The 126,152-nt window shown below is 43.7% G+C and overlaps 2 protein-coding genes across 4 annotated transcripts; both read left to right on the top strand.

Annotated features, from left to right (window-relative positions):
- The first annotated feature begins 9,839 nt into the window (after nt 1-9,839).
- LOC146059983 (serine/threonine-protein kinase 38) lies at nt 9,840-70,104 on the top strand. Its single transcript, XM_083172729.1, has 14 exons — nt 9,840-10,037; nt 17,350-17,482; nt 18,658-18,709; nt 25,379-25,501; nt 32,926-33,009; nt 52,972-53,095; nt 55,405-55,559; nt 59,029-59,131; nt 60,810-60,871; nt 62,488-62,605; nt 64,805-64,928; nt 66,766-66,861; nt 67,531-67,625; nt 68,243-70,104. The coding sequence occupies exons 2-14, from the start codon at nt 17,352-17,354 to the stop codon at nt 68,371-68,373; spliced, it is 1,398 nt and encodes a 465-aa protein (XP_083028855.1). The 5' UTR covers nt 9,840-10,037; nt 17,350-17,351; the 3' UTR covers nt 68,374-70,104.
- A 4,467-nt stretch (nt 70,105-74,571) lies between these two features.
- On the top strand, nt 74,572-98,367 carry LOC146059982 (transcription factor ETV7-like). Of its 3 annotated transcripts, none has more exons than XM_083172727.1 (8): nt 74,572-75,887; nt 77,759-77,888; nt 84,045-84,209; nt 86,196-86,285; nt 91,687-91,827; nt 93,118-93,260; nt 95,498-95,598; nt 97,308-98,367. In XM_083172727.1, exons 1-8 carry the CDS (start codon nt 75,846-75,848, stop codon nt 97,402-97,404), a joined length of 909 nt encoding a protein of 302 aa, XP_083028853.1. In that variant the 5' UTR covers nt 74,572-75,845; the 3' UTR covers nt 97,405-98,367. The 3 variants fall into 3 exon arrangements, with proteins under 3 accessions (XP_083028853.1, XP_083028854.1, XP_083028852.1); XM_083172726.1 differs by having other exon boundaries at nt 74,574-75,887; nt 86,196-86,318; nt 97,308-98,366; XM_083172728.1 differs by lacking the exon at nt 86,196-86,285.
- Nucleotides 98,368-126,152: the final 27,785 nt, after the last annotated feature.

Here is a 126,152-nt window from a genome sequence, read left to right as displayed (position 1 = left end):
GGCTTTAGCCTGCATGCATCAGTCAGATCCGTACAGGCTTCAGTGCAGGCCCCCATGGCCGTAACCAGCACCAAGCTGAAAGAGCCGGGCTGGTATTAAAAAATCATAAAACCAACCAGATAGGGTTCCCCCGTATTTTAAGAACAAGCCACAGGTCCAGCCAGCCAGCAGGGTAATGTCACAGCTGGGGGGAGACTTTTTATACAAGTCCCCCCGGCCAAAGCATTAACCCTACCGACTAGTCAGCCTGGCCAGGGGTCCTGGGGAAGTGGGGACCCCCTAATAAAGGGGTTCCCCTCTCCAGGTCTTACCTGGCCAGACTGAAGCCTGATGCTGTCCTCTATGCCCCTGGGTGGTGGGCATCGAGCTGATTGAAGTGTAAAAAATAGAATAATAAACTATTGTCTTATACTGTGGAACTATGAGTCCCAGCAAGCCTCCCCCTCATGCTGGAACTTGGAGAACCACAAGTCCCAGCATGTGGGGCATTAAAGGGCCTGCTGGCACTTGTAGTTCCACAGTACAAGAAATAGTTAAATAAACACACACTGATATACAGAGGCATAACAAGAACTTTGTGGGCCCCATAGGAAAATCTTGAAAAGGCCCTTCTCCCCCATTGTCATTGGGTGTCAAGAAAAAGAGGGAAAAATAGGGAAAGAGAAAGGGCTTCATGGAATAAGAGGAAAAAGAAAGGGGGGGAAAGCAAGAGAAAGGAAGGGTGCGACCAGGAGCGAGAGACGAAAAGATGGGAGTGTGATGAAGAGAGAAATTAGGAGAGACGAGGAGGAGGGCAACACCGTCAGAGAGGAAAGAGGAAACCAGTATTTTGCTACACCAGAGAAAAACGAGCCTCTATTCCTAAGCACTGACACTGCGGGACATTTATCCCTAACTGCTATCCAAAGCCACTCCAATTGCTCCTAAGTCTTACCGTGACCTTACAACTGCCAGCACATCCCTCCGGACGATCTTACTGCTCCTGCGGGAGACGCAGAGACCATGAGTACGGTCTTCTAACACCTGGGTGCCGGAGGTGCTTGGGAGTTGAGCGATACAAGTGCCGGGAGTACACGCTGCAGTTCTGTCTCCCCCTCCCCCATATGCAGCGATATTCTGGAGATACAGCTCATCTACATCTCGGCCTAAAGACAGCTGCTTTTACAGAGTCGCAAAGCTGACTACAAAAACCATCTGGCAACGTGAACGGGCCCCAAGGCACCTCAAGCGCTGATCCACATTCAACGGAGTTGCAGCCTTGAGAACACCGGCTGAGGTAAGGTTACCTACGGATGGCAGGTCCCTCAGCCCCTGTCCAGCCCTTTATTACTCCCCCAGGCAGCTGCACTCCAAAAGGCATTTGGATTATAAAACTACCAACATAGGGCCTTATTTTGGTTCACTCTTTCTGACAAAATCCTTCTTAGATGGACAAAACCATGTGCACTGCAGGGGGGCAGATGTAAAATGTGCAGAGAGAATTAGATTTGGGTGAGTTATTTTGTTTCCTTGCAGGGTAAATACTGGATGATTTATTTTTACACTGCAATATAGATCTCACTTTGAAGTAAAACCCCACCCAAATCTAATTCTCTCTGCACAAGTAACATCTGCCCCACCTGCAGTGCACATGGTTTTGTCCATCTAAGAAGGATTTTGTCAGAAAGAGTGAACCAAAATAAGGCCCATATTGTGGATACACAAAATTGGAAAATTGCCTGGTGTGTACACGGCAGACTCTGGAGGCAAGCTTATTCCATCTGAAACTTCTGTGCTGCTTTGCATAAAAAATCAAAAGGGATACCAAGTTTACAAGAGAACTGTTGAACGCTGATCATCATTGGTGAGAACTGGTTCCATTAGTGTTACTTAGCTTTAGGGCAATTTACTTTGAAACACTGTCTCTAAAGTTTTTTAAATTAATGTGCCCAACAGATGTCAGTGCTTAATGAATTGTTATATTTAATATAGATCAGCAGTTCTCAAACTGTGGGTCCTGACCCCAAAGTGGGTCCCGACCACCTCAGCATGGGGTCACAACTTCATGTTGCTGGCCATCAGACTAATGTGTTTGTTGAGGTGGGACAGGAGATAACTCATTAAGTAAACACCCTCTGTTTCCCTCTTCTATCCCCTACCCCGTTTTCCATCTCCTCATTACCCACTGCCTCCCTGTCACAAAAGCCGTCACTTAACTTCACTGATCACACATGTGGCGGCCATTCTGTGGTAACTTGCTGGGGTCCTGTAATAATATTTATTGTCTGACGGGGTCCCAGAGCAAATAGTTTGAGAACCCCTGGTATAAATCTATCTATGTGTTAGCAATACATTTTTATACTGTGACAACTGCGCTCTCTGTTTTTCAATTATCTGTGGTGAGATCATGTTTTACCATTTATACTATGTGTAGCGAATTTAAACCATATAACTATATTTTATTATTTGTGCGTGTGGTTAATGAATTTATGTGTATTATTATGGCTGCGCACAGGGTTCGCATAATTATTCCTACTGGTTCCTATACTCTATTTATGTAACTCTGCAAACCAAAATGGCGGCCATACTATTCTACTGCAGGGTATATGTAACTCGACTTCGACAGTTGCCTCCGCAGCCTCTGGGCCTGAGTCTGTTTCTTCCACAGCCTCCAGGCCTGAGTATGTTGCCTCCGCAGCCTCCAGGCCTGAGTCTGTTGCCTCAGCGGCCTGAGTCTGTTGCCTCCGCGGCCTGAGTCTGTTGCCTCCGTGGCCTGAGTCTGTTGCCTCCGTGGCCTGAGTCTGTTGCCTCCGTGGCCTGAGTCTGTTGCCTCCGTGGCCTGAGTCTGTTGCCTCTGGGCCTGAGTCTGTTGCCTCCAGCCTGAGACTGTTGCCTTTGGGCCTAATATTGTTGCCCCACAGCCTCCAGGCCTGAGTCTGTTGCCTCCACAGCCTCCAGGCCTGAGTCTGTTGCCTCCCTGACCTCTGGACCTGAGTCTGTTGCCTCTGCGGCCTCCAGCCCTGAGTCTGTTGCCTCGACGGCATCCGGGCCAGAGTCAGTTGCCTCCACAGCCTCCGGGCCCGAGTCCATTATTGCTCATGTCATTGGGCATAAGTTGAGGGCCGCCATGTTGGCTGTTAGTCCGCCTGCCATGCCAGAGGTCCATGAGGGTCTGTCTGCTGTGCCAGAGGTCCGGGAGGTTCCACCTGCCATGCCAGAGATCTGTGAGGGACCGCCTGCCATGGCAGAGGTCCAAGAGGATCTGCTTGCCATGCCCGATGATCCAGAGATGCCGGTCGTGTCCCAGTTGTTGGCCTTGTCCAAGATGCATGCCATGTCTGGGGTATCTGCTGTGCCCAAGGTCCCAGAGATGCTGGTTGTGCCCAAGGTCCTAGAGATGCTGATCATGCCCGAGGTGCCTTTAGCGTTGGAAGAGGATATTGGGAAGGTTCAGCTCATATATTTTGATGGAGATATGTCCCAGATTCAGTGATTTTTTCCCAAACGTTTTGAGGTAATTACCCACGAAGAGATAATAGCAAATATGTTGATGTAGTTTAAAGGAGATGCTTTGGTGTGGTCAGGCTCTTTAGTATACAGAAAGGATCCATCATTGAAAAATCTTTTTTTTTTTTTTTTTGAGGCAATCACGAAAATAATCTGTCCACCTGATGTTTTAGCTCTCCTGGATGACTATCTCATATCTGTGAGCTTTGTTATGGCTCCTTCAGCTGGTACTAAGAACAAGAAGAACAGGAGGAAAAAAATGAGGCTTTAGGTGTGGGGAATCCGCCTTCTTCAATGTTACATAGTGTTAATAAGCGGTTCACCACTAGGGGTCACCAGGCACTTCTGGACTGCAGTTCCTCTTTCTGCCAGAGGCGCTGCTATATGTAATTCCTTTGGGATCAGGTGCCTGGTGAGAGAGGCCTAATCATATAAACTGGGACACCTGCGAGCTGGCTTTTTAAGCTGTCTGATGCCAGCAGTGCTGGTCATTAATCCTTTTTGGGGGAAGTGGTTGCTGTTCCTGTTTGTTACAAGCCTGCTTTTGGTTCTGTGTTCCCCCAGCCTGCCATCTTCTATGTTTGGATCCTACATCTGCTATAATCACACTTTGCTATCCTTGCCTCACTACCAACCAGCACTGCTTCAGTTTGTATATAATTCTTCTTTGAATGTCCTTAGCGTCAGGCGTTTGTATTGAAAAGGTTTATTGCTGTATACCCATTACTATTACTTACAAATAAAGAACAACAATTTATTTTAAAACAGCCTGTAGAATTTTCATTAACGGAGCGCAGCACCACAAAACTATTCTTATATCAGTTTGTATATGTTTCTGTGTTTTGTGTGTCCTGGACTTTTCATTTTTTTGCATTTGCCAAGGTTATAATTAGAAGTATCCTGGTATCTGTGGTTTTTAGACATTTTAGTTATCTGGATTGCCTAGCCTGAGATTACAAATTTCCTGTTATCTTATGTTTTTTTGCCACAATAAACATTCTTCATTTTGTTCACCATCTTTGATACCTGGATTCTCTGAATTATTATTCTGGGAGTAATCATAACAGAACCAGCTACAGTAACCTCATCAGAAGGTATTCACAGGAACACCCAGATATACAATTTCTCACTTACCTATCAGTCAAGTGGCTTTTTGCCACAGAAACCATGGACTATTATGGCCGTCCACTTCCCAGAAGTCAGCAGTCTGAAAGGGGTATCTGTTCATCATGTTGCATGTTCAACATGTAGCCAATCTGGGCATCAAGAATGGTGGTTTCTGCAGAAGGACTGTCTTTCCTTTACCAACGCTGTAACCAACTAATGCCAACTCTGAAACCGTTACTTGTACAGACAGCACACAGCCTGGTCAAGGGCTTTGTGGATTTTGACTTCACTTCTAACAGTACAATAGATGTTTCCCAGAATCATATGCTAGTTCGCTTCTGTTATAGATTAAATGATTACCATGTGCACACTGTTTGTTAGCATCTGTAGTTTTATTTGGAGAGATTAAAATATAGTCCTTAGAGAAACTATTAATAGCCATATAATCAGAATGCTACACAGAGCTGAGGAGTAGATGTACAGATGGAGCCCCTGCCATCCTTGGCTGGGGCTCGTTAGACCCTCCCCGCTGGCGAGCACCGGCGGCAGGGGCTACACTGAACTGGGACGCGCGTGCGTCTCACACGCATGCGCGTCCCAGTCTTTCGGCGGGGATGCTGAGTGTCCCTGCCCGTCTCCGCTTCAGGGAGATGGGCAGGGTTAGGGGGGCGCTAGGGCGGCGAGGGGTACCTGCGGCAACGGGGGGGAGGTGGCGGGGACCGGAGGCAGGCTCCATTGCCAGGGGGTGCACGAGCGCCCCCTGGCATGATGGCAGGGCTGGCGTTAGAAATGCCAGCATTGCAAAGATGGGACAAGCCCCATCTGTATGAAGTAGTGATAAGGGAGGAGAAGTGGTAAACATAGATATAAATATAGCAGGAGAAGGATCCAATCGTAAAGTACCTGGTATTTTATCACTGGACGATCAGTTCCTAATTTTCCATTTTTAAACCCAGCCTGTAACTTACCAGTCAGGAGCTGATTGGCCAGTGATAAAGTACAATACACTTTATCACTTCTCCTCCCTTATCACTGCATCATAAATCTACCCCTGAATGAGCTACAACCTTTGAGTGGCTTTCATCTACTCACAATAATTAATGTCTATAGGAACTTTTTTGAAGCACGGCACCCTAGAGAATCCAAATTTTATTCACAGCACCCCTAAGCAAAAAGATTCTTATTGTAAAATGTGCAGAATGTGACCATAAAGCGAGACCCACCAATGTTTTCTTAGTGTTAGGTGTTGCAATCCTTAGCTCAGCATCAGTGCCCACCATTGATGGGAAAAAACACTGGTCAAGTCAATCAATGGCTATAACCCATCAATGGATGATGACTATCTCTATTATATTGTGCATAAATGTGAACTTTTTTTATATTATCGATTTTTTTATTGAATGGGCAAATTGAAAAGTATCGATAATCATCACTAACCGGGGCAGCAGGGGCTCTGCAATGGTTATATAGCTGCTACTTTCTGCAGCTGTTGCTATACACAGAGTGCTGCTGTATTTTCTCTGCAGCCGACAGAAGTATGCTAGGAACAAACAAGATGTGTGGATACATTTCAATGGTTGTTGCTCCTCTGTAGATGCCTGGTATATAAAAAGGAATGAGAGAGTGATGTGTGATGACTACGACCATCAAGCATGCAGAAGGGTAGGAAGTTCCTCATAGATTGGCAACTGTTAGAAGATTATCTTCTGGCAGGTGCCTACTGGGCATTTCTGACTAGTCACATCTGATGTGACCTGCCAGGCAAGTGGTTAAGTGAGATCATTAAAATACCAAAATCTTACTTCTTCTCTTTATGAAGACTGACTGAACCCTTTATGAAGACTGACTGAACCCATGATTGCTCTCATTGTCGAAACAGAAGCTCTTCTCTAGAGCCTAGATGGAATTTTCTCAATCAGCTGCTGTACTGTCATGCTTCTAAGAGCCACCATGAGACCTACGGGATTATGGGAGAGGAAGTAAGATTTAGCTATTTTATTAATTTCACCTAACTCTACTCAAAACTATAGTTTAATTTTTTTCCTGTAAATGCACATAAATGGTAGGAGCTACAAGTTTTGAACCAGGCTATGTAGTGCAGAACATGTTTTAGGGATATGGTGAAACACTCTATCAAGGAACATAGCAGCAATGGGCAGCATACAATTACTCCACATAATAAATCATTGAGTGCAAATTAACACTGTTATCACCAACCATCGATGGACCAATTAGACCCAGTTACACCTTTTTCATATCACCAAACTGTCCTGTTCTGCCAGTCAGTCAACTGTTGAGAAGTTGGGAGGTATGTTCCCATTCACCACGGTAACAATTGAGATTTGTTTAGGAAATATTTGACTGAAAAGGTAGGGCATCTAGGCTGAGGCAAATGTGCCATGCATCGCCAAGATGGCTCTTGGACTTTGCAATTCTTAGCATTTCTGATTTGGTGCCAGTCCATGTACTTGCACAGTCACTAAAAAGGTTTAATACCTTAATAAAAAAAAAAAAAATATATATATATATATATATATATATATATATATATTATCATTACTGGAGGCTACACTTTTATTTTTGATAGAGGTGGCAATATATTTCGGCCTAGGGATGGCCTGACCCTTTAATCTACCTCTGGGTCCATGATGCAAATCTATCCTAAAGCATACCCTCCAACATCTGAAGGGCAGAAATCGGTACACATTCGGAAAGGGGCATGGTCTCCAAATGTGTACTGGTAATTTTTTCCATATATAGATATTGGTGTACACAGGCATACAGCCAAAGGCTTCCTGCAAACTGCATATGACACATTGATATTGCACTGACCCGCAGCGTGCCCCCCTGCCCCCATCTGCTGCAGGGCACATCAGGGTTACCTTTGTTGGCCACTTCCCAGGCCACCTCGAACAGCACATTGTTGTCCAGGTCCAGGTCATCGTCCCAGTCCTCCAGTCCAGTGAGGGAGCTGACGGACAAGCTCCTGGCCAGGGGCATCTAGCAGGAGAGTGGGAGAGCAGAAGCTCTGAGGGCTGGTTACCAAGGTCAGTCAGCGGTGCCAAGGGTGGCCTGTTCTTGAACTATCTGTTGCACCCAACAACCACATGGAGCGTCTCCACTGATGCCCCCTGCCACACTGAAAGCCAGCAACACCTCTGCTCGCCAGCTCCCCCCCATGCAGGTGGCGCGTACCAGTTGTATGACATGGACGCATGGGTGTGATTGGAGAAGTGGAAGCTGGCAGCTGGCACCCTAAGCCCCTTGGGAGATGTAGTTTGGACGGCCATTCACCCTCACCCTCCCCAAAGAGCAGCCGGCTGTGAATGAAACTACAAATCCCAGAGTCGGAGGAGCCAGTTATCAAAAATTGTTACATTCGGTACATTTTGATTTAGCCGGTACAGACCGTTAAAAAACAGTACAGTTGGAGGATATGCTAAAGGGGCCTACAAATATACATTTCAGTGTTAGCTATAGATGCAAAATCCACCAATAATTAGCGAACTTCATTGACAAATGTATTCTGTCCTAACATCCAGCTTGCAGACATGGCTACACAGGGGCAAACGCAGGATTTTCAGAAGGGGGTTTCCAGAGGGGCGGAGCAAAGCCGGGTCAGTTAAAGTATTATAGATAGACCAAATGCATATAAATAATAATAAATATATATAGTGGAGTGGGCTTATTATTCATAATTTTCTGGTGGGAGGACAGCTTGGTTGACTGCAGATATCTCCAGTTCCCAGAAATTGATTTCTTAGATTCTAATGGAATTAAAAACTAGAGAATCCCACCTACCAAATGGTATTGGGGACTAGGGGATCAGAGTTCAGAAGGCAGAGCAATCTGCCAAGGAGTATATAAAACTACATACCAGGTGTGTGGAGCTGGAGCAGTAACCAGCTGCTGAAAGGCTGATATCTCTGGCTCTGGGAACAGTAGAGACAAGCTACTAGTGTCCATCAAAGGGGGAGCGTCACAGCTTTTGGAATATACCCTCATAAAAACTCTAAGTCAGAAAGAACCTGAAATATCTGACTGGGAAAGGCAATTAACAGGCTTGGATGGGGACCACTGCTTTGAAGTCAGATATCTCCGGTTCCCAAGGGCCGATTTTTAAAATTCTTGTACCCATGGAAAGAGCCTAGGGCCCTTAGACTCCTGGGGGGGGTTTCTGGGTACTCAGAACCCCCCCCCCCCTGCATGCGCTACTGCTACAGTATATAAATACATTGAGAAATCAGTATTGACACCTCCTCTTGTCCATATTGATACGTGCAGTATGATATGTGTGATTTAATACCCTCCAACTGTACCGATTTTGCCGGTACAGTACAGTTTTTTAACAGTCTGTACCGGCAAAATCAGTTTGTACCGAATGTACCGGTTTTTTTTCAACTTTCAGTGCGCCACAAAAAATCCTCCTATTGGCTGCTGCTGTCAGTTCCTGGGCCCCTCTGCTTGCTTCCCTGTGGTGCCGTGCGCCGGCTCTCCCCTCTCCCCCTCCACTCCCATGAGTGCATTGCGGCCTGCGGGCATTGCATGGCGTCATGACGTCACTCGCCAGCACCGCACTCAGGGGAAGGAGTCGGACGTGCAGAGAACTCGCGGAGCGAATCTCTGTGAGGGAGAGAGGGATGCGGTGGCCAGCCCCGGCACGCGCATGAGGGGGGGGATGATTCTCCATGAGGACGCAGTGGTCGCAGCCCCGGTCCGGAGCCTGTCACAGTAACAGCAAGCACATCATCCAGAGTGCAGCAAGTAGGTGGCTCACTAAATCACTCCAGCGGTGTCTTATAGTATCCAGCATCATGTCGCACCTGTTTGCAGCTCATGTCACATGGTGGCTATATACTGATTTAATATGCCAGCAGCCCACCAAGCCACCATGTGACATGAGCTGCATCAGGTGCTGGGCCGGGGTGGGGAAGGGGGGTGGGAGGGTGCCATATGCCCCCCAGTGCTCTGTTACCTGCATACCCTCCAACATGTCTTGCCCCAACACCTTTACCCATGGCCACGCCCCCTTTACCCATGACCACGCCCCTTTTAGTATATGTAGTGTACCGATTTCTGCCCTAAAAATGTTGGAGGGTATGTGATTTGTAGAATTAGCTTCATGTACGCGTAACTCCTTACAACGTTCATTCGGGCACTGTCACACTACCTATTAAACACCACTGACACTTCCTTTTGCCCTTAGTAAGCATGGCCGCAGAAAGCTCTAACCTCCTGGCGCGAAGTGTCACGTCGTTTCGTCACAGCGTAGCAGTTGCAAACTCCAGTGGCAGCTGTGGTGGACACACAGTAAACTTCTATGAGGTTTCGGCCGGTGTGCGCGGACCGGAGACTGTAGTCTGGGATTATTTACTTCTATTAGTTTGTTGCTAGGGGAGCAGAGGGTTCCTCTGCCGCGTACAGACGGAGGACACGGAGGGAAGGTGAGCGAGCTATCCTGTCTCGGAGCACACGCTTGGAACGTTTCTATTTCCTTTTATGTCACAGTACTGTACCTAATCACCCTCTTCCTTTATATGGTTTATCCTACAACTGCTTTAACCTGCATCGCGGGCCGAACTATCACGCCGTCCGGCAGGGGGGACCGGGCAGGTTGGCGATGTCTACTGTGAGGCCCTATTATCTAACATCACTGCCTGTTTACTGGAGCGATGTTTATTTTTGTTTCCGGGAACAAAAAAAAATAACACGGAGAGAGTAATCAAGCACTTTGTTTTGGGACACAAAGGTAGTTTGGCTGCTGCGTTGTGTGCACTAGGACTGATGTGAGGGGTTTAGAAGTAATTGAGGCAGAACATGTTATCATTTTTTTCCCAGGGATGCTTATATGTCTGTAGATAAGTGATACACTTGAGTTCTGATACTGAGTTGTACACAAAGTGATCCTATGTAATGACCGCTGTGAAGTACAAACTACCTTTAATGCTAATGTGGGAGGTAATAGTGCTAAAGCTGGGGTTTGTGTGCCTGTAGGTGGAAATCCATGTTGCCCATTTTTATGCCAGCTTCTCATACCCTCCAACATTTCAAGGGCAGAAACCGGTACAAAATCAGCCATCACACCTTTCAGACTGGCAGCAGTCAGACTGATGGGCATATGACTACAAGCCAGAGAATTACTCTGTCCCCTGCTGAGCATGCACAAAACAATCCTTGCCAGGCAGGGCCTGCACCACCACTAGGCAGCTTTAGGCATTTGCCTAGGGCAACTGGAGGGCGACAGTTTGCAGCAGGTTCCCCCCCTCCGCTGCCACATCACCCGATCCCCCTCCCTACCCCTGGAATTACTTAGTGGCGGTCGCCGCATCACCTGAACCCCCCCCCCCCCGACAAATGATGCAAAATGAAGCGTGGCGAGCGGAGGTGGTACACGTCCTCTGACCTTCTCATACTCCCGCTATCCACGTCGGCATGGAGTTGATTTTAGATAGTGTGGGGAGCGCAGCGAGCCACTGAAGCGTGGCGAGCGGACACTGATTACTTTACATGTATTCCACATCCCCTCGCGGGGCTCGACGCGCTTGGGCTCGTATTCCGCTGCGTTCGCTGCGCTCGCCACACTATCTAAAATCAACTCCACGCCGACGTGGATAGTGGGGGTATGAAAAGGTCGGAGGACGCATACCGCGGCCGCTTGCCACGCTTCGGGTTGGCGTTGATAGTGGGGGTAGCGTTGACAATGGGGGTGCATTTAACATTGTAAACACCCATCAGGGTGCTTGTACAATTAAAAATCGCATACCATTTGCGGGCAAGCAAAGCTATGCGATATTTCATTGTACAAGCACTCCTGTTAATTTAACGGGAATATCGCATTGCACACCACTAAGTACGGTATGCGATGGGCGCCGTGCTAGGAAACAAGTACCAAAAAAAAGTACATTAATAATTTGGGTAAGAGCACTACTGGGGTCATCTGTATCTGGCACTAAATATGTGCAGGGTAATGATTGCTTAACATTCAAATTCAGTGCCTGAGATAGCCAAACTTTGTTTCATGTTTTGAAACCTTATTTCACGAACAAATGAAATACATTTGTTTGTATTTCATGTGTTTATCATCTATATACAATACATGTCTAGTGTATCTCTGAAACACTGCCATCTGCGTATTTTTTTGTATGTATTGTGTATATCTGTAGGGCTGTTTCACACGCTCTGGCTCCTGCCGGGCGGTGAAAACCCATATGGCCAGGAAGCCGTGCAGCTCACAGTAGATTATCATGGAGGGGATGGCCACAGCCCGGCAGCCGTCCCTTGCAGTGGTGGGATCCGGCTGCAACCATGCAGCCGGGCCGTGGCCGTCCAGTATGAATGGACATAATAGTGTCCATTCACAACTAATGTGTGCAGCACGGCTCCCTGGCTGCGTGGGATTTCGCCATCCGGCAGGAGCCGGAGTGTATGAAACCGGCCGTACTGTTACCTTACTGGCTGTTGCACAGCAATCCAAATCAAATTCCTTGTATACGCAAGCATACCTGGCCAATAAAGCTGATTCTGAAGTGTAAAGGAGGAAATAGTGAGGAGTTTTCTCCTCATTTACATTCTTTACCCATGATCTTGGTCAAGTGGCCATGTTTTCGTCATTTAATGATTTTTTTTTTTTTTTTTTTTTACTGTTAAGGGGCATACAGACATGGCAAACCAGCTTTTTGGCTGAGCGGCGTGCTTCAGCCCGCATCGCGATGCACACTGCATTGCTGTGTGCTGAGCAGGGCTTTGCCTATTTTTAAAAGGCCCCATTATCTAGGGAAAGCCAGTGCCAGTCAGATTGCTTAGAAAAGGGGATAAAATCGCCCAGTGTGTATACCCCTTTAGATATAACATTGGATAATTATTTTTCTGTTTTTGCGACCGTAACTATGAACAATGCCTTAACGTTGAAAGTTCATGTTACATATTGCAGATCTAATCAGGCCATGTGTCTCGTATATTTGTGTTATCTTTTTTATTTAAATGACAGGTAGCTTGTTATGTATCTTTTTTTTTTTTTTTTTTTTTGAGGCACAGATATGCAAAATATTTTTAATTGATTGTGGAGGCAAACAAAGCATTTGGGTAGTCAGCCATTGAAAAATAAAAAGGTCTGATTATGAGTCCTAAATATCTTAAGGTTTGTTCGCACTTGGCCACCAGATCAGTCATTCGGTCTAAGAATCGGTACGGTTTATGCACAAGCAATCTTGTGCATACACATTCTGTAATCAAATGCCTGGCCACTGAAACTGGTAGTGACATTGTCTTCAGCAATATTGTTAATGCTGAACTTTCAAATTTGGCTGAGGAAAAATGGGTACTTGTTTCCTAGCACAGCGCCCACGATTTTGATCTTACTGCGTCTTATACATCTCATCGCATCGCATACAATATAGTGGCATACGATTCGATGCTATGCGGTTTTTAATTGTACAAGCACCGATAATGTTAAATGCACCACCACTGTCAACGCCGCCCCCACTATCCACGCCAACCCGAAGCGTGGCAAGCCCGCGAGGGGCAGCGGTATGGGTCCTCCGACCTTTTCATAACCGCACTATCCACGTTGGTGTGGAGTTGATTTTAGATAGTGTGGTGAGCGGACGCGGATGACTTAACATGTATTACGCATCCCCTCGCTGGGCTCGCCACGCTTCGGGCTCCGTGGCTTGCTGCGCTCGCCACACTATCTAATATCAACTCCACTCCGACATGGATAGTGGGGGTATGAGAAGGTCGGAGGACGCGTACCGTCGCCCCTCGCGGGCTCGCTGCACTTCGGGTTGGCATTGATAGTGGGGGTGGCGTGGACAATCGGGGTGCATTTAACATTGTAAGCACCCATCAGGGTTGTGCAATTAAAAATCTCTTGCCATTTGCTGGCATGCGATGCTGTGCGATATTTAATTGTACAATCCGGATCAGTTACCCGATTATCACATCGCATACCTTATGTAATGGTATGCGATGGGCGCTGTTCTAGGAAACAATTACCGAAAAATTAAAAAAACTTCTCATGGGGAACAGTTGTAAATGTTAACTAGTCAAAACTTAACTTTTTCATTAGATTCAATTTTAAAATAAGTGCTCAAAAAGAAAAATCTCCTTGAAATAAAAGAATAATTAAATAGAAGCAGCTATTTGCAGTTATGTGTTAATTCTGCTAACTACAAATTGAATAATGCGATTAGAAAAAAATCAGTAATATAAAGAAGTCTAGCGGTGCAAATCTGATATCCAAAGAAAATTTGGATAAATTTATTTTTAAGACGATGGCATTAATAACTCAAAAACACCATGCAGCTGTAATATTAATAGGTGGTCAACAGTGATAACAGCCAGCCAATCGGCTCCTACCTGTTATGTCACAGGTTGTGTTCAGGTAGGAGCTAATTGACTGGCTGTTTATCACTCTCCATTATATCACTTTTGGAAGCTTGGTACACCTGGCCCCTTGTTAGTAATGGTTAGCTTGTAGTTATGCTGGGTACACACCAAGCAAATCGTGCGATCCGATTTGCATACGGTCTGATCCCACCTGTATTCAGATGAATGGATCTTATACAGATCCTACCTGCAGCAGGTAGAATCGGATCCAACCAAACTATTTTGACCCAATCTGCATCCAATCGGTCTGAATTGGTTCCAGATTGATGGGATTGTGCCCAAATCATTTTGGCGTGTACCCAGCATTAGTATCAGAGCATATGCATAACCAGTTCAATATTCGGTTGGGCCAGATGGTTATTAAATACCTCACAGGGTTTCACAACCCCTTCCAAGACAACAGCGATTCTGTGCCTCCAAGCGGCTGGTGCTTGATAACCCATGGTACAGCTTTCTCCAGATTGTACACTAGAAGTTGGCTGTGTCTGCTGTAGATGAAATATGGGAATCTCTTCCTCTGTGCATAAATGAGCAGTTAATCACATAAAGCCCTTCCACATCGCACCTAATTACCGGGTACAAGCCAAAACAGCAATTTTGTCTTTTGTGCATCTCTTGCACTAGGAAATCATAGTTTCAGAAGCTCTAGGAGCACCACCAATCATAAGCCAATGCCACTTGTGGTTTGACGACCTGTGTATTGGTCTACTAATTAATATATACAGCAGTCTGTGCAATTCCTTTTCTACTCTTTGAATCGGTGGAATTACATTTGTTTTAAATATATAAATTCATGCTTATGTTATGCAGAAATTGAGAATAAAGACTTTAACCCTTGATTGCCACTGTTGCTGTGAGATGTGCAAAATATATCAGCTAAAAATGCCACCGTTACTCACAGCGTGGCTTTTTTTTGGTTGGCGCAATATGTAACTAAACTTCAACTAATTGACTTTGGATCATTTGTCGGCAATAACTAAAGTGATTCATATTCCTCGACTAATCCCTGGCATTTTTTGTAGATATTTTGCACATCTCACAGCTACGTTGGCACTTAAGTTATGTCATTTGCTAGTGAGTAATGGTTTGGGGGCATTTAATGGGGGAGCATTTTTCTTAAATGTAGATATGGTAATTTCAGTTTTTCTAGTAACGATCTAGCCCTATTTACGGTATGTATAGTTTTTTTTTTTAATCTTTTGCATTCAGAGGATTGTTGCATGTAGGATCATGGTTTACAGATGAGGAATTTGAATTTGCAAGGGCTGGTCAGCTCCTAGCCCCGTACATACTTGGCAATTTCTGAGACGATGGCTTACAAAACAGCAAAAAATTGCCCCGTGTTGATCCCCCTTACTGACAGGGCAATGAGTTGAGATCCAAGTATACTTTGTTTTGTTGGGTTGGGATCATTTGGTCTACAACAACTAGGTTGACAAGCATTGGGTCAACAAGAAGGGGGGTTGTCACTGTGCACAGGCAGTCAAGGTAAATATAGTTAACCAGAGATATTCAGAAGAAAAAGGATAGCCTACGGTTGCTATGGAAACCCTATCCATGCAGCATAAATGTCATACACTGTATAACTCATCTGGTGGTGCTCCCAACATTTGGGTCCCAAGCATTGGGTCAACACCACTAGGTCGACATGCAGCAATGTCGACATGGAACTAGGTCAACATGGGTCTAGATGGTGTCAAACTCAAATTCATCGGGGGCCGCATCAGCAGTTTGGTCACCCTCAAAGGGCCGGTTGTATCTGTAGGACTATGTGTCCACTCTTTATTATCATAATAGTGTCCTTCATACAAGTATGTCCCAAATAATACCACTGTAACTCAGCAGTAGCATTTCCCTCCTGCTATTGCTGTGAACTGCAGTGCATTAGGGCACACGCTGCCTGCACAGGGGGGCAGCACTCAGTCTTAGGGCATATGTCCTGCTTATTATCATGGGACACAGCAATTAATGATGGGCTGCAATGTGCCAGTGCACACACACACACACATAGGCAGAGAGTTTGACACTTATCCGCTCTGATGCGTCCACTCCAGTCTGAGCTGCTCCACCACCAAGGACACAGCTGCGCTCTCACACAGGCGCATTTCCCCCTCCCTCCTGTGAGTAGCGCTCCTCGCACGATCTATCCAGGAGTGGAGGACAGCGTGCTCCCGGTCACTGTGCAGTGCACACTCAGCAGTAAGTGACCTGGAGCGCACAGCAGCATCACCATTCACCACGACGGACCTGCTATTTCCTCTCTCTGGCTCCTATACAGCAGGTGGGAGCGGAGGAGGGGTTAACGACCGGCGGCACTGCGCTAGAGGGCAGACGTTCTCTGGCTTATAGGCTGCCGCGCATGCGCTGAAGAGGCGGCTTTCTTGTTTAAAAAAAAGGCTGGCGGCGGCTGCGCGGGCCACATGAAGAGGTCTGGCGGGCCGGATTTGGCCCTCAGGCCTTGTGTTTGACACCCCTGGTCTAGATCGACATGGGCAAGGTCGACATTCAAAAGATCGACATGGGGTTTTTCACTGTGATTTTTTTTTTTACCCGAATGTCGACAGTTTGCACCGCATCCCCTCGCTTCGCTCGCTGTGCTTCAGGCATGGTGCCTCGCTACGCTCTGCACACTATTTTATTCTCCCACCACACCCTAGTGGGTGGTAGGGCATGAAATACCGCCTGTCGGCTCAAAAAACAGTGAAGAACCCCATGTCGACCTAGTGGTGTCAACCCAATGCTTGTCGACCTAGTTGTTGTAGAGCTAATGACCGTATCCTGCTTTGTTCATGGCCATTGGTTGGTCTTTTATATTCTTGTACAAATTTGACTCTTTCGTTTTTGAAAATTTTAAATTTTGAGAAAAATTTTGCTGACGGTTTTGATTTCAGCCATAAATTTATAATGAGAATAGGCAAATATTCCCTTGTCATGAGTTTTAAGTCCACAAAACATATTTTGCCTGCTTGGCTCATTAAGGGGGATATTCAATCTCCGGCGAGCACCTCCCATCGGGGAGATGCCCGCCAGGCCCTATTCAATGCTATCTCGGCAGAACGAGCCCGACATCACTAGCTGTCGGGCTCGTTCTGCCGAGAACAGCCGGGAAGTGACGAGCTGCCGGCTGCAGCTCGCCTCTTTCTGGCCGCAACTCGCGGCCACACCCCCTTTTCGCACCCTGGCAGGCTGGGTCACAGCGGTCGAGCAAGCTTGACTGCTGTGACCCTGACATTGAATACCCCCCTAAGCATTACAGAGCTTAAAGTAAGTGGTTTCATCCCCTTTTGTGACTGCATTACTTGTAAACAAAACTGCCTAGATATTTGCTAAAAGTACAACCATATTAACTGGATATTTCTTCATTAATAGGCATGGCAATGACTGAGCAAACCCCTTGTTTCCCCATGAGTAACCACACCAAGGAGAGGGTCACTATGACAAAGATGACACTAGAAAACTTCTACAGTAATCTCATCACACAGCACGAGGAGCGTGAGCTCAGGTATTGGGGTACTTTAAATTTTGTGTAAGCATTAATGATTTAAAACTGTATGATGGAGGGGGTAGGTTATTGCAAGCAGTTGTTTACTGCATGGCAAATATGTACAAGTATCATTATATTTAACCCAATGTTCTTGTCGGGCTATTCTACTGTTGCCTGATAACATATCAGTGCTGTCCCATGTGTTATCGATGCAGAATTGGGTCTCCTTGTGTTGTTTATTGGGGATTATGCTTGTCATGCCAGAGTCATGTGCAGCATAATACCTAAAAAATGGCTGCATCAGGGGATCAGCTTTCTGCATTGGGATATAGAATAGGTATCAATTTAATTTGTCTTTCATATCAAGCATCTTTTATGTGTATAAAATGGATGTATCGAAATGCTATGTTATTAATTGCTTAAACAGAAGGGATTGGTCCTGTGTATTTAATCTATTTTATAACCTTTATTTTGGCGGTAAAATAACTGTATAGAACAAAGTACATTATGTAACGGTTACACAATCTAATTGTACAACTAAGTGTCATGCTCCGATATGATATAGTGTTCATTCTTGCACCCGCCATCTTTGAAAAGCCATGCAGTTCCTCTTCCCTGCCTGGGGTGTTGCTGTCTGCTGTGGTGTTTCTAGCACAGGTCTGGTTTGCATATCATTGCTGATATACAGACCACACTGTTCTAGAAGCACTACAGCAGACAGCGACAACCCAGGCAGGGAAGAGGAACTGCATGGCTTTTCAAAGATGGCGGGCGCTGGAATGAACACTAGATATACTTAAATAAGGTATATGATTTTTATGCTAGCCTTCTTACCATGGCTCACATTGCCCATCTAAAGTGAGGGGTAATATTCAATTGTTTGAATCTGGATTAGCTGTATAAAGTGGTTAAACCTGTGCAAGCTACTGGACATGCTGACCAAATGCCCAGCTTCTTTAGGGGTGTGTGAACAGAAGTAATGGGTGCCCACAGCATTTATGCCCAGCTACACAGTCAATTAAATAACTCCCGGTCACTTTAGACTACAGCTGCGGCAGTGCATAACAAATAAATTCACCCTTAGAATATTGAAAAAACAGACCTGCTGTAAGCTGCCTGAATCATTTGTCTTTTATAAGTGTCTGTTATTAAACTGTTACCGTTTTATACTAATGTCTTTCTGTTGGTTTTAGACAGCGGAGACTAGAAAAAGTGATGGAGGAAGAGGGCCTCCGGGATGAAGAGGTAAAGAGAACCACATACTTGAGAGTATTTCAGTATATTAATTATACATTTCTACACCTAGATCAAGTGACTATCTCCTTAAGTTAGATCTGATAAGCTTTAGAATTGTGGCCGGCTCACAATGCAGCATGGGAAAGATCTACCAGTCTTTCTTGTTGCTTCAAGTTACTATAGAAATAAGTGAACATATATCACATTATTTACTAACATTTAATTGTATAGTGGCAGTATATTCTATTTTAAACAGGAAGACGATTTTACTTTATACACAGGATTCATGTTTTTTGCATGATTTTTTTTTTTTTTAATTCACATTAAATATTGTTTGCTTTTGAGGTATTTTACTATTAAAAAATTGACTTCTGTATGTGTGCTTAATTTGGCACCACATATAAAATAGGACTAGTGCCTCTAGTGAGTACCAAAATTTCTCAAACTTTGTATTTATCCTGCATCTCTTCTGGGAGATTAGATTTAAGCACCACCTGTTTCTGAATTCAACCTTTCGCTCTTTTTGGGACTCCTTAGCATAGAATTTTTACTGATAATCATGTGATGTAGAAGTATTAAGACTAGTTGTACTTGTTTCCTAGCACGGCGCCCATCGCATACCGTATTTAGTGGTGTGCAATGCGATCTTCATGTTAAATTAACAGGAGTGCTTGTACAATGAAATATCGCATGCCAGCAAATGGCATGTGATGCAATTTTTAATTGTACAAGCACCCTGATGGGTACTTACAATGTTAAATGCAGCCCCATTGTCAACGCCACCCCCACTATCAACACCAACCCGAAGCGTGGTAAGCGCAGCGGTACGTGTCCTCTGACCTTTTCATACCCCCACTATCCACGTCTGTGTGGAGTATTTTAGATAGTGTGGCGAGTGCAGGGAGCCACCGAGCCCGAAGCGTGGCGAGCGGACACGGAATACAAGCCCGAAGCGTGGCGAGGGGATGCGGAATACATGTAAAGTAATCCGCGTCCCCTCGCGGGTCACGCGGTGGTCGCCACGCTTCGGGCTCGGTGGCTCGCTGCGCTCGCCACACTATCTAAGATCAACTCCACGCCGACGTGGATAGTGGGGGTATGAAAAGGCCGGAGGACTCGTGCCGTCACTGCTCGCCACGCTTTAGGTTGGCGTTGATAGTGGGGGTGGTGTTGACAATGGGGGTGCATTTAACATTGTAAGCACACATTAGGGTGCTTGTACAATTAAAAATAAATCAAATCTCATCGCATGCTGCATGCGATTGCACAAGATGCAATTCGATCAAAATCGGTGGCGCCGTGCTAGGAAACAAGTACCAGACTAGTTTTTGCAAACACATTGCCCAAGAGTTGCGCAAAAATTCAGCTTTTATATTTATGACTTCAGTCAGAATTATACAAACTATATTTGTGTTCATATCTACCCTAACATGCTGCTGCATCAGCAGAAAAGTAAGAGGAAACAGCCATTATTTTTCATATATACAGTACATACCAGATTTACAACCGGACAGTCCTGCTAATTGTAGACTGCACAAGTGTGTGTGTGTGTGTGTGTGTGTGTAGGGGAGGGGGGGGGGGGGGCAGTTGAGCAGCCTGTGATCAGTAAATAGTTGGCATGCGCAAGCACACCTACAGTGCAGGGAGGTAGCTGGGGGCTGCTCAGGTAGCACTGGGCACACGCCTAAATTGACGAAAATTGAAACACCACCCCCTTTTCGGTTCAGCTGCGCCCTTGGCAGGTCCAGATTGGAAGAACACTAAAGTTGGGAGGTATGTGTATATCATGTACTGTAGATCTAGTTGACAGCCATACAGAAATAAACTTGTTTTTCCAGTGTCACAAGCTACAGAGTTGTATGGGCTCTAATCTTTTCATGACTGTAATAGTCTTTCTAGCTATTGTTGGCAAAGTGTACAAAATAACGGAAGGGGGGCTGTATTGCACACCCTAATTCTGAACCTAAACGGTGCTACTTTGCTGAGACTTGTTGAACTACACAGTGAAGACTGAAAAGGTGCACACTCTAAGCACTAGGCACACTGTTAACCCTTTGAGTGCCAAGTGAATTTGTCAAAATAGGTGTGAAAATTGGCAAAAAAAAAATTTCATCACAATGAAAAACCTGTAATGTTTACCTTTTTATATATGAATCATGTTTTGCACATTTCTTGTTTGACTTGAGCGACGATGGTGTCTTTAGTGGATATTTTGAACATTGTAAAGGTGCATACACACTGGGCGACTATGTCCAGAGTGTATGGACAGCGATGATCGCATTCATCGCTGGGGGGAAAGCCGCTCAGTGCATACACGCCTACTTTTAGCCCAGAAACTACTGTTAATATGTAATATCTGCTATCAATGGTAAACTTATTTTTTGCTTTCCTTTTGAAAGTCAACTAAATAATAAATTATTTGGTTTTACTTTTATTTTTAATTATGTTTTCCATAATGCTCTGATTTGTGATCATATCATAGGACATTCCTAAAAATGGTTCTTCTTAAATACAATAACATGTTGAAAATCTAAACTTTCTTTGGTTAACATCATAGTATGTAATGCTTTATAGTAAACTGCAGTGTGTCCGTTTCTGTGTTTGCCACACCTCTTCAAGAGATTTTTGAAATACAGTAATATGCAATGTTGGTACATACTTCCTCTTTCCGTAGCAAGTTGTTTTTCTGTTCTGATATTAAACTGAATGTATGCACCCAAGTGTAATCTTAAAATAGTAAGCGGTCCTCAATGCAATAGAAATAAGAAATCTATTTTGCAGCTGCTGGTATTACTGGATCTTTTTTGTATTAATAGACAAATGAGGTGATACCCTTATTGTTTGTTGCCTCCACAATACCACAGTCAATAATAATAATACAATACAACCCTGGATGGTGGTCTCAACGGGATGTGGTGGTGGTGGTGGTATCATAAACTGTATCAACAATCCTTATTCTCCAACGGTTGATAAAAGTAGAAGTGAAATAATTAATTTAATTACAATGAAAACATTAAAAGTATTCCATATGGATTATATCCTATAACAGCTGAACATGGACCATTACCAGCTAGATTGGCGAACTAGACGTCAATAGTTTTCAAACAACCATAAGATGTTCTAATCACCACAACGAAGTCTCGGATTTGCTGTCTGGAATCTCACAGTGATCTTAAGCTGTCATCCACATTAATCGTTCATATGCAGAATGTCGATATAAAAGATTTCAATACGTCCACGTTTCAACCACTACTGTGGTCTTCGTCTAGATGGGTATCCTACTTTGTCCCCCAAACCATCCTTATTGTACACAGCTGTTTTAGTTTAGGACCCTTTAGAAGTGAAATATTATAAGCTGCCAATCACCGACCATCCCAGTCGTCACATGATCGGCATGAAATCTAGTGCGGGAACCTAGCACAGATCACATGCCAGTACCGAAATCAATGACCCGGCAACCCAGATCACATGCCAGTACCGAAATCAATGACCCGGCAACCCACAACACTGTGTAGTGAAGAGCCCCTGACAGATGTGATCTCAGCACTCCTAAGTTGAATCACCCTGGTCACGTGACCAAACCAGATTGTCTGGTTTCTTGTTTCCTCATAATCAGGATGTTATATGGTCATTAGGTCTACCCTATTTAGGTCGACATGCATTTGGTCTCGGATAACAATGGGAAGGTTGACAGTCAAAAGGTCGACATCGGTTTTTCACTTTTTTTTTTAGAACCGACATGTGCCCACAGGCAGTATTTAATACCCTACCATCCACAAGAGAGTGGAGGGAGAACAGAATAGTGCCCCAAGCATGAGAGCCATGCGAGGAGACGCGATAGTTTGATGTTGTCCATGTCGACTATGTCAACATTCGGGACAAAAAAAGACTCAACCTAATTCTTATGTCAACCTTACTACCCTGTCAACCTTAACCATGTCGACCTATTTCATAAGTCAACCTAAGCCATGCTGACCTTCAGTGGTCAACCCAATGCATGTCGACCTAATACCCATACCCATCAAGATCTGCCCCCATGCTGATTATGTAGGTGCTGGTTTTGTTATACTGTAATAATTATCACTATGGCAACATTAATATAATGGCCATACATTAAATCATAAAAATCTTTAGTGCCATCATCCTGATCTAAAAGGCCCATAGTCATAACCATACCTTCCAAGAAGGACAATAAAATATTTATTTAAAATAACTTACGGTCAAACATAATTTAAATATATATAAATATTCCCACATGTAGGTGGATGAATAAATACATTATAGAGCGTTCCTCCTAGGGTTTATTCAGTGTATTGAAGGTATATCAAAGGTAATGCATAGATTACCATGACAAAATGGCTCAGATTAAAATCTAAGAAAAATGAGGGAGTCACAGGTGAATAAAGGTAAGGTGGCAAAATGTATAAAGTTTAAAGGAACCACTTGAGTTCGATTTGCAACTCCGTTTTGGAAAATATGGACATGGGTTCCTTTGCCAATGTTTTGTTTTCTTTCAATTTGAGCCTTGCAAACTATTTATTAAATCAAGCAGAGCATTCATGATTTGTCATGAAATGGTTAGCAAGGTGGTGCCTCTTTCAGCCTTTTTTTAATATTCCTGAGGTGCTCACCAAGACGTACCTTTTTTAAGTGGTCTTGATGTGTGTTCTATATACACTAGATCACATGCATATACACAATGTTTTTAACATTGCAGGTAATAAGTTCACTGATTTAGTTTTTTTTACCATTAATCGTAATTTCCTCTAATTTTTTTACATCCATTCCTTTTTAATTTGCTGGCAGCCAATACATACTCCACAGCAGAGTAATCCTTTTGTTAGGATGCCATTCCCCTCTGTACCGAAGGGAGACCACACCTTAGCAGACAATTCCTTAGATTGGGAGCCCTCTTTATAAATGAATACTGGTTTATCTGTGATAAAAGTTCCCAGAATCGGGTCCTTTTTTTCCAGTGATTCCTAAAGGATCTTTCCAATCTTTTATGTTGTACATTATATCCATGATAAAGGCCCACTAATATTTATTAAATACAGTGTCATTCTTTCGACTTTTAGGACTTTTTTTTTTTCTTTTTTGATAGGTCTCTTCTTTCAGTACTCCGGTACTTCCATTAAAGCTTTTTCTATCACATCCTCTTTGTAACCTCATTTCTGATGAAACCTGTTATGTAAACTCTTTTGTACAGTTACATTGGGCTCTTTTCAGTTGGCCACTTGGAATGGAGTCAACCAGTTGTGGTGTTGACGGCTATCACAATTATTGTACATACAAGGAGTCGGTGGGTTTGCTGTATGTCTTTGTGTTAAGCGGACCTTCCTTTACAAAGAAGTCTACATGCCATTTGCTAATATTAAAGACATTTAATAGTTGAAAGATTGTACGTAATTTAAAAAGTTCCGAAATTCATTCAAAGGATTATTGCCCTCTTTTCGAAAAAAAAACCCAGCACATAATCTATATACTGTTTCCGGGACACCAGATGCGCTTCATAGAGGTGTTGGGTCCAGATGTGTCCAATTTCCAATGACTCATAAACAATATTTGCATAACTAGGAGCGAACCTGGTGCTTATTGCCGTGCCCACCTTCTGATAATAAAAATCATCAAATAAAAAAAATAATTGTTTGTTAAGATAAAGCAGACTCCTTCAATGAGGTATTCCTCATCCGGGGGGGGGGGGGGGTTTATAAGATTTTTGTGGCTTTTCGGTAGAAGGTATATTACTGAGGTTGACTGCTTCTAAATTTAAATAAGAATGAATGTTATTTTTCCTCTATTACCACTCATTTTAGAATACTTATTCACAAGAGTATAATTTAGCTGTTAGCCCCTTCGTCAGGTCACCCATTCTTTTTAAAATGTTTATTGTTTTATGATTGACTGTGGTATTGTGGAGGTTCTATACAATAGGGGTATCCTCTCCTTAGTCTATCTATTTAATCTGGGGGTGTGATGATTCACCCCCTAGGTACCCACTTGTTGTGTGGCAGTCACTGCTTGTGAGTACTGTTTTTTCACCCTTTTAGTATAGTTACTGCCATTTATTGTAAAGTAAATAGACTGCTATTAATATACAGCATTTTGCCATTGGGCATGAGTGCAGCTGGCACCATCAACGTCGCTCTATGTGTCTGATGCCTGGCTTAAATCAGGTGTAACTGCCTTGAGCGGCTAAAACCAGTGCTTTTGGGTGTGCCGGAAATTATGCACGCCTGATCAGAGCAACAATTGAATCGCCCCTTAAACCCATTACTTTGAGCACCCCAAACATTTGTATGTCCTCGTGGCGTTCTAACCTCATTCTCGGTAACTGAGATACATGGTGTGCCACACCTCCAGAGAGTCCTGTAACAATTACAGCAGTCACCTAGATAACTATAAATATTATTTTCTATTACTAATGTGATCTATCGGCAGCAAGTACATATCACTGCACTTAATGGCTTGTAGAATTCTACATATTCAAATATTGGTTTTCAAGGTAAATGTGGTTTTAGAAGTCACCCGCGCTACTCCATGCTAACCTTTTTTAAAGGAAGTCAAAGATTTAACTATTTTACTACAATAAACCTTCCCCTCTCCTCCCACCCCTCACAATTAATGTACTTTAATCCAAGAATTATTATATTTTTTAATATTGTTTGTTTTATGTAGAAAAAGATGCGTAGGTCTGCACATGCACGAAAAGAAACAGAGTTTCTTCGTCTGAAAAGAACACGACTGGGATTAGAAGATTTTGAGTCACTAAAAGTAATAGGAAGGGGAGCTTTTGGAGAGGTAAGCTGACCTGGTACCTGTAATGGGTACATTTTTAATTACTTGTCCTCACCTTTTAAAATGTGAATGTTAAGCCGCCGCATTCTCCACAATTGTGACAATTCTGTTTTAAATGTCTTGCATCCCACCTGTTTTTTAAGTTCTGTCTTTGTTTTCTTTTTCGTCCACTAGGGGGCACAGGAGTTCACGCTGGGTATGAGAGGTGAGGTAGCAGAGCGTGCACCAAAGGGTTACAAAAATGTACCCAGCATGCTCCCTGCCTCCCTTCTCCCTCATAACCCGCCCCCTGACCCTGGGTCACCAGTTTTTTCTTTGGTGCCAAGGAGAGAGCAGCACCATTATCGCGGCTGTTAGAACAGCCATGGGTTAGAGCTGCTGCGGCGGGTGCTCTTTTAGTGAATCACCGGCAGCACAGCTCCATCACTCGGCGGCGGCGACGGCAGCGCTGGCGACTGGGCTGGGGACTTCCGTCGCGGGACCCTCTCTCGGAGGCTCCCGCATGCTGCACTCCGTCTCCGGGCAGGTAAGCGGCGGTTCCCTGCTTGCAGGGAGCCGCGTCTAGCAGCGAACCCCCCCCCCCCCCCCCCCCCGTTTGTATGGGAGTCAGCGGGGGGGCAGGCAGTGGGGGTCTGGACTGCTCCACCTTTCCACTAGATCACCAGGGACAATTAGTCAGGCTATGTCCCGGGGGTTGATGCCTGAGGGGGAGGTTAGACAGCCTGGGAACCTACAGCCATACACATTGGAATGTTGTATATTGGGCCTGGTTAGTACTTGAGTGGGAGACCACATAGGAACACCAGGTGCTGTAGGTTAGTCCCTCCCCCACCCCTGGGGAAGTGCTGAGGCTTGCTCTCTGATTGCCCCAGGTGTCCCAGCTCCTCGTTAAGGTCCTAATCAGCAGCCATTCTGGCACTTGCTGGGTTTAGAGACGGAGGCTGCTGGGATTCTCCCCCACACCCTGCTCCTGGAAGCCTTGTGTGTGTGTAGTATTTCTCCTCTCCTGCTGCTGGCTGGATGGTTGAGCTCTGCTGATGTCTTCTTTCCAATATCATTGGAAGCTTGAAGACAGCCTGGGATCTACAGCTAATGCTGTATATTGGGCCTGGTTAGTACTTGAGTGGGTGACCACATAGGAACACCAAGTGATGTAGGATTGCCCCAGGTGTCCCAGCTCCTCATTAAGGTCCTAATCAGCAGCCATTCTGGCACTTGCTGGGTTTAGAGACGGAGGCTGCTGGGATTCTTCCCCACACTGGAGCCTGGTGTGTGTGTGGTATTTCTCCTCTCCTGCTGCTAGCTGGATTGTTGAGGTCTGCTGATGTCTTCTTTCCAATATCATTGGAAGCTTGAATGCAGCCTGGGATCTACAGCTAATGCTGTATATTGGGCCTGGTTAGTACTTGAGTGGGTGACCACATAGGAACACCAGGTGCTGTAGGAGTACGGAGGGTGTAATGGTTAGCATTACTGCCTCACAGCACTGAGGTCCTGGGTTCGATTCCCACCATGGTCCTAACTGTGTGGAGTTTGTATATTCTCCCCGTACTCGAGTGGGTTTCCTCCGGGTACTCCGGTTTCCTCCCACAATCCAAAAAAAAAAAAAAAAAAAATTTTTTTTTGTCCCAGCTCCTCATTAAGGTCCTAATCAGCAGTCATTCTGGCACTTGCTGGGTTTAGAGATGGAGGCTGCTGGGATTCTCCCCCACACCCTGCTTCTGGAGCCTGGTGTTTGTGGTATTTATCCTCTCCTGCAGCTGGTACTCTGATGCTGTCTTCCTTCCAATATCATTGGAAGAGATGAAAGTTTGAAACACTGTCACCATTCATAGTATTGGCTTTGCATATACGGTGTCTCCTTTTCAGCTTGCTGAATTGTTGAGTTTATCTGCCCATACCAAATGGCTTTGCTAAAGCTTTGTGGGTAAGGCTGCAAGTGTGTTGCTTGGGTGTCAGTGTTGTAACTGCGGGTGTTTTTTGTCTTTTATCATGGACAGTATGCCTAAGGCGAAACCTGGCAAGGAGATTCCATCTCCGATGCAGCGTACCTGTAGGGTATGTGTGGACATACTCTCTCGGCAGGAGGAGGATATCTGTTCCAGGTGTTTGGCCCTTGAAGCAGATCTTCTGCTGCCTTCACAGCAGGAACCGGCCTGGGCTTCGACCTTGACTCAGGTATTGACATATTGACCGCTTGTCAACTCCTTACCTCCTGCGCCCCTGCCCCCTGTGCCCATGCCCCCTGTGGCAGTGGCCAGCACCAGTGTTGGGGCAGCTCCTGCTTATGTAGAGCCCCCTTGGTGGCAATCCTTTGCACAATCTGTGCAGGAGTTGACGGCTACTCGGGCGGGCAGGGATTCCAGGAGGCAGTGTAGGCAGCAGAGTCCCGATGCGGGTTCTCCGCGTTCCGATTCGGATTCCAGCTCAGTGGCGGAATCCGCAGGGGCCTATGACACTTTGTCCTCAGCGGAGGTAGAGTCTCTGATGCAGGAGGTTAAGGCAGTCCTCCAGAGGGAGGATGAGGCTCCTGCCCCTAAAAGTAAAGACCTGCTTTTTAAGCGTCTTAAGAAAGTATCGGCCCAGCTCCCGCCTTCGGCCCTCATGGAGGATTTATTGGAGACTGCGTGGTCTCAACCGTTTAGAAGGTTCCAGCTTTCCAAGCGACTTACTACTTTTTAACCTGTTACTCCCACAGAGAGGGCTAAGTGGGAAAATCCTCCCCTGGCGGATGATCATGTTGCGCGATTAGCTCGCGCTTCAGTACTGCCCATTTCGGATTCTTCATCTTTGAAGGACCCCTCTGAGAATTTCCTCAGGACTGCTTTTCACAGGCAGGGGCCATTAGGTGTACCACGCTTGCCGCGTCATGGGTGGCCAAGGCAGTGTCTGAGTGGGCGGGCAAGGTGGAGAGAGGTTTGTCCGACGGCACTAGTCCTTCCTCTAGATTTTCCTCATCCACTAAGGGAGCCAAGCCCTACACCAAGCAGCCCTGGGCTACCAGACGTCCAGTGGCTAAACAGGTCAGGGAGGTGGTCTCCAGGGGCTATGCCCTGACATTCCGGTTCCACCCTCCTCAGTGTTATTTTTGCATGGGTCTTCCAAAGGACCCAGCGAAACGACAAGTGCTACAGCTTTCCATCTGCTCTCTTTTGGACTCGAACGTCATTGTTCCAGTTCCTCAGGAGCAGAGGGGTCAGGGGTTCTTCTCCACCCTATTCTTGATTCACAAACTGGATGGTTCTCGCCGTCCTATCCTGAATCTGAAGTCGCTCACTATTTTTCTGCGAGTGCCGAAGTTTCGCATGGAGTCCCTGCGTTCGATCATTCTCTCACTGGAGCCAGGGGACTTCATGGCCTCGCTAGATATACTTCACATCCCCATCCGACAGGAACATCAGCACTTTGAGGTTCGCCCTTCGGGTCGAACACTTCCAGTTCAGGGTGCTACCTTTTGGTCTATCTACGTCTCCCAGGGTGTTCACCAAGGTGATGGCGGTCAGGGCTGCACACCTGCACCGGCTGGGGGTTCGGATGATTTCATACCTGGACGGCCCACTGATTTTGGAAAGTCCCCAGACCTACTATGGAGTCATTTGCAGGTCGTGATTACACTTCTGTTATCTCACGGTTGGAGGATAACCTGGAAGAAATCGTTTCTTACTCCTTCCCAAAGGACACTTCACTTGGGAGCTCGGCTGGGCACTCGGTTGTAGAGAGTATATCTTCCAGAGGATAAGATCCACTCCCTTCAGAGGAAGATTCATTCCCTTATAGGTCACAGAAGGGTCTCAGTACACAAGTGTATGGTGGTGTCTTCGACATGGTAGAGTATACACAGTTTCACTCGCGCCCACTTCGGCTTTACACTCTCAGCCAGTGGACAGGAGATCATACTCGTCTAAGGAGTCAATTGATCACACTGCCCCCGAAGGTTCGCCTGTCTCTCACATGGTGGTTAAAGACAGACAACTTGTCTCAGGGCCGCCCGTTTTGGATTCCAACCTGAGTCTTGCTTACCACGGATGCCAGCCTATGGGGCTGGGGAGCGGTTTGCAATTCTCAATCTTTTCAGGGTCGCTGGACGGCTCAGGAGAGTCGCCTTCCGATCAATCTCCTGGAATTGAGAGCAATCCTTCTGGCTCTTCAGAGGTTGGGGTCCCTCATCCGAGGGTGCCCTGTAAAGATCCGGTCCGACAGCACCACGCCTGTGGCCTTTATCAACAGGCAGGGCGGGACATGCAGCAAAGGAGCGATAAAAGAAGTCTCCAAGATATTCAGGTGGGCGGAGAAGCAGATTTCTGCAATCTCTGCAGTCTTCATCCCAGGGGTTCTCAATTTTGAGGCAGACTTTTTAAGTCGGCAAGATAGTGTACGCATTCCCCCTGTTTCAACTCCTACTTCGCCTTCTGTGGAAGTTCAGGAAGGAGGGAGGAATGATGATCCTAGTGGCCCCAGATTGGCCCCGTCGAGGTTGGTACGCGGATCTATGGAACCTGTTGGTAGCCTCTCCTCTGAGTCTACCTCTGCGTCCAGACCTAATTTTTACAGGGGCCATTCCGACACCCGGACTTGAGTCGCCTGGCTTTGACGGGCTGGCTGTTGAGGTGTCCCTCTTTAGAAGTTTTCCGGGCACTTCAATCGTCTCCTTTCGAGCCTCTGGAGGAGGTGGATCTGAAATCCTGGAAGGTGGCTTCTTGTTGGCTATTTCCTCAGCACGAAGGGGGTCTGACATGAGTGCATTATCATGGAAACCGTCTTTTCTGGTATTTCACCCGGACAGGGCGGTTCTTTGTACCAAACTGGATTTTGATCCAAAGGTGGTGTCTGAGTTTCACCTTAACCAGGAAATAGTGGTGCCTTCTTTTCCAGGTTCTTCTGAAGCTGAAGCTTCTCTTGATGTAGTCCGTGCGTTGCAGATTTATCTTCGCAGGACTAAGTCAACTTGTAAGTCGGGTTCACTGTTTGTGCTTTATGGGGCCAATAAGAGGGGCTGGCCCGCTTCCAAACAGTCCTTGGCGAGATGGCTCAGATCAGTGGTTCGCCAAGCGTATCTTTCCGCACTGATTACTCCCCCGGAGGGGATTACTGCACATTCTACCAGGTCTGTGGGTACATCCTGGGCCGCTAATCGAGGCGCCTCGGCTGAACAGCTCTGTAAGGCGGCTACTTGGTCCTCTTCCCAGACCTTTATCAAGTTTTATGCATTTGATACCTTTGCATCGGCTAATGCACAGTTTGGTAGACATGTGCTTTCCGCAGTCCAGGAGCGTCCCCCACCCGTGAGGGGACAGCTTTAGGACGTCCCAGCGTGAACTCCAGTGCCCCCTAGTGGACGAAAAAGAAAATAGGATTTATGGTCTTACCTTGATAAATCCCTTTCTTTGAGTCCATAGGGGGCACAGGACGCCCTCCCAGACGCACCTGGTAGCGGGGCTTCCATGGCCTTAGGGCCTGTATGCTATGTGGGTGTGCGTTTGCTCTTCCTTCTTCTCTGGCTCTGCTCCTACCTTGGGCTTGCTAACGAAACTGGTGACCCAGGGTCAGGGGGCGGGTTATGAGGGAGAAGGGAGGCAGGGAGCATGCTGGGTACATTTTTGTAACCCTTTGGTGCACGCTCTGCTACCTCACCTCTCATACCCAGCGTGAACTCCTGTGCCCCCTATGGACTCAAAGAAAGGGATTTATCAAGGTAAGACCATAAATCCTATTTTTGCCAGATTAGCTTCACCTGGTATGGAATTCCAAAGACATGTTTCTATCCTATTAATGTAGCAGTCTAAAGCTGGGTACATACTTATCCAACCTCCGACCTAGCAGTTGGTCAGGCACTGGTAGAGTGTGTATGCTCACACAATATCTGGTTTGATCCAGTCATAGGGCAGTACTCAATGAGAATACTTGGCAAGTGCATCAAATCCTGTTTAGGATTTGCTGCACAGTCGCCATGTTCCGGAGGGCTGAAGCATTGCTACACAGCGAAAATCACTTAGAAAGCAATTCGCCACCTGATCATTGAATACACTCATGGCGAATCACATTGAAAAACCACAGCGAACTATCAGACAGCAAATTGTCCGTCATTCACTGTTCGCCATCGGCGAATAGTGCACGTTGAATAGGGTGAGTCACTTTTTCAGTAAAAAGTTTCACCTTCGAGGACGAAAATAGCACACATTTGCCGTAGAACATAGCAAATCATCCTCATTGAATACTGCCCAATTTTCAAGCGTGCCCCACAAAAAGAGTATTTTTCTCTTTCATATGCGCACATTGGAAATCTACATAAAAGTTGGTTAGGTGTGTACGTCTAGATTTGATGTTTTATTTGTGACCGAGATCTGCAGTAGTGTTGTATAAAGAGGATATTATGGAGCCTACACACGGGGAGATGTGCTGATGAGCGATGCTAGAACGCTCCTCACACATTGCTGCACAGGTTTGTGCCACTGAGTGATCTGTCAAGGCCAGTGTTCTCCGGTGAGAACACTGGCCTTGACACCGGTGATTACATTCAGTATGCTTGTTATTAATCGCCAGGTAATAGCGTTGCGAGGTTCCGAGCATCCCTATCGCCCCCTCACACTTAGAAAATGCCCCTACATCGCTAGGCGATCTAGTGATATCGCTTAGAAAATACACCTAAATCGCTGTGTCTAGGTCCCATTAGTGTTCATTCTATTTTAAAACCTAATGAGCAGTGCTTTTGTCTTTCTGATTGAATAAAAATACAAAGCAATGTAATGACATGAAACATACATTAGAGCTTTGGGTTATTCAAACACTGTCGTGCTCCCGCAGCCATCTCCTGACGGGGAAGATGGCTGCGAGGCCCTATTCAATGCTTTCTTCCCCGACAGCATTGAACAGGGTTTCTCCGCAGAACAAGCCCGACATCACAAGCTGTCGGCCCGTTCTGCCGAGAAAAGCCGGAAATAGGCGAGCTCCTGGCCGGAGCTCGTCTATTTCCACCCTCAACTCGCAGCCACGCCCCCTTCTCGCCGCTCGGCGGCCGGGACATTGAATCCTGACCGCCGAGCTCCAGTCAAGGTAAGCGAGAACGGGACAGGGGCACGGCTGTCGAGCTTGCTCGACAGCCGTACCCCTGACATTGAATACCCCTAATCTTTTGAGATCCTTACTGAAAAACCCCCTATAAATGAGGTATTACATCTCTGAACATTCTCTAGTTCTCCTTTCCTTTATACAGTGAATCCCAATACTGTACACTATATTCAAGGTGTGATCTGCTTGTTGACTTAATGGTAATTTTATATTCATTTTACCATATTTTTATGTTTGCCATGGTTTTATTCGATTCTGTCTGACAATGCATGCTGCTGTTCTGCTATGTATCAAAAGCTCTTAGTCTCAGATTTCACTAATTGTATTCCATTAGGCACATAACTGTATACAACTTCCTGCAGGTCCGGTTGGTTCAGAAGAAAGACACTGGACATGTTTATGCAATGAAAATTTTACGAAAATCCGATATGTTGGAGAAAGAACAGGTGATCAGATTTACATTTATATTATGAGTTGATCCTTACAAAATAAGAAATGAGGTTTGATGCTCATTTTGCTCCCTATAACATGAGTTACATTTCTAAGTGTAAAGGCCCGTACACACACTACGATGTCTTCTTAATGATGATGAACGACCCCATTATAAATCACCTCCTGAACAACCCAGAACGACTTCGTTCAGGGTCGTTTAGGAGGTGAATCTTTTAACATCGTCTACTGTTTATGCTGTGAATGACGGACGACTACCAACAAAGCGCGTACCCGTGGGTCGTTAAAGACCATAGCCATCGTCAATGCATGCAGGTCAATTTGGCTATGGTCGTTAACATTCTTTGTTTTTTTAATAGAAAAGGTCCTGCATCGTTTGTGGTCGTTTGTCAGCCATCGTGCACCAGTGATCACCTGCAATGCTGAGGTCGTTCATTTTCACTTCAAGGGTGAAAATGAAAGATGGTAGTTAACGCTGGGTCGTTACTGACACATCTTTGTGTATGTATGGGCCTTGATTCATTTTGACAATTCACATGCCCCAATATTGTAATAAATTCCATGAATATTGTGGTGTGTTTTATGGAAAAGTCTGCATATCGTATAGCATCCACTAATTTCCTTATCTTTAGTGGAGTTTGATTGTGGCTTCTGCTGCACAAAGTCTGTTGTATCCCTTTTAATGAGCGTAGCCTTAAAGGTCCATACACACTGGGCATTTTTGCCCAGCGTGTATGGAAAACGATGATGGGCAAAGTCGCTAGGCTAAAAAATGCTCCGTGCATATGCGATTTATTTTATTTTAATTTTTTTTTTTAAACCTGATTATACATTTTTAGAGTGGTTATTGCCTTCTGTGATGTTTTGCACACTTCCCTGTGGAAGCCATCATTCTGTTGTAACCTTGGTCAAGTGTGGGTTTTGTGTGTGTGTCTGGTGTTTTTAACAGTACAGGCTAGCAATCAATGTAGTAACAGCGTAACCTATTTTCCAGAGGTCTTCATTATTTACATACTGTAGATAGTATCTAGTGTTCATTCTAGCACCCGCCATCTTTGAAAAGCCATGCAGTTCCTTTTCCCTGCCTGGGGTTTTGCTGTCTGCTGTGGTGTTTCTAGCACATGTCTAATTTGCATATCAGTGCTGATATACAGACCACACTGTGCTAGAAGCACTACAGCAGACAGCGACACCCCAGGCAGGGAAGAGAGGAACTGCATGGGTTTTCAAAGGTAGCGGGTGCTAGAATGAACACTACTGTCTTCATACTGTCTATAGCTCAATCAGATTTGTGGCATTTTGTTACCATCATAATCAGCAGTGAAACATTTCGCCTTTTGTATATATTTTTGTTTATACAGTATGTTTTGAATTGATTGTTTTTGGTAATTTATATAACCCATAAATCTGACATGTTGTACAGAAATGGCGTGTACACACTTGTACAATGTGCATGAAATTTTGACTATACAGGGTTTTAACCCTTGCGATACCGATGTGCGCTCCCGTATGCTTAGACTATTTAGTGCAGATCTGCACTATATAGTCAAAATTGTATGCAGATCGCATGCGCCGTGCGATGCGATCACATCGCAAGCCAAAATCAATAGTGTGTACACACCAAAAAGGGTACGTTGTTTTGTTTTTTTAAGGGTTTTTTTTTTATATCTATTTATGCGGTAACAGAGTTCATTGTTTTTTGTTCATCTTATTAAACATTCTTCTGACTAGAGCTCAAAGTTTTTATATACCACACTATTCCATGTATGGGGTTACACTTCATCAGCGTGTCAGTTATGTCTTGTGCAAAGTGAAACTGTCATCTTTGCAGTTCTTTGGAAGTATGCTGGTGGAACGGAAGTGGTGAAATGGGAGTAACCACTTAATGTGTTATTAGAGTCACAACACATGTTTGTCTTAAGACTTATTGTGATATTCAGGCTGAATGAGGTCATAGCACAAGCACTTGAATAAGGAAGTTGGTGACAGACAGGAATGTTGGTGCAGTTTATACTTTGATGTTGCTAGACAATACAATGCAAGTTGCGAAATTTTAAATCTAATCACCAAATTACAGGACACAGGTGCTGCAACTGGGATACATAATCTAACCTTTACATAATATCAGGGAAGGGACTGCCTTCTCTAGAATGTCTTATTTATAAGAACCTAGATCTACTTTAGTTTACACTATATCAAGTCTTAAATCTTGCAAAACTTTGACACAAGTCATACAAGTGTATTAGTCCTTAGTGAAATAACTGTCCTCTTTCAATACAGCAATTTAAGTTTGGGGTGAATTCATATTTAAAGCCGGCAATTTAGTTGTTTTTCCGGAGCCTCCATTACTTCTGCGCTGGCTTTAGAAACACAGTGCAGCTTAACCTAACTAAAATACTGCCTGCATGGTGAAAGGACCCGTATGGGTGTCCAAAGAGGACACTTCACACACTTTAATTTCCCATCTTAAGGCTTGCATGAGAAATATCGCATGCAGTCCTTTTGCATGCCATCCCGTTCCCCGCTGCCAGGAGGCGGAGGTCACACCTGCAAGCAGGTCAGATCTGCGATGCTCACAGCGCATTGGATCAGATGTCAAAACACATCGGCTTTTGCCACGTTCACCAGATTTCTCTGTCTGAGCCGTCTGAATCGGGTTAAAAAAGTGGGCAACTGGGACAAGTTAATGCCCAGCTTTAGGAGGCCGTGAACTAAACTGAGACCCGAGTACAGTAGGTGCAAACTTATGCTCCGTGCACACTAGTCGATGTGTGTACCCAGCGACATCGTGGCAACTTGCATTTATATCAAATACATACTGGGCAATGCCAGCAGTGCCGGAGCAGTTGCGTGCTACGTTCCGCATAGTCAGCAATTATAGCGCGTACACGCTGGATGATCTGAACATTTTGAAGGTTTGACCCGTCTGAATTGTCAAAATAATTAAAAATATTGTCTAGTGTGAACCCAGCTTAATATTGCACTGTATCAGGCTGGGCTAGAGGAGTAATATGTTACTAATGCTGGCCGTACACGCTGCGATACGTGCGTGCGTTCCGTGCTTAACAAGCACGGATAACATTGCATTGCCTGTGCATGCAATGTGATGCAATTTGATGAAAACAAAGTACAAAAAGTATGTGCAAGCACATACTTTTTGTACTGTGCGATGAGGTGCTGCGGGAGCGCGCACCTCAAAGCCCATAACGCACAGCCCGCATCGCAGCGTGTATGGGCTGCTTTAGACTGATTTTATTATATTCAGTAATGAACTGGGAATTTCATATTGTATGTTTTTTACGCAAATGAAGAGAATTGCAGACATTACGTCAACTGGTCCTTTTGTGGCATGGCTGAAATGCAGTGAAAATTATTTGTTTTTGGGATTACGTTTTTGTCATGGCAAAGAGGGACTTTGGGGCAGATGTATTAAGCCTTAACAAGAGTTAAATGCAAGGGTGATAAAGAGAGATAAACGCCCAGCCAATCACCTGCTAACTGCCATGTTACAGGCTGTGTCTGAAAAATTGTCAGGAAGGAGCTGATTGGCTGGACGTTTATCTCTCTTTATTACCCTTGCATTTATCTCTTGTTAAGGCTTAATACATCTGCCCCAGTGTAACTAATTGCAAATCATCTGGTCACTCTACATGATATTCTGCAGTATATATAAATCGTATACGGTCATTTGGTCTACAACATGATTGTCGACAAGCATTCTGTCGACACTATTAGGTTGGTCTAGGTCGACATGGGTCTAGTTTGACAGGTCATTAGGTCGACACAAGCATAAGGTCGACATGGGTTTTTGTTTGTTTTTTTCAGCCAACAGGCAGCATTTCATGCCCTACCAACCACTAGGGCATGGTGGGAGAATAAAATAATGTGCCGAGTGTAGCAAAGCACCGTGCACGAAGCATGGCGAGTGCATCGGTATACTTTAACCTGTGTCCATGTCGACATTTGGGTAAAAAAGGTGAAAAACCCATGTCAATCTTTTGACTGTCGACCTTGACCCATGTCGACCCACCGGAGAACATCGGCGCTGTCAGCTTGCTCAGCACACAGTGCTGGCAGCTCACCTTGTGTGCTGAGTGAAAGAGATTTGTGTAGGGCTTCCCAGCTGTGCTAGGCCCTTCTACAGAGCTACAGTATGTGTGTTTTGCCTTTCAGAGTAGACAAAACCTCTCAACATTCCTGCCACAGCTTTGCTGTACCATTTGCTAAAACTGTGACCGGGCATGCTGGGATGTACTGTACAGGGATGTTTATTTCTAGAGCACTTGATGGGACGCATGTTGCTTAATCCTGGTCTAGCCTATACTTTATAAATGAAAGCTGGGATCTTATTGGTTGCTATAGGCAACAGCTTATTATTATTATTTTTTTTAAGGAAGAAGTAGTACTTATCCTTTTTGAGTGATTATTGGCAAAACCTTTAGTAAAATGTGTAATATTTTCTTTTAAAAACAGTAAGTATAAATTGAATACTTATTATTAAAATGTATGGGGTTCATTTAGTTAAGGGTGATGCCTGCAGTGTGCTGTTGGGACACAAGCATTGGCATCCCAATTTGCCCCTTGTTCTTTATGAATTGCACGTTTTACTGTGCAATAAGTAAATAAAAAGTCTGCATTTTGAACTATGCAATATAGGTGCTGCCTTAATTGGCTGATATGATTCCTACATACCGTGTTTCCCCGATAATTAGACCTACCCCGATAATAAGCCCTACCCCAGATTTGGAACATTTGTCCAAAATAAGCCCTCCCCCGAAAATAAGACCTATGAAATTTCCCATGTATTTTTTTGCAGTTGTCAAAGTGTAGCCCTGCTCAGCCCCGCTCACCTCGCCTGTACGGTAATACCGCGGCTCCCGTTCCCAGGGATGCATTACGGTAGGCGCGGCGTGACGTCACGCCGCGCACATCACGCCGCGCACATCACGCCGCGCACATCACGCGGCTGCTGAACAGTGCACACAGCGCCGACGGATGTTTTGGGGCCATCAATACTGGTACTGTACCGTACGGAGATCTGGTAAACAAACAGGTGGGGGCATGTGGAAGATGAATGACTGGGATGGGAATTTTGAGATGGTGGACTTTTTAAAGGAGCAGTGGGGCATTTTTTTAAAGGAGCAGTGGGGCATTTTTTTAAAGGAGCAGTGGGGCATTTTTTAAAGGAGCACTGGGGCATTTTTTAAAGGAGCACTGGGGCATTTTTCAAAGGAGCACTGGGGCATGTTTTAAAGGAGCACTGGGTCTATTAAAATAAGCCCTCCCCCGAAAATAAGACCTATGGTCTTTTTTGAGTGAAAAAAAAAAATAAGACAGTGTCTTATTATCGGGGAAACACGGTAGCAGGCACTGTTTTTGCTTATCGGGCGGTGCAGGTGCAGAATATCAGGTTGGTGTGGTAATTGCATAAGCATCTCTGAATTAAAAAGGTTGTTATGACTTGGCAAAGATAGACCTATAAACCTGTGTTTTTTTTGTTTGTTTTTTTTTCCCATAAATTCAAATTTTCTGCTGAATGCCCAGAAAAGTAAACTGTAAAGCTGGTTAAGCACCTATAGAATCCATGTACCACTTACCCGATCCCAGGCAAACTGGCTAACCATTGTATAGATGTGAATGTTGGACCATTGCAGTATGTGTTATATTGTTAATGATGCGCGCTTCTGTGGGTCATTACTATCTCCTGTAAGCCTGTAAACACTGAGCTATTTGTTGCTCAGTGTGTACAGACTCACTTGTGGGTCAAGCTAGCAACAAAGTACTCTGCTGATCAAGAGCTTTGACCTGCCCTGTGATTGCAAAGGTGTGTACTTCGTTTTAGCCATACACAAACCCATCAGGATATGTCCTTCTACTGTAGTTTGGAAAGTTTGCAGAGCGATGATGGGCTAAATCGTTGGGCTGAAAACCGCAATCAGAGGTAGATGACTTTCCATAGCAGGATGCTATGGAAAGCTGTCCACCCTGTTGCTTGTCTGCTGGTAATACCAGCAGATGAGCGGCCAGGCAAACAATGACGCAGGAGCACGCATCCGCGCTCATTGGCGGGCATACACATTGGGCGGCTTTTGAGCTCAAACGACAAAACTGAGTGTGTGTGGGCCTTTGGACAAATATCTTAAATATGTTTCACCATTCTTTTCTTTTAAGTTTTTACAAATTGGAAAAATCAATGTTATGGGTTTTTTTTTGTTTTGTTTCTGTTCGTTACTGCCAATTTTTCATTACAGCACATTTGTCCCTATTGGCATATTCTAGAACAAATCTTTCTCTCCTAAAGTGCATGGGTGCAGCTTACGGGGCCTTCCGTTTGTCAGCTATGGGCCCTTACACTTTTTTGTTATACAAACTTTTATTTTGCATATTTGAATTTAAAAAATGTACAGATTGATTTTTTTCCTGGTGTTTTAATAAGTGAGATGTTTAGTACTTTCTAATACCCCTTTATGGATGAATAGGAAATCTGGATTTGGTCTTCAACTAGTTAGCTACAGGGTCATTCCAAGAAAATGGTTTCTTCATGTAACCTTTACCAGTTTACATGACAAGTTTTGCATCAAAATTAAAGCATATCATGTACCACACAAACAAACATTTACTTTCCACAAAATATTCCAAACACATACTCCAAAAATATACTGTATTTCACATGATCTTTTTAGTCAAAATGTAACGTAAGTTTATCATGGAATGGAATTAGTTTTGCTATGTGGCCATGCTGAAACTGATGCAAGGCATGCTGGGATGTGTAGTTTATCAACATCTGGAGGGCCGGTGTTGCCCTGCCCTCTAGGTATTCACGTTTAATTTTGCCTCTTACTCAACCCAGTCTCATTAAGTTCAATATAGACTTGAATAAAAAAAAATGGATACCACTATGGGAGATATTATTCAAAAGAGTCCGGAGCATGTTTGCCCCAGTTTTCACCATTACACATATCTCTACACTTCTAGAAAATATACAGTAGGGAGAAGTCCGGTCTCATTTTGGGGAAGTAGCTCCCAGATTAAGTACCCGGAGCTATTCAATTGCTTGCACTGTTAACCGGTGACTTGTGATTTTCCACTCAAACTCTTCTGATAGTGCAAGCCGAAATCTACTGTAACCAAAGCCTTGCATCCAGTTTAGGTGTTAATGCATGCGGTAACCAACTTGCACCCAGCACTTAACCTATTAAATGCTGTTTAAAGTGGCTATCGCCGACACATTGCCATAACCTGGGAAATGCACCTTAGTGCAAAGTAGAATGCAGTCCCTTTAATAGCTCTGGGCACTTAACCCAGGAACTACCTCACTGTGATGAAATTTTAAATTCCTTCCCCACTTCCCTTATAACTGTTTGTGTACTCATTTTTAAGAGGATGGCTGTGAATGTTTTTTTTATGGTATGATTTTCAAATTGGCATCCTTAGGCATCAGACTGGAATTATTCTTTTCTCCAGCAAAGCTGTCTAATAAAGACTGTTTCAAAATGTACAGATAAATCATTTCAGTGGCTGCTTGTGTTGCCCGAGCTCTAGATGGCAGCATAGAAGACTGGTTCAAGGTCTCCCAGGTGGATGTGCTTTTGTTGATGCAGGCATTTTTGATTTAGTGAGCGGATTAAATACTAATATTTTCTCAGTCATTCCCTGTACTGAAGAGCTTCCTCCTACTTAATTTAGTATACAGTTGTATATTTCCACCTTTTAGAATCTCCTTAGACCACCTCTTTCCTTTGATCTCTATAATGCTTTCACTAATCGTTCCTTCCTGTCTTGCTGGAATTAACATTCCCTCTTATTTTCCTCTATTGCTTTTTCACCTCTAGAATCCTATGCTGAGTGATTGGAGTGAGAAGAAATTCAGACCACTCTTCCTGCCTGCTTGGCCAATTTTCTGTTGCAGTCTTGCCCTCGTTTAGCATGTGTATGGAGCTTTGAGTCTCCGCTTTCCACATTATGTAAGAGGTTGTAGTGTCCAGGGTCAGCACAATGCATCACTGCTCTTCAGGGTCCCAGGAGCAAAACTCAGGAAGGGAATTAAGGGGACAGGGGAATGGTGAGTAATCTTCTATTTTCTAGTCTATGATAAACTAGTTAAGTCCTAGAAAAGGAATGGAGGCAAAATTATACATTTATTACCAACATATGTATGATGAGACGTGTTCAGACATGTGCGTTGCACTCTTTTTTTTTTTTTTTTTTTCACGTGATGTGCATTGCCTAAAACTCAATTTGCAGGTGTAAAGTTGGCCATACACTACCATGATTTGGGCCTTTTTGACACAAAATCCACACATTAGATTGATAAATTGAGAAAAAAAGTATCAAATCCTATGTCATTTACTTACGATTCCGATCCAGTGCGTGGTCCAGTGTGTCATAAGTCATATCCACTGCTGCAATAAGGATTTATGGTAATCTTGGTTGAAACAGTGCACATCGTGAGTGGTTTTCCTACCTGTGATGTATCACAAGATCCATCTGCAGTTGAGTCACTTGACAGTTCAGCTCATTATTTACATTTTGAAGGAATCTTAATTTATCATTTGATAAATAGTATGATGTGTGTATGCTGTAGATCTTATGCAATCTATCACATAAGATATATCTTAAGATAAATTGTAGTGAAGATAAGCAGTCATGTACAGGATTCCTAGAGAGTTCAAGGGAAATCATATTTCCGACCTCAACTAGAGATATGTCGCAGTAGTGTATGGCCATCTTTCTTGGTTCTCCTGGTATATTCTCTACTTCTGCTTGTGATTTATATAAAAAACATTGTTTATCAAATATCCCTTTTGTCATTATTTAATTAAATATAATACATCTAACTACTGAAAATAGGAAACAAAAAGCTTTGTTTATAGGATCTTAATAGTATTTTTGGGAGATATTTTGTGAATATGAAATAAGATGGGTTTGCATTTGTGCACTGACAGGTTATGTTGAGAAGGAAGGTGTTGAATCCTCAGTGACGCACAAAACCTCTACTAATTCCTACGAATGTGTATAGCCATGTACTTGCTCATAAGTGTGAGAAAATCCTATGCGTCATCCGCTTTATAACCCCTTTGACAATTTTTTTTTCTTCGACTACACCGCTGTAAAGATTACCATGCCACTGTGAGCTAGAATAGGGAAGAGAATAGCCACACCGACATCGGGGAATCTTTGGGTGTGGATGTGTAATGTGCACCCTATACCCATTATAGATCTGCTACTGCCCCTGCTGCACCAACGTGTCCTTGCTCATCTTGGCCACAAGTGGGTTACACATGCGTGCTAATTGTGATTTGGACTTGCAATGCCCATGTCCATTCACAGATGTGTATGCACCCATACTTTTCAGTGTATCGCAGGTTTATGCACATTGCATACATTTATCCACAGGCATGCTTATTAGTGGGTAACCTAAGCTAGGACTCATCTGTATTTTTGTCACAAAAAAACAATTACTACTATGCCGGTGTTTTTTTTGTTTTTTTTTCTTGGTTAGTGATTCTCAAACTCTGTCTCCAAGACCCTAAGCAAGTTTACGTTCCCCAGGTCATTTAGCAGGTGCACAGGTGTACCCATTACTCAGTGACACATTTTTCAAAGATTCACAGGTGGAGCAAATTTTTTGTTTAGGATACTTTGAGGAAACCTGGAAAACTGTTTGGGGTATTGAGGACCGAATTTGAGAACCTATAATACTGGTCCACATCTCTTAATTTACTTTCTCCACTTGCCATTTAGCATTGCTTTTCTGCAAGATAATATTCAGGGTTGTGTGTTCCGAAAATAGGGAAAGATGCGTTATAGACCCTTATTCTGGTTCACCTGCAAAGGCAAAGTCCTTCTCAAATGGACAAAACCAGGTGCACTGCAGGTGGGGCAGATGAAACTTGTGCAGAGAGAATTAGATTTGGGTGGGATTTACTTCAAACTGAGATCTATATTGCAGTGTGAAAATAAAGCAGTCTGTATATTCACTGCACAGAAACTAAATAACTCACCCAAATTTTAATCTCTCCGTGCATGTTACATCTGCACCTTCTGCAGTGCACGTGGTTCGTCCATTTGAGACGGAATTTGCCTTTGCGAGTGAACCAGAATAAGGGCCATAGACGCATGTATGTACATTCATGTCATCATTGATATATATGCAGTAGTAAGTTTTTTGGTACTTGTTTCCTAGCACGGCCACAACGATCAAAATCGGGGCCATCGCGGGCATCGCATGCACAAAAAAATCGGGTGCGATGGGCCAGACGCGATGCCCGCGATTTCCCCATAGAGAACAATGTTAAATGCCTCAATTTACCCGCGATGACCACGATTTCCCATAGGAAACAATGTGAAATGGCTCAATTTACCCAAATTATCATAGGAACAATGGTAAATGGGCCAAAAACACCCCTGAACATTGAAATGTCCCCCCAAAAGTAGTTTACGCCACCACGTGATCAACGTGAACCTGAAGCGTGGCGAGCGCAGCGAGTCCGCGAGGGGCGGCGGTACACGTCCTCCGACCTTTTCATACCCCTACTATCCACTAGGGCGTGGAGTGAGAATAGAATAGTGTGGCGAGCGCAGCGAGCCACCGAGCCCGAAGCGTGGCGAGCGCAGCGAGGGGACGCGGATACCTGTGAAGCCCGCGAAGGGACGCGTTTACCTGTGAAGGTATCCGCGGGGCTCGCTGCGCTCGCCACACTATTCTATTCTCACTCCACGCCCTAGTGGATAGTGGGGGTATGAAAAGGTCGGAGGACGCGTACCGCCGCCCCTCGCGGACTCGCTGCGCTCGCCACGCTTCGGGTTCACGTTCATCGCGGGGTGGCGTGAACTACTTTTGGGGGGACATTTCACTGGTCAGGGGGGTTTTTTGGGCTTTCTGGCCCATTTACCATTCTTCCCTATGATGATTTGGGTAAATTGACCCATTTAACATTGTTTCCTATGGGAAATCGGGGTCATCGCGGGTAAATTGAGGCATTTAACATTGTTCCCTATGGGGAAATCGCGGCCATCGTGGGTGGACCATTTAAGCATTTTTAGGCGCACACGACGCGACCGACCCGATTTTTCAATGCATTTCAATGGAAAAATCGGGGGCATCGGGTCGGTCGCGTCGCAGGCCACTAAAATTACCCCCGATGGCCAAGATTTGTGGCCGTGCTAGGAAACAAGTGCCAGTTTTTTTATTACTGCCAACTTCACCCTAAACTGCGGAATTCTGTTGATTATTGGGGGGTTATTTGAATGATTTATATTCTACCATAAGACTGATGATGGATTTCAGTTTTCTGAAATTCAACTTTCATGTTGCCACCATCTTTACCAGTCTTGGAGTAGGACAGACTAATTAACACTTTATTTTGGAATCCTTGTCCATGCCCCTTGAAAAAAGTGCTAACCGCATCACCATTTCTCAGTGTACTAAGAGCATGATTGGCAACTGTATGCTCATGCAGCTGTGATTGTGAACACGGTGACTGCAGCATGATTCTAGTGTTGCAGTTCCTTGTATTTGTACGCAGCCGACAAAGACTGCTGGTATCTAATTACAAAGAAGCAGATTCACTCTTAAGGATCATACACACTGGGCGTTTTTGCCCAGTGTGTATGGAGAGCGATGATTTGGAACATCGCTGGGCTGAAAACCGCTCAATGCATACACACTGAACGATTTTTGCCCACCTAAGCAATTTTTTTCCTGGGATGGAAAGCTGTCCACCCAGTCGCTCATCTGCTGGTAATACCAGCAGATAAGCAACGGACGCTGGTGATGATGCCGGCATCGGTGCTCATCGCTGGCCCTTACCCAGTGTGTTTGAACCTTAACATTAGTTGGGCATCTAAGTTAACCTTTGATGCATTGCCGCAGGAAGTATATTGCAATTGTTCTTACGTAGGGCATTGTAGACGCAGGCTGAAACATGCTCCAAAAACATTTGCCTCCATGTTACCTCCCACAAACTCTCCCTGGTTGTCAATCATTTTGCAAATGAATCTATTCTGCTACAGCCACTGCATCAAGGGCATTACAGCTCATGCAAAGTGTCGCTCTGCACCATGTGCAGACCGACTAATATTGCTTAACTGCTGGGGTTTGCTAATGCCGCCCATACACTTCCCGTTATGGGCGTGTGTTCTGTGCTTAACTAGCACGGATCGCATTGCATTGCCTGTGCATGCGTTGTGCATGCAATGCGGTGCAATGTGATGAAAACTTAAGTGCAAGCACATACTTTTTGTACTGTGCGATGAGGTGCTGCGGGAGCGCGCACCTCAAAACACACATCGGACCCGCCGTGATCGCAGCTGTATGGGCTGCTATACAACTATGAAACCGACTCTAAAAATTCAGATCCACAAACTGCTGAAACTACATTATGAAGATATAGATCTGCCGGTCCCACCCCCACAGACACAGTGGGCTGTTTTTTGAGCCCCACCAAACTAGACTTTTTAAAGCCTTCATTGAAAGCAACCATGTTAAAACAAAACAATGTTCGGTTTTGCCCATATTGTACATGGTACCAGCTATGTTCCAGTATTAATGCCATATATGTATATGAAACAAACACGTTTGTTATCTACTCTAATGATTTTATAATGGGAATCTATGGGTGTCCACCAAATATATGCAGGCGACTGTTTATATTTTCATTAACACTGTTTGCCGCCTATATTTTCTGTTTTTGTTTCTGTGGGGAACACTAGATCTATGGAGGGACTCGTCCAGACTTTTGACATTACTTCAAAATTCTGGTTTTGTTTTTTCAGATCAATTTTGACATCTTCTCATGCGGATTCAGTATGAAGTCCCGACCGCCCAAATGCCAACAAGGGGGGAGTGTGGCTCGCTGCGATCGCCACGCAGTGGGCCCGGTGCCTCGCTACGCACGGCACACTATTTTATTCTCCCTCTATTGGTGTCATGGACACCCGTAGAGTGATAAAGTACCGGCATTGTGGCGGTCGGGATTCCGGCGGTGGTATTTCGACCGCTGGGATTTTTGACCACATCCCTCTCATGCAACTAACATTAAGGGGTCAGAGGGGCATGTGTATTAAGCTCTGTGGATAGAGGTATACTGAACGCTTTCTTTTCATTAGTGTTTACTAGAGAGGAGAAAATGGTGGGAATACAGGTTGAGTATCCCCTATCCGAAATGCTCGGGACCACGAGCATTCCGGATAGGGGAATTTTTCGGTTTTTGGAATAATTTTTTTTAGCCATACTTACCTGTCCCCAGATGGTGTCCTGTGGTCCCTCTGCGTCCCCGGGCGTCCACAGCAGGCCTCCGGCATCTTCGCTGGTGATGTCACCGGCGTGCGCGCACACTTGGGCAATGCATTCCTGGGACCGCTGGAGACCCTGGAGAAGATGCCGGAGGCCTGCTGTGGACGCCCTGGGACTTGGTAAGTATGAAAAGAGGGGGTTAAAAATTTTTTTTTTAATGATTCCAAAAACCACGGTTTTTGGAATAATTCGGATAAGGGATGCACGGATACGGGATACTCAACCTGTATTACCAAACAATAGTAATAATAATGCCTCATTATTAAGTACTTGTTTGAACGAGGAAGAAGTATGTAAGCGACTATGCAACATAAAGATAATTAAGGGCTAGATGGCTAATGGAACTGAGCTCAGAAATAGCTAGGCCATTATTCTTAATTGTCACAGAAGAGATTTAATATAGAGAAGTGTAAGGGTATGCATTTTGGGACCAAAAACAATTGTGCAATCTATAAATGAAATTGAGTATTTTAGAAGAATCATTAATGGAGAAGGACTTAGGGGTGCTCATTGACAGAAGACTTGGCTACAGTGCTCAATGTTTAGGAGCAGCAGAAAAGTCCAATAAGGTATTAGCATGCAAAAAAAGGGGCTTGGAGGCGAGGGAAGACAGTGTAATCTTACCACTTTATAAATTGTTGGTATGACCTAATCTAGAATACAGCTCTGGGCACCACTTCATAAAGACATGTCGAAATTTGAAAAGGTTCAGAGAAAATCAAAAAACTTAATTAAGGTTTTAGAGTCATTAGATTATGAGACAGGCTAGCCAGGTTAGTATATTTACATTAGGATCAATACAGTTAACAATCAGGTGAACTGTTTACTATGAGATCAATACTCCCGGCACGCTGATCACCATCCACTGAATGGGGCGCGTGCACGTCGGAGATGCTCGCGTGCCCCATTCTCGGCAATGGACGCACGAGTGTGTGAGACACTTGCGCGTCTGCCGACTTCCCATCCGCCAGATACCAGCAGATGGCGCGCTGGCAGAATCTAAGAGTAGTTAATATATGGAATACTCTGCCAGAGATGGTTGTGTTGGCGGACTTTATTGATACGTTTAAGAAAGGCTTAAGGTCTATACTTACTTGGCGATTATGGACCTCTGTCATTGCACAGAGCGGCGTTCCCCCTGCTGGCACTGTCAGCGGGCGGCAGACGTCTTTGCATAGCGCAGCGCTATGCAAAGCCGTCCACAAAGCCGCTCATTTGATGAGTGGCTTTGCGGGCAATTATGCGGGAGCGCGCATCACCGCTCATCGCCGGGCCGTACACACTTGGCAGCTTTGAGACAAAAGCCACTCAAAGTTGGTGTTTTGAGCGGCTTTCAGCTCAAAATTGCCCAGTGTGTATGGGCCTTATTCTTGATGGATAAAAGTATCTTGGCTCACAACCATTAATTATCATGTATAATAGTGAACCCAGAGAAAAATAGGATAGCCATTTTGGATCATCAGGATTTCTGGTTTAAACAGATGGGTAATAACTTTATCTGGGTCATTTATAAACCTAAGCGGTGCACCACAGAAGATTGAAAGGCATTATTACATCAAGTTCAACTTAGGAACAGATTGGATGTTAACACTTCTGTCATTTTTTCAGACACAATCTTTAACATGAGCATTGGGAGGTGATTGGCTTGTACTATATAGCTCTCCAAGGTATAGTACATATGTTTCAGCTATAGAAGATTGTTCTAATTTCAAGGACCTTCTCACGCAACCACAGATGCTTCCAACTGGAAATCGCGACCAAACTTTGTTTGCTTTCACTGCCTTAAGTGCAAGTACACTACTTGTAGAAGTATGTCAGCAGGAAGTTTTTTCTTTCATCTACACACTCTTAAGAATATCAATATTGGACATAGAATGTCCTGTATTTCGAATTGAGTGAGCTACATACTCACTGTTCTTGCTTCTTGTTCTATATGTGCGAGACTGTGAGATCATTTACGAAACCATATAACTAACCACAGGCTGATTATGCTGACTCTAACTTCTGAGATGTCTGAGAAACCTTTGGCTAGACATGGTCAATAAAAAACATCATCAATTGGCAACTGTATGTTGTATGCTTTATCGATCAAGAAAGAGGCAGTGTGGATCCATAAGCTTGGAACGGTCTCTCAAAGTACCAGTTTACCTTTTGTATTTTTCTACAGTACATTGGACCTTTTTTTTTCTTTTACTAGTTTTCTATTTCTCCATATTAGTATTTTATTTATTTTTTGTGTGTGAGCGTTTTGTAGGCAGTCCTATGCATTGCAAAATGTAACCAGTTGCCAGCTTGTCAAAATGACGGTACTACATAACAGTAATGTCAGCACCAGTGGCTGTGCCTGCCCGAATGGAGCATCACTTAGATTGCTCCATCTGGTTCCAGCTATTGGCTGCCAATGTGCACAACACTTGCCACGCTCCCTTCCCGCTAGGCCACGGCCCCAAAATTTTGGTTCAATGTCCCTCCTTTTGGCGGGTGAAAAGTTAGGAGGTATGTGTGCATGTGCTAATTTTGCCATATAAATAAATCTTATACTTTTAAAACATACATTTACCTTTTTGTGTGTGTGTGCTGTTTTAGAGTCTTTAATAACTTACATTTGTAAGATAATGTCACATCTAGTCTTTAGATCATAACTGGTGTTGTAAATGATCTGTTTGGGACATATACCACATGGTTTCAATTCGGTTGCAGGATCTGGATGATGGGTCGACATTGACACAAGGTCAACATGACAATGATTGACACATGAAAAGATATGCATGAGTTTTTCATTTTCTCTATCATCCATAAGGGGGTTTCACTTAGACCGATGGGGTATAGAGAAGGTCCAAAGGAGCAGTGCACATAAAACTTTAAACATGGTGGGCTGGCTCCTCCCCTCTATGCCCCCTCCCACAACCTAGTTTAGAAAAATGTGCCCCCCCGGGAGAGGATGCACACTTTGGAGCTTCAGATGGTTTATTTTTATTTTTAAACGTTTTGTTTATTTGGGCATGCTGTTTGGACATGCAGCATGTCCGTGACATGGGAGTTTAGGGCTGGGATGGATACCGACCTCTTTAGGTGCTGCTCCGGTCCCTGCTGAGGGAGCACCTGTTCTGGGCACATCGCACATCTCCTTTTTGTCTGAAGATCGTCGGAGTGGTGAGCGGGGCTGGGGGGGGGTACCCCGGTGTTTTAAGCGGCAATTAAGCACAGGGTGGGTATACGGACATATGGTATCCCATAACCCCCTATGCACACTGGCAACAATTTGGATAAATGGGGCTCTTTGGCACAGATTTACCCGGTTTAGGAGGCTAGCCAGTATAAAGATTCTCAGTAGCTCTGGCGCCATTAAAGGGGGCGGAGCTACCTCAGGAACAGCGGCGTCTCAGCAACATTATTCAGTGGCGGAACAGCGTGCAGTTCTGGCTCCTCCAAGACACTCCGCTCGCAGGATTTCACTGCTACATTGGGTGTTTTACTGGGGGAGAGTCGCCAAAGAGCTCATTTAAGACCTTTTGTGTGTGTGTGGTGATTGTCTCCTTATCATCATGGTGAGAGTGCACTGTGTGTGGCACCAGTTTTCATCCTCCCTCACTGACACTCTCATATGTGATCAGTGCAGCCGGCTTTCACAACACAGTGAAGCATCTGGGGGTGAAATTGCAGAACCACGATGGCTGAGTTCTATGGAGGCTATGATGACACAAATTCTAAGTAGATAGACTCAACGGCTGGCTACAGGTGTCTGTAGACAGTCTAAGAAAATCAGATTAACAGGTTGCTCCCTCCTCAGGTTTAAAAGCACCACGGTTAGGAGGATTTGGAGGATGTCTCTCCAACACAGTGACTTATTGCCACCATTATGGATGTATTGCACATTCCTGATGAAGAGGCAGAAAGTCCTTTTTCTTTACATAGAAGAGGGCTAGTGTCACTTTATTTTCCTGATTCAAAGGATTTGGATGACCTTTTTAGACAAGCTTGGGCTTTCCTGGATAAAAAATTCCAGATCCCTAAGCATGTACTGTCCACTTCTCCCTTCTCTCCAGAGGGCAGAGGGATTTGGGAACAACTACTAGCAGTGGATGTCTGTTTCTCGCCTGTCAAAAAGACTGTTTTGGCGGTTCCATGGGCTACTGCCTTGAAGGATCCAGCTGATAGAAAAATTGAAGGCATGTGAAAATCTATTTATACTGTTGCAGCAGTTTCCCATAGGCCTGTTATTGCACGGTGCTAAATGACACACGCCATACATTAATGGGCTGGTCAAATACAAGAGGGCTTTTCAGGTGGTAAGTCCCTGGATGAGATGACAACATTAGTTAAGCACATGCAGGACACAGCACGTGTCCTTTGTGATGCAAATAAAGAGGTTGGCGTCATTAATTCTAGGACCTCTACTATGGCGATTTTGGCACGCAGGTCTTTGTGGCTGCGCACTTGAATTGCTGATGTGGAATCTAAGAATCGGTGTTCTCCCCAGAAATTTATTTCAGCCGGGTTGCATCAACAAGTAGCCGGGTGGGGGGGTATTCATAATTAAAAAAAGTGGGGCGCTGCACTGTCAGAGTGGCGTGTGTAGCACTGCCTATTGGCACTCATTGCAGTTGACAAAGTCTCTCAGCCCACACCACTAAACACCGTCAAACACACATTACATGCCGTAAGGCCCATTACACGTTCTGCCACACACTAATTCCCATTACACATTGTGCCATGCCATAATACCTATTACATATTATACCACATGCCATAATGCCCATTACATATGCCGCACACCGTAATGCCAATTACACATTATGCCACATAAGTGCCGCTTACCTGCATACTCGTTGCTATGGGTTGCATGCTTGATGCCAGGGCCAGGTGAGATTGGAGACACCCGCTGGAGAGAGGCTATTTCAAAACTTGTGCAGGCTCGTGAGCTAATCAGGAGCCACCACTGTCGCTCCTGATTAGCTGCAGGACCGCAAGCTCCGATTTGTCTTGACTGAGCCAGCATGCGTTTTGAAATAGATGCGAACCTGCCAGCTGGATTGTCCACAGCTCTGGTCTGTGCTCTATTGGATAAGCCTGTCTAAAGGGGCTTCTCGGTATCGACTCGCCAAACTTGTAATGTATTGTTTAGGGTTAGGGATATACCAATCGCTCTACATTAGTGAGTAGAGGGCTCGGCAGAATATGGATATGTACTATATATACAGTACTTATTGCTATGGCAATGAATATTTAAATGCAAACAGATGTGTACAATAACTGACAGTTGTCAATTAAATGAAATGTGTTTTACTTAAACAGTAAATTAATAATGAATTGTCCTTGAAAAATTTACAGAAGACATGCGCAGTATCACTCTCTAAAGGACACTTGCAGGCTTTAGATTGTCTTTGAGGGACCTATGTTACCTGCAGGTGATAGCAGCAGTCTTGTTGGCCAGGGTAGGGTATGGGATGCGTGGTGATGTGGCACAGTTTCAATATGAATTGCAGGCAGAATCTATTTAGCAACATGCGGTTCACAGTCCAAAGCAGGGATCGGCATCCCGCTGTCTGCTGCATATCTCATATTATTGCTGTAGTGTAGCGGTGATCATGATGATGTTTAGTTTGGCAACTCTCCACAGCTGTTCTCTGTGCTGCCGCATGTACATCCCAGCTGCACAGTCACAGCTAGTGCGTGACTCCTGGGTTGCCTTTCTCACAGCCCGGGGATGCGGACTAGCAGAGAAGAGAGGTGCAACTTCCAGGCAGCGAAGATGCTGGGAGTCTCAGAAGTTTCCAAGCGGCAGATGTGCAGGAAGGTGAAGAGAGTGGTGGATGTCCTTTTGCACAATTCTGTCACTACTCTGAAAACCGTTTTCAGAGGATTGCTTCATTAGGGCTTTTTAATAATTGCATAACACAGCAGATGTGAGCAGATTGGTAGTTGCTGGCAACCTGTAAATTAAAAAAAAAAAGATGCATTTTTGGTACTCCTATCCTTTTGATCCTAGTAGGCCAGACCCCTATTTAAATGAAGCTTCAATCATGCAGCGGATGGATTGTATGACAGATTGTGAGTACATTGTGTGTCCAAAAACCACCAAGGACTACCGGGGAGTTGAAGGGAAATTGGACACAATCATGGTTGTAAGACTGGTCTTTCTGATGTATGGCCACCTTAAAGTGATATGATTAATTAGTACAGATGTGTCTTTTTCCATCGCTGCAGATGACTAGTAATTTTTCTGGGGGCATACATATACTTACACCTATGATTCAAGTGCACTCTATGGTAAAACCACAGGTATGAGCATAGTCAGCCGAGCAGGCATAGCGTTGCCGAGATGTGTTTACGTAAACATCTCCGCAATGACCGAACAGGACACATCTGCAATGGAACATTTTAAGTATACCATTTATACAATTAAAACTGCTGATATAGTGCATTAGTAATATGTTAAATGAAAAGTACACCACCTTTCATTTGTACCAATGGTTAGTTCTGTGGTGTCCTTTATTTGATGAATGCAAAAAGCTATGCTTCAGTAGATCAATTGCTTTCTTTTTCTGATCTTTGCATGCAGTTTATAGATTTAGCCAGTTTTGAAGACTGTCGCAAATCTGGAATCCTCTGGTTAATTGTAATCCTTTGTTTATGCATAATGTTGTGTTTTTTCTTTTAGGTTGGGCATATCCGTGCAGAACGTGACATTTTGGTGGAAGCCGACAGTTTGTGGGTGGTGAAAATGTTTTATAGTTTCCAAGACAAGCTGAACCTTTACTTGATCATGGAGTTTCTGCCTGGAGGTACTCATAGGATTATGACATATTCATGTCCCATACCCTCATGTATTCCAAATATATATGGTGTCCGACACACATTATGCGAGATGTTTTAACTTTTAACATGTTAATGCACCTGGGTCTGCTCCTAACTGTGTTCCTCTTTGGGGTGGGAAATCACTTTTAATGTAACGTGCCACCAGCTGTGCACATATTGGCAGGTCACTTTTGTGAGGGAAAATGCCGGTAGTTGCTTTGTGTCATTTTGGTAAAGCACATCTCGTCAACCACTTTGAATTACCCCCTTACTATGGGTTCCTGATCCTTTTTTTCCCCTCACGCTTTCCATGTATGCCTCCTATTGTTTTCTCATCCTATCTGCCCTCCTCCTTTGCTTCCCATTTGCTGCCATAAGTCACATGCACATCCACCTTCTACAACTGACCTTCCACTTCTCTACCTTTCAATGCCTCTCCTTCCTCCTCCTTCTCTTCACAAACACTGATATTGCTCATTAGATTGAGAACCAGAAGTGGAACCATGTAGATTCAGAACATGAATAAATAAACCAAAAAAAAAATGCTCACGTGAACTGGAAAAATTAAGGAACCACTGCACTAGGAACTACTTTTCATTGATCGAGAATTCAATAGAATAAACAATGCATTTCTATTTATTATTTACTATTGAATTGTTTTATGGTGCCAACTCAGTAAGGCTGCCCCCACAAGTTTGGTAAATGGAACCATACAGAGTACTAGTGTACTTCTCCAATGATCTACCATGGGGACATAAACCTCATCCTCAGTGTTTTTTTCCTATCACTGGATTTCCTCCTTTTTCATTTCCCCATCACCTGCCTTAGTGTTTTATTTCAATAAAACTACCCCTCCTCTCACTTTTACCCACTTACTTACTAATGCTTAATATGCACAATAATTTTTTTAAATACAGAGTTTACATAATTTATTACAACATCCTATTATTTTAGGAACTTGAACACACACTGCATAAACAGTGCAATGTAATTACAATTGTTTTAACCTGTGCCTGAATAAAGTATGTGTTTGCTACTCCTAAAAATACCTTCATGTTGACTCAAACATGCTTACATAGTTTATCCCTCAAGCCATATACAGGTTTGGTCAGTCCCAGAATATGTTGATTGATCGAATTCACACCTCATAACCTTGTTAGAACCATAAGAATCCATCACAAATGAGTCCTCATTTAGAAATGAGTGCTCTGATTGGTCAGATCTTGGGAACAGCAGTGCACCTTCAGGGCATGCCTCTTTAATAGAGATCAATATAGTTCTGTAAAATTGTAAATGTTGAGGTTGGGTTAGCTTGGAGTACTTGGCCAATGTGTATGTACAGTACTCCTTGTAGTAGTGTAGTTTTCTTGCTATTAAACCAATTTATGCATAGATAAATCCTTATTTGGCAAATCCAAACACATGTTTTCAAGTTTTAATAAATCTGTAAAATATTGCTATTGTTTTTTGTTTGCGCTTTATTATGTGAACTGCTAATTGGGGACTATTGCCCAGATACAACTTTCGACTCAAATGGTTTAAATGATCAAAGTAGTTTGAACATTCTCCTGCCTAGTCAATGGTTTTAAGCCAATCACTGCATTTGTCAGCAATGTACAGGAAACATTTGAATGCAGAATATGATCGTATTTGGTCTCAGAACACCCTGCTGAAAAAAAACTTTTTCATATACAACATTCAATTTTAATTTAACAATAACAATATAAAAATGTTGTTACATACAAATGACCATGCCACATAGGCTATTAGTGTTTCTTCTAGGAACTAGGTGGGCAGGGCATAAGGGCGGCGGACCAGGCCCGCTGACATCACAAAATGGATGGGCCCGGCCTGCGCTGTCGAGAAAAGGGGCAGGTCCGGCTGCTGGCATTACTGAAGGGGGCGGGCCCGGCCACCCCGAAGCCTATACACTGCCGGGAAAGCGCATCGCTATCCACAGCGGCGCCGGGCTTCCCCAGTCACACCTGAGGGGTCGGAGGCAGGCTGTTTTTTACCGGGGAGCTTCCGGAGGGGCAGGTTGCATTTTGCCCTTTAAAAATCGGGCAGGGCGCAGCGCCCCGCTAAAACAGCCTAACGGGAACACTAGGCTATTAACAACGTCCTAGCTGCATTTATAAGACTTAGTTTACCTGTTCTGTGTGAAATACCTTATACACAAATTCTACCACCACTTTGCATATTAATCTTTTTAACATGCAGCTTTCGTGTGTGTGTGTTTTTTTTTTTTTTTGGTGTGGTGTTTTTAATAACCTGTCTTGGTTTATTTTGATTCAAGGTGATATGATGACCTTATTGATGAAGAAAGATACGTTGACCGAAGAAGAAACCCAGTTTTACATTGCAGAAACAGTGCTGGCGATTGATTCGATTCATCAATTAGGTTTCATTCACAGGGATATAAAGCCAGATAATCTCTTACTTGATAGCAAGGTAATTATAAATGATTGCGTAGCGCTATTTGGAGGTGACCTTATTTATTTACAGTTTCTTATATAGCGCAGCAGATTCCGTTGCGCTTTGCAAATGTTGACAACACTGAGAACAAACTAAGTAAAATAGACAGATATAGAGGTTGGAGGTCCCTGCTGCAAGCTTACTTTTATTGTGCACAATCTTTCTTTTTCTTTATGTGATTACTGAAAATGTTAAGGCTCCCTACACTAGGGCGATTTTATATGTAATTTTAGGCTTTTTTCATGCGATTTGTGGTTAATCGCATTTAATAGCTTCCGAATTGCATATGACAGCAGGACCGATAAAATGTGCGGTCCTGTGCACATCACACCAGAGCCGTCATACTGACTGCAGAAGCGATCTGCTTGATTGCTTCAGAGCCGGGCAGGATTGGCTGGGATTGCATGCGATAGATCACATGCAAAAGGTTGCATGCAATATATAGGACCTTCTCAGGTGGATCGCGGGTGACTTCTCTGAGGGGAGAAGTCGCCTAGTGTATCCCTAGCTTTGGAGCACTTGTCCAGTGTAACGTTATACCTGAAACTGTTTAAAGCTATTCAAATGGAATATTTTTGTTAAGATGAATATTATGGGATAAATGTTATAGAATGCATGGTGTAGACTGTGGCAAATTCCAAGTGAGTCTTCTGATGATATAAATGGCTATTAATTTAAAAGGCAGAACTGGGCCCTTTTTGCTCTTATAAAACTTTGGGGAGAAAAAATCAGACACAAACCAGGCTCTGAGTATTATTTATGTGTTAAAAAGAAGCCAAATGGTACCTTTTTATATAAACCCACTGCAAAAGATCCCTGGAAGAGTATAAAAATACAATGTCACCACAGGGTGACATTGGGTTGTAGGCGGTTCAGAGGACCGTGGCACCAATCAGTGAAGCTTTCAGGTTTCCCAGGATGCACGGCTCCTCTCCCATATAACCCCGCCTCCATGTCTAGCTCATCCATTTTTTGTTGGTGCAGGAAGCTGGAGCACCTTTATTTTCAGCAGGGATTGCCTTTTTTGGGGTTTTACACTGTGCAGCGTTACCACTGCTGGGCTGCCTGCACAGTCAGTCACATTAACTACAGCGCGGCAGGTCTATCCCCCTGCCAGCGCCGAAACTCCCCCACGACCCTGGTTGAGAGCGGTATGCGGCTAGGTGGACACCGGTAACCTCCGACAGCATGGCCAGAGCACAGGGAAAGGTAAGGCTCTCTGTGAGAGCACTAAATTGCTGTCCTGCTGCGCACCAGGGAGACGGGCCTCAGCAGCTGGCCTCAGCAGCTGGCGTGAACACCGCTCATTAGAATCAGGTGGGGGAAGACAAGCATACAGGGGAGTCTGTTCCAGCCTGTAGCTCCCTCCCCCAGCTTTGGGCGTTGTTTCACTACAGGTGTCTAGTCCTCAAGCTGATTGAAAACCCTACTCCTTTATCAGAGACACTTGAGATTCAGCATGCAGCAGCAGCAGCAGCAAGTCTCCAGGAATGTTTGGGTTAGTTTCCCCTGTAAAACCGTCCACAAGCTGTGAATGCTTTTACAGACACCCATATCCCACAAGTTCTTTGGGGCTTAGTGGTTGATCAGGCTTGTGCTAGTCTGTTTTTTCTCTCTGTACATGCTTATTACTGTCCCTTGTTGTTTCATATCTTCGGAGTCAGAATAATTAGAGGTTTATCTTTAGTCACATACTGATAACATACTTGTTCGTATTTGGTTGGGCTTTGTCGCTGCCTTTATGTTGATGTGTCTGTATTTTTGGAGTGTAAGAGAGATTAAATAGAAATTGTTGTGTAAAATATAGATTTTATTGTTCACAAAATAATGGTGTGAAGGGGAATTAAATGGGTGTTTCTTAATTGGTGTTTTGGGATACACCTATAAGGGTTCCCCTGGGTGGGAAATTTCCACTGCCGTGTCACAAAATGCGATTCCCGACAGGGATTCAGGTGATCTTTATGGGATACCTTTAACCTCCGTAGGTCTTTAGTGTTGATCTACACGGCAGTGGAAATTTAGGTGTATCCCAAAACACCAATTAAGAAACACCCATTTAATTTCCCTTCACACCATTATTTTGTGAACAATAAAATCTATATTTTACCCAACAATTTCTATTTCATCTCTTACACTACAAAAATACAGACACATCAACATAAAGGCAGCGCCAAAGCCCAACCAAATACGAACACTTCTAATCAATAGGGGACCGGGAAACCCTTAAAAGCTTGGCAGTGCCTGACGAACACACCAACAAATAGTGAACGCAGTGCATCGCCCCCAATTTTTTATAAAAGGACAGTAACTTGTTGGACTCTACATTAATGAATTGTTTTGTTAAAAAAAGGAGAAGGGCCACCCGCAAGGTCGCAAACAAGCTTATATTTCTGGGAGATCTGAATGACACAAAATATTTCAAATAAAAGATTAAGGAAGTTTGCACTTAGGTACTGTACAGTGCAGTGGGCCAAGCTGTCTAAACATACTCAAAATTTGCCCTTACCTTACACAAAACACTGCTTAAACTCTAATCATGCTCTCATCTCACGCATCCAATACAGACTCTCAACACTACAATCCATCATGAATGCAGATGCAAGGCTAAGCTTCTTGCCATCCATTCATCGTCTGCAAAGCTACTCTGTCATTAATTTTTTGTATATTCTACCATATTCAATACCAAATACTTTCTTACACACAAGGCCATAAACCAAACTACACAAACTTACGTCTCTTATCTTATCTCAAAATATCTTCCAACCTGACCTCTTCGCTTATCATAAGATCTGCGTCTCTAATCAACACTCATTACTCGCTTCCTTTCCCAAGTGTAGGTGCAGCCCGAAATAAAGTCCTACACTGTGGAATGCTCTTCCACACACAATAAGACTTGAAACCTACAAGCGTTCACTGAAAACTTACCTCTTCAGGCGAGCTTATCAAATTCCAGAACCAGCCACTTAACCTTCCTATACCATTCCTATCCAATCACATCCCCACTGTATAGTCCACACATATCCACATTTTCCATCCTCCTGACCCCTGGCAAAACTGCTGGGTCACTATCATACAGCACACCAAGACCCTTTGCATTATGGTGCAATTTATGCAATAAAGAATATTTTTTCTTTATATCAATGCCTATTTCCCTATAGATGGTAAGATTGCGAGCAGGGCCCTCATACCTTTTGACTGTCTGTAAATACCCAGTTTGTTGTATCACGGTTTCCTATTGTAATATGCTGTGCTATATAAGAAACTGATAATAAATAAGAACAATCCTCTGAAATGGGCTATATATGAAATGAATCCATTTTCTCTGTCAAGCAACTGCCTTCCAGACTATTTACAACTGCTGATGAACACATACAATATTTACTTTTTTTTTTGGGAATGATGAACAAAGTATTTAACCTAATACATTTTTCAATTATTTCTTTAGGGACATGTAAAACTGTCAGATTTTGGACTGTGTACAGGACTAAAGAAAGCCCATAGGACAGATTTTTACAGGAACCTGAACCACAGTCTACCAAGTGATTTCAGTAAGTAGTATACTTATTTCGGAACTTAAAATGCTCACTTTAAAATGCTCTCTCATGGCGTTTCTCAATGAAAGGAAATTGTGTGTAGATTTTAGTTAGCTATTTAGATTTTAATGATACTTGTATCACTGGAATTGGTCTAGTCCAGTGGTTCTCAGACTCGGTCCTCATGACCCCACACAGTTTATGTTTTCCAAGTCACCCAACAGGTGACTGACACATTTTATAAGATCCACAGGTGGAGCTAACTATTTCACATGAATTCTGTGAGACCTGCAAATCATGCACTGTGTGGGGTCCTGAGGACCGGCCGTAATCGACAAAACGGGTCCAACCACTTTCAAAGTGGGGCCTGTTCTGTCAATCTGCCTCTTCAATGCTGTCAGACAAGACTGCATTGAATAGGCACCTGCTGCTATTTCCCCCATCGGAAATAGCGTCAGGGATAACCTGGCTCTAGAAATTTGCTTATTTAGGTATTTCCTCTACAATGATCTCTTAATGCTTCTGATGTTTGAAGTGAAGTCTGATGTATATAAGGACAGTGTTTCCTCTCCTTTCTTTCGATCCCCTGTTCTTTAGCACTGCATCATGGATATAGAGGTTATGAAGATCAAATTCTGTACTAGTTCGTCAAGGGTGTCAACTTCCCCCTAAGGTTTTATGTGTTTAATGACTATAAGAGTATACACACGGGCGATTTCAGCCCCATTTCTAAGCTATCTGACTAGATCGCTTAAAAATGGAGCACAGACGGGACCACGCATCGCTATCGCCCATTAGAGCAAAATCTCTCTAATGGGCAAAACTATGTGCACTGCAGGTGGGGCAGATCATGTAATATGTGCAGAGAGAGTTACATTTGGGTGGGGTATGTTCAAACTGAAATCTAAATAGCTGTGTTATGGTGTCCACACTAGAAAGATCTGCGATCTTAAGATGTGCACATAAATTAGTCTTGAAGTCTTTTGCCTGTCCTGAACAAAAGATTTTGAGCAAGCGCACACCTTCACCAAAGATTTCTTTTAAGATCCCGTGTGCATTCCTATGGATCTTTTGCTAAATCTTCGGAACTTTCATGCAGCATATAAGATCAGAAGATTTAGAAAAAGATCCGCGGGAGCGCACTTCCCAGAGATTGTAGGTTACAATCGGCTGATTTTTTCGGCCGATCGGTCAGAAATCGGCCATTCGGCAAAAAATTAGTTCTAGTGCATGGGGCACCTTTAGAATAAAGCAGACCGTATTTACTTTGCCTAGAAGCAAAATAACTCATCCAAATGTAATTCTTTCTGCACATGTTACATCAGCCCCACCTGCATTGCAAATGGTTTTGTCCATTAAATCCCCTAAATCTCAGCACATTTTAACTACTATTGACTTCACAGAATAAATTGCTTTTTATTATTACTCACATGTTAGACATTTAGTTTAGTTCCTACTCAAAGAAGGTTACATTCTAGTTTGCTGTGGCTGGAATCGGTGCAGTTATCTGAAGTGCTGGAGTTGAGTATAAAGCAACCTGTGAGCTATGGACCCTGCCATTTTGCTAATTTGTGGAAAACTTGCTTTCAATGAGTGTGGCGTTGTGTGACACAGCTGACCCTAAACAAAAACCCCAAAAAGTGTTTTCTTTGTTTGATTCAGAACTTCTTTTTTTTTTTTTTTTTAAATACAGATTTTCAAAACATGAATTCAAAGAGGAAAGCAGAGACCTGGAAACGAAATAGACGACAATTGGTAGTTTGCAGTTTTCATGAATTTGCTCTTTATATTATTTTGTATTCTTTCTTAGGCTTTGAGTGAGAAATGATTGTAGGGGCAAAAAATGCTTGAGTCTTGTCTGCACTACTATATTCAATGTAAACCAGAGGTTTCTAAGCTCTGTCTTCAAAGCAACCTACAGTAACAGTTAAAGTTTTAGTTGGATTTCACCATCTATGCCAGGCGTTGGGGAACTTTTTTTACCCCAAAATATATTTAGATACGCCAACGTTTACCCCCTTGATTTGAAAGGAAGGAAATCATATATTAATTATTCTCACATCAAAATTTAGTGTGTGTGTGTGTGTGTGTGTATGTATGTTAATATATATGCTTTAGATTTCTAAAGGCACTCATGACACTTATCATTCAGAGAAAAGCAATGAAATAAACCACAGCTCACGCAAGTGACTGCTGTATCAAAGACTGCTGAATGATAAGTGCCACGAGTGCCTCTAGACATCTACAGCATATTTCTCCCTGCAGAGGGATTGAGAGCACCGGACCCAGATGACCCAACAGGAGAGTGCCAGGCAAATTTACAATTTATATATATATATATATTTTTTTTTTACTGTACATACATTTACTATAGCCCAGGGGGGCTCAGGATTGCAGGATTGCGGAGCTAAATATGCACTGCCACTGATTATGAAATGGCGCCAGACGCTGCTGCCAGCTCTCCTATTGCGACTGTGCATGCACCAGGTCAATGCTTATGTGTCCACATCCCAGCTGCACTGTGCACGCCGGAGCAGCCGCGACGGGGGCTTCCTGGGGTAATGGACGGTTGTGCTGCCGAGACACAGCCAGGCATGCAATAGATTCATATGCATGCCCAGCTGTGTCTCACCAGCACGATCGTCCATTACCCCCAGGAATTTAATTTTTACCCCATTTGGGTTAATTGACCTCGGTTTCCTGACTGATCTATGCTGCGCCATGGATATCTTTAAAACTTTGACTGTTAAGGTAACTTGAGGACAGAGTTTGGGAACCCCTTTTTTATGTGGAAGAGGGATCTTGGATGGCACACACTCAATATACATGTAGCAAGAGGTGCTGTCATGTTGATATTTGTAGTTCTACAGAGGATGATAAATACAGTACTGATGCACACTTTCCAATAATTATCTTACATTCTGCAATCTAATTTAGTGCAATATTGAAGTTCTTTGTTTATTTATTGGTCAAGAGATACGTACTTGCTCATCAACCAGCATCTAGGTAACCCTTGTTTATTGTGGGTTCCTAATGCATTTGAATCCAGGACACATTATGGTTCCTTTTTTTCTGACATGTTGAATTACCCCATTGTGGCATTGCACAGCAGGGAGCGTGTATGAATTTTGAAATGCCATACTTCCTTGCGGCACCCAACTGCCCATCACATCTAGGATCTCCTTGAGAAGAATAAAATTAGTTAACATGATTTAACGAAACATATGTTATCTTAAACCACACAAAAAAACAAATAAAATTAAGTGCATTCTCTAAAAATACTTATTTCCTTTATTTCATAACCTTAACATTATTGATGGTCTTTAACAAGTATTTTACTTACCTTTTTTTTTAAATGTATTAAATCCTAGGCATTTTCTACGGTTGGGACCCCAGACTACATAGCACCTGAAGTTTTCTTACAAACTGGCTATAATAAACTGTGTGATTGGTGGTCACTTGGTGTCATCATGTATGAGATGTTAATTGGTAAGACTTACAATTTACTAGCTTATAATTTATTCAACTATTAAAAAATTGGTAGTTAGCGTAGTGTCCACGCCAGAAAGCGTAGTCACCGTACTGTCCACGCAAGTGGCAGCTCTGTCCCTGGCAAGCCTAGTGAGCACCTCACACAGCGCTAGTAACCGCCAGACCCCCTACGCTGGTGTATGCCGGCGGAGAGGCGATCATGCAGGCGCCGGCATAGAGGCACTCCATCTGCCTGAGACGCACGAGTGTCTCATACGCTTGAGTGTCTCAGTAGTTCATGCGGCAACCCTGCCGTGCCCGCTTCAGGGAGACTGTCAGGGTTAGGGGTTCGGTAGGGCTTGCGTCTCGTGCACAAAGGGGGGGGGGGGCAGTGCGTATCATGCACAATAAAGGACGCATTTGCCAGTGCTCTGTATTACATACTGGCAAATGCCTCCATTTTAAACCCCCCACTATCCACGTCAGCCCGAAGCTTGGCGAGCGCACGCGGTACGTGTCCTCTCGACCTGTTCATACCCCCACTATCCACGTCGGCGTGGACTTGATTTTATAAAGTGTGGCGAGCGCATGCGTAAAATGAGCCCGAAGCGTGGCGAGTGGATGCGGAATAAACGTCAAGTAATATGCGTTCCCCTGCTCACCACACTTCAAAACAACTCCACACCGACATGGATAGTGGGGGTATGAACAGGTCGGGAGGACGCATACCGCTTCTCCACGTGGGGCTCGCCACGCTTTGAGCTCACATGGGGACGTTTCAGGAACACATTCACACCTGTCATGTCAGGCAGGTTAAAAATGGTCAATGGTTCCCTCACAAGTGCTGACACAACGCTGACTGACTAAGCTAACTGCGCAAACTTCCACAGTCGCATACACAATCTGACTACACGCTGGCTGCGGGAACACAACGCTGATGCTGACAGGGACGCTGGCTGCAATGCTGACAGGGACACTACGCTGACTACGTAACTTCCGTTTTGAAACTACACAAGTACCAAAAAATCTTTCCAGATAGCAACTCCTGATATATTTGAATAAGCTCCCTTTTAGACTGGTTTATTTCACACAACAGGGGAAGGTTAAATGGTGATACAGATGTGCCTGGTCTCATCTTAAATGCTATTCCTGGCAAACACGACTTGTGTGCCCGTGAATATTCAGAAGCACTAACTGCTACTGGTTGCGGCAGGCTGCGTTTCTTTGTTTTTCTGCCAATATGTGTGCGCATCTTGCACAAGGTATCTGTATGTAATTTTTTTATGTGGATTTAGTTTAACTAAATGTTGATAACTATGGTTGTGTTGCCTAATCTTGGAATATTTTAAGAATGTGTTAGTACAGATTGGTGCTACATGGCGCAGCGTTAGAGTCCTTGTTTCTAAGCAAAGAATTTAGAGGCTCTAAACCATGGGTCCTCAAACTGCGGCCCTCCAGATGTTGTGAAACTACAAGTCCCAGCATGCCTTGCCACAGTTTTGCTATAAGGGAGTGTTAAAACTGTGGCAAGGCATGCTGCGATTTTGTAGTTTCACAACATCTGGAGGGCCGCAGTTTGAGGACCCATGCTCTAAACCCTAAAATTGTGTATTTACTGTACCTCATTTGTAAAAGTGTCGATGCGTTCATTTTTATATTCAGTAGAAACCTATCTCACAATGGATTGGAGCAATCCTGTTTGTCACTTTTTAAGTTGGTGAGATTTGTGGCCTGAAAAGCTGTGCTTTTCTGGCAGGGAATGCACGGATTGGAGTGTGTTTGGGGGGTGAAGTTTTTGTATGTGTTATATGTAACCACCATCAGTTAAAATGTATAATTATGCAGGCTTACTTTGCTCACCATGGTTCAGGCAAGGTGGCTTTCTCCATTACTGCTTTGCATGCCACTGGTTAGTATTCCCAATTGTTGTCCACATGGATAGTAAACCAACATTTGTCAAGTAAGTCAAGCAAATGTTGGGAAAACGTGTTAAAAAATAATAAAAAAAAAAAAGATGGTCAACCATTGTCGTTTTTACCTTTTTTGTTGTACCTGTCGACCTATTGACTGCCGATCTAGACACTGCCTGATTGTCCTACCGGTTAAGTCATTAACATGTAGTTTCAAAATACAATCTATATTAAAATACTGACCAATTTTAAATCATTCCTAATCTTTGCTAAACACCTTCTATTTCTAACTTCTGTTGTTGTAAAGGATATCCTCCATTTTGTTCTGAGACCCCCCAAGAGACCTATAAGAAAGTTATGAACTGGAAAGAAACGCTAACATTTCCTCCAGAGGTTCCAATATCAGAAAAAGCAAAGGATCTTATCTTACGGTAACAGAGGCTTTTTTTTTTTATTACATTTATTTTCAAAGTGTGCAATCATGTTGTTCGCATAATAGTTTTATCTACTCAAAAGCAAGGTTATGTTCTAATAATAAAACTAACCTTTAACACAGTTATCTAAAACATTCTATATGAGCCTCCATGTCCTTCTATATAGCTTGTGTTTTTAGTCATAAACAGATAAAACTGAGATTAATTACTAGTATTGGTCATACAGCCTGCATCTACAGCATATTTTTACTTAATTGTAAGAATTGAGAAAAGGTGGTTAAACCTTCCACCAACAATAGAAGACTTTATTGGACCTTCATTTTTGATACCTGTACACCTCTTCCCTCGGTGCACTCATTAACTCATTTGGCCTTCAATACCACTTCTATGCTGATGACACACAATTCTTCCTTTCCTCTCCTGATCTGTACCCCACTGTTCTCTCTCCGTTTTCTAATTGCCTCTTCGCCATCTCCACCTGCATGTCTGAGCACTCTATGAAACTCAATATGGACAAAACTGAACTCCTTATCGTTCTCCCACCTAGAGTTACACCCCCTACTAATATCTCTATCAGTGTTAACATCCCTATCATCTCAACCTTTTCCCAACTCCGCTGACTGGGTGTCACTCTTGACTCCTCCCTCTCCTTTGCATTCCACATCCAAGCTCTGGCACATTCTTGTTGGTTCCAGTTACACAACATTGCTCGCATCAGGCCTTTTCTCTCACAGAGTGCAACTAAACTTCTCATCCACTCACTAGTCATCTCACGGCTCGATTACTGCAATGTTCTCTTCGCTGGCTTTGCTCGCTCCCCTCTAATCTGTCCTTAACTCTGCAGCCAGGCTTATCTTTCTCTCCCATCGCTCCCTGTCTGCCACTCCCCTTCAAAAAAATCTGCATTGGCTCCCATTCCCCTAAAGAATCCTCTTCAAACTCCTGACCTTCACATACAGGGCCATCTCTAATTCCACTGCTCCATAGATCTCCAACCTAATCTCCATTCATACTCCCTCCCACCCTCTACGGTCAGCTGACGACTGTCTTCTTTCCTCCACCATGATCACTGCTTCTCACGCTAGAGTTCAGGGCTTTACCTGTCCTGCACTCCCTCTCTCCATTAGACTCTCCCTGACCTTGGAAAGCTTCAAACGGGCACTGAAAACTCACCCATTTATCAAAGCATCCCTTCTGCTACATAACCTAGTCCTGAGCCTGTGCCTTGACCATCTCTGCCTGCTTACATCCTGCTATCAAGCCACCACCCACTTGCTCTATCCTCATGTCGTCTGTCTGTCTCCCCTTCCCACTAGATTGTAAGCTCCTCAGACGAGGCCCTCTTGTTCTCAAACCTCTTCTCTTTACATTTCACTTATAGCTCTCCCAATACTGAAACACTCAGCGACCTTGTTCATCCGCATAGTCATCCCCATCTTTGGCCACCAGCCCCTAGTACTACATTGCTTACATCCTTACTGCTTGCATCTAAGCTGTAGTGTGTATTGAATTGTGTTCTCTTTTTTTTATCTGTACTTTTTCTTATTTATTTACTGTAATGTTAAGTTATGTCTCTCTGTACTGTTCCATTCTATGCTCTTTGTACGGTGCTGCAAAACATTTGTGGCGCCTGCTAAATAAAATATAATAAGAAAAAAAGAACACATGGAAAGCTTTCCTACAAGGAAAGGAGAAAGTTGTGCACATGTCGCTGCCCCAAACTTGATTGTAGCGTTTTGAAATAATCTTATTTCAGTACTATCATTTTTAATACCATTATCAGTGTTGTAGATTAGTTACTTAATACTGTAATCTTTCAATCCTTACCTTACAGTTTTTGTTGTGACTGGGAGCAAAGAATTGGTGCTTCAGGTGTAGAAGACATCAAAACAAATTCTTTCTTTGAAGCTGTTGACTGGGAACATATTAGGTAAGTATTATGTCATTTGGTTTTAATGTAATCTCCATAAAATTTCAGCTCGTTCTGTTCATTCCCCTCCATCCGTCGTCATATATTTCTGCGTATATGTTTACTTGCCAGTACTGGTTGATGTAATGCAAAAATCTGTCTTGATCTGTTCTTACAGCAAGCTTTATATAACTGCAATTCTTGTGTGTTTTAACAATCAATTTGTTTTAAAATTCTATTAGTTGAAACTTAAGAGCAGCCTATTTTTTGTACTTTACACTGTAGAATTATAATATCCACCCTTATGTTAATGTTACCTGTCCAATCATTACACTACTTGATGATAATATAAGAAATTTAAATATGAGCATGTTTGCATAGTCTAGTCTGCAGGGCTCACAGATTGCCCAAGTATTATTAATATTATTATTTATTATTTTTAATTTTGGGGGGGGGGGGGGTTATGGTTTAACAATTTTTTATTTGATAATAATTGACCCAGTTTTAAGCTTAAAGATATAGGAAATGTAACCATATATCAAAGTAGAAGAAATAAGCTGCCTGTACAACAGTGAGAAATGCATGCTATTTAACTTGTCCTTAACCTCTGTGTTTTACAAATTGCGTCTAATAAAGGTTTTAATTGTGATAGAAACTGCTCTTGAAGAAATAATTTCATTTAAATTACAGGGAAAGACCTGCTGCAATACCGATTGAAATAAAAAGTATTGACGACACTTCAAATTTTGATGAATTCCCAGAATCTGACATTCTAAAGCCATTGGGTAAGTCTCTGCAGTGCAGGTGCCTTCAGGAAGATGTTTATGTAGCCTTTAAAGCACCTTTGCATGTTTTTAAATTCAAAGGTATAAGTTGTTGGTTATTTAACTTGTTGTTGAGACTACATTTTGCTAGTTCTCAGTACAGGGAATTGATCATTTATACTTTATACATACACCCCATACACTACTCGATTCGGGCCCGATTTCACCCGATTCCCGAGGATCGGCACGTGAAATTGGCTCAAAACGCTAGTGTATGACATCCGATCTGATCCAATGCGCATCGGAGGTTGGATGGACTACGCATAAGATAAATCTTATGCACAGCCGTCAGCCGCACATCGAGGATAATTCACATGCGATATATTGCGGTGGGGGGAATTTAACAGTCCTATTCAAAAGACGGGGTGGCTGATGATTGGCTGAGAGAGCAATATGCGGCTTCCCAGTCTTTTCAATAGGATTTTTCAATTCTGCCGCCCGCTTTCATGTAAATAAATGTATAAACCTCACAAATGATCTGAGCACTGCTGTTAACGTGCAGGTACTACAGAGAAGAACTGTTGATTTCACAATTGACTGTCCTCTAACCTGTTCTTACTGTCCTTTGTAATATTCAGGTGTTGCAAGCAACCATCCTGAAACAGACTTCAAGAACAAGGATTGGGTCTTTATAAACTACACATACAAGCGCTTTGAAGGACTAACAGCTAGAGGGGCTCTACCAACATTTATCAAACCAAGGAAATAATTCATTCTGGGCTGGTACATTTGCTCATTTTTACCCCCTGACCCCTAACTTGCCTTTACCTTGAACTTTTGACATGCGGGTGCTTTTAATCTCTGAAATGCACCAGCGGAAAACTCAAGCTTCCATAACTACATATTTGTAAAACCTATGTTCCTTGGAGAATGCTACAAATGTTTCATCAAGGAAGGATCCATCCTGTAAGAGACTTTATCCTTTATTGGAACATGGCATGTAAACCAGCACAATGGAAACTTGGTAATACTACTGCACTGTCCCATCTCATGTCGCCTCTACAGCATTACAGAACCCTTCTTCCTGCTTTAAGTTATGCTTTCTCAATCCAATAGTGGAATAGTTTGATGACAAAGGAGACTCCAGCGGTACTCTTGAAAATTGACCTGGTTGTTTTCGATAAAAGAAAGTATATACAGCTTTAAAAGCCATGTTTAGCACCAACAGCATTATGCACTTTTTCACATTAAACTGCCTATCTCAGCACCCATTTCAATCCACATTCTTGCCATTCCAAAAGTCATATCCAGCCTATTTATTTATGGTCTTTCCTATGCTTATGATGGAGGACATATGTTTCTGTAGTATAAACAGGAAATTGTTTGGTTGCTTTTTTCTTACCTTTCTCGTTGCTTGTTTTTTTTTTTTTTTTTTTTTTGAGGATTTTTATGTGCTATAAAATAGCATAAAAGTGGATTCCACTTTATTTGTGTTATTTTCACAGCATTAAACGAAATGTGTTTTGTATATATGGTGCCTTACTCATAAAAGGATTTATGTATTTATATGGTTGCATGATGAGTGAGCTTATTGTCTTTTATACATATCAGTACTGTCTCTTTGCAATTGGGTGACCAAATTGGAGTTCCTATGGCTACACCACTCTCCGGACAGGTGTCTTTATCACTTTGAGAACAGATGGCATATTGTCAGTCTACCAGGAACTTGACTGCATTACAGATTACAGACCAAACTGAAAGGAATCCTTTGTAACAATTTAAATAGTTACAATCCTGTCATTATTTGTCATTGTGTTTTGAGGCCAGATTTCTGTTGATACCCATTTGATGATGGGTATTTGCTTGCTGCAGCAGCGACTTACAATATTAATAATTGATTTCTTGTCCTCCATTACATTTTTTTTTTGGCCAATGAGTCAAGTTCTCCTCTCCTATGTGTGGTCATTTCCAGATCTGCATCAGCCCTGGTTCAAAGGTTAATGATTATTTCTGCTCCTACCTCTGAAGAGTCTGAACAGAGCTTCCCATCATTTGAAAGAAACTATTAGCAAGCTCAATGCTTGGATCCAACTTTGAAACATAGATTTTAGCTGTGGCGATATGCGCATTTATGAAACTGTAGACCTGGGTTTTTTTTTTTGTTTCTGTAATAGCCTGTAAAATGTATGCTTAAAACAAGAGTGGCCTTTATATTGTCAGAAACATTTTGGTCTAGTGAGTTCGACCAGACTGTTTCACGCTAACAGACAGCAGTGATTAATGCAGAAGATGTTTTCTGAATGTACAGTACATTGCGGATGCATATCCACTGTTCTTCATTAAGAATGGGAAACTGAGTCTACAGTAGCATACACAGCATCACCAAAACTGGACCGTTTGAAGATAAAAATAGAACATCACTTGGTCTGCCAAATCTCAATTTATACTGTAACTTGCAAATGATAAGATATAGGCCAAATAAATGTGGACTGATGGGTACCATCCTGCCTTGTGTGAGAGGTTCTTGTTTGTCATGTCATTTTGTGTTGAATGTTATGCCCCTTTAATACAAATTCCTAAGCCTGTTTATTGTTACTGATCATTTGAATCCCTTTACGGCACAGTCTAATGTTCTGTTTACAGGTAACAGGATAACACTGCTTGTTAGAAACCACATGATCTCGTACCATTAACATATCCAGAGTGCAGTGTACTTAACCCTTTGAGTGCCAACATCTCTGTGATAGATATGAATATAAAAAGGCCAGCGTGTCTCACATTTGTTATATAAATTCAAATAAAAAATGTGTAAAAAAATATATATATTTTCGGTACTTGTTTCCTAGCAGGGCGCCCAGTACACTGTAAGCGTACAGGGCTATTCTCCGCAACAAAATCGCATTGCATTGCATCTCATGTGCCATGCGATGCGATTTTTTTAATGTAATTTTTTCACTGCTCTGTTGGCCCTAGGGGATTGCATTGCATTGCACCTCCCGAAAAAATTGTATGAGGGGCCGCAGATTACTTAACATGTATTACGCTTCCCCTCGCCTCGCTGCGGGCTCGGTGGCTACAGTATATTAAATCGACACCACGCTGACGTGGCTAGTGGGGGTATGAAAAGGTCTGAAGGACGCATTCCCCCGCCCCACGCTTTGGGGTGGCGTGGATAGTGTGGGGGGGGGGGGGGTCAGTGAAACCTCATTGTATTTCATACAAGTGTATAGCTAAGGGCATGGCATTGCACCCTATAAAATCTCATGCAATTTTTCGGGAGATGCAATGCAATCCCCAAGGGCTAACAGAGCAGTGAATAAATGACATTAAAAAATTGCATTGCATCGCATGGCACTATAATGGCCCATGAGATGCGATGCAATGCGATTTTGCTACGGTAGCGTACGTAAGAAAACTGGGCACCCTGCTAGGAAACAAGTACCATATTTTCTATTTAAGGTAAACCTTACAGGACATTTTGATGAATAAAAATGTTTGCTTGGCAATTTTCCCACCAATTTAGACAAATTCACTTGGCACTTAAAGGGGTTAAATAGCCTCAAAGGCAACAGATTTAAATCCAGTAGATAACCAATGCGATGTGGTCATAGATGGGGAACATGACTCTGCAACCAACAGATCGTCAATGACTGGATCAACATGAACAAACTTGTGTCAGGAATGTTTCAAACTTGTTTAATCCATGCAGTAGAGATTTCATGTAATTTTTCTATTTTGGCCAAAGTGTAACGACCACCAGTAAAGCGTGCATTTGATTTAAACTTTTAAAATTAAAATAAGCAATTGTAGCTTTAATTAATTTCTTGAGATCTAGTGATGCTATATAATGGCATATAAAAAAAGCATTAACTATGGCATCAGAGTAAACAATGATGTGGAATCCTTAAAATGCAAATTCTATGAATGTTTACATATGTACTGAAAGAAATTGAGCTTTTTAGAATAAATATATGAAAAAGTGATCGGTTGATTTTTTATTTTTTTTTTCTTTGGAGAATACAGCCAAAGAATACTTGTGCTGAAGTACATTGATGGATGAACTGATGCCTGGTTAAGTATAGTTTACCAATTGCATAGTAAGAAAATTTGTTTTTAAAATATACTACAAATACTTGATTTTAGAGGTGATTATATTTAAAAAAATCTATTTTGTTGGAATGCTATCCTAATTGTCTGTGTGTGATATTACCACGGTATGTAGATAAGTTGCCAACGGACAAAATACAGATTGACAGAATCTCCACAAACTAAATGCTGACAGACAAAATACCAACATCAAAATATTGACCGGTACAAAACGGACGATCCTCAAGTCCAACAGCCAAAATGATGCAAATAGTACCGAATACGGTTTTTTGTGATTTTTTTTTTTTTACACAAAAAACTGTCTTGTTTATGGGCGTGAGCATAGTAGGGGACTATAATAGTGTGCCATGCGAGGGGATGCAGTATACTAATGCGCTGTCCATGTTGACCTTACAACTGTGTCGACATTTTCATCATGTAGGTATATTGCATGTTGGCATTTTAACTGTCTGTATTGCGTACGTGTCAGGAAATTGACCATTGGTATTTACACACTGCCGGTATAACAGTGTTGGCCAAGTGATTGTCGGAATGTCAATGGTCGGTAAATCATACTGAAGCCAGTAGCACCCTATAGTGTACAGTTGGGCCTGTGTTACAAATCTGATAAATCAATTAAGAATACGCTCTATAGACTACAGACAAAGTATTTTAATCCATTAATGTAATGGATGCAACAGCCCTAGTTGCGCTCTTTTTAGGACTTGCAGCTGTAATAGTTTTGGCTTTAAATGTCACATCTATAGATACTTACGCTGCGGCACTCCAGAAGGGGATTATTTTCTTGCACCAAGACCGGATACAATAAAAAAAATTCTACAGTATTAAAGGTCAATTAAATCTGCATTAAAGGGGATAGTCTCACACTCACATACAGGGTCATCTCTAATTCCATTTCTCCATATATCTCTAACCTCATCTCCATTCATACACCCTCCCGCCCTCTACGGTCGGCTGACGACTGTCGTCTCTCCTCCACCCTGATCACTGCTTCCCATGCTAGAGTACAGGACTTTGCTCGTGCTGCACCCCTTCAGTGGAACGCACTCCCTCGCTTCATTAGACTCTCCCCAACCTTGCAAAGCTTCAAACGGGCACTGGAAACTCACCTTTTCATCAAAGCGTACCCTTCCACTGCATAAACCAGCTGGTTCTCCGACCCCTTGCCTGTTTATATCCTGATATCTAGCCGCTACCCACTTGCTTGCACCTCTTGTAATCGGTCTGTCTCCCCTTCCTACTAGATTGTAAGCTCCTCCGAGCAGGGCCCTCTTCCCTCCTGTTGTCAAAGCCCACTTCTCTTCACATTTTACTCACAGCTCTCCTATACTCCAACACTCAGGGCCTTATTCTTGTTCATTCTTTCTGACAAAATCCTTCTTAGATGGACAAAACCATGTGCACTGCAGGTGGGGCAGATGTTACTTGTGCAGAAAGAATTAGATTTGGGTGGGGTTTTACTTCAAAGTGAGATCTATATTGCAGTGTAAAAATAAAGCAGCCAGTATTTACCCTGCACAGAAACAAAATGACTCGCCCAAATCTAATTCTCTCTGCACATTTTACATCTGCCCCCCTGCAGTGCACATGGTTTTGTCCATCTAAGAAGGATTTTGTCAGAGTGAACTAGAATAAGGCCCTCAGTGACCAGCTTCGTCTGCATACTCCTCTCCATCATTGGCATCAAGCCTCTAGTTGTATGTTGATTGGGTTCTCACTACTTATATTTAAGCTGTAATGTGTATTGAACTGTGGCGCTCTTTATTTGTACTCTATTTTTGTTATTTATTCAATGTTATGCCAAGTTTTATCTCCCAGTATTGTTCCTTTGTACATCGCTGTGAAACACTTGTGGCGCCTTATCAATAAAATTATGATAATAATAAAATAGTCTATCCTGGATTCCGACTCTCGAAACATCCCGAAAGTCGTAATCCCGGGACATTTTTGTTTCTTCCGACTGTCAGAAAGTCTGCGGATCGGAATAAATGGACGTGAATTTTTAAAATTTCAGATCTGTTTTGCCAGAAACAGCCTCGTATTGTCAAAGTCTGGCGAGCGCAGCGGTACACGTCCTCCGACCTATTAATAAAGGTCGGAGGACCCCCACTATCCACGTTGGCATGGAGTTGATTTTATATAGTGTGGCGAGCGCAGCGGACTATATGTGAAGTAATCCGCGTGCGCTCGCCACGCTTTGGGCGCCATGCTAGGAAACAAGTACCCTAATGGGAAATCACAACTTGTTACCTATAGCTAATTTAATTGTTGTGTACTAGTCTAAAGGACACAATATGTGACTACTGTATAAGATACTTTTATAAATACATCCACATTGAACCTATATTTATAGGAATCTAAAGAATTATTTTTTAAGGAATTCCTGACTGGGAACCCAAGACTTAATTTAAAAAAAAATTCTTGATGCTAATTCAACCAAAAGGTGATTTACCTATGCAGATTGGAATAACAACATGATTAGTTTGATAGAAAACAAGAGCGGCTGCAGTTTTCATTCAGTCCATAGGCGATATAGTGTTCAATTTACAAATCCACCTCTCGTTGTAAAATAAACCATCCTCGGTCACCACCACGTTTATATGGTGGAATGTGATCCACCAATTTGTATATTAATTGTGCCAACGAGTGGCCACGTATTTTAAAGTGGCATGCCACTGGTTGGTCTACCTCCTTACCCATACACGTCATCCTGATAGCCGACCTATGTTGGGCGGCTCGTTCAGGAAAGCAACGTGTCGTTTTGCCCACGTAGGCCAATCCACATGGGCATTAAACGTCATATTTGCTCTGACAACCAAGAACATGCTTATATATACATGAAGAATTTTGCTCCTGAATGCGGGTGGGTAATATATGTGCCAGTCTCAAGATGGCTACATGTAGCACATCCTATACATCTATATGAGCCCGGTGCCTTCGACATAAAATTACTATGTGTATCTGGCTTCATTGTACTGACATCATTTTTAACTAGAATGTCTTTGATGGTTCTCATAGTGGGTGTATGGGGCCTGGTATTCTCCCAAATATACAGTCTCCCTGGTGCCCTCCAGCAAGCAATGGATAGTAACAGCGGCACTCAGAGGAGCGATTTCAAGGGTGCATTCAGTACACCTTTGCCCCAGTGTGACAGATTCTAAACAGAGCAGTGCATGACCGGTGGGCTTCCAACTGCCCCCACCCTGTGACACTGCTGCCTGCAGGTAGGACAGTTCCAAAATACCAGGACTGTCAATTTGAGAGGTATGTAGACCTACTGTAGGATCTGACAGTCTATGGCAATGGGGCACACATCGCTGAGTGATCTGTCACTGCCCAAATAGAGAACACACCAGCGATGACTAGGCTTATTCTGCATGCAGTATAAATCTAGTCAGGCCCCCCCCACACACACACACACACAGCTGTTTAATTTCTTGTGATCTAGTCAGATCGATCGGGAAAATAAATGGCCCTGCGTGTAGGCCCCAAAATGGTAAGACTTATCTTAACGTGTATTTCAGCATGACAGAAGTGCTAGTAAAACAAGCATGTGTAACATGTTTGCTTTGCGTGGGTACTACAGTTTCTTATATAGCGAAGCAGATTCTGTTGCACTTTACAATTGTAGACAGTGATAAAACAAACTGGGTAACAACAGACAGACTTGGAGGTAAGAGGGCCCTGGTGCAAGCTTACAATCTATAGGGTACCTGGACGCAGTTAGATAACACTTCATATTCACTTTTTCCATAATGTCAGATCATTTGCATTGACCATTATCAGTGTTACAAAACATTATATTACACAACACATGCTTATTTATTTCCTGCTTCTGTCGTATCAGTTTGGTCTTAGTGTCACTTTCACTTTCCTCTGAACAAGGCTGCAGTACAGGGAAACGTTTTATTACACTTTATGAACTTTGAACAGAAATGACCGCTTCTGGTATCGGGGATTCTGCAGTTCCTAGTTGTGAAAATGAAGTTTGAGCTGATTGTGGACATCCATGTAGTTGTTCAAGGATTTCAGCCTACGATAAAATAAATATTTCCTAAAAGCAGCAAATCATTACTGAACAGAAACTATCTGGCAGCCCTAAGTACTTTGAGTTTCGTTTTATCATCTGTGGATATGTCAGACAAGGGAAACTATTACACCACTGCTGGCCATAAGGTAAGTTACTGTTTGATTCTCTTTGGTTCCCTTCTATACTAGTAGGATAACTGGTTTCTGATTAAGTCACATTTTTCTGTTTCCAATATCAAACATAGATTGAAGTGTGCATTGCTTCAGTCAGCCACTTGTACAGTGCTGCAGAATATATTGGAACTTTTATAAATAATAATGACAAAGCTTTCAGGAAATGTACCATCATAAAGGAATGTATGAGTTTTCTTTGTTGGGCACCAAAAACGTTTTGTGGAAAGGAGAGCAAAATGTATGGTTATGCCACTGAGCTGGCTGTCTCTTGTTTGGGCAAGAACAATGCTGTGAATACTTTTAGCACAGACCTGTTATGTAGCCCATACACTTATGAGATATTGCATACAATCATTTGATTCTGACCACATCTGTTCGATAAATCGAATGACATGTTAGGGTCCATATGACGCGATGCGTGGGCCCGCAGGTTTAATGTGGTGCCGATAGATGGTATGAATTGATAATAATATCTATCGAATTGCAGGAGCAATCCCACGTGTGTTTTAACCACATGCGATAGCACAAATGCAATCCGCAGGTGGTGGTGGGGGGGCAGAGGGACCACTGGCGGCCTCCGTGTGAGTAGCGTAGCGGGGGTTAGCGGCGGTGGCAGAATAAAAAAAAAGAGAGAGTTCAAAGCACTGGGCAGCCCTCTGACAGAGAGAGCTCTCCCAGCCAATCAGCGGCCGTCTGAATGTGAGGGCCGTCCAGTGGTTTTAACAGTTTTTTTCAAAATTCTGCTGCCACCGCTGACCCCCACCCCATCACATCCGATCACATAATTGTATGGGCACCATCACACTGAACTTTAGAGATGATATTCTAAACTTGAAAGATACACAAAGCTTTTCACAGACGCCAAAGGGCATTAGCAATAAGATGTGGAAAATTAAGTGGAGGTAGATATTTTTAGAGATCTTAGTTGTATGTATTTGCAAAAATATGTTAAGTCTCCATTTCAATGGCAAAGCTTTTCTTATCCTAGGGATCCCTACACTGCATGATAACAGCACACACTCTGGGCCATGTAATAGTCTACTGTACGGCTACATGGTAATAGCATCTACATAAAGAGAGAGAGTTAGTCAGGCAGGGGGGACGATGGTGACGGGCAGCCTCCCTCTGTCTCTCATTGGGCTTGTCCTCTACAGCAGGAGCAATGGTAAAGGCCCTACACATACCTGCACTGCCACCCGCTGTCTTGCAGCTCGTGCCCACAGGTGGCAGTATGTACACCGGGGACACCGCATCACAATGGCATCATTGCCACGGATTCCAGCTGCTGCCCCGCTGGCGCATGCGCCCTTTAAGCGGACATCCAACGGCGGAGAGCGACAGCAAGGCGGGAGGCCGAGTAAGTACCATTCACACCAGCCTGTATCCGGGACTGGTTCCGGGAGCAACCCTGCTAGTTAGCAGGGTTGAAATCCTGGCAATTTTTCCCGGGAACCTTTCATACCAGCGCTAGTTGCAGGTTGTTCCTGGGGCCAACCTAGGAATTTAGGCTGGTGTGAAAGGGGTATAACACTGTGCATGCAGGCAGGACCAAAGTTTCCCTCATAAAGCCCTATGCCTAAGGGCATGAGTACCCACATTGTCTCGCACAATAATTCATATTATTCCCATATATAGAATATTCTCGTATTAACCCCTTAGTAGGATACAATTTAAGACAGGCTCTTGTTAAATAACCCCAATTATTAAATGACTTGAAATGGCTGTTTCCTTGTGATTTTTTGGTAAAATGGACTTGACAAATAGATCTATATAAGTATCTCTGTCTTGTACCCAAACATTCAAGGTATAATCATAATATACTGTATTATCCCATATATTTACAGGGAAGAGAGATGGAAACTGCTTCTGCAAAGTACACTGTTGCTGCAGGATTCCAGCATCCACCTCTTGTTCATTGTCAGTCACACTGTTCCTTTATTGAAGAAGTGATATGCAGAGTTCCTGGAAGTCTCAGTAAGTACGCCACTAAGTAACATAGAAATGCCCAGAATTCTACATTCAACCTCAGTAGCGACATAACAACCTAAGCAGGTAATCCTGAATCAGACCGGAAAAAAGTTGATCAAACTATATCTGCCTTATATCGTAGTCTTCTTCTTGTCTCGTGTGACCGTATGCACTGAAGGGATCTGGGCCAATAGGGGAATCCCTCTTATAGTCCCTACCCTACCCAGGGTAGAGCTTGGAGATGACTAGGCTCAACCCAAAACAATTGGGGGGGGGGGGGGGGGGGGGGGGATTTACTAAGATGTGTATTCTACTTCACATGTGATGTTGCTATGGGCAACCAATCAGAATTTACTTATTTTGCACCCTTTAGAACAGTGGTAGCCAACTCCAGCCCTCGAGAGCTACCAACAGTTTACATTTTCCAGACATCCTAGCTGCTGCACAGCTGCAATCATTACTCACTAACACATTTAAAAGATCCGCAGGTGGAGACTATTGCGTCACTTGTGATTCTGTGAGGAGATCTGGAAAACATTAACTTTTGGTAGCTCTCGAGGACTGGAGTTGGCTACCACTATCTACAAGATAGTAGACCGGATCGGATTGGTTGCCCATAACAACATCACATGTTAAGTAGAATACACATCTTAGCAAGATGAAAGGCAGTTGTCTTGAAGGTAAGATGTTTGTAGCTCAAACAGTTTTAAAAATATCCCTCTCATTTTGCTAGGGGGCTACATCATGCAGATGTTTGAGCAGTTCCATACTTTTTGATGTCACAAAAGGCATATACCCCCTCTCAGTTTGAGAACATCTCAGTGGCAGGATGTGATTCATGTGGGTCTACATACAAGGTATATCACACCCTAATTATGGATATCTGCGCATATGTATGGGCTGCAATGCGCATGCACGTGTGCTTCCATAGATGAAATCCTGCTACTTTTTTTTATTTGCAAGCTGTTGACAGAGGCGTCTGTGGGTGGTAACCGTCTGTTCTATAGGATTGCCAAGAAGAACGCTGGGAGTGTCAGGAAAAAAGCAGATGCGCCCAAGCAGTTTGGAGAAGGGTGTGTGAAATCTCTGGCTACTCTGAGCCCCCCATGACTGGTGACCAGTGGAAACCTCGTACAAATAATAACCCATACCTCCATGGGCAGGCACTACAGCATACATATGACATGGAGCGAGAGGATATATCATACATTAGTAGGCAGATTATTCATACGTGTTCGTAACAGGATGTAAAGGGCATTGGCTGCATACATTGAATCAGACATACCCGACGGCGCCAGTCGGGCATATGTGTATTAGTGTAAAACAGGAATGCTTATACTGTATAGAGAAAGTAAAGTTTTCCATATCGCATCAGGTAGAAATGTTAAAAAACAGATAAAATAAATATACTGTAGCGTCCACAACCCATAGCACACACAAACAAAAATAAATAAAAATACAAGTAGGTCCTTAGTGAAGGAACCAACCCTTAAACCCCAAGCAACCCACCCCCCTAACGACCAAAACAACCCTCCCTCAAAACCCCCCACCCTGTACTACCCAACCCCAACTGAGGTGTACCTGGAGCCCAGAACCTAACTGTACCCCCCACAACTAAATATACTACTGATTACCATTTATTACCACTCCCCCCCCCCCCTCTCCCTCCCCCCCTCACCAACAGAATATTATATCGGATGAATAATCAGGGCAAAAGAAGAAGGATCTTAAGCTAGGATAGAGGAAAGCCAGCACATACATAGGAGACATTTAAATTTACATATAATATCCACGGGTGTAGCAGTTATATGGTTCTTGCGGCAACAATGAGATAAAGACAGGATAGATATATATATATATATATATATATATATATATATATATATAACAATGTTCTATTGGAAAAGTAATAGAATAGAATAAAACATGAAGTGGGTACCCCAGGGTATTATATCGCAGGGTCTAGTCCGGCCAGTTCTCGGTGCCGTGGAATAATAGAGGACCCGTATCTCATCCCTTGGGGAATCGCAGGATTACCTCGAGAATAGTCAGTTAGCAAATTGAAGTACCGTAGAGTTGCCAACAGGAAAGGAATGAGAAATTTTTGGTGCGACATAGTCAGGTCAATACGGATTTTCATATGGTACCACATGCCCTCAAAGCCATCGGGATCCAACTTCGAGGATATCTCCAGGTTGTGGGTAAACGAAGGAGTCATAGGGGTTGCATATGCAGGATCTTGATGCAGAATTTCTTCAGCTACATGAGGATATTTTTCTGGGACATGAGAGATGGAATGGGTTAACTCCCGAACATCATCCAGTCTGCCAGCCAGTCTATCAGCCGAGGCAGATATAGCCTGGAGGATTTGTTGTAGATAGGCTTCCATAACTGCGCCAATAGTGTACGCAGCCAATTTATTAGTTTAACGGTGGACAAGTAGAGTCTTGGTATTTCACAGTATGGTGGTGGCTAGCACACCACCTAACATTGAAAGGATACTGACAGTAGCAGGGTATCTGACTGTAGTTGCTCCCAGGCAAAGGCAGATGGTGCGCAGTATATATTGTACTATCCCTGCAGGCTCCAGAAAGCATACACCCTTCGTACTTGCTGAGCCCAACTCAGGGACAGGTCTATGTAGTTACCGCCATCCAGGAGACAAGAAGGCGAGGCAGCGCCGTTCACTCCGTGCGGCCGATGGGCCCGCCTCCGTGAAGACAGTCACCGCTCTTTCCACTACTCCCCGGAGTGCTTCCAGGCACCCCTCTCCCGCCGAACCACCCGGGCAGAGGCAAACACGCTGCCGGATTTCGGAGACCGCAAGTCTGGGGACTCCTCCGTTCAGCCAAGGCAGCTGGGGGATCCAAAATGGCGCTCGCAGCTGGAGAGGAACCACGAGGCGCAACAGGCCGAGTCAGTCAGCCAGCACTCCCCGAGCAGAACAGGATAGTCACGGGCAGCCCAAGAGATCCAGGAGCAGCTCTGAAGACAGCTGGGGTGCAGACAAAGCTTCCGCAGGTCCGGGGACAGGATTTTATACAGGATAGTTGCGGAGCTCACAGTCCCCACACCCGCTCTCGGTGCCGGCCAAGCCACGCCCCCAATGTATTTATTTTGATACAGTTTATTATACTCTACAGTATGTGTGTGCATTACTTGTTCACAATAGACCCAGCACTAGAACTCATGTCGACCTTTTGACTGTCGACCTTCCCATTGTCAACCTAATGTTGTGTTGACCTTAGCCATGTCGACCTTTTTCATATGTCGACCTAAGCCATGTTGACCTTCAGTGGTTGACCTAGTGACCATATCCCCTTAGAATAAGTTGAATTTGGACCTAAATTGAATAAGGGAATTGCATGCCTATCAACAAAAAATGCTATATAGGAGCTAAGAGGGTCATTAAGAGATTTATCTGGTCGATAAATCGAATTATTGCATACATTTTTAAGGGGACATTCAACGCGATGCGCAGACACAACGTTGAATGTCGCATAGATAGATATTATGTGCTGCACGTAATATTTATCGAATTGCATGAGCAATCGCATGTGGTTTTTAAACATATGCGATTGCTCGAATGCAATCAGGAGCGGGGCTGGGTGGGGACCGGAGCTGACAGAGGAGCGGCGGGACCGGAGCGATGGCGGGGAGCGGGTACCTGAGCACTGCTGGCTGTGGAGCTGAAGACTGAAGCACTGGGGACCAGGAGAGGTGGAGCCTGTTAAGAAGTGCTTTTAGGCGGTGGGACTCGGCAGCGGCAGCAGATGACTTTAATACACTGGACGACCTCTGATTGGCTGAGCTCTCTCAGCCAATCAGTGGCCGCCTGAATGTGAGGCCGCTGATTGCGATGCTGCATTGCATCTGATCGCATAAGTGTGTGGGCACCATTATTGTTACGCTAGGGATGGGGGAGGGTTAGGTGTAGGAACTTAAGGTTAGACTGCAAGGGAGGGGGGAGGGTAGGGTTAGGCTGTGAGTGGGGAATTTCAGGATTAGGGTATGGAGGGGGGGGGGGTTAGTTTTGTTGAGTAGGGTGCATAAGCTAGGGTTAGGCACAGGGAGAGGGTAAGTATACTTACATGACCCCTGTCAGTATACCGGCTTTGGTATTTTGACTGCTGGTATTCTGTCCGCCGGTCATTCATATGTATCTCTTCAGTGGTGTTTGACTGTCAGCTGACACGGCTGACAAAAATGACTGCATATACTATTAGAAAACACGATTCTGACAAAATCTCATTCCTTGCAATTTTCTCTTTTTGATTCAGAAAAAATCCTGTGTACGATCGATCTTTGGGCCTGATTCAGAGCCCATAGTAGAAGTGCGAAAATCGCTATTCGACTGCAAACACATGAGATCACGTTTTCTGTCCTAACCAAGGGTTCTGACAACTCGCTGCATTTTGTGTGAGTGGGCCAGGCAGTGCAGCTGCTGCGACCCCAAACATGGCCGGCATGCACCTGGCTTTGCAGCCAGGGGGCTGCCGGTTATGTGTGATCACTTTGCTGTGTAGCGTAGCACTTGCATACCTCCCAACTGTCACGATTTTAGAGGGACAGTCCCGATTTTCGGGTACTGTCCCGCTGTCCCACCCGCGGCAGGCATTGTCCCGCTGCGGGGGGTGACAGTTGGGAGACCCCCCAATCTAGTAGAATAGACGCTGTGCGCATGCGCACAGCGTCTATTCTCGTATGAAAATGAGGTCGCGGCTAATTAGCATAAGCCGTGCCATCATTTGCATACGCCCCGCCCCCTTTTGCGCGAGTGTCCCTATTTCCTCCGGCCACAAGTTGGGAGGTATGCACTTGCACACTTTTGCACATCACGGAAGGGACCTTGCTAGTGTAGCAACTTGGTCTGAATCAGGCCTATTATCGTGGTAAACATGGGTCCAATACGATACTTAGTAAATTTACCTCTTAGTCTGTGAAACTCATTGCACATGCATAAACCAGTCCTGAATGAAACTCTGGGGCAGATGTATGAAGCAGTGATAAGGGAGGAGAAGTGATAAGTGTCTGAGTAATATTAACCTCAATAACATTAATTTCCAGCCCTTTCCAGACAATTTTGACCACTTACAGCTCACTATGTTGTTTTCATTCAATTTAGGCCTGCAGCAAGCTGACTGGTTATTAATACACAGAACTTCTGACAGTACCAGTATGGTGTGTTGAGGTGCCGTACACACAAACAATAAAGAAGAGCAAACAATTTATTGTTTTATTTAAAGCTGACTGACAGCCTGCCTGTGTACTACTGTACCCCACTACACTGACTGACAGCCTACCTAACACACGACCAGTACAATAACTACAATATAACTAAGTATATAAATAATCCAGCACAAACCCCAGCACACAACCCCTCTGCAGTCTGCACAGCACAAACCCCTCTGCTCTGCACTGCCACAAAGCCCTCTGCACTGCACAACACCCCTCTGCAGTCTGCACAGCACAAACCCCTCTGCTCTGCCACAAAGCCCTCTACACTGCACAACACCCCTCTGAGTCTGCACAACACAAACCCCTCTGAAGTCTCCACTGCACAAGCACAACACCACTCTGACTGCACTGCACAGCACCCTCTGCACAACACCCCTCTGTCTGCACTGCACTGCACCCCTCTGCACTTACTGCACTGCACCCCTCTGCACAACACCCCTCTGCACACTAATGACAACACCCCTCTAGCCTGCCCAGACCCCACTGCAGAGCTGTGCGCAGCTGGAAGCATGACTGTGAAATGGCGCTGTATTCTTGGGACGCCAAGCTTTTATAGACTCATAGATCCCCACGTTTGGCCGCGCTAAGTACCAGGCACTGTATCACTTCTCCCTTATCACTGCTTCATACATCTCCCCAGAGTAGCATATGAGAAATGTATAAACAAACTCCTGTCTGCGACAATACTTAATAGAATGGACTGTCTCGGAATATGCTTTTATATACATATGAAAATAAACTATTTGAAATATGGTGTAAGTTCTCAACAATGTAAGTCTAGTTTTTTTTTAATACCCCAAAATCTTATACTTGTATGTAAGTTACCAGACACAATCTGTTCCTCCTATGTAATCTCTTTATACCTGAATAGTTTTATTATGAATGACTTTACACAATTCACCTTTATTATACTGTGTGTTTCAGGAATTCATCCATCTCTATGGAGCAAGGATGATGTAATTAATTGGCTGCGCTGGGCAGAGGAAGAATACTCACTCCAGAGAACAGATGACAGCAAGTTTGTAATGAATGGGAGAGCCTTGTGCATTCTTACCAAAGATGACTTTAAAGTCCGTTCACAAAGTTCAGGTAGCGTAACACTTTGCAGTGGGTGGTCACTGGGCCTCACGTATTTTCATGCAGATGTGCTGCAGCCAGAGTGTCATTTCTTTTAAATCAAATGCATTCATTATTTTCTGACTACTTTGATGCTGGGTGACTACAAATATGTCGTCTTCTTAGGTTACCAAATCAAGTGCCTGTATTACCAATCTTTTCAAATCAGTTCATAAACTGCAAATACAGTATAGAAGTATAAATGAACATGAATCATAGAATATCAAAGAACCAAGATAGAATAAGCATGCAGCAATACTATGCACTCCAAGGGCTAGCGATTACAGTAATTAACCTACCATACATTCCTGATTAAGGTCCAATGAGCAAGTAAGGATTCAGATTAAGGGCCAGATGTATCAAGCTTCAAAGAGTGATAAAATGGAGAGTTATAAACAGCCAACCAGTCAGCTCCTATCTGCCATGTTACAGGCTGGTTTTGAAAAATGACAGGTAGGAGCTGATTGACTGGTTGTTTATCACTCTCTACTTTATATCTTTATGAAACTTGATTTTTATTTTTAATAACAAAAGTGGGAAGGTGTCCCAATCCATTTTAGTTACTAGTCACCCATGCAGTCTATAATCAAGTATATAATCACCAGTCTTCTGATAATATAGATTGACCATTTCTCTTGTCTATTATTTCCCTACTGCATCTTAGAAAGTGATAGACAAAGGGCCAGATTCTCTAAGCTTCAAAAGTGAAAAAATGGAGAGTGATAAACAGCCAGCCAATCAGCTCTTACCTGCCATGTCACATGCTGTGTTTGAAAAATGTCAGGCAGGAGCTGATTGGCTGGCTGTATATCACTCTCCATTTTATCACTTTTGAAGCTTAGAGAATCTGGCCCGATATCTGGTTGCTATGAGCAACAGCACCTATTTAAATTTGTAGAAGCTTTAGTGTGATAATGCCCTGCTGTATTACCAGCTGTTTCCATTCAGAGAATGCTGACCATACTTTGATCTCATCAGGGGTTTGCAGGTTTTTGTACACATAACTATGAGGGTGTGAACAAAAATTAGCAATTCCAGAGCTATGGAATATAGGGCCCAATTCAGGTTGGCTCGGAATGAGGTAATTTGGGCCCGTTCCGATGTTTGGGGGTCTGTGTATGCACAAGCGCATATTTGCGCATGTGAAGACACCGGCAACGAATGGCTTTGGGGAGTTACACACTCGCCGGGCTGTTTGTTGTGGGGAGGGAGGGTTTGGGATGGACGGTGGTGGGAACGGAGCTAGCCCTATGGGCTTTCCCAAGACCATGCAGGTGGGTCACAGAATGTCATCTACCTGCTCCGTCTTCGAATGATTTCTCCTGCAACAAATGCATGCGAGGGGATATGTTCTCGTTACACATCTCTGGGCATTTGGACGGGAGGTGTCTCTGGTGCTCATTAAGCTGCGATGTTTGCAGCTCACCGAGCCAACATGTATCGGGCCCATAATGCACTTAAAATTCCGTCATTATTGCATTTTTGCACCTGTATTCAATCAGTTGTGTCTAAGTAACCCATAAACATCTACATCTGCACCAGCAGTAACCCTAAGTACAAGAAATCCAACTGAAAGCAGAATGATCTCTGCATATGCTCCTCCTGCAATGTCATATCCTGCAATGTCATCAGCATGCCCTCAGCAAATGTATCCTACATGCATTCACCCCACTGCCACCCAGTAATACCACTCGTTTGGACGTGGAGATCTGACTGAGGTCAGCACGGCTCTGACTTGCCCGTAATTGCAGTAAGCGCTATAGGGGGGCACGGACGCATGCACAGTTATCTTAAAATTGGGAGTTCCATGCACAGGCAGAATTGTGTGAAACTCTCAATGAGGCTCTCAGTGTATTCGCAAATGAAGGCTTTTACCTTTGTAAGAACACAGCATGCGGTACTGTATATAGCACAAGTATTTTACACATTGTAATCTGTCATTTTTTTTTTATATAACAGGTGATGTTTTGTATGAATTGCTACAATGCATAAAGAACCATAGACAAGGGTTAACGATGAATCCTTTCTTAAGTCAATTAACAAGAAAAGGTGATCTGCAACCTCTGGTCTTCATGAACACAAGTGAGATGTTGATGACATAACTTGTAAAATATACTAATATATTTTATATAAATATATATATATATATATATATATATATATATATATCTACAGTATATACATCTTTATCTCTTTATCTGTCTCCTCTAAAGGCCCCCATACACTGGCCCTGATTTCCTAGTTGTCCTAAGGACAAGTCGGACCAGTTTGCCCAGAGCCCCCCAGGAGGCTCACATGCAATCTGGCACTTGATGTGCCATTTTTACATGCAATAAATCGCATGTGATTTATTGCATATAGTTCTCCCAGGAGCTACTGCGGTGACTAGGGGAGGGCAATGGGGGAGAGCTGCGGGGGGGGGGGGGGGGTTGGGGGGAGGGCAATGGGGTCTGTATATGCTGCGGCTTAGTAGCTATGACTAGGCTTGGGTGCAACTATTTTGCCGCAATGCATGCATACTCTAGCAGGCATATGCATCTTAGTCGCACCCGTGGCCATTAAGTTTACATTATACAGAAAAAACCACAGCTCAGCGTAATGAGTTGCAGATGCGACTAGGCACACTTGGAGTGCCCGCGTGGCTGTATTGAAGCCACACTGCGCGTACAGTAAGTATATGTCATATTAAGAAGATATACTGTAGGGCCAGATGCACTTATCTTCAAAAGTGATCAAATGGAGTCTGATCAACAACCAACCAATCAGCTCTTCCCTGATAATTTTCAAACACAGTCTGTGACATGACAGGTAGGAGCTGATTGGCTGGCTGTGTTTATCACTCTTCATTTTAGTACTTTTGAAGATAATTGCATCTGGCCCATAGTGTGGGCGCTCCACAATGTAGCTACCTTGTTAATGGAGCAGCTGTCACAGAATGCAGGGGGTAGTCACTCCCCCAGACACAAATCACAAAAGTGACAGTGCTGATGATACCCCAGATGTATGTTTCAGTAAAGAACATATTTATGAATTCTTTTTTTTTTTTTTTTTATTAATCATGTGCATGTACTAAATAATAATATAACATACACATGGACGTAATAGTCACCCTTTGGATCAGTGCAGGATAGTATATGTGGTAACACCCAGAGTCCGTTCCTAGTATACCCTGGTGGTATACTGTCCCTCAGATAAGAAATGGTTTTGCTGTTAGTGTCCCAGGTACCTCAATAATATTGTTTATTGAAACATACATCTGGTGTATCATCAACGCTGTCAGAACCCTCCACTTTTTCTATACATTGAACGTAAATGCTTAAAGTGTAAATGCATGAATGATGCACTTAGGAGGAATGTACAGTATAATATGGTTTGTTTTAAACGATTTTGGGCCCATTTACTTTACATTTTTGCAGCTAACATATTTAGTACCCTCACATGTGAGACGGAGGGCCCACAGCAGGACTCTCCCATCCCTGCTGTGATCCCTCCTGCTCCGCCAGGGGGTATGCAATGCTGCCCGATGTATCAATATACATACAGTGGTTGCCTATGTGCTACGGACTGCATTGTTGACAGGGCAGTGTGAGCGGTCAGAACTGGCCGCACGCTGACCGGCGAAGCAGACCTCAGGTACAGGCTCCTTTCGGGGGCCCCTTTCTCTGCATCTTCAGGGACAAACATTCAGAATAAAGGATCCCATATTGCAATGCAGTAAATGCCACCGAGATCGCAATGCATTTGTGATCCTATATTTAATGGGCCACTTTGACATTTGGAAACCGATATTTCTCCCCTCCAGGGGTGATTTAATTAAGCCTGTTTTTAGTCCTAGATATGTGAAAGAGGAAATGCATTTAAAATCAAAGTTACATTAACATTCCGAAGAGACCATTTTGTTTCAAATCAGATTGTGCTTAGGAAAACACACAGACACACACACATATATATATATATACAGTTTATATTTATATATTACACACAAACAAAGAGAGCGGGCGCTTCTTCATAGTGCAGATAACATATAAAAAGTTTTTGAATCACATAAAATACACACTCAGGTATTGAATGATTTTACCAAGACTGGTGGCTCTAAATACGCAGATGAAACGCATAATCAGTCGATACACGGCGGAACCCTCTGACGAAGTCCGTGTGATGAAATGCGTAGGGGTGTGGCTCAGCGGCGGTCAAACAAGCCGGAGTCTCGGAGAGTGTAACCACTCCACCACAGTCAGATGCCGTGTACTGAAGTAGTTTGCAGATTTTGGCGCTGCCTGCCTGAAGTCTATTATGGGTAAATTAAATGGATGTACATGAAGATATAGAAAGGTGCATAAAGAATTTATTAATAAAAATAAGTGCATGTAAACAAACTCGATTGTACTGGCAAATATACGTATGTGTTTATGCTCCAAATGGCATATCTTAGTCCATATATTACAAATGTTGTAAGGGGATATTGTGGTGAGAGGGGCTGGCGTCCCGTCCCCTCTCAGTGCACAATTCCCTCTCAGCACTCACGGTTTTGGGGTAAAGTTTCTCATACAGGTCCCACGTAGCTAGAGGTCCCACGATGCCACTCTTGTAATTGAGTGGGGTGTCTCCGAGCATGTGCTTATACCTCAGAGACACCCCACTCAATTACAAGAGTGGCATCGTGGGACCTCTAGCTACGTGGGACCTGTATGAGAAACTTTACCCCAAAACCGTGAGTGCTGAGAGGGAATTGTGCACTGAGAGGGGACGGGACGCCAGCCCCTCTCACCACAATATCCCCTTACAACATTTGTAATATATGGACTAAGATATGCCATTTGGAGCATAAACACATACGTATATTTGCCAGTACAATCGAGTTTGTTTACATGCACTTATTTTTATTAATAAATTCTTTATGCACCTTTCTATATCTTCATGTACATCCATTTAATTTACCCATAATAGACTTCAGGCAGGCAGCGCCAAAATCTGCAAACTACTTCTGTATATCCAGGGGGCTGGGGAATCCCCCTTCTTTTGGCAGCGCCTCAAAACATAGGTGAGCGCAATAACCATCCTCTGACCTATACAGATGCCGTGTACTGACCGGTTATGCTTTTCATCTGCGGCATTTGCAGCCGTCCATCTTGGTAAAGTCATTCAATACCTGAGTGTGTATTTTATGTGATTAAAAAACCTTTTTATATGTTATCTGCACTATGAAGCGCCTGCTCTCTTTGTTTGTGCAGAATCTTTACCTGCTGGATTCAGGTGCCTTTGGGCGGAGAACGGAGCAGCCGTTCTCCGCCGTTCTCGGATTACACCTAAGTGCTTTCTACACTAAGCTCAGTGAAAACAGCTGACTGGTATTTGGGTCTTGTAGTCCCACGAACACTTGTGCTTTAATTCCTCCCTATGAAGTTTTGCTCAATCTATCTCTTGTAAATATATATATATATATATATATATATATATACACACTCTAGTAAGGCAGCTAATTGTACATGATTGCCTCTGTGAGAGAGAGAAAGAGATACTGGGTGAGATTTAATGGGTTGAGAGATTCAGAAAATGAGAGATTTGGTGAGAAATCTTCAGGTTTTTTAAAAGCGGTAATCACTTCAAAATCAAACTGGTTTTGCAGGGTAAAAGATTGCTGCTTTAAAAAAAACTGGAGATTTCTTGCCAAATCTCTCAAAAAAGGGTTTACTGGTAGTAATGCAGATAATATACAAGGGTACAAATATGCATAATAACAGTGATTACAGACAATGGTAACGGTACTTGTGTATTTTGGCGGCGCCCATCGCATCGCATACCATAACGCATACGATGGTATGCGATGCGACGCGATATCGTACGATAGTGCAATTTTGAAATTGTATGCCATTGTACATGGCATACAATGCCATACGATGCGATGCGATGCGATTAAACATTGTATAAGCACCCTAATGGGTGCTTATACAATGTTAAGCACCCAAATGGGTGCTTACAATGTTAAATGCACCCCCACGCCACCCCCCCACTATAAACGTGAACCCGAAGCGTGGCGAGCGGCGGCGGTACGCGTCCTACGACCTTTTCATACCCCCACTATCCACGTCGGCGTGGAGTTGAGAATAGAATAGTGTGGTGAGCGCAGCGAGCCACCGAGCCCGAAGCGTGGCGAGCGCAGCGGATACCTGTGAAGCCCGCGAAGGGACGCGTTTACCTGTGAAGGTATCCGCTGCGCTCGCCACGCTTCGGGCTCGGTGGCTCGCTGCGCTCGCCACACTATTCTATTCTCAACTCCACGCCGACGTGGATAGTGGGGGTATGAAAAGGTCGTAGGACGCGTACCGCCGCCCCTCGCGGGCTCGCTGCGCTCGCCACGCTTCGGGTTCACGTTTATAGTGGGGGGGTGGCGTGGGGGTGCATTTAACATTGTAAGCACCCATTTGGGTGCTCAAAAGCACCCTTTAGGGTGCTTATACGATTTTTGGTCGTATAGGGGGTCAAAATCGCATCGCATGCCAGCTGAGGGAAGGTCAGCACGGGAACGGGAGGAGGTGAGTAGCCAGGGTCCGTCGGCAAGGATTCGCGACGGGGGAGATGCACACCAGCCTAACTCCCGCTCGCGACCTCTGCCAGACGCTCCATGCCCCTGACCGCGGCCTCCGACTAACAAGGTAGACGGCGCACAGCCAGACACCGGACTTAGTCAATCCGGCTCGGGAGAAGGAAGCACACGGAGCGCCCAGACCTAGGCAGCCACTTCCCCCACACCCCAGCTACCTCCTAGCACCCCGCGCCCACCAACGACCTCTGAGCAGAAGCCGGGTACCAGCAAACACCCGTCACTGACGAAACGCAACCCATCAAGTTCCAAGACCATCGCACAGACAAGCGGGACGCCGCACCTGTGCACACCGCCATCCCACCCCAAAAAAAAACCTCCACACACCACCCTCCGCACACCCCCATTGTTCCACCCCGGACCCCGCATCCAGTTCAACCTCTGGGGACCCACCGGACTGGGACATTCCCCTTCCCCCCCCCATGTTTTGTTACCATTGTCTGTAATTTATCCTATCACTGTTATTATGCATATTTGTACCCTTGTATATTACCTGCATTACTACCAGTAAACCCTTTTTTGAAACACCAAAACTTGCCTACTATTTATACTGCCGCACCCAGCACCGAAGGGGACAAGCGCTACACTTAATCTACCCTGCATTACGTACCCCTAATTGGACCAGTCAACCAATAAGTGAAGCAGCTAACCCCGACCACCGGGTACAGTGCGCAGGGACCCAAAAACCTAACGCTTACCAAATCTCTCACTTTCTGAATCTCTCATCCTATTAAATCTTACCCGTAGTTTCACTTGCTGCCAGTGTGTCTGTGACACACAGACACTAGACCTATATTATATATAGTATATTTATATATTAACATGTTGCTTTATAATCGTTCACAACAGAATATATCAAATGCCACAAAAAGGTTTCCACACCAACTTCTACAGGCATGAATAACCATCAGGATTCACCTCTCAATCTTTCTCAACGCCTATACCAAACCCAAGCGGATTCTGCAAAGGCTGTAGAAGGAAAAATAAAAGGTACTGTAAATCTCAAAACTGAAAACCCTGCCAACATTATGGGTGTGAAAATTGGAACTACTGTACATCAGGTCAGGGGGTATTCAAGTCAAAACATGTAAAGTATTTTAATGAGACACAATTTGTACTTTCTTTTTTGCAGAACAGTGGCATTCTAGGACCTACTGTAGGTACATCCTAAGCTATCTAATACATGCTTTACACAAATGTGCCACATTTTGGAAACAGTCCCTGATTCTTGTAAATAATTTCAACTATAAATGATAGTGTACAATACAGCATTTTAAGATTAATGGCCTAATTCAGAGGTGATAGCAAAAGCCAAATCTTTCTCTAATAGACAAAACCATGTGCAGTGCAGGTGGGGCAGATGTAACATGTACAGAGAGTTAGATTTGGGTAAAGTGTGTTGAAACTGAAGTCTAAATTGCAGTATAAAAATAAAGCAGCCAATATTTACCCTGCATAGAAACAAAATAACTCACCCAACTCTAACTTTCTGAACACATGTTACATCTGCCCCACCTGTAGTGCAACATGGTTTGCCCATCTGAGACAGATTTTGCATTGCGATCAACTCTGAATCAGGCCCTACGTTCAGCGAAATGAAAGTGAGTGCTAGGAGGTTGGACATTTCCACATTTGAACAGTGAGTGTGATTCTGATTGGAAGCTGTTAGCATCTCTGAATGGTCCTTGCACACAGCAGCGACTCTAAGATAAGCTAATGGAGCAGAAGGCATGTGGTGTAAATAGATACCTCCTGTATGCATGTGTGATCCGTGGCTGTGTCTGACGATGCAGCATCGGTCAGTATGAGGGACCATTGTCCATCTGAGTACCCCTAAGGTTATGTAGACCAGCCGATACAGCTCTGTAAACAAAGGCTGGAAACTCGGCAGACCCTGGCATCACCACTCCCATGAAATAGGTTAGAACACTGTCTGGCACTACCCACTCCCTGTCCCAAAAAGGCAAGGCAAGCTTGATCACAGGACTCATTCTGAACATGCACAGAACGGGTCCTACGCATGTGCAGATCCCCCGCCATCGGGTTTAGGTACTAATGTGACCCTTCTAGAAGCATTGATGCTCAAAGTAAGCATTTGGAAATGATCTCTTGTACTTAGTACATAGCCATCTCAACAGGCCAGCAGCACTGTATAATTTGCCTACTTGTTATAGTTATATACTGGCTAACAGGTAATATTTAACTCTTTAACTCCGTTTCAGATAATGTATATTTTATAATGATTAGGGAGATATTCTGTAATAATAGTTATTCATTCAGATTGCAGACTTCTGTGGGACTATTTGTACAAACTGCTTGCGGATAAACGCTATGAACACTACATTAAGTGGGAAGACAAAGAGTTAAAAATCTTCAGAGTGGTGGATCCAAACAAACTTGCTGCTCTTTGGGGAAATCATAAGGTATTATTCCTGTGACTGATTATATCGGTATATATGTTTATTAATGGAGAAACCTAGGCACGCTTTCAAAGTGTGAGTTGAAGTTATGCATTATGCAGTATATTCCCCGACTTGTGTGCTTCATTATGTTGTGAATTTTCATGACTTTGGCATGGGGGACACAATCAGCTGTTAAGGAAGTAGCATTGAATCTGAGTTATGACTGAGGTGAGTATCGTGCTGATGCACATCCCACAATAATTAGAATAAGCTCTGCTATTTCATATTGAGTGATAATTGAGGTTCTTGGTATATTTATTGGCAAATAAATATTAGCCCACCAACCAGCATCTAGATGACCTCCTCAGGTGGGGACCTAATACTAAGTTTGAATCCGGGACAGGGGACCCCCAAAAAGCCAGCAGCACACTATTGACAAACTAAAGTGTTAGTGAATTAATAAGAAAGAAGCAAAGGCTAGGGGCTTAGAGGCGTGACACAGGTGAAAAGTATAATTTAGTAAAGTATAAAGTTTAATATTAGTAAAAAAAAATGTGACTATAAATATTATAATGTGCCACACCAATTCAAGGGAAGATGCGCCCCAAATTCACCTCTAAAACTGACAAATTGTAAATAAATACGGCCTATAAATACTAGAGACCAAACTATTTAAAACCATTCAGGACCAAGTGAGCAGATTGCTACTGCAAGTTGAAGGAGTCTTACCTACAAGTGTACTATATACTCCATTTTAGTTTCTCCCTACTGCCATAGAGTGACTGGCTTTTGATGGCTTTTTTGCATCCCGTGCCCCCCGGATTTAAGCTTAGTTTTAGGGACCCACCAGACGGGGTCACTTAGATGTTGGTTGTTGGGCTAGTATTTCTTGGCCAATACATGTACCAAGAACCTTTGATATTGCTCAATTTTATGTAGCATAGCTTATTATAATTAAAGTAGAGTGTGTATCTTTCTTTATAAAACTATAAGTCTCAGCATGATAGCGCCTCTTGTGTGCATAATTAGGGTGCACAGTCCCAGATCCCTTTCCCCTATGTCAGTGGTTGTTAGCATGTGACGCATATTTTACTTTATACTGTAATGAAATGAACAGCACATTGCAAGTGCTTATATGTTACCAATACAAGTGGAAACCGTTTTTCTCTCCTTTCTGTTTGGGTTTCACTTCTGTCCTGATGTAGCCCTGGTCAGAGTCCTGAGGTGTGTCAGCAGTTTCATTCAATGGGGAAAATTTATTAAGCCTGGTAAAGTGATAAAGCGGTGAAAAAATAGAAAGTGATAATGCAACAGCCAATCAACTCCTAACAGTCATTTTTCAAACACAGCTGATTGGCTAGTGCGTTATCACCTTCCACTTTAGCTTCACTTTATCACCACTTTACCAGGCTTAATTCATCTGCCCCATTGTGTCTCATTACCGAGCTTTATAGTAATGCGGACGGAATGCCAGCAGTTAGAATACCGATGCTGGCATCCCAACTAGTGGCAAGAATACTGCGCCCTGTCAGGATTCCCTGCATCTTTTAGGTAGCGTTGGTATTCTGACCACCATTGGTCCCCTCGCATGGTTTGCTGCGCTCACTATGCTAGTAATTTACGCCAAATCAGATTAATTTTTGTGTCTAAAACAGCCCACACATCTAAAGATTATCATTCCAACCAGCCAACTTGATGGCTGTTTAGAACCAAAATCTGGTAATGTATGAGAGCAAATGACAATTAACCATTTTTCCTAAGTACTGTAAAATGGCCGAAAATAGTTTTTATACAATTTTGTTGAATCCATTTGATATAACCAACTTGTCTGCGCATCTGTTTTCAACCATTTTTCAACATTTGGAAGCAAGTTACCATATATACTCGAGTATAAGCTTACTTTTTCAGAACATTTTTTATGCTGGAAAAAGCCCCCCTCGGCTTATACTCGAGTGAGGGTCCCACTTGAGTCAATACGTTTTCCTAGTTTTTTGTTGTAAAATTAGGTGCCTCGGCTTATATTCGGGTTGACTTATACTCGAGTATATACGGTATTTGCTTCCATACAGTACATTTCTTATACCAGACTTTCTTTTCAACCAGCCAACTATATAGATGGCTATAAAAGATAATATTTAGTTTTGTTGCGTTTAAGTCAGGAAATAGGCACAATGTGATCTACCTTTGCTTTATTTGTTCAGTGGTTGGGGGAAAATTGTAGTGATTGGTACTTACATGATTCATTTGTTTCCATACAGAATCGTCCAAACATGACTTATGAGAAGATGTCAAGAGCCCTGAGACAGTATTACAAAATAAATATTTTAAAAAAAGAATCTGGACAAAAGCTAACATTTCGGTAATACACCTAATATTCATAATTCTTGTAAATCTTGAACATTTGGCAGTGTCTTTGTTGAAAGTTAAAGAAGTGCTATTTTCCTAAATAGTTTCTGCTTTCATTACAGAGAGCGTGCTCAGCAACTTAAATGAGGTATAAACATACATTTGTAATATCGGGTTTATTTGCGCTCTAAAATAGACTGATTAATTTATGCTAATGGTAAAGGCGGCTTTGCACTTTATCACAACCATGGTTTCAAGCAAATTATATTATGATATGATACAGTATACCATTCAGTGCTTGCCAGAACAATGGGCATGTCTATCAGCAGATAGAGGGGGGGGGGGGGGGGTGTGACGGTGCGATTGTACGATTTGTGTTGAATCTCGCCATGGTACAACACCCACCACCACCACCTCGCAATGCCAGTAATGTCAGCATTGTGTGATGTGGGCGGGGTCGAGATAATGCAAATGATGTGCCCTAATATACAGTAGGTATTTAGATTTGGCTGCTATAAGCACTAAACTATCAGGATATTCATAACATGAATACGCAGCTGAGAAATGTGCAGCAACTGTGTGATACTAGCATTTAATTTCAGAGTAGAAATTCTAAAGGAATGTTTCTGCCATCTTGTTGAATGCAACTCATTAAAGATTGAAGCTAATCTGGGTAAAAGGGGGTGTAAAATGTGTGTAAAAATATGAGTGCTAGATGTTGCTGCAACCAGTTTGGTAGTCTTCTTCTCTCTTTTCTCACTGTACTGATTGCCAGAGAGTGGCTAACAATACACATAGGGCGGTATTCAATGAGGCTGATTCGCCAGGTTTTTATGGCGATTTTGTGCTGTAAGGCGAATTTCTGACTAAAACGGTGAATCACCCTATTCAATGACCAGATGGTGAATACATTTCAAGGTTTTTTTTGCCATGATTCACCGAGTAGCAATCGCTATCTTTTTATGGTGAAGTGGAAGGTGAACTTTTAAAATAAAGTGTTTTGTTTTTTACAATTGGTGTAAAAAAATCTGGAATTTTATTCTGAGGAGGGGCATGCTATTTTTATTCATGTGATGTAAGCACATGAATATATATTTAATTTAAAAAAATATGTATTTTTTTTTTTTACACAGACCAGCCAGCAGGGGGCTGGAGCCGAGCCGCTCATTAGATTCATATATTCACTTCACCCGATCATTACATATTCATGATCGGGTGTAGTGAATATACCCGGTCCCCTGCTGGCACCCCCGGGGGGCAGCCTGTGCTGCCTGGCTCCCGGGGAGCCCACCTCCCCCCCACAAATGTTCTGGGGCAGGCAGGGAGACTTCCATCTCCCTGCCTGCCACCGTCCTCAGGCTCCCTGCGGCGTTCGCCGCAGGAGCTCATATTCGCCGGTCAGGGGCAGCGAGCCCCTGACTCGTTAAATACTGGAGCCGGCGAGGCTCCGGAACGCGGCGACCAGTGGCGAATGTGCAGCGAATCCTAAACAGGATTCGCTGCATGTCGCCGGTATTCACATTGAATACCGCCCATAGTAATGATGTGCCCCACTGTTTGCAAATCAACAATATTTTGGTGCACATCTATTCTTTTTTTTTTCTAAAGTGCATTATTAATATGTACTTTCTTAGCTGTAACAATACAAAGATATACAGTTAGTATTTTCATCATGTATATATTGTTTTCATTTCCAGCATCTTTTCAACCATGTTCTTTTAGGTTTCTGAAATCACCAAGAGAGAAATTAACATCAGAGATTCAACTGGACTGTGACACGTATAATTCGAACATAGACATAATAGCTATTTCGCCCTGAGATGTTTGGAATGGGAGATTATTTATGTCTTGTGATTTTTGAATGTGAATAAATAATGCAATTTTTTGCTGTTCGGAAAAAAAAAAACACGTACAGTTGCAGCATCTGTTACATTGACTAATAATAGTTAACCTGAGCAATCCAAAGTCTAAAGACATTTACTGTATAAGGTCATGGAAGCAATATCATTCATTTGGAAGCCATGGTGATTATCTTACAGATGTGTCTGATGCTCTAATTATGTCCTCAAAGAATTCTTAAGGTTTCTTTTCAATGCAATAATCAGTTCGTGATGCTGTAGACTTAGTGGCTCAAGTTCTGTTAAAGTATTTACCCAGATCACCTAACAGGTTCCATTTGGACTATGAAGAACTATCGAAGGCAGGACTCAGATATCTTATTTTCATAGAAACTTTAGGATACAGCCATCGGAGTGAGTCTACTTACTGTACAGATAGGCCTTTTACAAATTTATGTTACCCGGATAACTGACCTTATCGTTTTTATATTTTTGGACCTTTTCATACTTCACCATCCACGTAAAGTGTACCGAGCACTGGTGCGAAGCAAGGGGAGCGAATTAAGCCATTTGAGGGGACACCCTACACTAGTTTGGGGACCACGTGCTCCGGTGTTGACATTTAAACAGTATTAACCTTTTCCAAGTTGACTTTCTGCTTGTGTCAACTTTCTGTAAAGGCCCATCTTGTGCATGTCGACCTTCTGGTGTCGACCTAGACATGGTCTGAGATCTATACTACACCGTAATGTATTAATTTTTACATAGTTCTAATATACAGTAGGTATTTAGCACTAAACTATCAGGAGATTCATAGCATGAATATGCAGCTGAGAAATGTGCAGTTTCTAAAGGAATGTTTCTGCCAGTCATTAAATATTGACGCTAATCTGGGTAAAAGGGGATGTAAAATGTGTGTAAAAATATATTCATGTTTTTTAAATAAATAATGAGTGCTAGATGTTGCTGCAACCCGTTTGGTAGTCTTCTTCTCTCTTTTCTACTGCTTGGCAGAGAGTGGCTAACAATGCACATAGTAAATAAAGATTTTGGTACTTGTTTCCTAGCACGGTGCCCACGATTCCATCGTACGGCAACTCATTGCATTGCAATTCGATTTTTAATTGTACAAGCACACAGATGGGTGCTTACAATGTGATTCCATTATTTAGTGCCACCCCCAGTGTCAACGCCACCCCCACTATCAACGCCAACCCGAAGCGGGACGAGCGCAGCGGTACGCGTTCTCTGACCTTTTCATACCCCCACTATCCACGGTGGCGTGGAGTTGATTTTAGATAGTGTGGCAAGCCCCGTGAGGGGACACGGATTACTTTACATGTATTCCGCGTCCCCTCGCGGGGCTTGTATTATGCGTCCCCTCGCAGGGCTCACCACTCTTCAGGCTCGCCACTCTTCGGGCTCGGTGGCTCGCTACGCTCGCCACACTATCTAAAATCAACTCCACACCGACGTGGATAGTGGGAGTATGAAAAGGTTGGAGGACGCGTACCGCTGCGCTCGCCACACTTCAGAATGGCGTGGATACTGGGGGTTACATCTCACTCATTGTAAGCACCCATCACATCTCATGGCATGGGTGCTTGTACAATAAAATATAGCATCACATGCCATTAGCTGGCATGCGATCATATGCGATATTTCATTGTACAAGCACTCCTGTGCATTTAACATGGAGATCGCATCGCACAGAACTAAAAACGGTACGCAATGCCATGCGATGGGCACCGTGCTAGGAAACAAGTACCAATAAATTGAATATAATCCATGCAAGGGTTACTTTCTGACTGTTTCACCATGTGCAGACTCCAGGAGGGCCCTCTTCTCCACAGTGAAGCAGGCTCTGGCATTGTGCCATAGGCTACTGTGTATGCGTAGGTCTCCTGAAACATTGTGCCCACCATGTTCCAGAGACTCATTTCAGTACTGCACCTGTGCGGTGGCTATTTTGGCTGTGATTGGCTGCAGTGTCCGGTGCAGGACGCATTGCACCCATTATAGAGAAGCCAATGTTTATTTTTCAATAACATTTTTTATTTGTAGGTCACTACCTGCAATAACTTTTTTGATAGTTCAATTTAAAAAGCTAAGCTCACACATTGCTATTTCCTTGTCAGATACGGATTACTTACAGGTGATAGGTTCTGTTGCCAAATCAGACTACATCTATGGAGAAACATAATAGATTTGTAATTTACATGGACTCAGCACCACAGTGTGCTAATAAGAAGCTTTCGTCTGGTTTCAGTTTTGGTTTCCAAATAATACAGCAGAACTGAATGCTGTCGTTCTTAGTAGAACCCGGTCATGGCTTTGGGGGCTTAATTCAGACCTGAATAACTGCTCATGTGTACGGATAATAGTATGCATGTGTGAGGCCACCAGCAAAGAAATCCAGCATCTTTTCTGATCGCAAGCCATTTGTGGGTGTCACCTGACCATTTTCTGGGAGTGTCAGGAAAAACAGGCATTTTCAGGGAGAGTGTGTGATGTCAGCTAAGGCCTCAATCAACCTGTTTCTATCACACAGGCAGAGTAGGCTCTGGGATACAAACAGACTAGTAAAATCAGTGCATGGTAAGTGAGTTGCAAATTAATTTGCAGCTAGTTGACGATCGGCATGATTTTGGCAAGCCATTCGCAGACTTGAACAGGCTGGGTTTTTACTCTGGCTGGGTGGCAGCTATCTGATCGAAAGGGCTCTGCTAAATTGCCCTGCTGCAATCAGGCCTGAATAACCCCCTTATTTTCTACCAACAAATTTGGTTCTCAGCCCGCACAAAGGCGTCCCAGAGGGAGGGAACACCTCCCAATGGGACTGCCTTTGGTGACTGGCAGGTCGGACTTCCAATAGGAAGTCACTGCCAGTCACAGTGAAGCCAGTGCAGACTCACAGACTGCATCTGGCTTCACTACAGTGGCGAATTTTTCCTGGGGGCCCTGCAGCCCATTGGTAAAAACCGCTACTACTGACCAACAATTCTTAGCTTCCAAGATCAGAAGATATTAAGCATATTCAGTTTGATATGGGCGTAAATTCAAGTTTTGGTTATTATCTGCATTATAATAGATGTAATGCTGTATCCAAACTTCAAGCACATATCTGTTAATTACTTACTTGGCACTTGACATTGTACCAATATGGTCAAACATATAAACAGGTATCACCATAAGCATGAAGTTTCCATAACAGCCCACAAACAAAACAGATACATGAAAAATTATCAGTTTTGCTAGAAGATTGTATCAATATAAATTATTATAATATAAAAACCAGTCCCTTATTTGATGCAGTTTAATAAATTGTCTAGTTTAATAAATTGTAGGCCTTATTGGGCTGACATTCTTCCTACACATGGTGAGTGTTTAAATAGAGGCAACATTTTGAAAACAAACTGCATTTTCATTTCAAGAACAGATTTTTTCTGTCAAAACCTACACCTAGGGGGCGATTCTAATCAGCAGGGTAAGCTGCAAAGCTCGTAGCTTACCAAGCACCTGTGTCGCCACCCCACAGAATCCCCCCCATCCCCAACCGCCATTTCCCCTTACAACCATGTGAGGGGATGTGTAATGAAGACACATTCCCTTGCATGCCGCCGCTGCAGGAGACGTCATTCGATGGTCCCCGACCATTGAGTAATTTCTCCTGCCTTCACAAATATAAGTCAGTCTGGTACTTATGTATTATCTGGGCTCCCATGTTAAATGCACCCCATTTTTTCATACCCCTACTAGCCACTGTGCCCGAAGCGTGGCGAGCGGACGCGGTCTCATAAGAAAAACGGGAGCCCAGATATTACATAAGTACCATCAGTCTAAACTGACTGATATTTGCAGCTGCCGGGATGAAGATAGGATGGCTGACATCATGTGCCCCTGGCAAGCATTGGCCCGCCCGTGTATTCATGGGGACACCATACCTCCCAACTTTCATTGGTGGTCGTGCACCCTATTTTACAGCTGCTGCCCCTCTGCCTGCAGGGAATAGACCCTGTGCACAAGCACACAGGGTCTATTCCCCCGCTGACAAGCGGTGGCAGGGGGGACTCCCAACTGCCCCCCAAACCCCCCCCCCCCCCACACACACACACACACACACCACCACGGGACACTGCTGGCTCCTGGAGGGAGGTATGGGACACCCATAAAATGCTGGGCGTTTCCATGGCCCAGCCCGGCACCGTCCCCATCTACCCCTGGCCCTCCCTCCCCTCTGCGAACTGCCTGGCGAGTGAGCAACTTGCCACGCCCAATTGCATTTAGAATTTGCACATGCGCAGAAATGCGCAAACCCAACCATCAGGTCAGGTGCCTAATTCGGATCATTACGAGTGATCCAGAATCGGCCTCTGCTTTTTGCGATTGTGTAAAGGTGAATTATTGGAAAAACAAGAACCACAATGTACTGGGTATCTTTGAGCTGTTTTATATATATAAAAAAAAAAATTTCACATTTGCTATTCCCTTTCTTAACATTTTATTTAAATGACATTTTTTTATGTGTTAATAATAAATCAGTGAGATTTAAGTTGGAATGTGACAAGTGCTAACATTGAATAAAAATGGCCTCAGCAGAAGGATGAGAAAAGCCTCAGCAGAGAGCAGGTTAATGTATTTGGCACCGATTGCAGCCTATCCAGGATGCAATAAAGTAATATGCTTTTGATATGTCAATAATTCACTCCCATGTTTGATGCACTGTCAAAAATTGGATACAATATAACACAAAGTACTATTGTGTATATCTTCTAACATTGTGCAAAATGCTGGAAAATGATTAACCCATTTAATTAACCCCAGGCCCTGGCAATAGGGAAAGCTCAGCAAATCAGTAACAGACTGGCCAAGTTAGGTGGTTTCCGTCCTGATGATCTTTAGTCTTATAACGAACAAACTAGATTATGCAGCACAGTTTTTGTAGATAAATCTGGCTTTAAAGGTCCCATTCACTAGAATTGTTAATTGCAGTGTCAGACATACCAACTATGCAGAATATACTAAACTGTGAGAAAGCTTGGAATGCATAAGTGATTGGCTAAAGCGGAAATGAAATCTTGACATTGTATTTTGTTCTAATTCTGTTTATTTGTACCTTTCATTTATTATTATAAGTTCTACTTGCAGGATGTGAACCAACACTGCCCCAAAGTGGTCATTTAACATATAGCAGCCAATAAAACCATTGTTGCATCTAAAGCTGGGTGCACGCTATACGATTTGCTCCACCGTTGATATTGTTATTGAAATCGGCGGTGCCCCCAAGTGAATGATATTGTGCATACACACTGAATGATATCCTTAACAATATCATTCAGTGATATCACCCAGCCCCTAGCTGAACATGCAGCCTTTGATGGTACATTAAAAATTTGACTACATGTTCAGACGATGGGAGGGTCATTATCGCTATGGTGCATACACACTAGATAATACGCACAATATACCATTAACGATATTATCATTGTGCATATCGTTAACCATGTATCGTCTAGTGTGTACGCACCTTTATTGTAGAATGCAAGAATGTTTTCATGCATTCATTGTGTCTCTGACTGGCATGAATGTGCATTAAAAAGAACACAGTGAAAGTAAATGATATCTTCATGACAAGAGGTAAACACATAACATGAATACGTGCATACCTATCCTGATTACAGCAGGACTGTCCTGCTAATTGAATATTGTCCCAGCTTTTTTTTAAAGAGAGAAAGAGAAAGTATGTCCTTACCGGGTGCACCTATTAGGTCCTTAAATGAAATAAAATTTAACCTTTATTAGACAATTTCTTAAAACTAAGCGAAATATGACAAACACACATGTAACATTTATACGTGAATACAGGGGAAGGATAGGTGTGTTTATTTTAAAATCGGTGGCCTACTCGTATCGCACTGGTATAATCTGACAGGTTTGTCTCAGAATCCACGTGTGTATGTGCACCAGAAAATAAATTGTTGGGTTAATACCGTGGGGGAAATTTACTAAAGGAAATTTGTAAAAAATAGGTGTACTTGTATCCAGAAATACACTTATTTTTTACATTTACTATCCCGAAAATACGGTAATTCGTATGCGTATTGATAGCACATCAATACGCATATGAATTGCCGTATCTTTGGGATAGTAAATGTCAAAAATAAGTGTATTTCTGGATACAAATACACCTATTTTTTTACAAATTTCCTTTAGTAAATTTCCCCCCCTGTCTCTGTGTTTTTATTACTCAGGTAAGAAATTATGCCTGCTGCCGTGCAGCGGGTTAGTTTGTATGTAATTGCTCTAATCACCTCCAGGTTATTGTTCCCAGGGGATGATATGCAATTCTCCTGGGAGATCTACACATCTGGGGTTAGGTCAAAATTGCCTCAGTCGACTCTGTGTCGTCTTAAATGATCATCTTGGCAATTTGGTGAGTGCAATGCAGTCTGTAAAGCATTAGCATTTCTCACGTACTGGTTTTAACAGTTTCTATCTGTATATATTGGCTCTGTGGCCTCCGCAGATAGATTTATTATTGTTTGCCTGTGAGTTAACGCCCAAATGATAGTAATATACACAATCAAACACCTTATCATGACACAATGTCACCTTTTGATTAAGATTTAGGTTTATTGACAAATTTTTGTGTCTTGTCGGGTAACTGAGATATTGGGTAATGTGTTGACTACCACAGTCGACACAATGTGTGTTAGCCCAATGGCCTTTTGGTTGAGGGTGTTTGTACGTTTGGAAGCGAGTTTTTACAGTCAGACACCTTATTGCAGCACAGTGTTATTCCTTAATTCAGAGTGACTGACAGATACATGTGTCTTATCGGAATAGAGAGGTCGTGGGTGGTGTGTCGACTGCCACAGTTGACACAAAATTCCCTCACGGCAATACCTCTATTAAGGTGGTATATGCTTCTGACAAACCCTAGTATGTGAAAAAAGAGGTTATTAAGGGTGTGGTTAACCCTGATATTACCGCTGTATGTACGTATGGAGTGGCTGGCTCTTAGACAGTATCCTACTTCTAATTAACAGACAGTAATTGTAATATAAAATTTTATTCACAGATAGGCTTGCTGTCTAGGTCAATCTGCAAGTTAATGGTGTTGCGAGTGCAGAAAGGCAATTGTTTGTCTATCTCAGAAGACACCTTATTGCAACATTGTATTATCCATCAACATTAATGCAAATAATTTCCTGTATGTTTGCTTAGATACGCTGTGGTGATAAGCTTGAAATACATATAATGAAAGTGGGCTGCGGATAGCCCTGGTGTTTCCGCTGCCTGAGGCTTAACTTTATATACTGGGTAGACTTAACTGCTGTCTACCGATTGTCGACACTGGTAATCAACACGTGGTGCATGAATTATCAAAGATCCCTGTGGCATACAATATACTGTGCAGCGGAATGTGGACAAGTGACACTACTGTGTGGAGTAATGGGCCCCATACATCAGCAATCACAATTTATGGATTTTCAGATATTGGGATATTTTGGCCAGATAAATGGATTTTCAGATCTATCCGACTTTGCCCACACATTACAGATTTTTTCAGTGATCGGCAGATTTTTCCATCTAAAGATTGCATCTTCATATCTGGAAATTGCCCCAATCGATTGTCATTTCAGCTGTTCATAATGTAAATAGATGAAGAAAACGAATTGGGAATGCCCACACATCTAAAAAAGATCCGCAGATAATACCAGATTATTAAACATGTTTAAAAACCTGATTAAGCAATCGATTGGCGATTCTGATTGGGATTGCCAAAAGGGGGAGCCCACACATCTAAAATTAATTGTGGCAATCATCTCCATATCTGAAAATTGTCACAATTAATTGCTGATGTATGGGGCCCTTAATGTGAAAAACGGACACTGCTGTGTGTTGTAATGTGAATTGGTACTAATATGTGACAATGTCCCTTCATTCGGAAGACACGCCCCTAAATTCATGGGTGATCAACTTGTTTGCAAAATATACAGTATGTTTTAATATAAGACTTTCACACATGCTTTACTACTAGAACAAAAAACTTCTATTCTTTGAACAAAATGCGAAAAGGAAAACTGGTATGTTATTTTATTGGTACATGATATTTAATTCCTAACATGGAATGCAAACCATCCACTTATGATGACATTGCCTTAAAAACTGGAAAAAAACATCTTATGTCTGAAAGGGGCCATCCCTGGAATTTCCCAGATCTGTGAAGGGGGTTCTCCAATAAAAACCTGGAATTTTGCAGAAGAGGAAATCCTAAGTCTGAGCAGGGAAATTCCCAGGTCGTATGTCTGAAAGGAGTATGTTTCATCTGCCAGTTCACTGCAGTCTTTGGCCAATATTGATGAAAAATGTAAAACAATATTATGAGCTATGTAAAACAATATTATAAGCTATGAGGTTATTAATTGACTGGAAATAACTGGACATTAATGCTAATTAGGTTAAAATACTATAGGAACAAACATAGGCCCACATTTTAGCTTCTTTTGTAATAAAAACAAAACAGCAAATCCAAATCCACGGAAGTTTGGCAAATCCAAATCTGGATGCAGAATCAATGCCAAATCCCATAATATTTAATCGGAAATCAAACCTAATATCAGACTCCACCCCCCCCCCCCCCCGCATATCCTATTAACAATTAGACCCCATCCCTTTCCTCATTAGAAATAAGACCAAAATAAGATTCTAACTTTATACCCCTTTCAGTAAATTTCACAACACACGCAAACCATTTCCACATTCAAAAGAAGATCTCAGATCTATAGGGGAAACACAATATAATAATACCCCCTGCAGCCACTTTCCATCAGAGGTAATGTGCTTGCTAATATATACCTTGGGCAAAGAAAATAAGGGTGAAATTTAATGGGATGAAAGATTCCGAAAGTGAGAGATTTGGCAAGAAATCTCCAGGTTTTTTTAAAGCAGCAATCATTTACACTTCTAAATCAAACTGGTTTTGCAGTGTAAATGATTACTGCTTTAAAAAACTGGAGATTTCTTACCAAATCTTTTATTTTGAAACTCTCATCCCATTACATTTCACACTAAATCTCATGGGTTTCATTTATTGCATCATTGCCAACCAACCAAGTCCACCTATTGCTATGAGTAAACAAATGACCCCACCATAAAAAAATTGGGCAAAATCTTTAATGTGATATTACAATGACTTTTGCAGGAGATCCTCACTGTCCAATCATTTCTAATTGCTACTCATGCAGTATTATCCAGTATCTAATTTTATCAAAAACGAGTCTTCAGCATGTAAGCAATGTAAGCAATTTCTTATAGTAAACAATATATACACCAGGGCTGGATTTCACACTAGGCACATGCCTATGGGCGGCACGGCAATCCCCCCTTCTCGCGGTGGTCCGCGATTCAAAGGAGGGGGGGTGCAGGGGTTTCTGTGAAATGCAGGAGGGGGTCGCGGGGGTCCATGAAATGCGGGAGGGGGGTTGGCAGGGGGCACGAATCGCGGGAGGGGGGGGGGCATCAGCAGGTACAGGGGGAGGGGGCACACAATGATGTGCCTATGGGCGGCATGCTACTTAAATCCAGCCCTAATATACACTGATCAAAAAAATAAAGGGAACACTTAAACAACACAATGTAACTCCAAGTCAATCACATTTCTGTGAAATTCAACTGTCCGCTTAGGAAGCAACACTGATTGACAATCAATTTTGCATGCTGTTGTGCAAACGGTATAGACAACAGGTGGAAATTATAGGCAAGACACCCCCAATAAAGGAGTTGTTCTGCAGGTGGTGACCACAGACCACTTCTCAGCTCCTATGCTTTCTGGCTGATGTTTTGGTCACTTTGGAAAGCTGGTGGTGCTTTCACTCTAGTGGTAGCATGAGACGGAGTCTACACCCCACACAAATGGTTCAGGTAGTGCAGCTCATCCAGGATAGCACATCAATGCGAGCTGTGGCAAGAAGGTTTGCTGTGTCTGTCAGCGCAGTGTCCAGAGCATGGAGGAGACACTACCAGGAGACAGGTCAGTACATCAGGAGATGTGGAGGAGGCCGTAGGAGGGCAATAACCAAGCAGCAACACTACCTCCGCCTTTGTGCAAGGAGGAAGAGGAGGAGCACTGCCAGAGCCCTGCAAAATTACCTCCAGCAGGCCACAAATGTGCATGTGTCTACTCAAACGGTCAGAAACAGACTCCATGAGGGTGGTATGAGGGCTTCCACAGGTGGGGGCTGGGCTTACAGCCCAACACCATGCAGGACATTTGGCATTTGCCAGAGAACACCAAGATTGAAAAATTCGCCACTGGCACCCTGTGCTCTTCACAGATGAAAGCAGGTTCACGCTGAGCATGTGACAGACATGACAGAGTCTGGAGACGCCGAAGAGAATGTTCTGCTGCCTGCAACATCCTCTAGCATGACCGGTCTGGCAGTGGGTCAGTAATGGTGTGCGGTGGCATTTCTTTGGGGGGCCGCACAGTCCTCCATGTGCTCCCCAGAGGTAGCCTGACTGCCATTAGGTACCCAGATGAGATCAGCAGTTCCTGCAAGACGAAGGCATTGATTCTATGGACTGGCCCACCCGTTCCCCAGCCCTGAATCCAATTGAGCACATCTGGGACATCATGTCTCGCTCCATCCACCAACGCCACGTTGCAGCACAGACTGTCTAGGAGTTGGCAGATGCTTTAGTCCAGGTCTGGGAGGCGATCCCTCAGGAGACCTGCACCTCATCAGGAGCTTGCCTAGGCATTGTAGTGAGGTCATACAGGCACACACTACTGAGCCTCATTTTGACTTGTTTTATGGACATTACATAAAATTTGGATCAGCCTGTAGCGTGTTTTCCACTTTAATTTTGAGGGGGGCTCCAATTCCAGACCTCCATGGGTTAATAAATTTGATTTCCATTGATAATTTTTGTGTGATTTTGTTGTCAGCACATTCAACTATGTAAAGAACAAAGTATTTAATAGGAATATTTCATTCATTTAGATCTAGGATGTGTTATGTTAGTGTTCCCTTTATTTTTTGAGCAGTGTATAGTATACATGTGTTGGACCCATACTGCATGCATGTAATACCCTCAAAGGTGTTGATAATAATGCTGTGGCACATATAAAGATCAGAATTACCTTGGTGGGAACTTAAGTCTTCTGACAGCAACAGCTCTTCACTATACCACACCCTAGCAGAGGTGTGTGGCATGGCGGGCCGACAGTCAGGATTCCGACGGTCAGAATACCGACATCAGATTCCCAACCGCAGGGACTCCGACAGGGGGGTGAGCGCAATGAAGCCCGTTGTGGGCTTGGTGGCTCGCTGTGCTTGCCACAGGTTCTTTTCTCACTCTATGGAGGTCGTGGACCCCCACGAGGCAGATAAGCCCCTGTCAGTCGGATCCCAACTGTTGGCCATTTAAACAGCCAGGATTCCGGTGTCAGAGTACTGACCGACAGAATCCGGACTGTTGGGCCATCATCTGGCACACCTAGCAGGTAGGCCAGGATGCCTAGAGCACAATAAACATAGAGAGTCTCTAAAGATAATAAAACAGCTGATCATACCACAGGAGCTAACAAATAATATTAGGTCAATCCGTATGTAGGATGCACATGTTAAGGCACTAGGGGGAATTACAGTTAATGTAGAGTAGGTTTAGGGTTATACACTAAAAATGGAGGACAAGGGTTAGGTACTAAGGGGGATATTTGGAGTTAGGCTGTGGGTGTGATTAATAGGGTTAGGAACTATTGAGGAGGGTCAGTGTTGCATGGGGAAGGGTTATGGTTAGGGATGAGAGCATTCAGATCCTAGAGATCCGAACACCCCCGACCTTACCTGATCCGAGGCGTTTGCGAGCTGTTCGCTTCCATCTTTGCCAATAATCCAAGTCGAAAACAAGAGTGAACGTCATCTTCCTGCTGTCAGATACTCGCGAGACCGGAACTCTATGTAAGTCCCGGCTTCCAGCGCCATCTTCATTCAGCATGTGAAATTCAGACAGCCGGGGTGTGTCCGTGCTGTCTGCAGAGAGGGAAAAGCTATGGGTGACAGAATAACACTAATGGGGGACAAACAAAGGGAGGAAAAATAATGGGGGAACTAATAGAGGCTGCCTAACTTAATGGGGGCTGCTCAAGGGGGACAACTACAGATCAGGAATCTAAAGGTACAACTACTAAGGGGGATCTAATGGTGCAGAAAAAGAAACATTTGTACATCTACTAAGGGGGGACTACTGAGGTGGAAACTATACTAAGTGGAAAACTATTGAGGGTACAACTACTAAGGGTGCACTACTATGACTACTACTAAGGGGGGCTGTTATATGGGACTGCTGTGGGGACATCTAAGGGGCTCTCTGAAAAAAGGTATTATTTTTTGCCCCGAATCAGTCCAGCTGTCCTGCCTAGTGTCCCTTGTCAGTGCAGCTGTGCTGCTCAGTGTACCCTATCAGTCCAAGGGAGCTGCCCCCCATTTTTTTATTAAAATGAAAATTTTTTTTTTTTTTTTACCTGCAAGTGCAGTTAAGTGTGCCATATCATACCAGGGGTGTTGTATCAGTCCAGGGGTGAGCCAAGTGTGCTGTATATTCTTGGGGTCAGCCAAGTGTGTCATATAATTTCTGGAGTGCTGCTAAATCAACCGTACAGTTCCTGGGGAGCTGCCTTTATTATTAAAAACAAATAAAAACTTGTTTTAATTGCAGGACTACTGTCATGTGTGCCATATCATTCGATGTGTGCCACCAAGTGTGATGTATCAGATCAGGGGTGCCGCCATCTGTGCCAAATAATTCCTGGGGTGAGCCCAGTCTGCCATATAATTCCCAGGTGAGATGTATCAGTCTAGGAGGGATGCTAATCAGGGGCGTAACTATAGCACCGCAGCCCCCGCGACCGCGGGGGGCGCTATGCATGTGCGGGCGCCGGGGGCTGCAGTGCTATAGTTACGTTACACCCCGCCACCCGCCGCACCATCCCCAGTCTTTACCTGTGCAGGTGGGGGGGGACGCTGCGAGGCGGCTGGGGGGACAGACGCTGCGGGGGACACAGCTGCGGCAATTACTTACAGCTGAGCCGGGCAGGGGGAGCCGGGAGCTGTCTGTACTGAAGAAGAAAAAAAAAGCCCATACAACGAATGGGCAGCCTGTGATTGGCTGCTGAGCGCTCTCTCAGCCAATTGCTGACTGGCTGAGAGAGCGCTCAGCCAATCACAGGCTGCCAATTCATTGTATGGGCTTTTTTTTTTCTCCTTACGTACTGACACAGTGACAGCTCCTGGCTCCCCCTGCCCGGCTCAGCTGTAAGTAATTGCCGCCTCTGTGTCCCCCGCAGCGTCCGTCCCCTCAGCCGCCTCGCAGCGTCCCCCACCACCTGCATTGATGGCTACCTGGGGGAGCGGCAGGCGGGGGGGGGCGGGGGGCGGAGAGGCGGGTGAGTGGCTGGGCGCCCTCCCTTTAATGGCGGGGGGGCGCCCAAAATGTAGCTACGCCACTGATGCTAATGTGCCATATCAGTCCAGAGGTGATGCTACCTGTGCCATATCAGTCCAGGGGTGATTCTACCTGTGCCGTATCAGTCCAGGGGTAATGGTAGGTGTGCCGTCTCAGTCTATGGGTGATGCTAAGTGTGTTGTGTCAGTCCAGGGATGATGCTAAATGTGCTGAATCAGTACAGGGGAGATGCTACCTGTGCCGTATAAGTCATGGGGTGATTCTACCTGTGCTGTATAAGTCCAGGGGTGATGCTAAGTGTGTCGTATCAGTCCAGGGGTGATGCTAAATGTGCTGAATCAGTACAGGGGTGATGCTACCTGTGCCCTATCAGTCCAAGGGTGATGCTACCTGTGCCGTATAAGTCCAGGGGTGATGCTAGGTGTGCTGTATCAGACTTTGGATGATGCTAAGTGTGTCGTGTCAGTCTAGGGGTGATAGCAAGTGTAATATATAGACCAAAAGAAGAAAGACTACAAGGTGCACTGCCTTCTGCTGCTGGTTTTAGAGGATTGTCAGTCCTCCATAGTGGAAAACCGAAAAAAAGAGTTATAAACCAGTGCTGGCTCAGTTTCTCAAATTGTTTGAATAAAACAACATACTGTATATGATGGCTTTGTCTAAATAATCAAGTATTTATTATACACATGATCAAACATATATTTTAAGAATGGAAAGTATAAAGAATATAAAAAATAAAAAATGAGTATAAAAATTATATTTAAATGCTAGTTGTGCCTTATCAGACTAGAGGTGATGCTAAGTGTGTCATGTCAGTTGAGGGGTGATGGTAAGTGTGCCATATCAGTCCAGGGGTGCTACTAAGTGTGCCATATCAGTCCAGTGTTTGTGCCGCCCACTTATGTTGCTTAGCATAGTCATCCAGCTACCTTGGTGCAACCTTTTGCCCTAAAACAATATTGTGAGGTGTGAGGTATTCAGAATAGACTGGAAATGAGTGGAAATTAAAGGTTAATAATAGTGTAGGATAAAAAAAACACATTCTACGATTTTTGTGATTTTCATGTTTTTTTACCAAAAATTCAGATCTAAAACACGAAACACGAAAATGATGGTGTTTTGGAACAGATCCAAACACTGCCGGAGATACATATCCAAAACACATTTCACGAAACACTAAAAGTGGCCGGTGCACATCCCTAGTTATGGTTAGACATTAGAGGGTTAGGGGGGAGAGGATACGTATACTTGCACAGCCCCTAAAATTATTTTGATAATTGGGATACTGCTGTCTGTCTTCTGACTCCCAGTCACACATAAGTATTCCTATGACACCACCGGATAAAGTAAAGGGGCTTGCCAGTCCGACCTGTTGTACTAAGAATCATCACAATACCTAGTTTACCTGTTTATAACTTTAAATACATTGGTGTTGATGCAGAGAGACAGGTATGATAATAACTGTGGATATTCACTCATACTGTATTCCCAGTCGTATGCATATTTGCAGCAATGCCACTCCTCTCAATCTCAACAGAAGCTACTATTAGTACACTAACACCAGAAATTCCACGTACATATCTACAACATGCCCTAACACAACTTTAGCCTTATGCATGAATGCACTTTTCTCATCTAGCAACACCTGGAGGATAGTTGATTGCGCTTATCTACAGAAATGTTCAGGTCACTCCATACAATCTTCATTGAAGTAGGTTGAAATTAAGTTAATGAGACCATTAAGTGCACTTTTGTCGCAACTTGCAACATGTACATAACAGCTTCTGGCTTTCCTGGTCTCTTGATTGCTTTCAACGGAAGACGTCTAATTCTACTTACAACCCTGCCCACTGAGATAAGTCTTATGTAGTGTACACACAATGTGTACACACAATGGGCGGTATTCAATGAGAATACCTGCGAGGTGCAGCGAATCCTTTTTCGGATTCGCTGCACATTCGCCACGTTCCGGAGCCTCGCTGGCTCCGGTATTCAACGAGTCAGGGGCTCGCTGCCCCTGACCAGCGAATATGAGCTCCTGCGGCGAACGCCGCAGGGAGCCTGAGGACGGTGGCAGGCAGAGAGATGGAAGTCTCTCTGCCTGCCCCAGAACGTTTGTGAGGGGGAGGGGGGCTCCCCGGGTGCCAGGCAGCACAGGCTGCCCCCCGAGGGTGCCAGCAGGGAACCGTATATTCACTACACCCGATCGTAACGATCGGGTGCAGTGAATATATGAATATCTAATGAGCAGCTCGGCTCCGGCGCCCCCTGCTGGCTGCTGTGTAAAAAAAATATATAGGCCGATATGTAATAGGGTGCGATTTTTGGACTAGTCCAAAAATCGCACCATATCGCACAAAATCGCACCTTTCCAAATCGCATTTTTTGCCGCAAATTCGCATATGTAATGAGATGCGAATTTGCGGCAAAAAAGTGCGATATGGTGCGATTTCGGGCGCTTTTTTAGTCCTGAAAATGTGCGATTTTCAGTCATGATAATCGACACATTTTCAGTACTGTGCGCTGTGTTGTTAAAAAAAAAAAAGAAAAAAAACGGCGTGCGGTCTCCCCCCTAAGCATAACCAGCCCCGGGCTCAAAAAGCCAGTGCTGGTATCATAAAATCAAAGGAACAATCAAATTGGGGTTCCCTGGATTTTATAAAACCAGCACCAGGCTCAAGGTCCGGCGCTGGTTCCCAAAATACGGGGGACAAAATGACTAGGGGTCCCCCGTATTTTAAGAACCAGCACCGGACACAACCAGCCAGCAGGGTAATGCCACAGCCGGGGGAAACTTATTATATAAGCTCCCGCGGCCAAAGCATTAACCCCCTGGCTGGTCATTATGGGCAGGGGTCCTGGGGAAGTGGGGACCCCCCCAATGAAGGGGTCCCCCCCCTCCAGGACTTACCAGCCCATGCTGATAGTCCGGGGCTGTCCCCGATGCCCCTGGCCGGTGGGCATCGGGCTGATGACTTGTGTAAAAAAAAGAATTAAAACTATTGTTTTACACTGGCGAACTATGAGTCCCAGCAAGCCTACCCCGCATGCTGGGACTTGGGGAACCACAAGTCCCAGCATGCGGGGCATTAAAGGGCCCGCTGGCACTTGTAGTTCTGCAGTGAAAAAAATAGTGCACAAAATCACACTGACACCCTGTAAAATAAAACTTTAATACACACAAAACACACACACACTGATACTTACCTACCTTGAGCCCGTAGGTCGGTCCCTGGATCCTGGGTCCGTCCTCCGGGGCTCCAGGGCAGAAGAGTCCGGTTCCGGGGCCTTGGTCCTGGTTCCGGGGCTGGTCCTGGGGTTCCGGGGCTCCTGGGCTGCAGAATCCGGGGTCCGGGATCCGTGGTACTCCCCAGGGGTACCTAAGGAGGCAAATCCAACTCACCTGCTCCCCGGCGGCGACCTCCGGTGACAGCGCTGCTCCACACTGGTACCCGGCTTGCAGGACTTTGACCGGCGCTGAGATGTTTCCTCCTCGCCGTCTCTGCACAGAATGATTTCTTGGCCAATCAGGAGCCGAGAAAGTCGGCTCCTGATTGGCCAGAAATCATTCTGAATACAGACGCCGAGGAAGTAACATCTCAGCGCATCTAGAGCAGAGATGTTACTTCCGCGGCGTCTCTAGTTAGAATGATTTCTGGCCAATCAGGAGCCGACTTTCTCGGCTCCTGATTGGCCCAGAAATCATTCTGTGCAGAGACGGCGAGGAGGAAACATCTCAGCGCCGGTCAAAGTCCTGCAAGCCGGGTACCAGTGTGGAGCAGCGCTGTCACCGGAGGTCGCCGCCGGGGAGCAGGTGAGTTGGACCAAGGCCCCGGAACCGGACTCTTCTGCCCTGGAGCCCCAGAGGACGGACCCAGGATCCAGGGACCGACCTACGGGCTCAAGGTAGGTAAGTATCAGTGTGTGTGTGTTTTGTGTGTATTAAAGTTTTATTTTACAGGGTGTCAGTGTGATTTTGTGCACTATTTTTTTCACTGCAGAACTACAAGTGCCAGCGGGCCCTTTAATGCCCCGCATGCTGGGACTTGTGGTTCCCCAAGTCCCAGCATGCGGGGTAGGCTTGCTGGGACTCATAGTTCGCCAGTGTAAAACAATAGTTTTAATTCTTTTTTTTACACAAGTCATCAGCCCGATGCCCACCGGCCAGGGGCATCGGGGACAGCCCCGGACTATCAGCATGGGCTGGTAAGTCCTGGAGGGGGGGGACCCCTTCATTGGGGGGGTCCCCACTTCCCCAGGACCCCTGCCCATGCTGACCAGCCAGGGGGTTAATGCTTTGGCCGCGGGAGCTTATATAATAAGTTTCCCCCGGCTGTGGCATTACCCTGCTGGCTGGTTGTGTCCGGTGCTGGTTCTTAAAATACGGGGGACCCCTAGTCATTTTGTCCCCCGTATTTTGGGAACCAGCGCCGGACCTTGAGCCTGGTGCTGGTTTTATAAAATCCAGGGAACCCCAACTTGATTGTTCCTTTGATTTTATGATACCAGCACCGGCTTTTTGAGCCCGGGGCTGGTAATGCTTAGGAGGGGGACCGCACGCCAGTTTTTTATTTAAATTTCTTTTTTAACTATTTTTTTACAGCAGAAGCATGCACAGATCTCAATGATCTGTGCATGTTTCTGCCTAACTCGCCAGTCAGAAGCTGGTCTATTTTTTTTGCGATTTTTTTTTAGCTCCCATATGCGACTTTAGAACTCGCATCCTATTACATATGCGAGTTCTATAGTTTACTATGGGAAAACATCTGGATGCGATTTTCAGTGTGCCTGAAAATCGCATCTTTAAAATGTGCATGTGCGATTTTTAGAAAACATGCGATTTTGGTCAATTTTGACAAAAAATCGCAAAAGTCTAAAAATCGCACCCTATTACATATCGGCCATATATATATTTTTTTAATTAAATATATATTCATGTGCTTACAGCACATGAATAAAAATAGCATGCCCCTCCTCAGAATAAAATTCCTGATTTTTTTACACCAAATGTAAAAAACAAAACACTTTATTTTAAAAGTTCACATTCCACTTCTCCATAAAAAGATAACGATTGCTACTCGGTGAATCATGGCGAAAAAAAACTTCAAATGTATTCGCCATGTGGTCATTGAATAGGGTGATTCACCGTTTTAATCAAAAATTCGCCAAACAGCACAAATTCGCCATAAAAACATGGCGAATCAGGCTCATTGAACACCGCCCAGTGTGTTTCTGACTAACGTTCTATTCGATTTTGACGATATAATGTAGTCAAAATTTAATTGAAATTGAACAGTTTCCAGCTGCATTTGATGCTGAACCGACCCCGATGTATTCTTTCATTTAGTGGACATCGAACAGAAAAATAGACTGTGCAGGCAGGACTATATAGTACAGATCTGTCCTATATAGTTCAAATCAAATGTGTTTTGCTTGCCGTGCAATTCGATCCCAATCCAATCAGGATCGAATTGCAAGGTAATCGTACCATGTGTACACACCTTAATTAATATATATATATATATATATATATATATATATATATATATATATATATATATATATACTGATCACGTTTTTGAAAAAAAAAAGAAAAAAAAAATTTTCTTCAGAAGAACTACCTGTGAAGTGCATCTAATTATTTTATCATTTTATTAATGCTTATTGTATGGACATTACAAGTAAAGGGTGCTGAAGACATTATTGTTTTGTATATATACAGTATATATATATATATATATATATATATATATATATTTATATAGCTGTAGGTGTTGTCCGGCACTCTCATCAAGTGGTTAAAGGTCCTTGGTGCCCTCCTCACATGGGTAACTAGGAAAGGGATTCACTGGGGCTCTTAGTAGTAACACCAGATGAATACAGGCGGCACTCAAGGGTTAAATGGAGTATATCCAAAAACAAATTTTATGGCATCAATGTAGTGATACAGACAGCGTCATGTCGACGTTTCAAAGCCGACCAGGCTTTTTCATCAGGACGTGTGCGTCTCAGTGGTGCATAAAGTGCTGTGCGATATCTTTCTATCGCACAGCACTTTATGCACCACTGAGACGCACACGTCCTGATGAAAAAGCCTGGTCGGCTTTGAAACGTCGACATGACGCTGTCTGTATCACTACATTGATGCCATAAAATTTGTTTTTGGATATACTCCATTTAACCCTTGAGTGCCGCCTGTATTCTTCTGGTGTTACTACTAAGAGCCCCAGTGAATCCCTTTCCTAGTTATATATATATATATATATATATATATATATATATATATATATATATTTCTCAACCGTAGTGAAAAAAAATGTTGGTACTGTATGGTATACCATCAATACTTAAACATAGAGTTAAGAGAACTATACTTAATTTCCTTGAATGTCTGGAGAGTCTGAGATTTCAGTGTGCTATCCCCAACCTGCAAGTTCCTTATGGCTCTCCAGTGAAGTCAACGATTCAGGCCTTATAGAAATATTAGTTCTCATCCACATTGGTGGTACTAGTCTATCTCTGTGGGATTGCTCAAATCATGGGGTCTGAGTATTACTATTAGTTTTTAAATATCATCAATAAATTGGACATAGCACAGTGAGGATGATTGTAATGATAATGTGACAGCATAGTCAGTGATGTTATTAAACAATTTCTTTATTTATATATAGACAAGGCCATAAACATACAGTATAAGGTCCTCTTGCATGTTGCATCATAAGTGCATTGAAAGGTCCAACTTATTTGCAGTGACCTGGATTCCTGAGGTGAATACAATGAGGTAATAACTCAAAGCTATAAACAGGTAGAAACGGTATTTTGGATGACTAATACTGGTGATGGTGATGAATCTTAATAGGAGAAGTCCAATATATTTGTTTCATATAACGTATTACTGCTCTTATATAACACTGATTGATGACTAGTTTGCAAATGAATGATAACTATGTCTTTTGTTCTGATTTGGAAACAAAATTATGTAAGTGAGCTATTTGTCAGTTAGGGTCAACATTATAAACTGGTATAAAAGTATTAAAGATGACTATTAGCACATGAGGGTAAAATGCAACATACACTATTGCCAACCGTTCTTTCAGGAATCATGATGAGTGGATATTTGATATTGCCTCCCATATATCGGTCACAAAGTTATCTCTTATTTGTATTTGTATCCTATAAAAACCCTTGTCAAATATAAATACTTGGACATAACTTTATTAATCAAAAAATTATAATGGACACATTATAAATAATGTGTATCTACCGTGTGACAAGACAATTTGAAAATGCTCCCATACATGGGGATTTTTCAATCAAAATCATAGATTTAAAATGCCAAAGATCCTTGCGATATGTCTCAACTGGATTCGGCATGGAAAGCCGGCGGTCGGGATCCCGGCGTTCAAAATCCCGACGCCGGAATCCCGAACGCCGAAATCCCGACAAGGGATCAAGGCTGCATTTGTTTAAAATGGCTACCCATTTCCTGGAGAAATTGGGGTTGTATTTACCGAAAGTCGGGGTATTATGGATACGAAACCCCCTCAGGATTTGGCCCGATCGGTAGTAGTCCGAAAGAGTAACCCCGTGTAGGTAGTAGTAATCTCCTTCTTGCGAAGTCTCAGTAGTTTGGTGTAGATAGTCTCATTGGAATCTTCTCCTCCTGCTGTAGTAAGATTATCGCTGAACAGGATACTTTCAGCATCCACATCGGAAAAGCTGAGTATTTCTCCTGTCGGTAGTTTGGTGTTTCGAAAGCTGCTATTATCCTGCATATTATGTGCAGCCTGGATAGTCAATGGATACTGGGTCAGCGGTGGGATGGAGCAAATACATTTCTGCGGTGCCTTATCTGTTACCACTGTGGTGGGAACCTTAATATAGAATCATATAAGATCGGCACTCGATAGGAACCATGGTAGTCAACTTGCCCAGGTGCCAATTCTATGGCACTAGTGTGCCGAATCTATAGAACAGCAACGAAGGCACTCCTGGGACTTGTAGTACTAAGAAATAATGACAGACACAGCGGTCTGCGGGCAACGTTTCGGTCATTTATTGACCTTTTTCAAGCTCAATTTGTACAGTGTAAATCACATACCTTTATAGCCACCACCTCACCGTGACTAGGGCGCCTGCTAGCTGTCGTGGGTCCGGGTCATGCTGACGTCACTAGCCAGCAAAATACTCTGTTACATGCTAGCAGTGTACACCCAGAAGCCTCTAAAAGAGGGCTGCCGTTCTCTCAACTTCTGAGAGTCCAATGAATTTGCGCTGACTCCGTAGAAACTGAAAAGGAGATGCATCTTATAATAGCTAAATTCGTCGCCTGGGGTTACCCATACAAAGAGCTAGTAAAAGCCAAAGCCAAAGCACTGGCCATTCCTCACGAACAAACTTTGCATAATAAAACACAATCTAAACTAGGTGACAAAATCCCCTTTGTACAAAAATTGAATGCAGCAAGTGAACAGATCGCCAAAACCACCAAAAATCTCTGGCCAATGATTGCCACAGATCCTGATCTTAAAATGTTCGCACACAGTTCCATTATGCCTAGCTACCAAAGGGCCCGCAATCTCAAAGATTACCTAGTACATAATGACATAAATAATTGTATGATACCTACAACATCCAATTTCTTGGCACGCAAGCCAGGATGTTATAAATGCATAAACTGCACGACCTGCAGCTTTTTGGAAACCGGTGACAGCTTCTCACATCCTCACACTGGAACACGTATTCCCATAAAGCATATCCTGATGTGTAGTACAACACACGTTATTTACTTTATACGTTGCCTGTGTGGTCTCCTATATGTGGGAAACACCACCCGCCAATTCAAAGAGAGAATGGTGGGGCACAGATCTCACATAAGAAAAGCGCTAGAAGGAAAAATCTTACCCTCTGAACAACCTGTTCCACGACACTTTCGTGAACAGAAACATTGTTTAGCGGCACTCAGGTACAAAATGATAGACCACGTCCCTAAAACCCTAAGAGGTGGGGATCGTGACAAAAAACTTTTACAAAGAGAAATGGTACTTGTTTCCTAGAACGGCGCCCATCGCGGGCATCGCATGTACATCGCATGCCATTATAATGGCATGCGATGCGACCGATGCGATGGACGCGATTTTACATAGAAATGCATGGTAAAATGTAAATCGCGTTGGTCGCATCGCATGTGGGCAAAAAATCGCATGCGATGCGACCGACGCGATTACCGATTTTACATAGGGAACAATGTTAAATGGCCCAATTGACCCGATTTTACATAGGGAACAATGTTAAATGGCCCACAGACCCCAAATAGCCACCCTGAAGTGTGAAATGGCCCCCCCAATTGGCGTGGAGTTGAGAATAGAAAGTGTGGCGAGTGCAGCGAGCCACCGAGCCCGAAGCGTGGCTAGCGCAGCGAGCCCCGCGAGGGGACGCGGAATACGAGCTCGAAGCGTGGCGAGCGGACGCGGAATACATGTTAAGTAATCCGTGTCCGCTCGCCACGCTTCGGGAGCGTGTTCCGCGTCCGCTCGCTTCGGGCTCGGTGGCTCGCTGCGCTCGCCACACTTTCTATTCTCGACTCCACGCCGACGTGGATAGTGGGGGCAATTTTTTTCCTTGCGATGCCTAAGATCAAAATCGTGGGCGCCGTTCTAGCAAACAAGTACCAGAGAAATTTGGTGGATCCACCATCTAAACACGGTGGCCCCCTCAGGGCTTAATGAAGCATGTAGCTTCTTACCATTCTTATAAAATTGATGTCTTCAATGTACTTATGCGCTAACCCCTGACATTAAGATGTGAGGATTTCTCATGCCTATGTTATGCCTGCCATGATTATGTTCTGATTATTTCTTGATTATTTCTTGATTATTCGTGGTATTGCTCTTATGACGTTTATGATTGCCTGTTAGTCTGATACTGTCAGCATTTTTAATCATTGCACATTTTTTGTTTATTATTAGGTCGCCTAGCAACCTGTCAAGTCCCGGCGTACCGACTGGTACGCGTCGCTGGCTGGTGACGTCAGCATGACCCGGACCCACGACAGCTAGCAGACGCCCTAGTCACGGTGAGGTGGTGGCTATAAAGGTATGTGATTTACACTGTACAAATGAAAAAGGTCAATAAACGACCGAAACGTTGCCCGCAGACCGCTGTGTCTGTCATTATTTCTTAGTACTACAAGTCCCAGGAGTGCCTTCGTTGCTGTTCTATAGATTCTAAATGGGAGGGGCAGACAGACAGGAGTGACAAAGAAGGGATAGCAGTGAGCATAAACAGATGGTCAGGATGAGAGATGGCTGGGTTTAACAAAGAAGTGGGTCTTTGAGAGACCATTGAAAGTGTTGTAGGGAGGTGGATATTCTGATGTGGAGGAGTGGAGAATACCAGAGATAAGAAGCACAATGGACAAAATCTTGGAGACAGGAATGAGAGGAAGTAACCAGTTGGCAGGAGAGGCGGCATGCATTTTTGGAGCAAAGAGAGCGGGAGGCAGTGTAAAGAGAGATAAGGTCAGACAGAGGCATAACTACCACCTTCTGGGACCCATAGCAAAATCTTGGTAGCCCACCTCAAAAAAATGTAAAGCCGTGTGGACTGCTAACTGTGTGGAGGACCCGGACGCAGGGAGGGTGAATTAACTTTATGTGCAGTCTCAGTCAGTCTCTGCAGGGAGGTTCACGCTGCTCAGCCTAGCTGCTTTCCCCGCCGGCGGCAGTGAGCCAGAGCAATTCAGCTCAGCTCAGCTCACCCAGCGGCGGAGACGGATACGCATGCTGCTATTTAAAAGAATGTCAGCCTACTGTGCCGCCCTTGATTGGTGCCGCCCTGAGGCCCGTGCCTCACGGGCCTAGGCACAAATCCGTTCCTGCCTGCGCTGTGCGGGACAGCGCCGCTGACACTTCGTGTGCGGCATTACTAAAATAGAATGAAAGGGTACAGAGGGTGCCTGCCGAGCCCTCGGGCCCCCCAAAGGCCCGGGCCCCATAGAAATTGAGAGTGGAGAGAGTGTTAGGAGCAAGGGTAGGTTTTTTAAGAATAAGGGAGACAAGGGTATTCTTGAAGGCATAGGGGGCACCCCCTGCACCTTCCATAGTTCCGCCACTGAGGTCAGATATATATATACGTGTGAGAGGAATGAGTAATGGTTTTGTAAGTGAGTGTGAGGAACTTGAATTGTATTCTGAAGGGGAAGGGGAGCCAGTGTAGGGCTTGTAAGAGAGGGGAGGTAGACATCGTACATTTGGAGAGGAAGATAAGCCGGGCAGCAGCATTAAGCATAGATGGGAGTGGAGAGAGGTAATTATTAGGAAAGCTAGAGAGGAGGAGATTACAGAAGTCCAATCTAGAGATGATTAGTGAGTGGATGAGAGTCTTTGTAGCATCCTGGATGAGAAAGGGTCTGAGAGAGGTGTTGAATGTGTGGTGGAGAGGGTGGAGTCAAGAATAACGCCAAGGCAGAGTAATTGGTGTTAGAGGAGATAGTTGTTCCATCACTAGATAGTGAAATTGTGATGAGGATATGTGGGAGGGTGGTGATCAGCTCAGTCTTAGACATGTTAAGTTTAAGAAACCGCTGAGACATCCAAGAAGAGATAGCAGAGACACAGTTTGAAAGATGAGTAAGGAGAGAGGGAGAGGGATCAGAAGAGGAGAGGTAGATTTGAGTATCATCAACATAGTCGTGATATTGGAGGTCAAATGAGCGAATGAGCTGACCTAGATAGGATGTGTAGAGAGAGAAAATAAGAGGATCAAGAACAGAGCCTTGGGGAACCCATACTGTCAGTGAAAGTATTGGAGAGGTGAAGTCATGAGAAGGAGCAGTCAGAGAGGTAGGAAGATAGCCAGGAAAGAGCAGTATCACGCAGACCAAGAAAGGAATGAAGGATTTAAAGAAGGAGAGGGTGGTCCACAGTGTCAAAAGCAGCAGAGAGGTCAAAAAGAATAAGTAGACAGTAGTGGCCCTTAGATTTGGCTTAATGAAGATCATTGCAGACATTTGCAAGGGCAGTTTCAGTTGAATAAAGAGGATGGAAGCCAGACTTTAATGGAGCAAGCAGGAAGTGGGAGGTAAGAAAAGCAGTAAGGCAGTTGTAGACAATGCTTTCAAGGAGTTTGGATCAAAAGGTAGGTGAGAGATGGGACAATAGTTGGAGAGAGTGTTAGGAGCAAGGGTAGGTTTTTTAAGAATAAGGGAGACAAGGGTATTCTTGAAGGCATAGGGGGCAGTACCAGATAAGAGGGAGAGATTGAGGGGTTGATCAAGGTGGAAAAAGGAAGATGGAGTGAGGTAGTGGAGGAGGAGGAGGGGATAGGGTTTAATAGAGAGGTGCATGATGGGTGGACCAGAGGAGATCCATTACTTCATCTTCAGATATAGAAGAAAAGGAAGTTAGAGTTGGTGAAATGGATGTAGTATTGGAGAATCCACAATGACAAATTCTGATGGGCTTGAAAACCCCCATGTTAAAAAGGAGCACTTGCTATGTAGCACTAATGAAACCACTCTCATTAGTAATAACAGTAATATTTTCACCATGCTAGTTACTCTCTGTATGCACAGTGATGATATTATAACAATAACTGTCCATATAATGGTTCTTGCTAGACCTGTCAGACAAGAAAAGCTGCACATTAGTTTCTTATGCTGACAAACATTGCTGACAGCCTACGCATTACTAGTGTAGTTCTGTAATAAACACACCAAAGTTATTCCACAACACCTACCATTAGAAAGATATGTAGTGCAAGACATCACTTCAGCTGCAATAATAGATAAAGCCATTGGTATCTTTGAATCTGTAGAACAAAAAACTCTGGCTCCCCCAATTTCCCCGCCACCCATGGGAGGGATGGTGGGACAGTCTCCAATTAGCGGGACTGTCTTCCTGTAATCTGGACAGGTGGGTGGTATGTTCCACTAAATTATACTGTGTATATGGGACCTCAGGGCCTTATTCAGAACTGAACATAGAGCACAATTTTTTTTGCAAACTGGCAAAACCATGCTGCTTCCTGTCACTCAACCTCCGGGTGCTTTGCATTTTGATCCATATACATTTTCTTTTGCTAGTTAGCCTCTCGCATGTGCGATTTGTATGGTGAACATGCGCAGTCATTCGATAATCGCTCAATTTGCAAATTCTCTAAATAGCAATCAACTCTGAATCAGAGTTGTTCTTGATCAGAGGTGGGCAACATACGTCCAGTTAACCGATCCTGCCTGGTACGCTGCCCCCTACCAATGCACAATTACAAGCAACCCGATTGGCTGAACTGCTTTTCACTGGGTTTATGGGATTACAGCGGGATCATGACAAACCAGAATTGCGGAGCAGCATCCAGAGGAGAGAGATGTAGAGAGTCAAGTCGTCCCAGCCGGCAACCGCTACACCACCAATGGATGCCGTGGCTGTGAGGCACTACACCGTCCTACAGGCCATTATACATTTGACAACTGTGACATACAGTATCAGAGCCACACTTGGTACGATAGTGCCAAGCGGGACGCCACTGAGCACTTCATACTCTTCAACAGTACTTGTTTGAAAACCGGTACAGGTAAGGGGGTGTGGCCATTGGCAAAAGGCTTGTGTCACTGCAAAGCTATTTTGTGTGTGGCCCTCAACTATTTACTGGAAGTTTTAAGTGCCCCCTCCAACCCCCCATCTGAAATAATTGCCCACGCCTGCTCTAGATACTGCTCAGCAGTATAGACTGATTCTCATTTTCCTAATTCTCATTTGGTTAATAATTATTCTCCCAGACTAGGAAGATTTTGAGATAGTGACTGTAACTCTTTGCTGCTACACATTTTCCATATTATTATTATTATTATTGTTTTTTTTTATTGTTCATTGCCTAAATGCTTAATTCAGCGGGTGTCGGATTATAGTGCAACAGTTGTGATCCCGACTGACAGGGTGGGGGTCCACAACTATCATAGATGGAGAATACAGTAGATCCTGTGTTACGCACAGTGCCAGATTAAGGTCTAAATGGACCTGGAACTGAAAATTATCAAGGGCCTTTTATGCGCAATAACAGAGGTTGTGGCCAGCACCTAATAATGTGGGGAGCGTGACCAGTGTTCTGGTTGGGTGGTCTGCTCATGGGTGTGTCTCTAATTGTGTAAATACTTTCAACTAATTATATATTACAAATTCCGACACTCACAGGATGCAGGGAGATATATTGCCGGGTGCCCTCCAAAGGTGCACCCGCAGGACGCCGATGTCCTAACATACTTACGGGGTGAGGCGGCATTACAGTCATAAAAAAAAATACTGAAAGCCAAAACTTGGTAGACAACATTTCAGCACCTTTTATGTGGTCACCTAAGTTTACCACACCATATACCACTTATACAAATCATGAAACACAATAGTAACCCCCTTATACTGTACTTGCCTCTAACACATTATGCCACATGGATTGAGCCAAAATTCACATTATGCCACACAGATTAAGGCAAACCACATGGATTGAGCCAAAATACACACTATACCAGATGGATTGAGACAAAATTCACAATACGCTTCTCAAACAGGGACATTGCGTGCCAAAGGCGCACATTAAAAATATACACCATAATGCCAATTACATGTTAAACCACACACCATAATTTCCATTATGTATTATGCCAAACACCATAATGCCAATCCAAAATTATGCTACATAAGTGCTACTTACCTACGTGCTCATTGCCAGGGGTTCCATGTGGGATTACATGCTCATTGCCAAGGGGAATACATGCTCGCGGTAACTTTGGGACTGAAGTGACAGTCACTGACAGCCGGGCAGAGAGCGGGGGGGGGGGTATTCAGGGCTGTATTCAGAGCACTGCACGTCCTGGCAAATAATATCCCGTTCACACCAGAAAATGCAGGGATTTACCCGGGATTATGGTCCCAGGATCATGCAGGGACATTCCTGGGCTGGCCCCTTTTACACCAACATAGTCCTTGCATTTTCTGGTGTGAATAAGTGCGAAGACCACCCCCCTCTCCATCCCCTTTTAACCGGCTATATCGTTTAACCGGCTATGTCTTCAGAACCAACAGACCCATTTACATGAGACCAGTATCATATTGAAGAACTTTTAAGTGGACTTCAAATGATTTTAGTCCCATGAAACTGGGCTGTTTGGTTCCAGAGAAATTTGCCCTCAAAGAACATAAACAGCCATGAAATTATATTTCAGAAATAAAAAAAAAAAAACGGTTTAACCTCAATATCTCTGGAA

The sequence above is a fragment of the Crinia signifera genome, chromosome 2 (assembly GCF_055691185.1).
Source record: "Crinia signifera chromosome 2, ASM5569118v1, whole genome shotgun sequence".
Taxonomy (NCBI): domain Eukaryota; kingdom Metazoa; phylum Chordata; class Amphibia; order Anura; family Myobatrachidae; genus Crinia; species Crinia signifera.
Note: the sequence above shows the minus strand (reverse complement) of the source record. Positions and strands in the feature narration are given on the sequence as shown.

What these genes read in the sequence shown, in the direction of transcription:
- LOC146059983 (XM_083172729.1), top strand. Translation starts at nt 17,352, where the DNA reads ATGGCAATGACTGAGCAAACCCCTTGTTTCCCCATGAGTAACCACACC. An exon ending in GAAGGGGAGCTTTTGGAGAG is followed by an intron (nt 25,502 to 32,925) that starts GTAAGCTGACCT and finishes AACTTCCTGCAG; the next exon opens with GTCCGGTTGGTTCAGAAGAA. An exon ending in CATGTATGAGATGTTAATTG is followed by an intron (nt 62,606 to 64,804) that starts GTAAGACTTACA and finishes GTTGTTGTAAAG; the next exon opens with GATATCCTCCATTTTGTTCT.
- LOC146059982 (XM_083172726.1), top strand. Translation starts at nt 75,846, where the DNA reads ATGTCAGACAAGGGAAACTATTACACCACTGCTGGCCATAAG. An exon ending in TGTAGAAGGAAAAATAAAAG is followed by an intron (nt 91,828 to 93,117) that starts GTACTGTAAATC and finishes TTATTCATTCAG; the next exon opens with ATTGCAGACTTCTGTGGGAC. An exon ending in CTCTTTGGGGAAATCATAAG is followed by an intron (nt 93,261 to 95,497) that starts GTATTATTCCTG and finishes GTTTCCATACAG; the next exon opens with AATCGTCCAAACATGACTTA.